The following is a 112,721-nucleotide window of genomic DNA, read 5'->3' on the forward strand; positions in this document are numbered from 1 at the left end:
ACAGAACTCGGCATAACAGATAGCGGTTTTCTGCCTCCTGGATGCGCGCGCATCCGGTATTGTTTGTATACAAGAAACCCGTGTATAACACGTTACTCACTGAAAGAACCATATTTGGCTCGAGAGCATCGGTTCCCTAGCAGACTGTGGGATACGTTTACATTCACTCCTTCATAGGGACTATTATTAGTGGATTAATATAGGGAATAGTGAATGAGTGTGTAGGGGTGATTTTGAACACAGCCAGGGTATGGGTATGGTTAGGGGTTATTTCTTCTGTTGTAGTAGGCTAATTCACCTTTCAGCATGCCTTGTTTGTTTCCACCTACTGGCGCACGATATACAGGAATTAGCCTCAGCCTGGCTACAGGAAACCGCAGCTGAATATTTTCGGTGAACTGATTCAAAAGATTCGAGTCACTGAGATGACTCAAAATCCCCACCATTATTTAACACTGACAGGCGCGCGCCCGACTATGGGTGTGCACGACAGGCGCTCGTGAACGCGCCCGGCTCTCCTCTTCCGCAGAGTATCGCACAGCAGCAGCAGCAGCCAGCGGGAGGATGGATGGAGCGGGCTCGTTTGGAGCGGGCCGAGCCGGTTCGGCCTTTGATCCGATTGCGTTCGTCAAACAACCTCAGACAATCCTAAGAGTGCTGGCATGGGTAAGAACAGCAATCTCTCATGAATTCTGATTGGCAGATTATGCATTGCCGTCGTTTATATTCCGCTTATTATCAAACGATTATAATAACGGGTTGATTTTCCAACACGCGTTTTATATTTTTATTTTCTTTGACAATTTGTATTACACTAAAGCCGTTTGTAATCGTGTCATTTAATGATTGGGTGTTATTATAGGATGCTGTCTTCTTTAGGTGGACGCGCGTCAGATGTTGCTGTGGTAGTGACGCACGCATCGCGTGCGCGCAGTTTTTTAAATGGCTATTGTGCCACTGGTTGCAATTTGGGTCATTCCTAAAAATATGGTAATACATATGCGACTTTTATAATAATCTGATTAACAAAAAACAAGGGTGATATTTCATGAAACATATTGCACGTTCATTCTAGGTCTATCATAACATCTTATGAAATAATATGAAAGTTAAGAGGACGTGACTGCGCACATGCTGATGTCCCTACCAAACCGTGAAGTCATTGATTCACCTCTAAATGTCATGTTTCTACTTGGTTTACTTAAGTTACATGTCATTGGTGTCTGATTAACAGTTTTTTTTTTTTACATTATTTTAAATACAACATATTAATACCAGCTCTTATTTATTATTTATCTATTTTTATAAACACTTGACACATGATTTTTCTTCTTTTTCTTTTTTATAACAGTATACTGTATATACTGAATATACTGTATTGTTTTGGCAGACACTTTTCCCTTTTACAATATCACAGTAAGCTTGCCTTTAACTATAAATAAACATACAGTAGGAACTTCATGGATGACTGATATGACACACCCATTACCAGATATCTCTGTGCCTAAGGGCAGAGGAAGATAGTGTTTTGATTTTTTAAAAACAATTTTTTTAAACTGGCTGATTTAATTAAATGTATGTTATTTAATGACTGAATCAACCTGCATTGGGTTACACCAACAAAAGGGGATAGGGCTTCCTAGAGGCATGTTTAGAAGCATGTTGCTTCTTCCTTTAACACAGTGTTTCATCCAGCCAGCCAATAACCAAAGCAGCTGCAACTGTTTCTATGACGACTGCGTGATGTGATGTATGCGTCAGTATGGAGTTTCATTGACAAAAATAGCACATGGCACCATGATTTCTGAGCATTGCTACTGATTTTCTCTTACTGTTACTCCAACCCACACACACACACACACATTTTTTGGTAATCTCTTGTCTTGTTTGAGTGGGTGTGGTTGAGTGCGTGATCTGTTGCATTAGTGTGAATTAGCCACATTTTCTCTCTGAGGTGTAAATGAAATTCTTTCTGGAGAAATGCACTCTACTCCACGGCATCGGTAAAGAGAATGATGTGTCACTTCCATTTAGCATGTATAATATAAGAGAAGAAAAGCTTTACTTAGATGCCTTCTGAGAATGCAAATAATTGAAAGGTTTTTATTAATTTAACGCCAGGGATAAAGTTTATGGAGCTATTTCTGTGACTCTGTGACTCTCTGTGTCTTTTCTCTCTCTAGATCTTCTCCATGGTGGTCTTTGCTTCTATAATAAATGAGGGCTATGCGAATATGGGCAGCGAGCGACTGCACTGTGTCTTTAATAAGAACGCAGACGCCTGTAACTATGGTATCACGATAGGAATATTGGCTTTCTTAGCCAGCGTCTTCTTCCTGGCCCTGGACGTCTACTTCCCCCAGATCAGCAGTGTCAAAGACAGAAAGAGAGTAGTGTTGTTGGAGGTAGTTTTTTCAGGTAAAAATTTTCAGTCATTAATCACGTTGATTTTATGTCTGAAATGCAGTTACAGTAATATCCAGTGAGTGTTTTTTATTTACTTGTACAGTTACAGTCACTGATACAGGCACCCATATGAGATGTGAGGAAAAATGATATGTCAATGCTTTTGTGTTCTCTCACAAATGATTTGCGTTCCCCCGATAAACTTTACGTTCGCTCTCAAAACGTTTGCCTTCCCCCGAGAAACTTTGCGTTCGCTCTCAAAATGTTTACGTTCCCCCGAGAAACTTTGCATTCGCTATCAAAAGGTTTGCGTTCCCCTTTCTTTTCGCTCTCAATATGTTTGCGTTCCCCTTTGCGTTTGCTCTCAAAATGTTTGCGTTCCCCCGATAAACTTTGCGTTCGCTCTCAAAAGTTTTACGTTCCCCCGAGAAACTTTGCGTTCGCTCTCAAAATGTTTGCGTTCCCCCGAGAAACTTTGCATTCACTCTTAAAAATGTTTGCGTTCCCCTGAGAAACTTTGCGTTCGCTCTCAAAATGTTTGCGTTCCCCCGAGAAACTTTGCGTTCGCTCTCAAAATGTTTGCGTTCCCCCGAGAAACTTTGCATTCGCTATCAAAAGGTTTGCATTCCCCCGAGAAACTTTGCATTCACTCTTAAAAATGTTTGCGTTCCCCTGAGAAACTTTGCGTTCGCTCTCAAAATGTTTGCGTTCCCCCGAGAAACTTTGCGTTCGCTCTCAAAATGTTTGCGTTCCCCCGAGAAACTTTTGCGTTTGCTCTTAAAATGTTTGTGTTCCCCTTTCCGTTCGCTCTCAAAATGTTTGCGTTCCCCCGAGAAACTTTTGCGTTTGCTCTTAAAATGTTTGTGTTCCCCTGAGAAACTTTGCGTTCGCTCTCAAAATGTTTGCGTTCCCCCGAGAAACTTTGCGTTCGCTCTCAAAATGTTTGCGTTCCCCTGAGAAACTTTGCGTTCGCTCTCAAAATGTTTGCGTTCCCCCGAGAAACTTTGCATTCACTCTTAAAAATGTTTGCGTTCCCCTGAGAAACTTTGCGTTCGCTCTCAAAATGTTTGCGTTCCCCTGAGAAACTTTTGCGTTCGCTCTTAAAATGTTTGTGTTCCCCTTTCCGTTCGCTCTCAAAATGTTTGCGTTCCCCCGAGAAACTTTTGCGTTTGCTCTTAAAATGTTTGTGTTCCCCTGAGAAACTTTGCGTTCGCTCTCAAAATGTTTGCGTTCCCCCGAGAAACTTTGCGTTCGCTCTCAAAATGTTTGCGTTCCCCTGAGAAACTTTGCGTTCGCTCTCAAAATGTTTGCGTTCCCCCGAGAAACTTTGCATTCACTCTTAAAAATGTTTGCGTTCCCCTGAGAAACTTTGCGTTCGCTCTCAAAATGTTTGCGTTCCCCTGAGAAACTTTTGCGTTCGCTCTTAAAATGTTTGTGTTCCCCTGAGAAACTTTGCGTTCGCTCTCAAAATGTTTGCGTTCCCCCGAGAAACTTTGCGTTCAATCTTAAAAATGTTTGCGTTCCCCCGAGAAACTTTGCGTTCACTCTCAAAATGTTTGCGTTCCCCTGAGAAACTTTGCGTTCGCTCTTAAAATGTTTGCGTTCCCCCGAGAAACTTTGCATTCACTCTTAAAAATGTTTGCGTTCCCCCGAGAAACGTTGCGTTCACTCTCAAAATGTTTGCGTTCCCCTGAGAAACTTTGCGTTCGCTCTCAAAATGTTTGCGTTCCCCCGAGAAACTTTGCATTCACTCTTAAAAATGTTTGCGTTCCCCCGAGAAACGTTGCGTTCACTCTCAAAATGTTTGCGTTCCTCTGAGAAACTTTGCGTTCGCTCTCAAAATGTTTGCGTTCCCCCGAGAAACGTTGCGTTCACTCTCAAAATGTTTGCGTTCCCCTTTGCGTTCGCTCTCAAAATGTTTGCATTCTCCCGAGAAACTTTGCATTTGCTCTCAAAATGTTTGCGTTCCCCCGAGAAACTTTGCGTTCGCTCTCAAAATGTTTGCGTTCCCCCGAAAAACTTTGCGTTCGCTATCAAAATGTTTGCATTCCCCTTTCCGTTCGCTCTCAAAATGTTTGCGTTCCCCCGAGAAACTTTGCGTTCGCTCTCAAAATGTTTGCATTCCACTTTCCGTTCGCTCTCAAAATGTTTGCATTCCACTTTCCGTTCGCTCTCAAAATGTTTGCGTTCCGCCGAGAAACTTTTGCGTTTGCTCTCAAAATGTTTGCGTTCTCCCGAGAAACTTTGCATTTGCTCTCAAAATGTTTGCGTTCCCCCGAGAAACTTTTGCGTTTTCTCTCAAAATGTTTGCGTTCCCCCGAGAAACTTTGCGTTCGCTCTCAAAATGTTTGCATTCCACTTTCCGTTCGCTCTCAAAATGTTTGCGTTCCGCCGAGAAACTTTTGCGTTTGCTCTCAAAATGTTTGCGTTCTCCCGAGAAACTTTGCATTTGCTCTCAAAATGTTTGCGTTCCCCCGAGAAACTTTTGCGTTTTCTCTCAAAATGTTTGCGTTCCCCCGAGAAACTTTGCGTTCGCTCTCAAAATGTTTGCGTTCCCCTTTGCTTTCGCTCTTAAAATGTTTGCGTTCCCCCGAGAAACTTTGCTTTCGCTCTCAAAATGTTTGCGTTCCCCCGAGAAACTTTGCGTTCGCTCTCAAAATGTTTGCGTTCCCCCGAGAAACTTTGCGTTCGCTCTCAAAATGTTTGCGTTCCCCCGAGAAACTTTGCGTCCGCTCTCAAAATGTTTGCGTTCCCCTGATAAACTTTGCGTTCGCTCTCAAAATTTTTACGTTCCCCTTTGTGTTCGCTCTCAAAATGTTTGCGTTCCCCCGAGAAACTTTGTGTTTGCGTTTTTTAATTTATTTCAGTTAACATTTATTTTATGTCAAGTAATGGACTTTTTAAAAATAATAACTATATCTAACCCCAATAGACCCAATAGCTGAAATTGTCAGTATTTTTGCATGATAATAATTTTATTATATAATAGTATTTTTGACATTTTCCCATCCCTTCTCTTTAGGATTTTGGACGTTCCTTTGGTTTGTAGGATTCTGTTTTTTGGCCAATCAGTGGAGCCGTACGTCCCCTAAGGAGCTGCCGCTGGAGCAGGCGTCAGACGCAGCACGAGCAGCGATTGCCTTCTCTTTCTTCTCCATCCTTATCTGGGTAAGACATCCTACCTTCCCAGATACATACAGTCACGATTACTTCATTTTTGAGTGCCAATGTTGGTGTTTGTGTTTCAGGCATATCTATGTCTTCTAGCAGTGCACAGTTTTAAGAACACTGCCTTTATGGAGGATAAACAGAGGCTTTTGTCCAAACAGACTAACAGCCTCTCAATAGTGTAGATGTAGATTTCCTTTTCTACTCTTAAGTGCACACTAACATATGCTAGTCTGATAGTAGTACAAAGTGCTATCAATATGGTTAATACAAAGCATGCACTCTTAGAAGAACTTAGATTTATAATAAACATTGTAAATCTATGAAGCTTAAAAACAAGAATAATGTGTCATAAATATTGGAATACTCATACTTCACATATAATTATAAAAACAAGTCATAAAATTGAACTTCTTGTTCTTTTGTGTTTATACTGTAACTTGGTTAACTCAAGCACTCCAACTAACTCTTGCTACTATGCTTGATATACTTGAAAAGCTTGGTTATGTTTCTCACTAACATGCTAATCAGACTAATATGCATAATCCTGGTTATCCTGACTAGGCGGGCCTTACGGTGTGCGCTGTTCAGAGGTTCCTGCTGGGTACAGACATGACACTGTTCACCACCGAGCCCGTGGGCGACCAGGCACCCAAGCAGCCGTACCCCTCCAACGATGTAATCGGTCAGACTACCGTCCCCGTCAACGCTTACCAGAGTCCACCGCTCATCGAAACCGTGGAGACCCGCCCCCCTGGATACAACATCCCGCCAGCCTTTTAATCCACAACCAATCAGAAGACAAGGAATATAGCAGCGCTAAAGGACAGAGTATAGACTGCCGTCAATGTTAGCTAAATGTATTGTATCGTATCGCGTTTTAGTAACAAGGTGTCGAAGGGATGATGCTCGCCTCTGTAATCCGCACTATAATACAGAATTAAATGATAATGTAGTCTCACGTTAACTTGAGCAGAAGTGGATGTTTTGGGACATTGATTGTCATTGCCTACCCACGCGTTTTACATTTACAGTCAGCAACAAATGTTTGTCAAAATCACAATGTGCTATTTATTTAGTAAAGCATTTTATTATTATTACTATTTATCTTTTAAAAAAAAAGTAGAAAAATAATTAAAGGTGCACTAAGTAATGCTTTTGCCATGGTAAAAAATAATTTTTACCGATTATAATTTATTATAATAATTAAATTAATATAATGAAAAAGAATGAAAATAATTCATTCAACTAAATTGTCAGATTAAAAAGTGGTTTACAGAAATAAAGTGTGTTGTGGACAACCCTTGAATAGAATACATTTTTTAGACCATTGACATGAGAGTCATATTTCATGTGAATATACAACATACAAAAAAGTTAGCTAGTGCACCTTTAATTATGATAAAGAAAATGCATTATACTTATTTTTGTGTGTCTGATTATTAAATAATAGCATCTTTGCATAGATGATCGACAACTGTACCAAACACATCATGTTTACTGCAGTTAAATTAGTGCTGTCCATGTCATTTGTGTCAAAATATGTTTTTGTTAAGAAAGAATGAGCTAATTTTGTTTCTAAAAGTACTTACAGTCACTATCAAGAGAGAGAGAGAGAGAGATAATGAGAAATGGTCAGAGGATGAACAAATTAGGTGTGTCTCTCTTTCTCTCTCTCTCTCTCTCTCTCTCTCTCTCTCTCTCTCTCTCTCTCTGTGTGTGTGTGTGTGTGTGTGTGTGTGTGTGTGTGTGTTTGATGATGGACTCTTGGAGCAGTCAGAGACATTCCAGATGAGATAACTGAGATTACTGGAACAGACTGTTTACTTTAACAAGCATACTTGTGCACATGTGTGTGTGTGGAATGTGTGTGTTTGCTCTAATCCCGTCTAGTTGCATGATATGATAAAATGCCTCAAATCCCCCCTGAAGCAGAGAGTTAACTGTTATATTTTGTTAATGGAAGAAGTCACAGTGGTTATTAAAGTCTTCAAGGTCCATGAGGTCCTGAATAAAGATGAGCCAGTACAGTGAGGCAGTGAAGAGTGTGTGTGTGCTGTGATTCATGTTCCTTCTGACGTTACAAACCCATTTTAAAAATGAACAAATTCTGTTTCACAGAAAAAAATATCAGCATAAAGTTTTAAAATGACATGAGTAAATGATAAAATAATTTTCATATTTAGGTGAACAATCATTTGAATTCTAAGGAAATTCTGAGAGAAGGTGGAAAAGGGTAATCTAAATTATAATTTAGTAATTGAAATTGTGCTGAAATAAAATAAAATAAAATATTGCATGAAAACCCCATAAAATTAAAAAAATATGTTTAAGTTGACGTTCGAAAATGACTAAAACTGAAATAAAAATAAAGCACAGGAAAAAAATATATAAAAAATAATAAAATAAAAATAAAAGCTAATTGAAAATATAAATAAATACTATAATAGTTTATAAATAATAGTACAATAACACTGTTTAAAAAATGAAATAATAATACAAAAATGTACCCATTTATAATTAAACAATTAGTGGAAGACTTTGCATCACAGTCAAAATTTTCTGAACTAAAACAGTGTTTTAGGTTTAAGCATAAAAAGATGGCGTCCTATTAAATCATTTCCATCAATCCAGTTTAATTAGCAAACGGTCATTAATGTTCACAGAAAGCTAAATGCCATAAAAGCCCTTGACAAGAAACTTGAATTTATATTTAAAAAAAAACTACAGGTATGCATTCATGAATTTGCAACCCAGATTTATAGTACAGTGTGTCCCTTATATCAGTGTGCTTTATTATGGCATAAGAAAAAACACATAGAAATAAGGGCAAAATACAGTCAGGTTGATATACATGCTATTATTACCAGGTCAACACACAGAAGCTATCTGGTGCTTTTTTTGGTTTATCATATAACATGGTACAGTAAACTAATGTTTGTGTTTCAAAAACCAGCTGAATAAGTTTGATAACAAAAAGCTTGCAAATGAATTTTGGGGGATGGAATTCTCCACAAACAGGGATAATCTGGCATCCGGTTAGTGTTCTGTAAACCAATAGATTTGAAAATCTCACGTTCTTCAGACAGAGAGCTATTAATATACTATTAACTAACATAATATTCACAGCATTCCAAATAGTTTCAAATGTCAACCATTCAGTGAATTTGAGGGTGGGGTTTGGGGGGTTAGTGCGCGTACACATGAAGGGGGTGTGGAGGAGAGAGAAGCATGAAGAGGGAAGTTTGAATTAAGAGACGACGTTCCGATGAACAAAGAAGAGGGACAAGGATAAGAAACGCGCGAAGTAAAGTTACCGAATTTACATCGGAAAAACCTTCGAAAGGTGGCGAGAACTCCGTCGGCAGAAGGGCTTCCAATCCGACATTCAGTTGCTCTGTTTTTGCAGAACAGGTAAATCCATTTTTCTTTCTAAACAGACGTTCATGTTCGCCAAACCAACACAAGGATGTAACGTTAATTAGCTAGAACGGTGAATACAGCTTCTATATGTTTCTAGCAGCTAGCGATCAATCTCTATTGTAAATTCACAGTAGGGCGACAATTTGTGTGAATGATGTTTTCATCCACTGTTTGTTATGAATTTGAATGTTCATTTAGGCTATTGACAACTTTGACTAAATTTGTTTACGACGCCGTTGTTTATGCTCACTGGGAAACGCGAAGCTAAACTAGTTATCTTGCTACTATTGCGTCCTTGTATGTGAGCTATAATTATAACCTCAGGTGGCGAAACGATTTTAAGATAATGTCTCTCTTTTTCTGCATTCTGTTCTGCAATATATAAAAGCATTTATCTAACTTGGTGACATTACACATTGCATGAAGTATCAGTAAAACTTAAAGGGGGGAGGGGGGTGAAATGCTATTTCATGCATACTGAGTTTTTTTTACACTGTTAAAGAGTTGGATTCCCATGCTAAACATGGACAAAGTTTCAAAAATTAAGTTGTACGTTTGATGGAGTATTTCTGTGCCCAAAATACTCCTTCCGGTTTGTCACAAGTTTCGGAAAGTTTTTTTCGAGTATGGGCATGTGTGACGTCAGATGGGGCGGAATTTCCTTATACGGGTCCTAAGGGCACTTCTCCCGGAAGGGCGCGCGCGCACCCGTAGACCAGAGCGAGAGAGCGAAAGCACTGACTACGCCCATCAAAGCGCTGTGCTCGCTGCAGTCAAAGGACTTTGTTTGTTCCCTGCATTTCGACGATGATTGTTTTATAAACAAGGCCCAGTTCGACGCCGTTTTTGCAGATCATCTAATGCTTAAGGATGGAGCAGTCCCAACGATAAAGGTTCACGGTCGTGCGTTGGAACCGCAGGCGGTGAGTAAAACCATAGATATCATATATCTATGAGTAAAACTGCTTCAAATGTCTGTGTGTTGTTAGCTATCGGCGCGTACCGCGAGGGTCCACGTGACGTAAAAATCGGCATCGGGGGTGCGCGCGGAGGCTCCTTGCGGACAGCCGCGTGCCTCCCATTTTTTGTGTGACTGCGCGGTCAAAAGGGCGCGCGTTCATTAGGTTAAAACCTGTAGTTTAAAAAAAAAATGTGGAAAAAAAACGGAAAACGCGTGCATGCTAGAAATAGAACCAATGCCTATTTTTCACGCAAGCCTGTTGGAAGCGTTTCCAGGAAAAATAGAATAGGAAAATGTTTATATGTCATTTTGACACGAATACATATTAATAAATGTCATTTTGATGTTAGAAAGTGTCTAGGTTTTGACATAAATGCAAATATAAACTATAAATATAAAAAATATTATCGATTATACTGTCCCGACCGATCTACTGCGCATGCGTTGAACGCATTCACCGAGCGGACCTCAGCAGAAAGTATAAATACAAGTAGTCCGCGTCCGAGCTGTGCGCAGCTGTTGTGTAAGCGTCCAAACTGGAGTATAAAAGAGGCTTAAGTACCGCCCACACGGCACGCCTCCAGCCGCTCGTTTTTTTCCGGAAAGACTCAGTACAGCCTATCTTTCTTTTATAAATATAATAAAACTAAAGACTTTTTGGAGGTATGAAGGATGCAATACTACTCTATTAGGTACTCAAGATTAACATGAGATTGACTGAAACTGAGTGTTTCACCCCCCCCCTAGTGACTACTTTGACTTTCCTTTATGCCGGAAGGAAGGGGAGGAGGGAGGAGACGGGATGAGGAGGAGGGAGGGTCTAGCTAGCCTCCGTTTTGTTTGACAACAATTCGAATGTCAACAAGAAGTTACGACTCCCGGCATCGCTTAGAGCACCTTTAAGCCCCTGTTAATGGAAAGTATTGGTTATGTGCATTCTGCCCTGTTTACACGCTGATCTGCCTCGTAAATGTTCAATAAATCACAATGAATTATAGACAGGAAACAAAGCACTACAAGCAAAATAGAAAACTTTTCAAGTAGTTAACAGTCTCTACACATTTAATGTCCATAGTTTATCAACAAAATTTTTCGTAGTGATACTCATCTGTAGAACGGCATGTCAAACAGCATTCTGGATCTCACACTGCATACGGCACACTTTCCTCAGAAATACTCATTCATATTTATCAGCCCTTGGATTTCCCAAATTCCTTCATCACACTTATTTATAAAATGCATTTTTAAAGATGTATCCATGTGTATTAGTGTGATTTTTGAGAATGAGTAAACTACAGTAAATCATTAGTGTTTGCTATTTTTAAAGGGCTTTTCACACTCATTTTTAACCCCGGGTTAATATGTGACATTTTTAACAACTGCTTGTTTATTAATGGAAATGTGGCCATGTACTACTCAAGTGTACTCAAAAGACAGTAAGATTTGCTTTTGTTTTTGAAAGAAGTCTTGTACTCAGATTTAAAAATAACTGTTTACTATTGTATTATATTTTAAAATGTAATTTATTCCTGTGATGCAAAGCTGAATTTTCAGCATCATTCCTCCAGTCTTCAGTGTCACATGACCCTTCAGAAATCATACTAATTTTGTGCTGAAGAAACATTTCTTATTATTATTTTCACAGTTGAAAACAGTTGTGCTGATTATAATTTTTGTGAAAACTCTGATTCTTTTTTTTTAATGCATGAATGTTGCTTAATCTAGGGTTAAAAGTGGCCTTAACCTGGGGTTTAAAAAGCTGTTAACCCAGAGTTAAGTAAGTGTGAAAAGCCTATATTCAGATGTTCATGCAGTGGAAAGGATTCACAATTTTGATGCACATCTGCCTTTATGTGAGGAAATGTTACAGATACTGAACAACCTTCACGTTGTTGCAAACACTGCAACATTGAATGGAAATAATATTAATGCTATTCAATATGTGTCGGGACTTCTAAACATCTCTGCGCAAATGTAAATATTCATGTGCTAGGCTACTTATTATTGACTTCATCACCTGATGAGCCAAAACACAAATGTTATCAATCCAAAATAAGAGTGTGAGCATCCATGCTAGCTCATTTCTTTGGAAGCTTCTGTAATGTGCATATGGAAAAAAACTTTTTTTTTTTTTTATTTGATCAAATGTTTACATGAAGCATGTTAGTGCACTGCAGTTCAAAAGAAAGAACACTTCATGGTTTTATAATTTAATGATAATCTCTACTGAAAATAATTTTGACTTCTCAATTTAATAAAACCAACAAAACGTGTTACAGTAATGCTCTTACGACAAAAGTCTAAGGGGGAAAATATTCCAGAGGGTTTTAAGGCCTCAATTTCAAATTTTAAAAATAAGTTACACTAGATTCAACTCGATTTTTTAAGTCAGTTTAATATAATTTAAGTTGAATGACTTGTAGAGCCAATGTGATTATACTCAAAAATTGAAGGCAGAAACTAAATTTAAGTTTTTAAGTTGAAATAAGGTGGAAATGTTTTACAGTGTAAAAGTCCTTTTCTGGTATCTTTGCATTGACTAAAGTTTTAAACATGAACTCAACAGATACATCTATTTATTTGTCTTTAAAAAAAAACAATTTTTATTTTGAATTAATGTATTATTAATTGATTGATTGATTTATTCATTTAACTTTTTTTTTTTTTTTTTTTTTTTTTTTTTTTACTTTTTGGCACTCAGTCCTCCATAAACTTTAAAATGTTTTTATTTAATTGTTTTATTGTAAATAAAACAAATATTAAGAGTTATCATTGTTAACAAAAACTATAAAAATATTTCTGTTAATTAAAATAAAGCTGAAATAAAACAAAATATAAATATTAGTTGAAAATGTTTAACTAAACATTTTTATTTGTTGCCAATTAATGTTGTCTTGACAATAAACTGAAATATGTTATAGGACTAAAATGATTAACTGGAAATAAATGAAAACTAAGTAAACTAAGTAAAACCTAATTAAAAATAAATTAAACCTAAATAAAAAACAAATACAATGACACATTACTCATTAAATGCTCAAATTAAAAAAAATTAACATGAAAACTAAAAATATAAAAGCTACAGTAATTAAAAATATTAATAAAAGTATAATAGAACTAAAATAACAGACTATTGGAGTACATTTTACAAGAACATACTATTTCAGCTTTCTACTTCAAAATTGCAGTTAATTTCCAATGTGTTTGTACTTGTTTGTAAAAATGGTTTGAAAGTAAATCCAACACCAAATATAACTTTGCATAGTGTTAGTAGGAAGGCAATGTCATCACAGTAGTGTCATGTAGACACAATGTTGAATTCTTGAACTGTAGTTTTGAATTTATTTGATCCTGCTGCAATGTTTCGCCCCATAGACTTCCACTGCATCACTGTACACACACTATTTTTTTACAAACAGAGGAATGAATCAAAATTATTTTCTGATGTAGAGCTTGAACACGGAACATTCCTTTATCACCGTTTCTTCCTGAAGGCCAACAACATGTAAAACTCTGACCCTTTACAAAAATATCACATGCCACACATATATACAATAATCATTTCATCCATTCAGCTACACAATCAGCATTATGAAACATGCATATGTTTCAGCTAAAATATTCTATGTGCCGTATACTCTGTATAAGACAATAAGGTGTTACAGTTATGGTACGACTGTTAGGTTAATTAATCATGTGACATAAGGGTTTGTTTGAAGATGAGACGTATAGCGCTGACATTTAACCCTCATGTTCTGTTGAGGTTGGCTAACTAATAAGAATTTAAAAATGAACTCATTATTTCCTTACCAAATTCTTTTACTCCGTTCCTCTGGCCTGATCAAAACTCAGTAGGATATCAGATATTATTCAAGCTTTAACAGTCTGTTTTACCACAGATTTACTATTATCCAGTACAGTAATGTTGTTTTTGTCTGGGGTCAATATGATAAAACACATCATATATTATTATTATTATTATTATTTTTTGCCAGCGAAAGATAAAACTCTAATCTAATCTTTTAGAAAAGTAAAACTACACTTCTCCTCAACAAACTGCATGATTTGAGGTATCATTCATGTCCAGTCACACAATTGGTGTTTGTCAAAGGTTTAAAAAACAAAACAAAAAAATCAATGTCATGCATGTGAAAATTATTTGCATTTATTCATGCTTAATATACCTGGGGTCTCTGGGACTCTAAACATAAGGTACATAAGTAATGTATAATTTTCATGGTGGATTTCTGAAGTATGTTAATTATAAAATTAACTTTTATAATTAGTTCTCATTAGGAAACTCATGAAATTAACTTTAACCCTATAAAGTCAACTGTATCATATTTGATACATACATTTCTAAGGCCTCTAAATTATCAACATGATCAAAACTTTGTTGAAAAACCTGTTCCTACATGAACCAAAATCTACATGCCATTTGATGTATACTTTATATATCATTCCCTTCAGGTTGTGGTACATGTGTCTTTTTGCTGTGAAATCTCTACTGATTTTTATAAAGAAAACATGAGTTTTATATTGTTAGTAATATTTCAAGGTTTTTCAAATACATAATGTTTTTGAAAAATCATTTTAAAATGTGAATATCAGATATGGCTATTTGATTCATCAGGCTTTTGTTGAACGTTTTATTTATCTCTCATTCATTATTGTATTGTATTGTATTACATATTTTGCTTCCACAATAAAAACTAGAGAGCTTTGATCATAAAACTAAGCATTTAAATATAATCGTATATTATTGGGAGATATAATCTCATTGACTTACATTACAAGCTGTCAGAATTTCAACTTACTTTTTGGCCTTATAAATATCAGCAACTGCACCAAATTGCATATTTTTGCTCAGTTTGGGCCAAAAATAAAATTGAGATGTTTTTTCTCTCTCGAGTCATAAAAGCCTGATGTATCAAACATGATACTCAACAAAAACACAAATTCAAACTTTTTTCTTTATAAAATAATTCTGTCTAAAGGTTCATTTCAAAAAGTGTTCCATTTCAAAAGATTCTATTTTTTACTTTTATATGCCAGCCATTACAGTGTTAATTTAAATGACACTTTAAATGATCAACTTTCAGACCACAAACAAAATATGAGGGTTAAAACTGCACCGTCATGTGCAGTAATTATATGCCACGATGCAACATGGTTCTGTGATGGATTCTCATGTGAATTCACATAAAATGCCACAATATCAACGTATGTGATGATGAACACTAACAAAAGTTCCCTAATCAATATGATCAGGCAAAAAAAGATCAGTTCCATCAGAAACACATTTGCATACTTTTGCCGACACCGCCTCTTCCTGTTATTAAAATGCTTTACGAAGAGGCGGAATGCGTGAGTGGCTTCCTGCGCGGTGTCCCGGGCCCTAGGCAACTGAATCCTCATTTCCTGGATCCCTAGTGCTGGCCATTCTGACCAATACCTTCTTCCTGAGGTGACTCTGAGCTGCGTCTCCCACGTGCCCCGACCGGGCCTCAGGAGTGAAGGAGTGCGTCGACTGGTCACTATCCGAAAGCAGTTCCGACAGGCTACTCAGGGAACTTACATCTGATTGGTCAAAGGAGAATTGTGGGAGGGGCAAATTACTAGGCAAAAGAGGTTGGTCCTGCACGTCAGGAAGATCTGAAGAGTCCCGTGGTAGAGCGGAGTCAAAGGATGGGGTCCGCCGCCTCAGAACTGTGCTGTGCTCCTGGCTGACCGCGTCGGTGGGGGGGTCGATGGAGATGCACGGAGGGCTCATTTTCTCCTTCTTGGGTGTTGGAGAAGGACCAGGTGATGGTGAAATTGTCTGCTGCTGAAGAAGCAGCTCCTCTCCGTGCGTCGAGTGACGGCGAGGGATGTGGAGCTGAGATAGGAAGCCGTTATTTTCCATACTGTTGTGCTTCCGTAGACTGTGAGCACTGGTGTCCGGTTGACGGGCCGTCCCACTGTGCAATGAGTCCTGAGACTGGGTGTCAGAACAGAAATGTGGGTTGTGGCTGCGTGCCCCACACCGAGAGGCTCTTCTTTGGGTGACGTTGGCGTTGAGTCGGACCGACTCGACTGAATCCCGTAGCTTGGGTTGTGCATGTGTGTGCATTACCTCGAGAGATTTGATGGAGTGCGTGTGGCGCGCGGTCTTTCGGCAGGGGATGCTGCGCTGGCTGTACACGTGTCTGTTTGTCTGAACGCTCGCTGTCCGGCTGCGGGGGGGAGGGGGGGGCGAGGCCTGGGGGGAACAGGGGGCAGATCCACCGGTGAGGGGCATGATGGGTACTTTAAGAAGGAGATTATCACTGGAGCAGGGCTTGCTCGGGATATGTAAGGTGTCTCTGGAGTCAACGTTTGTGGAATCGAAGGAGTCGCTCTTTATTGCTTGCTGTAGGCAAGAACAAAAATATTCATAACACAATGTCATTGATTCACATTAAAAAGCTATCAGAATTTCATATTACTTTTTAGCCACATAGATAGCAGCATCTGCACCAAATTTAATTTTTTGTTTTCTCAGCTTGGGCCTCTGAGTAAAACTTCTTATACAAGTATATACACACACACACACACACATACATATATATATATATATATATACAAAAAAACTTTAATCTATCATTATCTAAATTAATACAAATGATTGTGTATATTTTATATTATTATATTATTTTGTATTAAGATAATATATTCAATATTTATAATATTTTATATTTATGTAGTTTAATACAACTTACATTAAATTATATTCATATAATTAAATACATAAGAAATATATGTAGTTAAAATCAGACTTACAACATTAGCATAGCAATTAAAGGAATAGTTCACTTAAAAATGACAATTCTGTCATCATTTACTCACCCTCAAGTTGTTTCAAACCTGTATGAATCTGTTTCTTCTGCTGAACACAAAAGAAGATATTTTGAAGAATGTCGGTAACCAGACAGATGATATAGTCTATAGTATTTTTTTCCTACTATGGAAGTCAATGGGGTCCATCAACTGTTTGGTCACCGACATTCTTCAAACTATCTTCTTTTGTGTTCAGCAGAAGAAAGAGATTCATACAGGTTTGAAACAACTTGAGGGTAAGTAAATTGAAGACTAAAAATGTATTGTTTAATGTTATGTATCTGTATTATTTTTCTTTATTCATTTTCATAATAATTTCATAATGTATTAATTATAATGAAAAAAGAATTATTAGCTATTATTATTATTAATAGTGAGTGCGCGCGCGGCCGGGGCTCTCTCTCTCTGCTCGTTCTTATATATGCCCTGTCAAGCGCGCCCTGTTAAACTGGTCAGGACTTAAAAACACATGCAAATGATAAACTTTCACTCTATGATGGTTAAACTGTGCAATTAATCCTATAATGATAGGAAACCCAGCAATGGCGATGATCAGCTTCTCCTCCGTTTTCTCGGAACTAATGTTTTGGTAGGAACGAAAGTTTACATCGTATGTTTCTACGGAATCAACCAGCGCGAAGGACGTCTATATTCCGATTGGTTGCTGGCGTTTGCCGCTGAACCGTGTCATAGCTCATTACCATAAAGTTGAGCTACTTTCAACTTTCAGATTGACGCTCAAAACGCCCAAAACGGGACGCCGATGGATTTGACGCTCCTTGCAGCTGAGAGAAGCCAGCTTCCATTGAAAATGAATGACTTCCGGTAACTTTGGAGGCTCAAGTTGGCGGCGGTGTGAACGTACAGTTAGACACACACACACACACACACACACACACACACACACACACACACACACACACACAGAGAGAGATATAAATAGAAAGCCTGTTGCTTCTCTAGAATACACAAAGGTAATTGTATAGCAAAACATTATCTTCTGGGTATTTGAAGAGAAAAACAGAAACAAGCTAAGCTTTTTAACAGATTTCTGGTGTTAATGTTTGAAAGGTGATCATTGTTTAACATTACAAAATTTAAGTTTTGTCTGAAAAAGAACAAGAGATAAAATAACATCATAAGATTGAAGTTAAGGAATTACTTTGAGGGAAAGATTTATGATAATATTTTATAGTTAATTGACAAGTACAAGCTGATGAAAATTATAGATAATGACTTCATAAGAATGTGAGTTGGAAAATATATAAAGAAAAATGACAAATATAAACAAAGATGTTTATTTGAAATGCATATTATTTCTGACTAAGTCAGAATAAAAAGTGAGTAGAATGAAATTATAAAAGTATTGAAAATGCAGAATTACTCTGAGGCAGTCTTGACATTCTCTCAGAGTCTTTCTCTCATTCAAAGTCATTTAGATTTTGTTATTTGAGCCTGTCATAAGTAACAAGCTATCTAGAGTGAGCACAGCGTCTCAGCAGGAAATTATAGACAGAGATTTTTAAAGAAGTAATATATGCAATTGGGAGTTAAATGTTTTAATGATATTCTACCTTGAATGATAGAAGTGACCATTTTTATTTGTTTATTCCATGACCAGTAACTACTTTGTCTCATCTTTGTCTTCACCATGTACAGGGCTGATGGTTCCAGTTATTGATTGGTTCCGGTTATTGATGTACCAGAACATTACACTGAATTAACGGTTGTAATATCTAAATTCAGTGAGTATAAACTCAGCATTGCTATGTTGATATTTGAAGATGTTTGATGGATTCTAGTGATTAAATACGATCATTAATTTGTCTCCATGTTTACACTTTTAGGCATTCCAAATGACTTTGATGGCTCTTGAATGCACTTTCCCTGAGCTCCGGAAAATACCTGTTAAAAATCTCCTAATGGGAAAGAGCGGCTACCAGTGTGCATGAGGTGATTTCTCAAAGACGAGTAAGATCCTTTTTTGGCCAACGGAGGACAACCTAAGGCAGGGGGTCACCGCCACTGGGCACCGACCCTGAAGGGAGGTGTTAGATGTGAGATGGGTATGGTTGAGCATTTGTTTGTTAGGCCAACAGCATCACTGAGGGTTACAGCAGTCTGCCCAAAAAAAGTGAGCTCTCCAATGCCTGATCACCAGAGACCGCATTCCTTGAATGGTTTGTATTTCATTGTGCATAACTTGATATATCTATGCCAGGGGACAACACCCTGAGGAAAGGAAATTATATACAAAAGAGAGTTTCCGAGAACTAGCTGAGACCATGAGGGTAATTGTGATTAATGATGTGGAGAGTAAAACAAAGATTGTTAATTTATTTTAGAATATGGTGTTAGTTGCCTTATGAAAAATTGGCTAAAAGTTTTATATCCTGAATCTATGATGGCTGTATGATGTTGAATTAATTTCTATCATAGTTTTCACATTTCAGATCATTAGATATTGCATTGGATAATTCCAAGACATTGGTGGTGTTTAAAGATGAAGACTTTGTTTTTGCTAATTCAAAATAAGTCTGGGTAACAGGATAAATTAATTAATTAATAAAAACTTAAGATAACTTTAGAAATGCTCCTTTGATGACAAATGGATAGAACTGAGAATGGGACATAAGGAGTGAAATATGAGATTTTACACACTACTTACAAAATACAACTTCACAAACAATGAACACCCGTTTACTGATTTTCAACCCCAAGGGATAGGATCTTTTTAACATCAATGTTTATTTTGGTTTGTTGTTTTAGCCGGGAACTTGAGGAGTTAAGTACTTAACGAGTCAAGGCACCGGCAGAAGAATTATTAGTTTTTATTTTCTTAGATGATTGGGATCCATTTTAAATGCTTGCACATAGACGTTAAAATACACATATTATGCGGGGACATAACATGGTGGGGTTATTTGTTTGTTTTGTTTTCTTAGTGTTTTCCCTTTTTTTGTTTTCCTTATGTTTCTATTGTATCTTTATTTTGTTTTGTTATCATGTCTTTCTTTGGTCTGCTTTTCCTGACGGTGTGGAACTGACTGTCGTAGTTCCAGACTAAAAATTTATTTTTTAATGTTATGTATCTGTATTATTTTTCTTTATTCATTTTCATAATAATTTCATAATGTATTTTGTCAAGTCAGATTTTCATGTGCATGTGTTGAGTGCATGAGAGACTATAGATAGCATGGATCCATGTGAAGATCATGTCATAACTGGTGTAGCTTCCGTGATTCAACCATAATGGGGGAAACCATGATTTTTAAATCTACATAAATGATGACAGAATTGTCATTTTTAAGTGAACTATTCCTTTTAACGTTAATTTCAGAATGTTTTAGTCTTTGGTTTGTCTCTTGCTTTAGCGATGACAGCAGCAGCACAGTTTGTGTAAAATCATGATTTGAGAATCGTCCAATGGAAGTAAGAACGTCTGACATTTTATACAAATGTTCACATGATTGACATCTCAAATTTTGCATTTCGTTTGTGACAAAGGAAAAAAAAGTGTATTTTTTCTACTAGTCTAATTGATTTAATCTATTGTCAGCCCTAACATACACAAACAGACATCAGGATGAGAGTTACTGTGGTACCTGTCTCTTCAGAGCTCTGAAGGCATTGCTAGATCTCGCTCTTCGGTTTAGAGGGTGGAGAGCAGGAATGGAGGCCAGGCTTGTCTGAGATGCAGTTCCTTGAACCTGCATTACGGCACTATCTTCACCGGACTGGGTCCCGAGTGAGAGAGATGAGCCTGAAAACACACCAACAGCTTTAGTCATATTCTCTCTCTATACGTGTGTCATGAACAGCCAGGACTGGCTTAGTTTTGTCACCTGGTAGTGTAGAGTCCTGTTTGGAGAATCTCTCATGAACGGATCCATATACAGGCTTAGCAGGATACAGCATGTAACTGTCATTAGGTAAGGACAGCATCCGTGACATAGACGGCCTCCCAACTGTCAGGAAGTTGCCGTAATTGGGGTCTTTGCCCTGCAAACACAACAAATCATTAAGATAAGAGCGCTTTAACTGTAATGATTTGCTATTTCTTAAAAACAGGCTTAAAGATACTGCATATTCTTAAAAAAATATGAAAAATATTTATAAAATACAATATATAATTGTAATATTTATAAAAAATAATAGCATAAATATGATATTTATAATAAAATAATGTTTATATTATTTTAATAAATAAAATCAAAATAGATTGGTGCACTTCAAAATTGCATGTTAACTTTAAAATGTTGCTGTACAGTAGATTCATTTTTATTTATGCCAGTAAACATCATCAGGGAAGAGATGCCACTGCAAGACGAAGGGGAAGTTACTTTTATTAAAGATTACAAAGGCACATGAATTTTAAAAAATAAAGATGTGCACAGAAAAACCCTTTATGATAAATACGGAAATATTTCATCAAAAATAAGAATGGACAACTTTTATTTCACGTGACTTTATTTTTTTTTGTTTTTGAGGTTTCATGGTACTAGACAATATTCACCTCTAAATTATGCGAGATTTACTTCTATAGAATTTATTTTCAGTGTCTAAAAATCCAGTGCATGGAAGGCAGATTAGTGCCATTTGGTGGGAGAAATAAAGAAAATCAGATGTAATAGAATGGAATAACCATGTATAGCCCTAAATATATGATATATATACACATTTCTTTGCATATATACATTTCTTTGCATATATAGGGCTATGTATTCCCTAGTTACTTATAGAGTATTTTCAGGCATAATTACTTATATTTAGGTTTTCCGTTTGGATACATTTAGACATTATCAAAGACTACTTTGCCATGATTGATTTGTAGACTGTACCCCAAAAAACTGCTCTGTATTTTCACATTTCCCATCACAAGTACGACTTTTTTTTTTTTACACTATTTAGCCTTTTTAAGTACAGTATAAAAATAAAAATATTACATGTTTTTATTTTTATATCATACTAAAATATTATTTAAAATGGTAATCTAAAACATATCTAAAATACCTTTAGCATTACTCTAATCTAATGGAACTCACCTGTTCATGTGAGAGAGTCTCCATTTTAACAGCTGTACCCTCCAGCCCAATGACTCCGCCCACAGAGGCGGAGCTTGGTCTACGACTGCCCTTAAGCTCCTCCCTCAACTCCGCATCCATCTCCGCCTCCTCACGGGCATCTTTGTTACTCTCCTCTAAATGTTTCATGAGCACAGCGACCACAACATTCACCAGCACAAACTGTGCCACCAGCACAAATGTCACAAAGTACAGAGGTGACAAAAGCGGAAGGTAACTCAGACATTTGTCATTTTTACATTCCCGCAGGGTATCCTAGACACACACAGAAACAGAAATTGTGAGTTCTGCCAAGCTCAAAAAGTCCTGATAATGTACTGTATGTGGGCAACAAATAATCTGACAACCAATTAAGAGCTAACATTAAACATCGGCATTCTCTAATCAGGTATTTATAACATGCAGCCTGAATATTTTTCATGGTTTGCAAAATACCTTCATGATTCCGTTCCAGTTGTCTCCCGTGGAAATGCGGAACAGAGTGAGGAATGCCATGCCGAAGTTCTGAAATGTAGCATGTCTGCTCAAACCCTCACATGGGCTCTCCTCAGTGCATTCTGATTTAAAAATAATTCATTTTAATACTTCACCTCAAAAATGCATTTATTTGTTTCATGCAACAACATACACTACCATTCAAAGCATGGGCTCTGTAGGATTTTTGTCTACTTTTATTCATGCAAGGACAATTTAAATTGATTAAAAGTGACAGTACAGACTAAAGATTTCAAATATATGCTGTTCTATTGAACTTTCAATTCATCAGATACCTGAAAAACATAAATAATCTTGAGCAGCAAATCAACATATTAGAATGATTTCTGAAGGATCATGTGACACTGAAGACTGGAGTAATGATGCTTTGCCATCAGAGGAATAAATTACATTTTAAAATCTATTAAAATAGAAAAAAGTTATTTACAGTACCACTATTTTTACATAATTTTTTGATCAAATAAATGCAGCCTTGGTGAGAATTCTTTCAAAAACAGTTAAAAAGTTTTATCAACCACAAATTTTTGAACGGCAGTGTATGATAACAGGAAATGAAAGGTATACCGACCAAGTTTGCCAAAGAGTTCAACTCCCAGTGCCGCATAGATGAAGAACAGCAGCATAAAAAGCAGACCCAGATTACCAACCTAGAGAACCAGAACATCACCAGAATAAAGCCTTGTATACCATCTGGGGCCACATACAGTAAGGTATCTATGAAGTACTGTAGTTCCACAATACAAATAACAAAAGATAGAGCACAAACATACGAACGCACTGACCTGCGGTAAAGCTTGAACTACTGTATCCAGAAGAGATCTCATTCCTGTGGCCATCTTCAACAGCTTCAACACTGAAAGGGAATTTTAATCATTGAAATCTCTTTTTAACATTGCTTGCCATTAACCCTCACTGTCCTTAAACATCTGTTAGCACAATATAAAAAGAATACACTACCATTCAAAATTACTATTTAGGGTCACTAAGATGTTTTAATGCTTTTGAAAGTAGTCTCTTATGCTCACCAAGGCTGTATTAATTTGATCAAAAATACAGTAAAACAATAATATTTATTTTCAGCATCATTACCCCAGTCGTCAGCTTCACATGATCCTTCAGAAATCATTCTAATATGATGATTTGCTGCTAAAAAATATTTCTTATTATTAATGTTGAAAACAGTTGGGCTGCTTAATATTTTTGTGGGGAAAAGAAATTATCTTTAAAATTTAACAAAGTAAAAAAACAAAACATTATAAATGTCTTTAATGTCACTTTTAAAAGTTAAATGTGTCCTTGCTGAATAAAATTATTAATTTAATTCCAAAAAGATCTTATGGACCCCAAATTTTTGTATGGTAGTGTAAATAAAACATTCTACATTTCCCATTTTTATTAGAGGAGCAAGAAAATCTTCTTCTCGCTCTTGACACATCTAAGGCATTGCTTTATTTCTCATCCGTCTTGGCTGGCATGTGCGTGTCTTTGTGTATTTGTTACCTCTGGCAATGCGCAGAACTCTCATGATGCGTATGATAGTTGGGTTGATGGGTAGAGAGGCATTCAGGTCAATTTCCTCAAGTGTGATGCCCATGATGGAGAGAAGAACGATTGCCAAGTCTAACTGATTCCACCTGACAGAAGAAAGACAGAAACACAAAATGAGATGAAGACAAGGTCCTGTGAAACCATTTAATATTCTTGGAAAGTGCTACACTTGACCGTTAGTTCGAGATTGCCTGAGGAAAGGTCTTTCTTTAACACTGACTTTTCAAGCTTAAAGGTCCACAGAACATGAATGAATGGAAGACAATATTAGCATCCAGTATTTTTGATTTATAAAAAGGAATTAACTTAGGGACTTTCTGACCTCTTACTCTGTCAACGTCACAGGATGTTTCACAGTGGTGTCTCATAATTATTCATGAGAAGACCTTGTCTCATTATTATTCATGACACCATGCGACATTTCTCTATGATAGGCACTTAAAACAGTGAGTTGATACTATAGTGGAACATGGATCGCAGGCTTTCAATCAATGACTGACACTTGAAATATCTGTGTGCAACGATCATCTCATTTCATTGAAACAAGACGCAGTTTCATTACAGACACTATGTGTCTTTACTTTAAAATCAGACTACTTATAACTGTGAATCCGTGTCACAGAATAACAATCTCCAAAGTTAGTGTGCATTAGCAAGGATGCATTAAATTGATCAAAAGGGACAGTAGGGACATTTACATTGTTACAAAAAAAAACTCTACTTCAAATAAATGCTGTTCTGTTTACTTTTGAACAGTAGTGCATATTACTGCATTCAGGTATAGCAGTTCTGAACTGCAACACGCCATTAAAGTGAAATTAAACTGACTGCAGTTGTTTTCTCCTCACTTCTGTTATAAGAACAGACCCATGCTGAAATGTCAATTTAAGAAAACTACTAACCAGTGAAAGATACTGCATCTCTGCATTATGTCCTCAAGAGGGAGCCTTACCTCTCTTTGAAAAATCTCCTAAAGCCAAAGGCAACCAGTTTCAGCACAGCCTCGATCACAAAGACCAGCGTGAAGACATAGTTACAGTATTTCAGCCCTTCATCAAGATACTGAGAAGCACAGACATAAACAGTGACAGTCAGACACCTGGAATATTAAACATGGAATCAAAATTGACCATTTTACTGGTATGATCCTGGTCTTATAGTGAATAATCCATCAGTGCATGTTATTCTGTTATAAATATTTCATCAAAATGTAATAACTTGCTCTGCCTCTGAAACAACATTTTTCTTTTCGGTTGACATCACCAAGCCCTTTTATTTTTTAACCCTTCCCCTGGCCTGATGTCATTAGGTGTGTTCAACTTCATTCAGCGCTGCACAGAGAGATTGGCGCAAAATAGAATATAAATTTATTCCGGTTAGAAATGTCTGACTTGAGAGAGCGCCGAGGCCATGTCACTGTGATGCATGGCATCAAAGCACAGTCTGATGACGACACGCTGCTCCACGATTGGCCGGATTCTACGATGACATTGTGTTTATTCTGACACCTTCTGTTCCGCTATTGGTCAAAAACTCTTTGTATGTAACCATAATGTTATATTTTGTCATATTTATCAAAATAACACTAAAAATATATATATAAACCCACATTATTGGTATTTAAATAGTATAGGCTTATTTTGAACTTTATTTTTGTACAGATGGCGCCGTATTAAGCAGCGAGGCTTGACATTAACACCAACCCGCCAAATGCAGGTGATTTCGGCAGTGGCATGTAACGCAGTCACTCCTACTTGCCACTTTGGCGGGTTGAATTTTATATATAATATATACATTTTTCAATTGTAGTCTTTTAAAAAGGAATCTGAAATAATTAAACTAAGTGCAATGTGGTGCAAAAATCAAAAATAATGATTTTTCGATACATATCAATACTGGAATATCTGAAACGCTTCCAATACTCGCTTTCTGGAAAATAGATACACAATACCAGCTGCACTTTCTCGCTCTCTTAAAGGGATACTTCACCTCTGGAAAGATGAATGTGTATTTAAAATAGGTCATTTATGTAGAAGAAATGTGAAATTATTTTTTAATTTGGAACTTTCTAGACTAAGAAAAGCCAGAAAATGTATTTTTGGCTTATGTGGATGAAAGACAACAACTCCCAGAATGCACTTGCTTCGCTGCCCTAGGAGGCCACTCCCAAGCCACGCCTACCAGTAAGAGAGGGCAGTTGAAAACAACAAAGCTAAGCTACTAGCGAGTCTCCATGATGAGTTTGCCCTGGATTTCGAGATCGCCCAAAATGTCCGGGATTCGGCTTTTGCGTTCTACAGTCGCCATTCATCATGTTTACTGTGGAGAGCAGGACGAGGCTGAGGGGCGCGGGAGAACGGCGCGAGGCCGGTGGCGTCATTACTGAGACGCGCCGGTCTCGTATCTCTCACGGAGGAACGGGAATTTTCTTAGCAATGTTAAAACGCACATCAAACTGATCACTTGTTTAGCGTTCATGTAAACACTACATTCAGATTCACCAATCGGAATGAATTCAGCTAGATTGAAACAAAAGGTGTGCATGTAAACAATGAATGGCGACCGCAGAAAGCAAAAGCCGAATCTCGGACATTTTGGACGATCTCGACGGCCGGACATGTCCGGGAAAAAGAGGATGGCATTGGAAATCAAACGCACTGGCACTGATCTGTGATAGGTCTGTTAGCGCATTAGGTCCAGCCCCCTATGGGCGGGTTTGAAAGGGTGGGAACTAGTGCTTGTAGTCTCAACAGAAATCCCCCCCCTCTTACACTTCCTCCGACAATGACGCAAAATGACGATTTTTGCGTCATTGTGGGAGGAAGTGTTAAGAGGTAAATACGGATTTCTCCCGTCTCAGGGGAAAATGAGAGAGTGTTGCACGACCATTCAATAGTATGACTGGGTTTCTAACAATGCAAAGCTTAATGCAAATGGGTGGAGTGTTCCTTTAATCATTCCTGCAGATTTTGTGTTCACACTCAAAGTGTGTGCGCATTAATCGCCTCTCAGTGCTAAATATAGTTTTTTTTCCGCTGCTTATTGCGCTTAAACTGTTAAATATTAATGTCACAAAATAATGTCAAAATGGCGGTCTTGGTTAGAATTCACATAAACACAGTCAGTTATGTTTTAAGTGAACAAACAGTTGAGAAAGAAAACGCATGTGTAACAGTATAATGGATCCGTGCATCAGGTCCTAAAGTGACAGCAGCCTAATATACCTGCTGCCAAGTTATGAGATAATATAAAAAATATCTAATTGGCAGTTTTTCCCCCTGGTATTGATGTCAAAATTGTGGCCAGTTAAAATGCTGAGTGGCTAGTAAATTTGGAAAAGCACAAGTCACTGTGACTGGTGAGCAAAAAAGTTAAAGTCAAGCCCTGTTAAGCAGTATATGAAAATGTTTCTGTTTGAACTATCTGTGTATTTGACAAATATTGCATCTAATCCACATCGTCTGTGATAAAGTATGCAAATGCCGCGCGAGCATAACAATGGCAAGCAGAAAGTGCCTGACTTGACGCCTCCGTTTTTAACTCCTCCACCAAGCGCAAGCGGCACCTCTCGCCGATCGGTCTGCGCAGTCGAACACACCTAAACTCTTATGCAACTCCCACTTTTCATAATCCAATCAATTCCAGATGCATAAAATCATGTCTCACCCTATATTTGTTTCTCATTAGAATACTGTTTCACTCTGAAGTACGTCTGATTACAGAAGTAAAGTGGATGTGAACCAGTGTTGTTATTGTTAACTAAAACCAAAACTAAAAATACTAAAAGTTATTTATGTTAATTGAAATGAACATTAACAGAAATATAAATAAACTTATTTCATTTCAGTTAGTTGTGAGGGAACAAATTCAAATTTTCATTTAAAGCTGAAATAAATTAATGTGTATTTAAATAAATCGACATGTTTAAAAAAACTAATAAAAGGACTGAAACATACATCAAAATGCAGGGCTCTACGCTAACTTTTTTCCCAAGGAGTACATGTGCTCCTAAATGAAAAAATTTAGGAGCACGCAAAGAAATATAGGAGCACAGTGAAAAAAGTTGATTAAACTGCTCAATTCATATGGATTAGTTTTATGATCTTTTTATGAACGTTTTTCGAAGCATCAAAGTGGTAGTTGTGTAGGCTGTCAATGGAGCGAAAGAAATCTCTCAATTTCATCAAAAAGTTCTTCATTTATCTTCCGAAGATGAGTGAAAGTCTTACGGGTTTGGAACGACATGATGGAGAGTTATAAATGACAGAATTTTCTATTTTGGGTGAACTAACGTTACCTGTTTAATAATTATGCAATTATTATTTTAACCTACTTCAAAATATATAAAAAGAATGAACACCTCAATAAAGTATAAAGTGCTAAAAACAAAACAAATGCCTGCTTGCTTTTTTCCTTTGCAGTACTTGCAGTAGCCTATATAAAGTTACATCAAAAATGAGTTTTTGTCGTCTTCCTGTCCTCAGTGTCGACTGTTTTGGTCGTAACTTCAGTTTCTGCACTTGGTCTTTTGGTGGGACCTAATTAAAATAAAATTTGGTGGGTTGCTAATAACATTTAGTATTGATAGTGTGCGGGAGTTCATTATTTTGTTTTTTTGCACTTGGTCTTTTGAGATAATGATGATGAGATAATTGAGATAATTTGAGATAATTGAGATGACTATAGGCTTCATACTGTGTTGCGTATCTAGCTCACAAGTGTTTACTTGACTTTTTTTATGGTGTAGCGGCCTGTTTACACCTGGTCACTGCATGCGTTTTTACTGATCAAAACGATTTCATGCGTTTTTACTGATCAAAACGATTCCATTTACACCTAACGTTAGTCACATTGTGTGTTTTCGCAAAACTGATATAAATCGGATCTTCTATTCCCGCGCTATATGCAGATTTAATGTAGGCCTAGTTCACGTCACAAAACTGGTAACCGTTAGCCAAATATCATTTCGTTTCTTTACTATTAATGAATATGATTGTGTGATGAGCGTCTACGACTTACTTTCACTTTAATTCGCGGCAGTTTGCGCGTTAGCTTGATGAATGGATCGCTCATCTGTCGTGATGCGTGTTGCAATAGCGTCATCATATCTGGCTATAACATGACATATAGCCAATAACACGCTCTCACACGTTTATTTTTAGCGCTGTTGGGAGGACTTTCTCACTTAAAATCCAGCAGTTCCCGCATTCAATTTCCCACACTATTTCAGTGATTGGCTCATTGGTTGCGAATCGTCGCTCTCATTTGAATAAAGTTAAGCGCGTCATCAAATGTTCACATCGCGCTGTTGTTCAGTGTATTGAGAACAGCCCGTCACTCGCGCACTGTGCTCGTAAATTATTTTTCAAGTTCACACAACTATTTTTAGGCGCAAATGCTAGTGAATTACTCGCACTGTAGAGCCCTGAAATGACTAAAATAAAAATACTAAAACTAATTAAAAATATCAACAAATACTAAGGTATAGTATAGTAATGATAAAAGACTGAATAACTAAAATAACTAAAAAAGACTAAAATAACACTGGGGTGTCCGTATGTTGACTTAAACATGAAATGCTAAAATACTGTTAGCATTTTTGCAAACAGGCTTTTGCTCATGCCCTTGCCCCACAGAAGCGGTGTGTGTGTAATCCACCAAACCTTGGGTTGTCTGTAGTGCTCCATTGACATTGTAAGGACATTAATGGCGATGATGATGGTGATGAAGAGGTCCAGATAATGACTAGTGCAGAGCGTGTGAATATAGAGGCGTGTTGGAGAGTAGTCTGCATAGTAAGGTCTCTGCATAGCCTCTACAAGACAAAACACACACACACACACACACAGAGAACAATAGAGCACCTTCATTAGGGTGTATTCAGGTCATTCAGGTACTTACACACATACACACACGCTCGTCTTGAATCATGGGATGCAGTGAACATCCACGGTGAACATTTTATGTTTAAAATTGTCCATTTTGTAATACACAAGATATGCAACGTTTCATTGAAATAACTCAAAGGCAGGATGTGTGGTGTTAGTGTACTCACTGTATAGGCTACTTTGTTGTCCCTGTCAAACACAAGCACACTGACCCAGTTTTGTCTGGCCAGTAAATTGCTAACGTGGCAGTGTGTGTGTGTAATCACAGTTTGCAAACAGTCTAGTCATCTGAGGGATGTTATAAATGTCGAGCCAAGCGTCCCCCCACATCCATCACCGCTCAAGACTGCTCAAGGTGTCTTTGAGAGAAGCTTTGTGTGCATTTAAGAAAGAGGCAGAGCAAGTGAGGTCTTGAGACAGCTAGCTATGTCACTTTCCAGTTCAGTACTGTGGCGGTCCCATGGTACAGTGATGGTCTTTGATATATACCACAGTACTGTGAGTAATGCTCACTCATGTAAAACTCAGGGTTGCCAGGGTGTTGATATGTAGTTGCTTAAGTGTTCTAAATGGCTTTTGTCATGGGCTTTCTGGGTTGTTGTTATGCAGCTGCTTACTGTCCCAAAGTAGGCCAACATTTTGACCCCTAAACGTGGCTTTGGTCCCTATATGTAACATGTAAGAAAGTTCTAGCTATTGTTTAAAATTTCCCCCATTGTTTTCATAACCTTGTTACCTAACACTAGTAAAACTACTAAAGCACAGGATTAAAGTGGGATTTGAGGCAAGAGTAAATGTTTTTACTCTCACTTTTACTCTCACTTCTTAATTATGTGTCTCTTGTCTAATTAAATGCTGGTTATGTGGTTTTGAAGTCAAGCAAAGTCAAAGGGCTTTTGAAGAACACGTCTGTGGAAATCAATACTAATTGTCTATGTCACAAGCTTAATACACATGCCAGCAATTAAACTGTACTGTGCTGACCATGTGTGATGCAATAAAATTACAAGCAATAAAACCTTGTAATTGTCTGTTCCATGCTAGTTTTTATCCTAACCACCAGTGACAAGCCACAAAATATTTTGTTGGCCTCTGCTCCAGGGAATATTTAAGTGGCAAAAAAGTACAAAAACGGCCCAAAATCCATTTAGTTGTTTCGTTCTGAATTTTGCTTTCAGTGACAGCAGGAAAATGGCTGACGTTTTGCTGCATTGTCCCATTATGACACAGTCGGCAAAAAACACACACTCACTCCTGCGTTTCTTCTCCATGCGCTTCTTTCTCTTTTCCTCTCTCCGTCTGGCCTCCTCTTCCTCTTGGTCTTGTCTACACTTGTGGAAGTTCTCGACCACCACGCCTACAAACATGTTCAGCACGAAGAAGCTGACGATCAGCAGGAAGGAGATGAAGTACAGAAGCATCCAGGGATTATGATTCCTTATGGGCTACAAAGAGAGAAGAAAGAAGAACAGAGAAATCATTTAGATTAGGGCTGTGAAAATAAAAAAAATAACGCAGATTAATCCATTCCGTATTGACCTTTGAACCTGGAGCCATTCTAGCCACCATTCGACTGTAAAATGAAGGAGGGAGATGAGAACGCGCTGGCGCTGCCTGGATCATTGATTGGAACATTTACTTATAAAAAAACAGCCGGCATTTCAACGTTGATTCACCGGTGATTGTAAGGGACCAAGGTCGAATCAATGTTGGATTATGTTTCGATTGTGCAAAACGAATCAACGTTGAAATCGTGTCACTGTTCGCCAGTATGTGGAGTGTTACGTGGATCATGACGTGTTCTGTGACATTGAGCGCAAATGCACAGACCCGGGCGGCGCATGCGTGTGAAGTTTTTTGTGTTGTTTAACCTCCATCGCCATTAAAGGCTTGACTAAACCAGTCTCTCGTGTCAGCGGCTCTCTGTACCTTATTATACACTGGCGGTTGATGTCGTGACGTTGTTTCATTGTTGATTTCGTGACGTTGTTTCACCGTCTCTTCTTTCAATATGGGACGGGTGAATAAAGATTGTATGTCGACGTTGAACCAATGTTGAATTATGCTTCGGTTTTGCAAATTGAATCAACGTTGATATTGTGACGTTGTTTCACCGTCTTACCTTTCATCATGGGATAATACAATTGTACATTCAATTACAACCTAGTTTGCAGTTGAAACATGAGTCATGACAATGCTGACTGAATTTGTGATTAACTGTACACTAAAATATTGTTAACTGTCAAATTACTTGCAGCAATGGCTTAATTAAACACATTTAATGAAAATATAACACATGCTCAAGATTGTAAAACAAGTTTTATTCTGAAAAAACAAGTCTAAAAATACTTTCTAAAACAGATGAAAAACATCTCAAACTTTAAATTGCAGCATTTTCGAAGTAATGTTAAAAACCTGTAGAAGCAAGTGTAAATAATGTTTATAATTTAATGTTTAATATTAAATGTATAATTTAATAATGTTCAATAATTTAATAATGTTCAATTGTATTGTATTGTATTGATTATTTGCTAGGCACAATTATTTCAATGCTCACCCTTTGAACATTTGAACATCATTTCAATAACATGTTCAACACAATTATTAATAATAATGTTCAATTATTTGAACAGTGAAAATAATAATAAAAGAGTTTTTGAACTTTAATGTCACTAATGCTGATTATTCATTGATTCATTTGAATTGAAATATTTAATACTTTCACAGCAACAATTATGTGATTAATTTAGATTAATTAATCACCGAGTATAATTAATTAGATTAAAATTTGTAATTTATTGACAGCCCTAATTTATATGCAATTAAAATGCGATTAATTTCGATTAATTAATTACAAAGCCTCTAATTAATTAGATTAATTTTTTTAATCGAGTCCCGGCCCTAGTTTAGATATAAGGAGATGACATTGATCAAAGAGGTGTAATTGTCATAAGGAAATATTCATGTGTACACTTTTTTTGTTCAGTTAAGCCTGGAATATTTCTGTGTGCATCAGCACATTTACAGTATATAAACTTTATACGCTATATTAGACTTGCACATATTTTTCATTCTATTCTTTTGTGGAAATGCTGGAGATAGCTCTTGCCTTTTATTTTGCTGCATTTTAGTACTTACTAATTCAGGTCCCTGACAATTTTCAGGAATTGAAAAATGCAGGTAATAAGACTAATAAGGTAATAAGTCCCTCTGTGGTGAAAATCAAATTTTTAATGTTGTTTATATGTGTACTGTATGTGGTTTTTTTAATGTGCTTTAAGACAAACCATCAGCAAATTCATGTCAACACCATTGCAGAGTTTTTTCCTTAAAACTGCAGTGAACCAAAGACAGTCTCAAAATTTGAATTTTAATGTTTTCACTCATCTGTACAGTAATTAATGTTAATTTTGATGCTTCTAAAAAAAGAATCTGTCTGCTCCTGTTTCCAAAAGCATGTTTCTTCACAGCTTGATGCTTGATTGTCTCGTAGCGTTCATAATTACTTTAGTTTGGTCATGTCATGTACCAATATAAATGAATAATATTCAGATAGTCAGAATATTATACCAGCTGTCTTTGTTGGTTAAACATTAATTAAGTTTATTTTTAAGACTAAAACTACCTAAATGTTGTAGATTTGTGTTTAAAATAAAAATTAAAAAAAATTAAAATAACTGTTTTGCATTTTACTGTTTTTAAATGTAATTTTCTCCTGTGATGGTAAAACTGCATCATTCTGCATTGTCTCATGATCCTTCAGAAATCATTCTAATATGCTGATTTGCTCCTTAATATTTTTGTGGAAACTGATACAATTTTTAAGATTCTTTAATGAATAGTAAGTTTGAAAAAACAGTATTTGAAATATAAATCCTTTGTAACATTATACATATCTTTACTGTCAACTTTGATCAATTTAATGCAAGATTTCTGAATAAAAGTATTAAACTCTTTAAAATATAGCCCGAATATTTAAACAGTAGTATAATTCCATAATAGTTTCTCCGAAATCAAGTCTCATTATTTTTATTATAAATTAAGTACATTTATCTATCTACTAAAAACAAGACAAAAATACTAATGAAGTATGAATCTTTTTTTTTTTTTTTTTTTGCATTTTAAAGTGAAGGCACCCTTGTTTGAATTTCTAAAAACTTGAATATTGGCTTGACAGAAATCAGCATAAACATGATGCATGCATAATCAGTATTTGAAAATTTTCATAAAAATTTCTATGCACATAAAAGTAATTACAAGTTGCATTCCCTATAAAATGTAAATGGGGAAACCTGTCAGGAGGAAAAGAAAGTGGAGAGAAAGAAGCCCATCAGCAAGAAATCAAAGACATGAAAATGTGACAGGAAGAAAGTGCAGAATGCAATGGAAACTCTGTACTTGTCTTATTGTATATGCAAAACAATTGGTATTTTTAACCACACAAAAAGATAAAGGACACTACATAAACCAGTTGTGTTGAGTCTGTTGGACTGAATGTTTCTGTCTATGGGTGTGTGAGTATAAGACCTCTCAGTGGAATTAAATGATGAATGTTCTGTGTCTCCTCCTCAACCTGCTCATTTTGGTGTCCTCCACTGTATTTTTATCTCTCTCTCCCTTTTTTCTTCAGTTCAGAGCTGAATTAATCAAACACTCACTTTACCCAAAGCCTGCTGCTGCCTTTTGTGATTGTGTCACTTGAACTGTGTGAAAAAAGAAAAGAAGTAAACTCCTGGTGCCAGTGTTTTCTTTTCTTATAACAGACAGATTCAGAGTAAGGCGTAAGTGTTTCCACACTGAGTAGAGTTATCTGAAGAATGCACACACACACACACACACACCTGTTTGTCCACAGCCACGGCATCTAAGCCATCGTACATGATGCTGACCCAACCATCTTTAGATGACAGGACAAACAATGACATCAGTGCCTGCAAAACAGATAAAATGGATTCATGTAAATAAGAGAATATTACTGTATCATTGTCAACAATATGAATATCTGTAAAATATTAAGGGGAAGGTGAGATGAACAGAATTCTGCTCAGTTGAAGGCTACTGCACAGCAAAAAATGTTTTGTTTTTTGGAAAAAAATCTAAACATACTAAATTTACTTGAGAAGCAAGTATTATAGAATTATAGAAACACTTATTTATAGAATTACTTATTTATAGTTATATATAGACTTATATATAAGTATATATTACTTATATATAGAAACACTTATTTATAGAATTTATACTGAATTAAGTTTTTCCTCTATTGATTGTTTTTTTCTTGTTTTAAACATACTCTATTTGTGTTGTTTCTAATAAAAAAAAATTAAAAAAAATGTTTTTGTTGCAAACTGACAATGTGTCCGGCCAAGGAAAATATACATCTTTACCCTTTATTGAAGTATTATTAAACATTTTGTAAGCAATGTATTGCGTAGTTGTGCTTTTATTTGTAATAACGCAATGAAACATGCCAAATTGTGCAGACATCATTTCTGGCCGGTCTGTCATACAAAGAAATTATGAACACATGCAATAACAAGAGAGAACCAACAACATATTAATAACTAATTATTCTGTAGTCAATGTATGCTTTTTTCCTGTGTGTTTTTTGTTTTCTTATGCATGGTGGATTTTGCATTTCTATGCATTTTGTAAAGTAAAATAAAACCTGTAGCTGTTATATTTTTTTTTCAGATAAACACCTTAAAGCTGCAGTCTGTAGTTTTTCCTCTTTGTTGCCATCTCTGTTCGAAATCTGCAATTGCAGTTATTCAATTATGAATTGATTATTACTAGTATTAATAGTATCATGACCACGTTGCTAGCATGGTTTACCATGATTTACCATAGTTTACTATTTTTTACCACGATTTACCATAGTTTACCATGATTTACCACGATTTACCATGATTTACTATAGTATACAATGACATTCCCAATTATTATACTTTATGTGGGTTGTGTCTCGGCATGGCACAGTGCGGATAAATCCAATGTTTTGAGGAGAATGTGAGGCTGTCGGTCACCACCCGGTGTGGATACTGTCATTCGGAATCACAGATTCTACTTTTTGGAAGTATGACCAACATAAGAATTTCACCGGAAAATGTCATCTGAACAAGTAACATCCACTGTTCTGACCAACTAAAAGGAAAAAAAGCATTCCAATAAATCGCGCTGATTAAATCTAACGATCGCTTATCATATCATGTCAAACCGTGCAAATTATACTTTGTTCTCAAATTGTTAATGTTAACAACATCAGCATTGCGTGACTACATTTAATGCCCTTCCAATATTTATCCTTGTTTTCATATGGGCCCGGCTGCAGTCTCTTTTTTCTCTAGCCTCTCCGAAGTCCGAAGTCTTTTGCATTTTACAACGGGTGAATCTCGTCACTGGTGATTGTCATTTGAGCCTTTCTGGATCCGCCATCAAATTGATAAGTTTAATTATATCAAGTGCGAAAAGTGTGAGAAAAGGCTATAAATCTCCACCTCCAACATCCTCACACGCAATATAGCCTACTAGCCGAGACTCCTTTATGTGTACAGATGTGACGTAATGACGCAAAGTCATGGTCGAATTTCCCGCGGAAATCCACCAGTACCACAGGAATTAAAAACATTATTACAAGCTTACCGTTTTAAAATTGAGCTAAGGCAAGCAGATAGTTTTGAACACTGGCTGGTTAGTACTTGCTAAAAAAAAATCATTTTTAACCCATAGAAGTTACGGACTGCAGCTTTAAGCAAATTTAGTGTTTTATTCTTCCCTCATATTTTATATATTTATATATATATATATGGGTGTGCTGATTTGTGTACAACAGAGTACTGACATAATGTGGACAAAATAAAAATGTGCATTTATTTAAACTGTCTGTGTTTCACAGATATTCAAATGTTTTGGAAAAAAATCAAACATGTTGGATGTCAAACTTAATGTTAATTCATTACGAGGGAATTAAAGTTAAAAGGTCTAAACTAAAACAAAACAAAAAAAATTAAACAACTGAACAGGTACAAGAAACACTGTCCACCAGAACCCTGTCATCTTGATGAAATGAGCTTGTGTGACCTGAATCTGAAATGTAATGGTTTTAGAAAAAGGGCAAATGAGAAGGTTGATTCTTTAATAAAAGACGCTACCAGTGGTCATAATTCATTCTTCATGAATTCCCCTTAATGTCTATGTCTATATATGTGCGTAAGTGTGATTGTGACCGTCTTACCTGACCCAGGTTATCGAAGTTGTACTTCCTACGGACCCATTTGTATTTAGCCAGCAGACACTCTGATCTATTGGTGATGTTTCTAGTGTCAAAGCCTTCACAGTGATGAAACTTCCCCTTAAAGAGCTGAGTAAATAAAAAACACCTTACATTTAGACAGCATTAATACAAATTAACTGATAATTACAAAGCTCTGACATACTAAAGGTTTATTTAATAAATAAAATCATTAATAAAAGTTAATAAAAATTAACTTAATTCGGATTTTTATTCTTTAAGTAATTTAGACACTAGCAGCATGTGTGTACCTGAACTCCCAGAATGCCAAAGACAATAAAGAAAGCGCAACAGATTAACACAATATTTCCAATAGGTCTGAGAGACGTGATCAATGTTTCAACGACCAGCTTCAGTCCGGGGGCCCTGCTTATGACCCTGACAACACAAACACACAAAGAAATGCATATTTAGTGTTGCAACAATATCTGAACTCAAAGCAAAACCACTGAACTAGAAACAGGCTGTTAATAAAAAGGCTCAGAGCTGCACAACAAGCTTTCGAGACAAGATGTGCTCTAGTATTAGCCTTGAAATGAAAAGTCTGCTCAGCAGAATATATCTCCGTCTGTCTTTGTTTAAATATGTGTAGTGGAACAGTTACATATGGAAGCTCGATTCTGCCATGAAAAAAAAAAAATGTTTCAAGGTTTCAGCACCATGGACAGCGGCTTATTAAAAGTTTTTTTTATTAGGGATACATTTTGTTTTATTGAGTAACTACTGGTTGCCTAGTAAAGCTTGTGAATGACATTCATGGATGTTGCTTCATGTTTTAGACAACGAATCAGATTTTTTGCAACTACAAACAAACATTTTGGAAGGAAAAGGCTACATATAAATGAATCAGTACATGAAATGTTTAATATAAAAGATGAACGAGTGCTCTTTGCCATCGTGGCTATTTATCTGCGGCGAAAGCGGCGGTCTATCTAGGTTCATTAAAACCATTCAGGCTCGTACCCCTATATGCACACAGAGATCATAAATTATAGGAAAGTTACTGACCGCTAAAATGAACTACCGGTACTTCACTATCTTGCCTCGAAACTCCACTACAGGATGTAGTGATGGATCACGTGCGCTCCACTGACTTCACTCCTGTTGGTTGTTGCTCCCGAAAGTTGCTCTTCATTTGTATTAAGTTAAACATATCTCAATATTGTCACACCACTGGACACGCCTACATCCTGTCGCTCGTGTTGCCGGAAATAGTGCTATTGTGAACCAGCTCCAATTCACTTTCATTGTATTGAAAAAGCAGTGTGAACATTCTGCTAAACATTTACTTTTGTGTTCCACGGACGAAATATAGGTGAGCTAGCCCTTTAAGAATATTAAAAAAGCCTACAATAGAGGACATCATGTACTTCCAGACAATTATACACACCCACACATACCTTCAATAAAAATCTTACCTCAAGGGTCTTAGTGTTCTGAGCAGTCGAAGAACTCGTAAGATACCCAGGATTCTGTTCCCGCCAGAGGACGCGAGTGAGACCAGGATGTCCACAATAGACACAAATACCAGAAAGCCGTCTAGAACATTCCAGCTGCTCTTCAGGTACGAGCCTGGACCAGCGTACAGCCCAAGAGAAACCACCTACAACACCAACAGCATAATAATCATAACCATCACCATCACTGACATGTCATCAGCATATTGCATTATTATTGTTTTATTATATTAAAAATATAAGTTAAATAAAAACAACCCTCTTCGGACATGCTGAAGCTCGAGTCGCCATTGGCTAGTGCATTTAGACTTTTTACATGGAATGCAAGAACAATGCAAATAAACAAATTCTACATAAATATAATATAAAATACAGTATACATTTCAAACACTATTAAAGGCAAGTAGACAGTCTGTAATAAAAATAAGAACAAATAATCAAACTACAAGCAATAGCATAAATAAACACAATAGAACAAAGATGCATATTAAATAAACAGTGCTTTTCAGGTAGATCTAACAGTATTTAGATACAGATTAGATAGATTAGGTAACAGAAATTTAATAAAGTAATCAAATTTAAAATAAAACGGCATAGTCTTCACTGTATACATTAAATATAGATTAATCCTTATTAAAGTTACAAAAGTTATTCAGTCAAGAGCAAGAGTGTTTGATTAACATTAAAAACACAGACAGCAGCAGGTATATTAGGCTGCTGTCACTTTAAGACAATGCATCCAATATACTGATACTGTTACATTCACTTAAGACATAACCGACTATGTTTACTAGGATACTCGCCAAGACAGGCATTTTGACAATTTTGTGTGAAATTGTCCGTTCAAGAGCAGGAAGACGTGAAAGAGCTCAAATCAGTATTCGCGTCCTGTCAGACGGGGTTTACTGGGCTTTCTGTCAGATGCACACATGAGTTATCTTTTGCGTCTTCTTGTGCTTGAATGTTTAAATAGGCAAGGCTAAAAAACAAGTGCAAATGATAAACTTTCATGACGATACAGAACTGGCCCGATCGGGACAGGGACAGTGACAGATCTGTCAACTCTTGGCAATCGGGCCGTCCTGTCGAGCCCTGTATTTAGATCCAGCGCATCAATTCTCTTTATGTGGCATGTGTAAAAGCCTCTCTCTTTCTCTCACGTTGAGTGTGTGTGTGAGAAAGCGACAGATGGCACTCTCCACTAAGCGACGGTGCGTAAAGCTCATCAGACAATGAAATTATATATCTGAGCTAAACTTATTTTTTGCCTTTAACTCAATCACAGGCGACGGAAATTGTACAGTATACTAGCCATTGCCTAATTAAATAAATCTTTAGTCGCCTTGCATGAAATTTGGTTGCATATGCGAGTGATTTACTCGCATTGCAGAGGATTGAAAAATAATAAAAATGTTACTAAAATGTATGCCTTTATTTAATCAATTAATTTCCTACCTTCACAGTCATCTCAGCCACAAAGATCACAGTGAAGATGTAGTTGGACACTTTAAGAAAAATCCGCTCCTGTCAAACAATGATAAATGAATAATGAAAATGTCATTTAAAATTGCAACAAATGCACCATATTCATTACAGACCAATACAAGAGCAGCTTTGAGATGTTACCATGTTTCCCCTACTGATGAGAAGTCACCCAGTGGCTTTTTAAAGTATTTATTGTGCAGTATATTTTCATTTCTGAGTTACATTGGTTATTGTAATTTTGAAGTTGTATGCGTTTTTTATTTATTTTTATTATGATAATGAGATTAAAGATTAATACTTTTATATAGCAAGGATGCATTAGATTGATCAAAAGTGACAGTAAACACCTTTATATTGTTAACAAATGATTTCTATTTCAAATAAATGCTGTTCTTTTGAACTTTCTACTCAAAGAATCCTGAAAAAAACATATTTCCAAAAATATATGACCTAAATATAAATATATGATACAAATCTAATATAAACACAACATTGATAATATTAAGAAATGTTTCTTGAGCATGAAGTCAGCATATTAGAATGATTTCTGAAGGATCGTATTACACTTAAGACTGGGGTCATGATGCTGAAAATGGATCTTTGCCATCACAGGAATAAATAGGTCGTTATAACATTTACACTATTACTGTTTTACAGTAATTTTTATTGAATAAATGCAGCCTTGGCGGCTATAAGAGATTATGCATGAGATTATGCAAAAATATGAAACATTTCACCGACACAAACTTTTGAATGGTAGTGTACATATATAATAGAGCTTAATGAAAGTGCTAGAAATAAGTGTAGTGATTGTGTTCACCGTGCTGTCGGGCTGGATGTCGGGTCTCTCTAGAGCGATTGTGATGCAGTTGAAGAAGATAAAGAAGAGCACAATATGATCAAACATCTTATGAGTGATGACTTTCTGACAGCGCATCCGGAACCTGCAGAGAACGAGAGGGAAACAGCCGTGTGTATAGCATGAGAATGTGCAAGCACAGCATTCATTAGTTGTGTATATGTGTGTGTTGGCTGGTTCTCTGTGTTGCTACTCACTTATTATGAGGGGAAAATAAATAAAGAGACCAATCCTCATGGTCACTGCACCACTGGGGTTTATACGGCTCCAACAGTCTCTTCACAATGAGACACCAGCTCTAAACAAAACATACAATACCAGATAAGAAGAAGAAAGATGCAGAAGGAAAATACACAAAGAAGTTGTTGTTTTTTTCTAAAAAATAAAAAAATAAAAATGTTAGTGGTGCAAAACTTGCCACAATGATGCTAAAGTATGTTACAATCTTGAATGATAGATAGATAGATAGATAGATAGATAGATAGATAGATAGATAGATAGATAGATAGATAGATAGATTATTAAATAATAAAAAAAATGGAAAAATTTAAAAAAGATTAAAGAAGAGGTCCCACCTCCTCAAATTCATCATCATCTGCCCCTTGTGTGGATGTTGGCTCGGGGTGTTTAATTTTTGGAGAGGATGGATAACCTCCATCTAATCTGCCATTGCACTCCAAATATGGGCGTGGAACCTGCAAGAGTTCTGGAAAATCAAACGACCCTAGACATGACACTCCGCCCAGACTGCCGGTCCTGCTGGATTTCCCATCATCTGATTGATTATCATCCATGCTGTCCTGTCCCGCTCCAGAAAGCAGCGACTCGCGATCTCTTGACTGAGCACGTCTTATTAGACTGGGGGCCTGGCCAAGACTGTTCCAACTGGAGCGGCGACTTCCCCAAAGGCTGGACTACAAAAGACACGCAAATTGTAGCTGTTTATCATGGCATGCAACCAATGGTGTAGTATGGAAGAATCATTCAAAAATCAATAAGTTGACATGTATAAAACAGTGAGGAAAAAATAGAAGAGATTTACAAGATGACTGAATTTTGATTGTTATTAAACTTCATCACATCTAAAATTTAATTAAATGTTATATATAGAGTATATACAGTACAGTTTAATAACAATCAAAATTCATATATATAATTTATTACACCATGGTCTGATTCTGATTGGCTGGAAGGTAGCTCCAGGTCAAAAGTTTAAGGTGTTTTGTTGCATACTGAAATGAATGTTCCAGGTGTGCATAATTTGATTGGTTCGTTTAATCTTGTTCACTGCTTATATTACTGAGGCATGTATTCGCAGCAGACAAAAACCTGTGTGCATTCACAGCCATTCCAAACACTATTGTTCTGCTTCTGCTCCACGCTCGCACATTTCTTCCGCTGGAGCGCTCTCTGGTTGGATCGCTAAAACAACATCCCTGCTTGAGCATTACTCACAAGAAATGAAGCAGGGTTTTATGTGTTTGCACCACCGCTGCACGTGACTTAAATTAATAAAATAGCTTTGCTATATTATATTTCTCAGCAACAAGGGGGTAATATAGTTGTTTTTGAAGGAATTAAACTCACAGCTTCGTTGTGAGACGCTGCACAGATGCAGATTAGTCACACACACATTTCCCATCTCTCTCGATAATTAAAATAAATGCTATAATTCATTCATTAAAATAAATGTAATCATACGCACTACTTCATCCCTGTGTCTGAATTAAAACTGAGCTCTGCAAACATCAATAACCGCTTTAACTTGTCCATTTTGGCAAATGACCATGGTATAAGCAGGTTCATCCACGGCTAGCCATGCATTAAACGGTTTGAATGTAATTTACTTTGCATCGGGTGGTTCGTTTTCTCCACGTCATGCATTAAAATCATAAAATCAAGTCGTTTTTGAAATATGCTGTTTGGAAGTTAGCCGGGCCGACACAACAACAAACGTGTAGCCAATCAGCAGTAGCGTATGACGGTGGAGGACAGAGAACGAGCAAGAGGGAGATTTGAACTGAAAAAAAGACTACAGAAATAGAGATGAGACACAATAGAAAAGAGAAAAGCTCAGAAGAAATCACTGGAAAATAAAGGGTTATGTCTGGGCAAGAGCTGTTGAATCAAAGCAACGCGGATCCACACTTGAGTAACACTGGGTTTGAGTGTCATTGTGTGTCTGGAGCTGCTGTGCTGTTGGCAACTAACAACCAACTCTTGTTTGTAATTACTATTGTGTACTGTACGTTCATTTTTTGGGCTTCCTTGTCATTCGTTCATGATCTGCGCTTTATTTTTGGTGAAGCATTATTCTGTTGCGCTTCTGCTATGATTAACAAACATCCTCTCTTGGATTGCATGTGTAACAGAGGCCAGTTAGTCAGTCGCGATGGCGACTGCAAGTGAATGCGGTGTATAGCATCTTTGTTAGTACATTGGCCAACAGCACATTTAAAAAACGACTTACCCCACCTTTAATGCACAGCTAGCACTTGCATATGTAATGGATGCTAATACTGTACAACTGATCATAGCGGTGAAGAGCAGTATTTTTTTTTTCATATTTTATCCATACTTGGTTATGTATTTATTTATTTTAGCTTCAAATATAACAGGTAGGTGAAGTTCTAAATGTCTAGATGTGTCCTGTATTAGGCTACCTACGTTTTAATATTAAACCGAAAAATCCAATACAAAAAAAACAATAAAGGCAATAAAACAATAAGATGCCATGGTAAAACCACTAATGAAGAAGGAAAATTCTTTAAGTGAATGTCTGTTTTAAAAAAAATTCTTGCTGAATATTTGCGATTAATATTCATGCTTGGTGTGAAAAAAGCCTCAAAAGGGATAATTCTAATATGATTATATAATTTTATTTAAATTGTTTTGAGATGAATACTATTTGTGTAAGTTTACATGTAACGGCATTTCCTACTCACCAGGGATCTCTGGTCATGGGGTTCGGTGGAGGTGTTGCTGTTGCGCCGTGATTGGCTGTAGATGTGTGACACCTCAGTTCTGGGTGTGGCGTTGAGTTGTATGTGTGTGTTGTGAGGTGGCATAGACGCTCGAGGTTCCAGGTGTCCGTTGGAGATGGGCATTAATGTCTGCATTTTCATCTCTGATCCTAATTTCAACAAGAGATTAGCATAAAATAATAAAGCACACAAACAGCTATGCACAAAGACATGCACGAGCACACACACACACACCTGATTTCAGCAGTTCTCTCAGTTTGTCCTCATCACCATAGTCAGACGACATGTCATCATCAATGTCTGATCTGCTAGCATCACCCTGAAAGAGATAGAGAGAAATGACATTTAAAGGCTTAAATTCAGAATTCATGATAATGAATGATTAAATTTTCATATCAACCAAAACAACTCAAGGCCAGCATAAATAAATGCAGAACAAACACAATAACATTTGCTCTTTCAAGGGTATGCAACTCTCTCTACCTTCTACTTTCATGCTTAGTTAACCCGTTTTTCATTTTTTCCTCATCCTATTTCCTGCTGAGTCATTGAAGGTCCATTCCAATGCATTTAAAATCAACATGAAACAGCATTCAGACCTATTTCACTTTTAAAATGTGACATACAGAGGTGGTGAAAAATGATGTCAGGCCAAGGGAAACTGACATCTTCACCCTTCATTCAAATATTATTAAGTGTTTGATAAAGACTTTGTAAGCATAATGCGTAGTTGTGCTTGGAGTCAATTGTTTTATTTGTGATAACGAAACATGCCAAATTGTGCAGACATAATTTTTGCCCAGGCTGTCATACAAAGGAATAACGAAAACAAGAAAGAACCAATTAAATGTTAATTTTGTTCATGTTAATTTTTTAGCTTTTTCCTGCAGTGAGCCACTTGTTTTTCTCTGTTTTTTTTTTTTTTTGCACAGTAAAATAAAACCTGTAACTGTAGTTAGTCTTTTACATATAAAATAAAAAAAATATATAATTTTGTCAGATAAATACCTTAACTAAGTATATTTAAAAAATATGAAATATTTTATTCATAATTTGATGGTCATTTAAAACAAATATCCTCTCCGGACATCACTTTTGGCCACTACTGTATTTCTGGATGAAACAGTGTATTTCACTAGAAAGAAACCCACAAGGAATTAATTTTATTGTAAAAAGTGGGTGTTCAATACCAAAGCGAACCAGAAACACTTCCTGGAGGAGTTGTACCACACAAGCAATGGATATTGAGATTTGCTTCTTTGTACTCCAAAATGTATTGTAAATCCATGGAAATGGTGATGAAAAAAAAAAAATGAAAAAAAAAAATGTGAATGAATGAGAATTGGCATTTTCATCCGAGTAACAACAGGAAAAGTGTGTGTAAATGTGTACTGGCGTATTGTGTGAGAAGTGTCCAGTGTGTGATATTACCTTGCAGACAAAAGAGAGAGAGAGAGATAAAAGACAGAGAGGAAAAAAAAGGAACAACAGAAGGTTTGAGTGAAAGCGTGTTCCTATCACACCAGCTGCAGCCCGGCGCCTGCGCTTATACACTACAGATGCGTCTCATCTACATCAAAATTACACACACAAGCCAAACATACACCGATCCACACAATCAATCTCTTTGATGTGACACCAATAACGAAAAGAAACAAGCGTGTGTATTTGTTCATTTCCATGTGCGCTCAAAGGAAATCCCTTTTTTCATGGTGTGCATAACGGTTACTGTGCTGTAATTGAGTTACACTGCAATAATTCCAGTCCTCTGATAACATCTTATTCTTAACTTGAACAATTCCCTCTTGGAAACTCAATTAAATGCAATATGGCCACATCTAATTCACTCGTGCAGAGGATTCGTGCAGATGTTGAAAAGCAGAGGAAGGAGTTTCAACGAGTTTGATACAGTAGTAGCCCAACAAAGTATTTAGAGACTCAAGCCAAAGCATACAATGTCATCGCATTAGATGCAAAGATATTACAAGCACACTTTTTAAGCAAAACATTTCAAGAAAACAGATACAGTCCCTAGCTCAACATCTGGCATCTTACCTCAGCTTGGAAGCCCTCTACTAAGATGGCAACCAGTAAGTTGAAGAGGACGTAATTCCCAAAGGTCATCAAGGCCACAAAGTACAGAGCGGCCAATGGGGAGGTGGAGGCCATGCCGTTATACAGAACCACATTCCAGTCCTCCTGGGTCAAAATCTGTCGAGACAGGACGAATTTCACTTTTTAAACTATTGTCTCACACTGTGAGTAGGTAAATCAGAAATAAACACCTTTATCTAAACGCTATTAAAAACATCTAAATATAATGTATTAATTACAACAACACCTCTATGTGTACAACATACCTTGAAAGAATCAGAATTTATCTCAATTTTAACAAAAATCTATATAATTGGTGATATACAAATATTTGCATATTTACAAAATTGTCTTTAAATTTTTTTTAATAATAAAATCAGTTTGAAAAATGAATGTGCATGACGTCACTTCATCAAACTGACCAGATTTACAATATTTAATCTACAAGTATTACAAATGATATAATAACAATAATTACTATTATTATAATATATTTGTTTCATTTAACGACTACAAAGTTTACCCAGCATGAAAATGTATTTGATTTAAAACACACTATTTCCACACACACAAAAAAAATAACATTTATATTTAACTAAAAATATAATATGATAAAAAAAAAACTCATTAGCCCAAGCAAAGTAGGAAACTATTTATGATGTTCACACAAACTATTTGACTAAGAGGTATTTTTTACACCAAGTAAAACGAATGTCAACTTTTTTTTTTTTTTGCCTCATTTAAAATTCAACTGCAAATGCAAAGAAACTTTGTGTAGTTTGTTTTTCGCACATTCACAACAGAACCCGAACCCATCTCTGCCTCTTCCTGCAGACTGATTTAGAACAGAGGAAACACAGCAGGTTCAGTCTGGAGTTTATATTCTGCTTACAAACGCACACACACACACCGACAGAAATAGAGATTAGGGAAATTAAAGGCTCCCGGTACAGAAGAAACCCTGACTCCGGTGGCTTCCCTCAGGGCCTGGAGTTAATACAGCACCATATCAGTATTTGCACAAGTGTCACCCCCGGTGACCTCATCACACTGCCCAATACTGCAGGGAGAGGGCTGATGACCTCATCTTGTCTGCAATATTATAGGGCAGGATTTGGTGACCTCAGCAATTTCATCTCTGACACAACTTGTAGAAGTTTGAATAATCCCAGTCTTAAAAGTAAGACTGATATACTGTATACATAAACACACACACACATAATAGAGCATACGTGAGTCTTTTTATTGGTATTATAAAGTGGAATGGAGAAGAAAAATTATAGTTTTGGAAATGATTTTCAAATCATAAATATAAATGTACAGCTTCAAAAATGAGATGACGCAAGGATTTGTTCCTTAATTTAAGGGAGGCTAAATACCCACAATCCCTTGCCTCAGCATTTTTGCAAAATGCTGCTGTTCCCACAATGAGGAGTGAGTATTTAAAGCTTGCCTCCGAAGACTAAAAATTATATTTCTGGACTTTAAATGAATACAAGCTGCTGTAAGCATCAGTTTAGTGACCTATAGACGCTCAGTGGTCAGCGAAATGTGGGGATTTCAGGAACAGCAGCTTCAAAAAACTAGTTGTATGTTTTTTCATTCACTTAAGAGGACTTTTATGTTACTAAATAAGTAGAATAAAATATTTCTACCTCTGAAAAAAATAACTGACATCCATATATTGTTTATTAAACAGTTTGTGAACATTTTTCTGACCTGGAAAACGGTGACGATGGCCCAGAGGAGTGAGTCAAAGTTCTTCCTATCAGACACCGTGTCTCCATTCTCCAAACGTAGAGTAAACTTACACCCAAACAGATGCATTCCCAGTATACTAAACACAGAAGACGAGAGAGAGAGAGAGAGAGAGAGAGAGAGAGAGAGAGAGAGAGAGAGAGAGAGAGAGAGAGTGAGAGTTTCAAAAACAAAATGTCTACTGCATTACATGATACAAGAATATCACGGCTATTTTCAGGAAAGTGTGTCCAATTGTGTCCAATTTACCACTGATATAATTATCAAGATACAGAACAAAAATATCATACTTTCACTTCGAAAAGGCTGATATTTGCTAGTTATGGATGAAATGTACCATTATGACTCGGAAGCTGAATTAATGTTTTCATGAGTTCCTGACAGCTTTATTATCGTTGACTAAAAATAAAACCATAAAAAAATGACCTGAAATAAAATAAAATATAAAACTATATATTTTATGTTTTAAAATAGTTTTTAACTACATTTCTATATTTTTTTAAATGAAAAATAATTAATTTCAGCTAGTTTCTAAGGCAACATTTCTTATTTTCATTTAGTTTAAGTTGAAGTACTAAAAGGAAATGAACTAAAAACTAAAGTTTAATAAAATATTTACAGACTTATTTAAAAACACAAAAACTGATAAAAATTACAAAAACACAACAAAATTACTAAAACTTTAAATAAAATAAAATAAAATAGAAAACAGAAAATATTTAAATAAAATTCAAAATATTAAAAACTATAATAGTATATCTAATGATATTAAAATTACTATATTAAAATAACACTGGTTCTTGAGTATTGTGAAATTATCAGCACATTAATTCCAAACTCACTGTAATGGGATTGAAATAATGTTATGCTTGAGGGTTATTAATAATAATTTGCAAGGCTGTAACCACATATTTAAAGTCAGCATGAAATGTATTTCTATGTATTTCTATGTTATAGATCATATTTTAAACAATTCATCTGTGTATGTTTTATTTAAAAAAGAATGTTTGGACCTCGTAATGTTTAATCGAAATGTCATAACTGGACCTGAAAAGCCAAAGGTTTTCTTTTTCAATAATCCATTACACTTGAATATATGTCACGATATAAAGACCTCTTGCTACTTTAAGATTATGGTCTAATAAAATAAAATAAAATCACATTACATGATAATGTTAACATTTTTAATAATGTTAAAATGGGCTAATATTACTGAATCTGATTATGTGCTTATAAATTTCATTGCGAGTCCGGTGCGCTTGCGTGAGTGCAGTGACTCCGCCCACACGCTCTTCTGATTGGCTGTGATTTTTGATTGATTTTGTTGGGTTTCATAGTCATGTCACATCTGGCGTGAACAGACAATTTGCTTGTCGCTGGAATCTTACCGTGTCGCATGAGGTTAGGACAGTGTTATGGTCTACATGTAATAAGACTCATTTGCTTTCAGTCAATACTACACTCTTGTTTTTGTATGGAAGCACTTTCATTCAAACCTAAAGATGAAGATGAAGAGCATCAGCAGCATGCAGAAGGTGGCCACATTGTCCATGGTCTTCATCAGTACCACCAGCTGCCTGCGCAGAGCGGGGAGGAACCGCACCAGCTTTAACACCCTGAGCAAACGGAACGTCCGCAAAACCGAAAACCCTCCGTCCCCTTGTCCAACGATCTCACACACACTGCAGATACCAGCAGACAGAACACGTGTGGTCAAAATATACAATGAATTCACAACAAAAGAATCCGAGCGTAAAGGAAAGCGAACAGCACAGAACCTGATGATAACGATGATCCCGTCGAAGATGTTGTAGGGGTTGCTGATGTACTGGAACAGACCGCAGGCCGAAATCTTCAGGAGCATCTCTAACGCAAACAAACTAGTGAAGACAATATTACTGATCTCCAGCACGTCTGTCAGCTCGTCCGGCTAAAAGAAAAAGACAAGAAGAATATGCAACACTACTCGAGTTTTGTGTCATATGTCATAGCCAACCAATGCATATTTGTGTGAACATGCAGGTCTATTAGTCTGTTTTTTTGTCCACCAGATGAAAAATTGCAGTCCGATTACTTAGAAAAGTAAGTAATACTTCTACAAGCGCATGATTTGAGGAATCATTCATATCTGTAACACATACGGTCCTGACATGAACTTATACAAAAGATTAACTACAGTGTTGTTACTGGCATGACATTGTATTTGTGCTTCTTCTCTTTCTCTCCATGTGGGTTTATTTCTTTCCGAGGAAGAGCAGGCGCTGTTATTAACCGTCTACTGTAATGTAAATAATCATTTCCCTGGCAACAGTGTGAATGTCCTCTGCCTCAAACCGGTTAATCTCAGACTGCCTCTCTGTGTCACACAGACACACTAATCCTAACCAAGGGGGTTCATTAAATGTAATATAAGCCATAAACATGCATACAATCACAGCGCAAACAGCAGTGTGTGATCACTTTGTGTTACAATGAGTGTTTTTCTGACACTAGGGTATTTACGTGTACAGTATATGCCAGCGATGACACTAGAGGAAAACTGTATTGCTAAAAATCTGAGGTTCTCATTATGGTTGTTTCATTTAGGTATCAACTTTGTCTTAGATGTTTATCATAAAACTTTTGTAACAGATTATTTTTTACAGCATGCAATCAGTTTTTTTGTAAAACAAAACTTGAAATAGAACATTTTCCATTTGAATTAGGACTACATTAATAATAATATTTGTTTATAAGATGCACAGATTCAGATGATATGATATTTTTTATTTATTTAACATCATCCATTCATTTAATTGCATGATTTATTTAATAAAGTACCCTACTAAAAAGGTAGTCCTTATTTCCAATATAACAACACTTGAACAAATCCTTATAAACACACAATAATAATAATCATCATCATGTTAAAATAAAAATAAATTCTTATTGTATGTATAAATTATAATAAAATAAAAACAACAATAAAACTAATAATAATAATAATAACATTAATAATAATAATTATTATTATTGTTGTTGTATGTTCAAAAGGATTTGTTTTTGATTGGTTGTATTGAAAATAAGGATTAAGCTTTGGTCCAGTACAATATTAAAAATATAATAATAATAATAATGTTAAAATAAAAAATTCATTATTATTACTGGATGTTTAAATCATAATAAAATAAAATCTACTACTAAAATGACTATTACTACTACTACTACTACTATTGTTGTTGTTGTTGTATGTTCAGAAGGATGTTGTTGTATTGAAAATAAGAATTAAGATTTGGTCCAGTAAAATGTTAAAAATTATAAATTATTATTTTTATTATTCTCGAAAAAGCTAAATTTAATTGTGTGGAAAAGATTTCCTATTTTCAATCATAGTTTATTTAAATATTTGTATAATTAGGTTACATATTGTAGAGATCTCTTTTAAAACTGCAGGATACTTGAGCAAAAGTCTCCATTTAATCTCTCCAATGTCTATTAGAAACAACTCAGATATTGAGATGTCATTTGTGATTTGTGTATAAATGAGTGTATTGTTTTCACCTGTTCGTGGTACTCCACACCCATGCTGAGTGTATTGATAAGGATTGCTATCATTATCCCTCTGTTGAAGTACTTGCTGTCCACAATCCGCCTCAAAATGGCTCTGGCATAATGAAAACACACACACACACAGTTCACATTCCCAGACTCCTTTTCTCCCATATCTTGGTTTCTTTTGCTCTGTTCCGAGCTGACGTCTGGCCCCTGCTTCTCTGGGTCCGATTCACCGTTGGAGTCGCAAATAACACCATCACTTTCCTGGGTGCAAATTGGGCAGGAGGATGACTCTGAAGACACCAGCCCCACCCTGCTGTCCGCACACACACTCAAACATGTCCCTGGATACACACCTGCAGTGAAGGACAACGGTTATTTATATTACACATGAGTAGGACTGGGGCAAGTTGTCACATTGGATGTCAGTAAAAAGGCCCAGTTTACACAAATGCTTGCTTTCTTATGCGTCTACACAGAAACTGACTCTCAATAATATCAACACCGACTACGATCGCTTGAGTAAATAGTATGACTAGCCCTAGCCACCCACATTATATCCAAATTCTCCAAATGCAACCTAATAATTAGACAATCCAGTGGTGCATTAGTGAATTGATTCCAGTTCAGGGCACTGCAGGCACGTGTCTTTAACACACATGCTCTGTGATTTGCCATGACAATACAATAGTGATCGATACTGTCTCTATTTTGTAATCAGGGCAAAGTCTGTCTACACCTGCTTTTTGAGACCCATCTGCTGGGACTGAGCTTTGATCATCTCCAACATATTTATGATTTACGATTAATATATCTGTTGATCATTTCAAACAGATGGAGGACACCAACCCCAGTCAAAAACTTGGCACCAATCCTTTAATTACCCTAAAGGGATCAAACTGAATTTCTCTATGATTTTATAGCTTTTAGCATAAAAAAAGGCAATTCTACCGTTTACTGTCTTTGTCAGAACACAATATTTATTGTGTGGAAATATTATATGGCTACTGGCCTATAAAATAACACCATAGAGGGAGCTATGAGAGTTTTAACATTTTAAATGGTATTTGCAGAAGTCTGCTGATAAGTTCCACCAAACATCCTGTTTCCTAAAAATAATACAGTACCGTTTGTTTAAGTTTAGGGTAAGATTAATTTTGTTTATAATGAAAAAGTACTTTTGAACTTTATATTCTTAAAAAAAAAAAATCATGAAAAAAAAAAAAAAGCGTAATGAGGTTTCCACAAGAATATTTCTGTAGCAGCTGCTTTCAACACTGATAAGAAATGTTTCTTGAGTACCAAATCAATCACAGGCAATTACAGGAATAAATGCAATTACAGGAATCATTTTTTTTTTTTAATATATAAAAAATAACACCTGTCTAAGAGCAACCTGACCACATATTGCATGCTTAAGTTTTGCAATATCTATTAAACGCAATTGCACAGAAGTGAGGAAAGGAATGTACTCTAGAAGTTAAAACAAATTAAAGTTATGAATCTATTTTGACCAAAATGTTTAAATTGCAAGGCTTCCTCATCAGGTACAGTAATTTCAGGCAAAAGTCAAGAGGCACAAAAATAATGACTAGACAGAGTGTGTGTTTGTGCAGACGGTTCCCTCAATTCAATTTGGAATTATTAGGGCATGACAAGTGCGCAAAGCTAAAGAAAAAAAAAAGTATTTCATTATCTATGTTATTAAGTTAAAACCCCAGAGACAGAATTTACTTTTAATCCACAACCCAAAGTCAAGACAGCAGGCCCAAAACACTTCCGTTTTTGCATCGAAATTGCATAATTTCTACTTAATAAGTTTTACAGTATGTACAGTGGCCCTAAAAGTATTTGTACCTTTAAGCCACAATTAATATAAGATTGTAATTGCATTAGATAACAAAATACTGCTTAATCTGTGTTCTTACCGTGCTGCAACTTGTATGTATCATGGTATCCACTACAAACTGAGATCTTCCTGCCATAGAGTCCATGATGGAAAGCTGGTGCTTTGACTCCTCCGGTCGAGTGTGAGCGAGTGTGTGAGTTTGTGTACATTTTGGAGGGCAGGATGGTGGGATAGTTCATTCCGAGCCTCAAACCCTTTAAATTTTGAAGTGCAAGTGGGAGTGATGGTGACTTTTTGGAATTTTGTGTGTCTCTATCGAGATGAAGGGTCTTCATTTCTATGCCATTGCTGAGGTAATGTTGATTCTGATGGGGGTGATGATAATGCAGCATACAGTATTGGGTCGGACCCATCTTTGTTCCGTTGTCACTCCAATATCCATTAGTCCCACCCACTGAGAGGGAGCTGCTGGGATTGGCCACGCCCCCGTGTTTCTTAGGGCATAATTCGCCATAGAGGCGTGCGGCGTGACGGCAAAGTTTACGGCAAACGTGGGCGAGGTACTTCAGCATTTCTTCGTAGCAGGATCCTGGTTCGGTCAAGCTACCTAAGGTGGATTCATTACTGCGGAAACGTGCTCGCTGCTCCTTCATCAGCTGGTTCTCACGTTGTTTGGTCTCGGAGAACTGTGTTGCAATGACGACCAGGCATAGGTTGATCATGAAGAAGGAGCCTACCTGCGGACAAATCAGAGATGTTGAAAACAATAGTTCAAAATCATTACAGGATCACAAATGGCAACTGCAAATACCTTGCTACAAGTAAACTGATGATTGTCACTGGGTATTCATGCACATTTCAGCACACTGATCTTTCTTTTGCCTTTTTATCAATAAAATTATAATTTGCATGGTGAATGTTAAGTGTATGAAGGCTATCCCCTCTGAATGATGTTCACTGTTTTTAAACTGTAATAATATTTCACAATATTACTATTTTTGATCAAATAAATGCAGCCTTGGAGAGCATAAGAGACTTCTTTCATAAACATTAGAAAATCTTCCTAATATTCCTCTAACCTTTTCTTTTTTGCAATGTCTCTCAGTCATCTCTCTTTCAACAGTCTTTCTTCAAATCTCCCTCTTGCTCACTCTCGCTCCTCCCCCATAATTTTTGGACACGCCCCCTACTGCTGATTGGCTCACTCTCTTTCCTCCCCCATCATGAGTGGACATGCCCCCTACTGCTGATTGGCTCACTCTCTTTCCTCCCCCATCATGAGTGGACATGCCCCCTACTGCTGGTTGGCTCACTCTCTTTCCTCCCCCATCATGAGTGGACATGCCCCCTACTTCTGGTTGGCTCACTCTCTCTCCTCCCCCATCATGAGTGGACACGCCCCCTACTGCTGACTGGCTCACTCTCTCTCCTCCCCCATCATGAGTGGACACGCCCCCTACTGCTGATTGGCTTACTCTCTCTCCTCCCCCATCATGAGTGGACACGCCCCCTACTGCTGACTGGCTCACTCTCTCTCCTCCCCATCATGAGTGGACACGCCCCCTACTGCTGATTGGCTCACTCTCTTTCCTCCCCCATCATGAGTGGACACGCCCCCTACTTCTGGTTGGCTCACTCTCTCTCCTCCCCCATCATGAGTGGACACGCCCCCTACTGCTGACTGGCTCACTCTCTCTCCTCCCCCATCATGAGTGGACACGCCCCCTACTGCTGATTGGCTCACTCTCTCTTAGCTTTTCAAATTGACTGATGAAATCAAGAGCCAAAGGACATATTCTCAATTACTGTAAGTACATTTCATGCACAAACTGTGCAAGTCGACATGTTTAATCAGAATTTTGTCACAGTATCTGAGTAAGTCTCTAGGACACACCAGACTGAAACCTCTTATTAGAATTTGTTAAGTGTTAAATTCAGCTGCAAATTATTTTTTAGTTGCTTATATAGTTGTTTATAGACTTATCACTGACCTTGGTTGAACTCAATTATTAAAAAGAATGTGATATGTCTTGTTAGTTCAATAAGACAGTAAATTGTATTATTTAACACAATGATAGATTTACACAATGATGACCAGTAAAATATGTACTTTAAGGGCCGAAGATTGTAAGGTGTAAAAAGTGTGATTATCTCCTCTGAAGTGAACCTGAGTACAAGCATTTCGTTTCATTAGTGCTCAATCACAAATTCTCCAAAATGATGACAGAATTTTAATTTTCATCTCTTTAAGTATACTTATCAAATGAAATTACTCCAGTAATTCACATCTTGATAGCAAAAACCACTTCCAGGCAACTAATGAAAGACTCCAGCAGAGGTTAAACGAGAGGAAGATGTATCCATTAATTATTTACTGCGCACTTACAATGATAAGGAAGATGAAATAGATGAAGTTGTAAAAGGAATGTGCATCCATGACATAATACATGATATCCACCCATCCCTCTAAGGTGATGACCTGATGAGAAAACAGAAACAGGATCATAAAGGTTACGACATCCGCAAAAGCAAGCACTGCTTAAAATATAGCCCTTCTCTCAAGAGTCAACATACAAAGGACATCTTCCAATATTGTTCATCGCTTACAGAAAACTAGGTCAGGAAACACTATGGAATGATGAACGTCACGCTGTGGTCAATTGGATTTACTCAGAAACCTGATAAATGTCCATGCACATTCCCAATCAGATTAGTAAAGAATATGATAAATATTGTTGCACCTAAAGATTAGATTAGAATGGAACATGATAAACTTGATTTCCTGGGACAGATAAGTTGGTTAATGATGTAATAGGATTCACTCTCGCTGTAGCCCCTGTCAACCATTCACTTCATTTACCAACTCTGAAAGTAAGTGTCTCTCTGTGCCAAAAGGATATGTGAGGATAAAAAAATATCACCGCCTGCCAGGCTTAATATATACTCAGCGAAAATTGTAATGCACAACTTGGAAGCGGATGTCTAACACGCAAGTAGAGAAAAATAAGAAGTCTTGAACTGCCTTGCAAAAAAAATGATGACTTTGCTTTTTCTTTTTTTCACATACATTTATGTAACTCATTCTATACTCTTTAAATCTTTACACTTTGCCAACTCACAAACACGCATACTAACCTGAAAGATAGCAATCCATGCATATCCAATGTTGTCAAAGTTGATAGCCCCATTATGGGGGTTGTGTTCGCTTGCTTCGCAGTTGTTGTAGTACAAGTTCCAGTTTACACATCCGTGTTGAGGCGGCTCTTTCAAAACCAGATCTGTGACATCATCAGGCGTGAGTTCACAATCAGCCCCTCCCACTCTGCGTTTGGGGATATTGTAGCAGTGCAACATTCCGTTCTCCCGAATGGTGGAGCAGATGAAGGGGATGTCGTCTGTTTCTTCCAGTCGGTAGTATTCGCTCACAGACTCTGAAACATTATACAGCCTGCAGACAGACCACATGGTGGAGGTTAGGGAGAGACACACCTGTGTGTAACCTGTGCAGGGTTATTATCGTGAACTAAAACTACTTTACTCACTACTTACTTAAAATAAAATAAGTAATAAAAAAAAAAAAAAAAAATACTATATATATATATATATATATATATACTATATCAGCTCGTTGTCAAGGCAGCATTTCTAATTTTCATAAACTTCATAAAACTACATTTTATACATTTCATGTTTAAAAATAATTTAAAAAAATATTATAAAAAAAGACAAAATTAACTAAAATGAAAACCAAATATACAAATGACCTATTCAAAATATTGAAAAATGTATAATAGTATATCAATTATACTAAAATAATGATAAAACAGTTTGTTTTTTAATGTGTAATGCATTATTTGTGATTGGATTTTTACTGAATAAAGATTTCCATAATTCTTTTAAGATAGAAATCAGCTCAGATAGCAGAATCTATGAATTATACAACTATACGTCTGGTACTTTCCACAAATATGGTACACTTTAGAGGCACAAATTCTATGATTTATTGTGAGAACTAACACACACTAACATATATCTAACATAAAACTGGCATGACAAGTATCTAGTTTTAAACACATCAAAAGTCTGTATTCCCTCATTAAATTGTGATTTGATCTGTTTTTGTCTTTTCTGCTGTATCCAACTATTTAAATTATTCAACGATATCATCTTTTTGTGAAATTCACATTGATTGTAGTAAAACCAGGTTTAAATTATTAGTTAATTTATTAATTATTCACATTATTTATTAAGTAATATTATTCCAACAGGCATTGTCTTGTATAATATTTAATATCTATTTTGACCTTTTGAGGTTGGCAATCAATATTTTGTTGCTTTTATTTATTTATTTGAGCTTATCTAATTTATTAATTTGCTTTATTTAAAAAAAAGACAGCCTTTTGATATAAAGCTGTAAAAAAATAGTAAATACTACAATGCAAAACACTGAATGCTAATTTATTTGACATTTAATATTTGAAAATTGCACTGCATTGCATTGCAATGAATTTTGATTTAGCTTTCATATATGAAGTATCTATTTAAGATTGTGACAACACAAGCTTAAGACTCCTGTGACTCATTCTAACGGAAGCATCCCTCTGAACCCACCTCAAAGCTACATAATAATGGGTGATAGTGGAGCATTTTGTTCTCTGAGCATTTACAAACCATTTGAGCCAAGTGAGCTTCTGCTTTGATCCGTTTCACATCCTGCTTATTAAACTGAGAGAGCCAGAAGAGCTTTAAGCTGAACTATTAGGTAATCACATCATCTGCAAACATGTTTATATTAGGTTTTAAGAGAGAATGTTAAAGAAAATGGCCCACGTGCTACTTAAAGCATATCTGAAATTAAGCAGCATAGTTTTTTTGTTTTTAATTGTAATATTTGCAATCATGCAACATGAATTGTAAATGCTATAGACTTAAAAAAGGACATTCTATGTATATTTTATTAATGCACTAAACTCAAAACAGATTGATAATTTACTTGACATTTAATTGCAAAATGCACTGCATTGCATTAAAAATTTATATTGTTAGAAACAATGTGCTAAAATTGTACCTTGAGGAGTACAACAGCTTGTCACTGTGACAGCACCCTTAAAAAGACAACTTAGTACCTTATAAACACCTAAAAGTTGCATTTTAGGACCCTAAAGTAGTAATATGTACCTTTATGGTAAATTATGTACTAATTAATACAAATACACAACAATTACAGACCCAACATATTACAGTAGGTATTATTTTCAAACATGTCAACCGAAACATCTGTCAAAATCATCAATACCGCTATACCACTATAAGAGAATGTTGAATAAAATAGCCTGAGAATTGTGTTACTTATCTGAAACTTAAATAACCAACTTTTTTCCTTAAAGCCAAAAAAAAAAAAAAAAACCCAAAAACACACAATAAAGGGTCTGCATATATTTTAGGCATTTATCTGCAGATAAGCCAGTAAATTCAGAGGACATGGATCCAAACCATAAAATTTGTCTGGTTCTAGTTTTGTAGCCTTTTAGATAAAACAATTCCCTCTTTTGTCACACTAAAAGATTGCCCAGAGGTCATCTGTTTTACGAGCTCATGCACTGAATGTATTACACAGATATTCTGCAGTTTAGCAAAGACCTGATAGAAATAAGACACAAATTACCTTATAAGTTCTGTATTTAATTGCATCAGGGTTCACACTGCTACGTTTTTTGGAGGATAGCGAGATGTGGGGGTGGAGGGCACTAATATGACTGCTTTTCTCAATTTAATTGGGTTATTAGGAAGAAAGAAAGAAAGAAAGAAAGAAAGAAAGAAAGAAAGAAAGAAAGAAAGAAAGAAAGAAAGAAAGAAAGAAAAGTCAATCAAGGGCAGGATAGTTGTTTTTCTTTGTTAAAAATTAATTAAAATTAAAATAGAAAGGAGTGGACTCCCTTATTAGAGTGCCAAATCATGTGGGAAACAAAACCAGCTGCAAGCTCCGAAAACAACGAGTAGACGTGCAAACAGACATATTTGCACATCCAATGGGACTCACGTAGACAGAAAGCTATTTTCACACCTGAGATAGGTGTAATATGACTGGCAATTTCTGTGTGTGTGCTGGAAGCAAACATTTATTAACTGGGTCATTCTCTGAAACGAGTGCCTTTCCCAGTTTTACATGCTTACAGTGTTTAAGTGTTAATCAATTAGATTGTGACATCTAAAGCCAAATAAATACATTTCAGTTTACACTGTGATGTAATTATGCCTTCATAAAGATTATGATTTTAGTTGAATGATAAATTATAAGCCTTATGTTTAAGGTCATGAATCTACAAAGTGCTTCTTATACAGAAAATGTAATATCAATATATATATATTTTAAATCAAGTTTAAGTTTGTTAAACAAAATCATGGTAAGAGGGTTGAATTTTTTTTTTATTATTTTTTTTAAACGTCTCTTCTGTTTACTTCTCTAAAAACATGAATTTTAAGTGGTTAGAGAGAGAATAAAAGGCAAATTCTACCTTTTATTTTATTTTTTTGTCATTAAATGTGAATACTTGAAATTACAGCAAAAAAAAAAAAAAAAAATCTACAATGAAAGTTGACATGAGTTATTCATTGTTAAAATTATTTTTAAACATACTGTAAGGCACACTATACACCCACTTTGTGGAATGACACAATTAAAAAAAAGTTTCAATAAGAAACGAGATTTTTCTGAGGTAAAGGCCGAATCTTCATTTAATGCAGATATCAGCGGATGGACTGAAGTGGATATTGCAAGTGGTTTTTGACAGACAATGCAATAAATGTTGTATGCACAAGAGAACTGTGCTTTTAAAAGGGTAGCATAATTTGAGTGAAATCATTATTGTAACAGACGTTGCTGATAGTGTTGGGCTTTGGGGAAGGGAACTGGAGAGAAGCAGTGATGCACCTGGACGGGCTTTCTGGTATGCAGTACATCAGGGTGGACAGTTGTCAAAATGATTCACTGATGCAAACTACCTTTATGGATAATCATTATTCAGCTCTTTAATTTGTACACTCTCTATGAGCAACGAGGCCCTTATGGCGTATGTAATGCGAGAATTGATATCTTGTGTCAGCATTCACCAAAATAATATAATGCAACATTTATACTGTAATCTGCTAACCTAAATTCCTCATTAAAAGGTCATTCCAGGTCTATTAGCACAGACATTTTTTTTTCACATGTCCCTTTGTTTGCAAAAGCAATGGAAAATGTGTGTAGCACACCTTTAATGGAAGTCTATCTAGTTAGTGTACTGATGAGGGAATGCATATTTAAAATATGCCAAACTTTTTCAATGGTAACAACTCTTTACGGTTAAGTTACATCCAATATTTCTTGTCATGACCCTGTAAATTCAGAAAACCTGATAACTTTTGGTATATGGATACTGGACCTTTCATACACTTTTTGGAGTCAATAAGATTATTATTATTTTTTAAATACTGAATACTACAATTCAGCAAGTATGCATTGATTAAATTGATCAAATATGGCAGTAAAGACATTTAGAATTTTATAAAATATTTCTATTTCAAATAAACACTGTTCTTTTGAACTTTCTATTAATCAGAGAATCCTGAAAAAATTAATCACGGTCTCCACAAAAATATTAAGCAGTACAACTGTTTTCTTAATTGATAATAAGAAATGTTTCTTGAGCAGCAAATCATCATATTAGACTGATTTCTGAAGGATCATGTGACACTGAAGACTGGAGGAATTATGCTGAAAATTCAGCTTTAACATCAAAGGAATAAATGATATACATGATGTTCCATTATGTTCTTCCATCTGGTCTGAGTTTGAGCCGATTGATCTGGACACATGTAATGAAATTGTTGGTCATTTAAAACCCACTATCTGTCCACAGGATATTATTCCACCTTTTTTCCTGAGACAAATTATGGATACAGTTGGTCCTGGCCTGTTACTTTTAATTAACAAATGCCTGTCAACTGGTTCCTTCCCTAACAGTCTGAAAGTTGCTGTGGTGACACCATATCTTTAAAAAACTACTGATTCAACTACAATTATACTTATCTGTAAACTCTCTCCACGAAACATTTCAATCTGGTTTTAAAGCTTTACACAGTACTGAATCTGCTCTTTTAAGAGTTTCAAATGATATTTTCACTGAAACTGACTCTGGGGAAATCACTGGCTCTAGTTTTATTAGATTTGAGTGCTGCATTTGACTTAGTTGACCATGAGGTCCTGTTGCGACGTCTGGAGACATCCGTGGGCTTTCGAGGCGTAGTCTTGCAGTGGTTCCGCTCTTATTTGACCAACAGATGTTTTAGTGTCCGTATTGGTCATCAATCCTCCTCTAGTGTACCTCTGAACTGCGGAGTCCCACAGGGATCAATCCTCGGCCCCATATTGTTTATTCTGTATTTGTTACCTCTGGCTTCCATCTTTAATAAATATGAAGTATCCTTTCATTTGTATGCCGACGATACTCAGATTTATTTTCCTTTAAAACATAATGCTAAAAATGGTCTACAACCCCTGTTTGCCTGTTTAAGTGATCTTAAACTTTGGCTTTCAAGAAACTTTCTAAACCTAAACGAAAATAAAACGAAATAATTATCTTCGGACCCAAGGAAAACTGTGTGCTTGATGTTGACCGTGTTTCTCTCGCACCGTATGAAACCCACTGCGCAAGAAATCTGGGCTTTCTGTTTGACCACAACTTAAAATTTGAGAAACAGATCAGTGCTGTTGTAAAGTCATGCTTTTTTCACCTCCGCCAACTCTCTAAAGTGAAACCTTTTTTAACTCAGAGCAATCTTCAAATAGTGATTCATGCATTCGTAACATCTCGACTAGGCTACTGTAATTCACTTTACTTTGGTCTATCTCAGTCCTCTCTCTCTCGCCTACAGCTAGTGCAAAACGCAGCAGCTAGACTCCTCACTGGGACACGCAAGTATGAGTCGATCACCCATATCTTATTCAAACTCCATTGGCTACCTGTCAAATCTAGAATTGATTTTAAAATTTTACTCTTTGTGTATAAAGCTCTTAACAATTTGGCCCCTCAGTACCTGACCGATCTGCTCTGTCTGTACACTCCTTCTCGTACTTTGAGATCCAGTGATCACTGCCTTCTCAGCGTGCCTAGATCCAGACTGAAAAAACGAGGCGACCGTGCTTTTGCGACTGCAGGCCCAAAACTTTGGAACAGTCTGCCTCTCTATATCAGACTGGCTCCTTCAGTTTCCATCTTCAAATCTTCTTTAAAGACTTTTTTGTTTTCTCTTGCTTTTGATGCTCCTTGATTCGGATACGATTATTGCTTATTTTTTCTTTTGTTTTATTTTATCAGTTGTTTATTTTTTGTCCTGTACTGCTTTGCATTTTATTTTCTGCTATGTACAGCGCTTTGGTCAGCCTTGGTTGTTTTTAAATGTGCTTTATAAATAAATATTGTATTGTATTGTATTGTATTGTATTGTATTGTATTGTATTGTATTGTATTGTATTGTATTGTATTGTATTGTAGAAATTACATTTGAAAATATATTAAAATAGACAACAGTTATTTTAAATTGTAATAATATTTTACTAGATTACTGTTTTAACTGTACTTTTGAATTGCAGTCTTGTTGAGCATACGAAGCTTATTTAAAAAAAATATTAAAAACTCTTACAGACTCAAACTTTTGAACGGTAGTGTAGGACAACTCAACCTACATGAATTACATCAGTAACACATAACCATGAGTTCATCCAAGTAGAAAAGCAGTCATAAACAGGACATTTTTTATATAAAACATTTGTGAAAAAAACATAAGTTCTTTAACAAAAAAACAATCTTTACGTATGTTTATGTGAAGCACATTACTGTACACACACTACTTTTTTGTCTTTTTACAAACTCAATCAATACTATTTACTATGAGAATAGTATAATAATTATAATAGTATAATATTTCAATTAAACTCCCATAAAGATCTGGACAGTGGCCTTCAAAACCACCAAAAAGTAATTAATTCGTCTGATGAAACAGCATAAACAGGTTTCACAGAGGAACATATTGTACGCATGCATGCGATTTCAAAGCATTTATTGTTGCAACATTATTCCTGACACCCAAGCATAATAATTTGCATGTATGGAGTAGCTTGCATTAAGTTTTGCACTTACTTTCTGACGTTGCTGTCGAAGAAGCAGCGGTTCCGGAGAAGCCCCGCCCACAGCTGCACGCCGACGATCCCGAAGATGAAGAACACAAAGAAACAAAGCAGCAAGACGTTTCCCAGCATCGGTAAAGTATCCAACAGCAATGTCACCAGGATTCGCATACCTACGAGACACAGATACACGATGTCACAAACATGCATTTAATAACACGCGCAATGAAGCATCAAAGCCATCGAGGTTCACTAGACGCATTTAGAGACGAGACTCTGCAGTGTTACATTTAACTTTGATAACTCTGATCTGACGTTCACATACTTCATGAACACATTTTCTCAGTGCCTGATGTGTTCAGTAATTGAGCCAAGAAGTGAACACACACACACACACACAAACACAAACTTGCGAGGCTTTGGCTAACGCTCGGTGGTTTGAGAATAATCGAATTGGAAACTTAACAGCCATGGGCTCTCACTCTTCACTGAGTCCAAAATCTATTACTGCTTTGCTGAACACACACACACACACACACACACACACACACACACACACACACACACACACACACACACACACACACACACACACACACACACACACACACACACACACACACACACACAAACTTATTTGGAATGTGTAGACAAAAGGAGTGTGCTATAAATGGTAAGAGTGCATGTCAAGAATTTACGGTCTCGCCCTACATTAAACAAAACAGACACTTACTTTCACTGTTGGACTCGATCCATGACTGTAACACACACCAGCACCTCTCTGAAGACTAATAGCATGCGTGTGTGAGTGTTTGTGTATTATTTTGTGGTTCATCAACTATGAGATGTTGGACTGTGGGCACTTAGCTGCAAGAATCAGCGTCAGTGACCATATAATACATCATGGGAGTCTTGTCTGCTCTTTGCGTGTGTGAATCTTTAAATACAGCAGGCACGTCTTTTTTCAGAACGAGTCCAGATCATTTGCTTTAAATCAATAGCTGGGTTATAAAACAGTGACAGTAAGAGAGTATCGAGAAAGATATACAGATGGAAACAGTACTCACTAGGAACTCTGTTGATGGCTCGTAAAGGTCGGAGAACCCGTACGGTTCTGATGGCTGAGAAACTAACATTATGACCATCTAAAGAATACTCCAACATCCTAAAACATAAGCAACAGAAATTCATTTAAACAAACTTGAAATGCAACACAACAGGGTAATACAGATAATACAGAATATTATATATATATATATATATATATATATATATATATACATTATATTTATATATATATATATATATATATATATATATATATATATATATATATATATATATATATATAAAAAATTATTTAATATAATATAATAGTCATGTGTATGGTCTGTTTTGTTTTGACTGTGTTTTCTGAGCTCGTTTTTCCTTAGTTCCTAGTCATTAGTTTCCTTGGTCTGTCTGTAATTAAGCCTTCAGTTCATTCAGTTCATTCAGTTCATTGTCCGGTATCGTCTTTGTTCTACGTGGTTGTGTTTATTTTATTTCCTGTGTTTTCCTCTATCTTCTAAAGAGTGTTATTAAGGACAGTTTCAGTTGGGATTCTCCTACGTCGAAAAATAAAATAAAATAAAATAAAATAAAATAAAATAAAATAAAATAAAATAAAATAAAATAAAATAAAATAAAATAAAATAAAATAAAATAAAATAAAATAAAATAAAATAAAATAAAATAAAATAAAATAAAATAAACACAAGGCAGATAATTAATAATATGATTTGATTAGTTTAATTAATATGTAACAAAAATATTAATAAGCAGCAGTATTTATCATACTTTAATGCATACATTAATGTTCAAAAGTTCGGGGTCAGTAATGTTTTTTTTATTTATGTTTTTGATAGACGTCTCTTATGCTCACCAAGGCTGTATTTATTTGATGTAAAAATACAGTGAAAACAATTTAAAAGACAAATTACAATTTAAAATAACTATTTTCTACTGTAATATATTTTAAAATGTAATTTATTTCTGTGATAGTAAAGCTGAATTTTCAGCATCTTTACTTCAGTCTTCAGTCACATGATCTCTCAGAAATCATTCTAATGTGCAGATTTTCTGCTCAAGAAACATTTCTATCAATGATTGAAAACAGTTGTACTGCTTAATATTTTTTTCAGGATTATTTGACGAATAGATATTTCAAAAGAACAACATTTATTTAATTGTTTTGTAACACAAGTTTCTGCTGACCCTTTAATCAATTAAATGCATTCTCGCTGATTAAAAAAAAAAACATTCTTTAAAAAAGGTAGTGTATATATTTTTACTGAAACGTTTTAATACATGAAATGCCATAGGGGATTTTGGTAACATTTGTGATGCAGACCAGTGTTTGGTCTCGATTCATTGACTCACTGAACAGTTTAAACACAATTCTAACATCATGTTTACTACATTAAATTTAAAACAGAGACATCTCTTTCTACTCTCACTCACAGCAGCAAGAGAATATTTAATGTTACTAAATTGATTTCAAATATTTATATGTTCGCCCTGCTGAAAAGTGAAACTCAGGCCAACGTGAATGTCTATGCTATTTATACTAGTTCGAGTTGGTTTAGTGCTGTTATAGCCACACTTTTCACCTGACCAACATAATATTTCTGGTAAAGGAGATTTTTCAAAGGAAGTTAAGCTAATTAAGAATTCTAGAGGGAAAACTAGCTCACCAGCATCCCAAAGTGGTTTAGAAATGTTTTCCTTTGTCCGAATTAATGACCAACTTACTCACACAAGAGTTTTAATGAGTTTTAGTGAGTGATCAGGAACTTTAGATTGAGCTGCCTTTTGGAAAGAGAGGAAAACTTGTAGAAATCAGTGTCTGTGACAGTGTAAGTGACAAGAGACACAAGATACAGACAGACACAGAGATTCTCGCCTGGTGGTAATTGTCATTCATGAGCTTAGCTGTGACACATCGACTTGACATTAGAACTTGACCTGACATTAAAACTGGATTTGACATTAAACAAACACACACAAATGCACGCGCACACACACACACACACACACACACACACACACACACACACACACACACACACACAACCCTTGTAATAGTTAAGAGTTTAATGACTCATCAAATTCTTAGAATCACACACTAATAGTTGACTTTTTAGATGTGAGCGTGGCAGTTTCAGGTTTGTGATTGGTCACTCACCCAGCCATGACGATAAAGAGGTCAAGGCGGTTCCAGGTGTCGCCAAGGTAACATTTCGGACCGAATACCCCCAAGGCCACCATTTTTAACACCATCTCCACAGCAAAGAATGCAAAGATGAAGTCATCGAAGGCCTGTAGAGTGAAAAACTGTGAACACATTCAACCACTACATTGGAAAAAGACAATTGGATTTTTATATCGGTCTAATGGAAAATCATGGTTTTTGGTTTAAACCTCTAAAAACGTCTAAAAAGTCTAAAAGCAAACAACACTCCCCATATTTTTTTAAAGTTGACTATGCATAGTAAATAAAATAAATTAAATGTTTTTAGTTTCATCTGAAAATTATATTTCTATATTATAGTTAATTTAGCTTTTGTTTATGGTGTGATTAAGATATTATATTGACCCACATTATGTAACATTATGGCTTATGTCTAAAGAAAATAAAGTATGTTATCACTGAATCACTGTAGATCATTTGTGATCTACACAACAAATCTGTTTCTCTTCTAAACTTGTTTTCTTTGCTTTCAATTAATATAATTCTCGAAAATGTACAGTCAACTAAATTACATTATGTAGGGTGAATGAACCAATCCAGTACTCAAAAATAATTTTTTAATGTTGACATACCTGAAAATGTAGTTCCCATGATGCTTTGCATGGGACTTACAGGGAAGACTGATAATGTTTAATGTTCAGTTATGTTGGGATTTAGAATAGCAAAAGCCTGAAAATGCATCATGTCGCATATCCAAAAGGTATTAATTTCAATACAAAATATCAGTCTAAGTGGGATATGCAAGTGGCAATAAATTATCTAACTTCACTTTCAACAAACTGGTCCCAGGGTGATTATCAGATGTTTGAAACCACAGATTATCTTCTCTTAATTGATCTCATTTAAAGCAGCGCTTGTCTATTAAATTCACCACCTTCGACACTACATTTCAAGACAATCTCTGTCAGACTTCAAATTGCCTGTTGTGAACAATGTTCCCATTATTATGCAGAATCTACAGGTTATTTTCGTGTCGTTGTGGAGAGATAAAAAAACCGCATGTTTAAGAGTCTGAGGCTGATCGCTCACAACTGACAGTTGACTGTCCAGGATCCACATTACAGTTTTACAGCTCCGTATTGGAACTTTTCTTCTACTTTGATAGTGTTGTGCAATAAAATGCAGTTAAAAAATTATTGAATGTAATGTTTTTCTTGAATATTTGTTTGATATTTTGTTTTCTACAATCCAATAAAACATTTAAAATGGGGCTTAAATGTCTAATTCTTCAGGCCAATGCACTGTATGTGCTTGAAGTTGTGTGTTTTAGTCTTTGAATGCTTTCTTTTCTAACTAACTCAAACAAAACAACAGATAAGCTAAATTAATCAGAGAGATTAAAATCTTTAAAGTGCCCCTATTATGCTATTGCAAAGGTTCCTAATTTTGTTTTAGATGTCTCCAACAATAGGTCTACATGCATCCAAGGTCAAAACCACTTCCACTTTCTCATAATATACAGTGCTTCATCACCTCTTTTATCAGTGTCTGAAACGTTTCAAAAAAGGATCCAGTCTCTATAAAAACCTCCTTTCTGAGAGCCTGCTCTGCTCTGATTGGTCTGTTGTGATTGAACCAAACGCCCATTTCAGCTCAGCTTTCCTCAGCATTTGATACACAGTATGGTTTTACTGTCTCAAACCGAGACTCTCATCCTTTGGAACTGCCTGCAACATGGATTTGCTTTCGCAGCGCAGAAAACAGCATCTTCTCGACACGTCGACAACACGAACCAAATTCTTGCAGTCTCAGCTACAACTACAGTGTTTGAGGATGGGTCAAAGTAGATGTTGTCCGTGGGCAGCCAATGAAGACCATAGGCTGGCATTATGTAGATTTGTTACAAGACCCGTTTCAGCCCGTTCACAATCGGTTCTTTCATTTGGGAGACAATAATTCCATTTATCATGTACTTTGTATCATGAAAAAGCATAATATGGGCACTTTAGTTAATCTAACCATGTGTGTGTTACCTGCAGTATGCTGCACCTGTCCGAGTGGCACTCCAGGTCTTGGCAGGGCTGGAACATGCCGAGTGTGATGCAGTTGAGCAGAATCACCAGCATACTGACTCGCTCAAACCACGTAGAGCTTCAGTTAAGGCCAATACAACTCACAGAGAAAAACTAATTCAAATATTCCTTTCACAGTCTGCATAAATATCATGTTTCATTTACTCTTGATCTTTGGGTCTTTCTTGAGTAAAGTGTCTCTCAACACAGTTTAGTGTTTAAAATCAAAACATACAATATTGTTCAAAGATCTTTTTGTGATGCAATGCTGAATTTTTCATTCTAATATCCTGATTTGCAGCTCAAGAAATATTTCTTATTATTATCAATGTTGAAAACATAATATTTTGGGGGGAAACATGATACATTTTCAGAATTCTTTGAATGGAAATTTTTAAAAGAACAGCATTCATTTCTTTAAAAAAAGATTTTGTGTAACAATGTAAAAGTCAATTCAATTTAATGCTGTTACACTGGGGCTGAGTTAAAATAAAGAGGTGGATCTATTTGCAAGCAGTTTTCTTTTTAATCAAAATAAACTCAAAAATTACACTTCTTTCGGTTATCTAGAAAACACAGGATTTTGATTACAGACAAAAACACAGGGAACAGAACAACACCTATTATAAGACGAGATCTGGCCAAGAGCAACTGAAAATGAGGGCTATATACACAAGTGCTGTGTTCGAAATCGCCCCCAATACCATCCTTCACTATTCTCTACATTCCTCCACTAATATAGTCCACTTGAAGGAGTGAATGAAAACGAGTGAGTGAATTTGGAAGGGCTGCAGCTTTTGCATAGTTTATGTGTTTGCTGTTTAATAATCATTTGAAACTTAGCAAACTGGCAGCTCCAGTAGTAAGATGAAATGATTTATCTTGAATTATGTCATGGAAACTAGCTTGTATAAACCTTAATTAAACAATTTAAAACTCAATTAAAAAGGAATTTATACCTGTATGATATTAAGCTGTAGCCACATTGGACCAGTGGTTTGGATAATGGATGGAAGATTCAGCTGTGGGCGTCAGATGCAGGAATTCATTCGGTGCGCGACTCTCACAGTGCATTATGGGTATTCTCTATAGCCGTTGAGCGTACATCAGTTGTACACTCGTTATTGCGGTGCATTGTGGGATTAAATGAGTGCACTCACAAGCCACCGTCTAGAATAGTCCCTACTTAAGGGTATAGGGGACGATTTTGCACACAGCCAAGGAAACACTACGGACGATACGAGATAATTAACAAGACACAGGTGTGTCACATGAGGGCAAATCAAACACTATGGCAACAGATGAACAAAGACATGAAACTGAACAAAAGTGCAAAACCAACTCAAAAACCCTATACGGACAGTAATTGTTTCTCATATGGACGTTCATAAAAATACATTTGCATGGCACCTCAGTGATAAAAGCATTCAGATGGCGATTTATTCACGGTGGAGGAGCGAGTTTTGTGATCCTTGTGAACCTGGAAACGCGCTGCTCACTTGGTCAGTCACATGACTGAAGAATAAGAATAAGTTCATATTTAATTTAATAATAGGAAAATAATATCCTAATTATTTTTTGAGATTATTTAAATCTCCTGATTAAAAATAGGAAGATAAATGCGCCATAGGTAAAATGGTTTGTCTTGTATTTTATCTCAAAAAGATGGATGTCATTTTAAAAATGGAAATTAACGGAAATAAGTTAATAAAGCCTCTTATTTACATGGTGGAAGAAAAACACTGACATTTTGGATTCGGACGGCAATAAAATCACTGACTGGCCCCTGTAAATGCTGAAAATACCTTACGTCCCCATGAGAAACAATTACTGTCTGAATAGGGCTAAAGTCCAACTAAAACACAAGCAAAACATGAAAAAAATATTTTACTCAAACTTTAAGTAATTGGTAGTAAATATTATAGTAGAGAAGAAACAGAGCAGAGTTAAATAAGGTTTAGTAGAGAAAAGCACAATTATATTTATCTGTTAGAACTGCTTTTATATTTCCTCAACAACTGATTGAAGCATAAAATATAATAGAATAAAATAAAATAGCTTTTAACACAGACTCAAGAGGTGAAATGAGACTGAGCATGAATAATGTAAGACATTTGTCGATTAATAATTGATTTTGTTCTTAAGAAAGTTGAAATAATAGAATTTGGACTGCATAAAACCCACCGTAATTCCTGTTTTAATAAAATGTCCTTTTTAATGTGCTCAATTCCTATTTGTGATCATAAAACATACAAAATAATAAAAATGCAATAAAGCCATTTTGTTTTCATATGCATCTAATTAAAAAATGCAATTACATTTTCACTGTACAGCGCACCGATCTAAACACATACCTGCTCAGCCCCAAAGGCACTTTACCTCATTAATCATAAACCTGCCACAGCTACACACTGTTCACACCCTTTCAATCACCACGGTAAATCCTGCAGCTATCCTCATTTACACCAGGACACATCACACCTCATTTATGAGTCGAACAGGATTTAAAATGCTTCTTTAAACCCTAAAGACTGTATGCATCTGTGTCTCAGAGCAGCATTAACATAATCAGGCCCCTGCTGTTTCCTCAGGTCTCGGTCTTACCAAAACCCTTCTGGAATTCCAGAAGACTTCCCTCTCAGTAGAACTGGGACAGTGTTCCCCTCATCAAACATTTATCCAGAGCCCACACTAATTCACACAGACAACTCCAGCTCTCGTGTCTCGTCCTCAAGATTGTTGTGGTCACATTCATGCCACTTCTGCTGAGGATAATGATGATGGTGATCGAGAACAGAAATGGGATGAAGTTAGACTTTCTTTCTTCTATGGAACACAAAAGAAGATATTTGACAAAATGGGCCCCACTCTATATTAAATGTTTTTAACACTTACATTGTACCTAGAATTTTTGTTTTATGTACATGCATAGCAGTTAAAGACACCTAAAATAAAGAGTGACTGATTTTGTTTTGTTTTTTTTGTTAGTTAGTTGTTTTGTTTTTTTCTATAGATCCAGATTCAGATGTCAGTGTGCAGAGTACGAGTACAGAGCCAATGAAACACAGTTGGCATCTGACCAGAAGTGCAAACAGTAAATATATATAAATTAATAAATCTAAACATATATATAAAATAACATATTATAGGAGAGCAAAATAAAGGATACAAGTGCAGAGACCAGCTAAAAAACTTTACCAAGTCACAAGTGCAATATACAAAATGCAGTACAAGGTGCAAATGTAAAGTAAATAACACAGAAAGTGAGTTATTGATCCATAGACTTTCATTGTAAATAAAATATAAAAACTAAAACTAAAATTTAAATAAATTAAAGCTATACTGTATATATATATATATATATATATATATATATATATATATATATATATATATATATATAATGACAATTATATATAAACTAATAATGACAAAAGTACAGAGCAAAACTTAAATGAATATATATATATATATATATATATATATATATATATATATATATATATATATATAAATATAATGACAATTATATATAAACTAATAATGACAAAAGTACAGAGCAAAACTTAAATGAAAATGAAAACAGAAAATATTAATAAATACTATACTATATTATAAATAATATACTGTATTATTAATACTTAAGGCAAGACACTACAGACAAAGCCTTATTTTGAGACCAGTTCCAAATTTGCTTCCAAAACTTGTCTTCTTGCAGACTAATTTAAAGTTAGTCTGGAAAACATCCAAAATACACATTAAAATGTTTCTTTTATTACACTATATATATTTGCGACTCTAGATTTCAATTCATATCTTTACAGACCGTTTTCTCAAAATGAGTTTTCTTCAGCACTAAGCCAGAAATCTCCACCTCAGTAGCACTTTTACAAACTTTCAGTTGACAGCATTTTCTGATTTATGAAGTGATAAAAAGAGATATCAAAAACTCTCTCTGTAAGAACTTTTAACTTTAATATGCCAACAAAAGAATTAAACAAGAATTGTGTACCTGGCTTCATCCAGTGTTTAGATTTCTGTACACATTTGTGCATATTTAATAAGATAATGCCTCATATCCATATTTAAACATTTAAGAAAACTTGTGATAGTCTTAATGTACTGAGATAAATCAACTGTAACGTATGGTGATATCTATTAGTTAGGATTTTCTACCTTAGTCACCTGTAAAGTGTCTTGCCTTGAATAACACTGACACATATAAACACAGAGATATGCTTTAGTGCAGAGTCTTAAAATGCCAAATGAATGCCTGGAGTAGTCTGTCATAATGCATTTGAAAATTAGGAACTCACAGTCGCATCAAATTAGTGCAATACAAGTGATGTACTCCTAGAATTCTTCTTGTAATAGTGCATAATGGTTGAAAATGTCTTGATTTCTTGAGATCTCCAGGGCCTAATGTGCTGGAAACACAATGATTCGGTTTATGGAAGTATGGTCATAGCCCCATTCCTCCAAGGAATTCTATAGCACAAACTGAAAAACCTATTTTACAGTGCAAAGAATTTTTTATGCAACTCCAGAACTCCCTGCTGAAAAAAAACTGGTCATATCAGTTTATGGTCAGGCTTTGAAGCATGGTATGTGATTTGTTGTTAGTAGCTGTTAGAGCATCAGTTGGTCAACTAGCTTTAACCAGGTTAGTCAGATTTACCTCAGCCTTAACTGCTAATAGCTAATAAACCCAATCAGTTTGCACCAGCTACTAATCATAAAGACCAGCTTTAACCATGTAGATTTTCAAGTGTGGCATTAACATTCAGAAATTAATAATAATAATGATGAAATTTAATAGGATTTATTCAGCAAGGATGCATTAAATTGATCAAAAGTGACAGTAAAGACATCTATGCTACAAAAGATTTTTATTTCAAATAAATGCTGTTTATTTAAACTTTTCATTTATCTCAGAATCCTGAAAAAGAAATGTAGCACGCTTTCCACAAAAATATTAAGCAGCACAACTGTTTTCAACACTGATAATAAATCAGCATATTAGAATGATTTCTGAAGGATCATGTGACACTGAAGACTGGAATAATAATGCTGAAAAATACATTTCACAATATTAATGTTTTACTGTATTTTTGATCAAATAAATGCAGCCTTGGTAAGCATAAGAGACTTTTCAAACACACACACACACACACACACACACACACACACACACACACACACACACACACACACACACACACACACACACACTCACACTCACACTCACACTCACACTCACACTCACACTCACACTCACACAGAAGCAACCCTAGCGCATGTGCAGACAGTGTGTAATCGCTGTGGGTTGGACGCGTTTGCGCAAGCGTATGCAGTGAGCTTATTTTTATCTTCCTCGAGGTACATCGGAGTCCAAACATAAACAAAACGCATGTTCTGTATACACACACCGCATACGCTCATTATCATGATTACTTCAACAAACCATTATATACAACTGTTTATATGGTTGCTTAGTAACAGTTTAATGGCTTTTGATGTGAAGTGAAGAAAAAGACAGCTGAAAAAAGCGAGGGCTCAGTGGGTTTCATGCACTTCAAGTCAACATATTTAAAAGGTCATTTCGTGCCTGGGTGGTTGGAAAACAATCTCACAAATATGGGGATATACTGTATATAATGAAAAGCAAAAAAAAAAAAGAAAAAGAAAGAAAAGATAGACATAGATAGATAGATAGATAGATAGATAGATAGATAGATAGATAGATAGATAGATAGATAGATAGATAGATAGATTACAGACAGATGATAGATAGATAGATAGATAGATAGATAGATAGATAGATAGATAGATAGATAGATAGATAGATAGATAGATAGATAGATAGATGGATTACAGACAGATGATAGATAGATAGATAGATAGATAGATAGATAGATAGATAGATTACAGACAGATGATAGATAGATAGATAGATTACAGACAGATGATAGATAGATAGATAGATAGATAGATAGATAGATAGATAGATAGATAGATAGATAGATAGATTACAGACAGATGATAGATAGATAGATAGATAGATAGATAGATAGATAGATAGATAGATAGATGGATTACAGACAGATGATAGATAGATAGATAGATAGATAGATAGATAGATAGATAGATAGATAGATAGATAGATAGATAGATAGATAGATAGATAGATAGATAGATAGATAGATAGATAGATAGATAGATCATTTTGAGTGTTAAATCATTTTAAGCGAGTGGAATTAGCTGGTGTTTAAGAGGTAGGAAAGCAGAAAGGCCAGTAGATAGAGAAGAGACAGACACAAAGGAGGGAAAGAGAGACAGAGGAAAAGACAGATAAAGCAACTGAGATCAAGAGCCAGACAAAACAGAGACTGAAAAAAAGAGACCAATTACGGTAGCTTCCGATTCTCGCGTTACCATGGGAACCTCCCACTGGAACTTCGTGGGAAAGAGCAGTTTCACTCCCCTAGGACACGCGGACACACACGCGCTTATGAATTGTGATTAAGCAACATGACCCTCTGAACTGCTCCTGTCATGTTGAAGTCTTGAGAAGGTTTTAAGAGAAGAAGATCAAACACCAAAATGCATCTAAATGAAATTCCGGTGGGAATGACATAGTGAGCAAGATTAAATACTTGCCTTGAATAATTAGATCAACTAAGGAGTTGCTAAAATTTCTTTCTTTCTTTCTTTGACCAGTATTCATTATTGGGATTTTCAGCAAAACTATGATTCTTCCAACCAAACAATGCAGATTTTTTTTTTTTTTTTGTCACAACTCACAACTCAAGGAAAGGGAAATCACTGAGCGCTTGTGCACAATAAGCTTCTGGTCAGGTATGTGCAGTCCTTTTGAAGTAGGCCTGTTCTGTGCCACAGTTATTAACTATGAAATCAACATGCATTAGAAAGAGTCGCTTATTTCTTTATTTCAGTTTCAAACTGTGGAGTTGCATGATGTCCTCACTGAAGTAACCTCCATTTGCCTCAAAGCTACAAACCGTGAAAGAACAAGTGTGGACCACCCTCATTATTTATGAATCACTGCAATAGTGCCTTCCTTTTTACACAGCTGGTATACTCTGATGAATTGCACTGAACTAGACTGACCTTATCTAGTTGGGAAAAGTTTAGGTTTATCAACAAATTGAAAGGTTGGGAATGGAAAGTCTTTTCATTGCATGATCGTGCACTGTAGGCCGATTCAATGCAATCCTGCGACTGCAAAGACCAATAAATAATTATTGCTATATATTATTGTATATATAATTAAGAGTGTATGTATGTGTATTTATTTTGTATTTTGTTGCTGATGTTTGTTACTGTGACAGTTTAATAGGATAAAAAGACTGAAATTTGAAAATCTCCCCTTCACTTGCATTAGTAGAGTGCAACAGTCAGATTCCGGAAGTAAAATCTCCATTCTTTTTCTCCATAGGGAAACTGATTGTTAACGATAACGATACACTTTTAAAGACAGTCCTACTGTGAGGGCGGTTAATTGATGCCATTTGCTTCTTTTGAAGCCTTCAGGCCGCATTATTCCAACTAATTTTTCAAATAATTGTGCAGAATTTGTAGTGAAAAACTACATTACCCATGATGCTGTACAGAAAATTCCACCAATCAGAGTCGATAAAAGCAAAACATGCCAAAAGAGCTCTTTAGCTCCGCCTATATTCCCATGATGCACTGCAAATGACGTAACCGTTGTTTTTAATTCAATTATGCTGTCCGCAATGCCTCATGGGATTGCAGTTTTCCCGTCTTGTACCTTTGTATTTTTGTCTGATCTTCAAAAATTATTTTGCTTCAAATTAAAGTATGTAATGTTATGATTCACCTTGTAGATAATTGGTTTGGTTCATGGCTTATAATGCTTTAACAAAGACTTTTTAAAAATCCCTACTGGAAAAATGAATGGAAAAATTACCTCCGGAACCATCACTGCTGAAAATGGCAGCGCTGTATTAATATTTCTAAAAACGTAGGGGTTTTAAATATGTTTGAGGGTTTGTTTTAAACTACTAAACCTGTGAATTAAACTTTAGCAATTACTTCAGCCCAAATTATTCAAAATAATTTGAATCAAACGTGAAGTGTTGTGACCTTTTATCCAAGTCTGTTAGTTTTTAAGCATGATTCATTATAGTACTGTACTTTTTAACAGTTGCAAAGATGATGCATATACCATAAATACTAATGACTTTTCAATACGCGGCCAGGTAATGGTGTCGCAGGAACAGGAGTCATCAGTGTCCCAATGTTTAGATATTGATTCACAACATAGGGAGAGGAATGAGACACAGCAGTTCTTTTCCAAGAAAACAGAAAACAAATATCAATGACTCATCTTGCTCTTAAGAGCATATACAAATATTTGTCCAATAAAATGCTCAGAATGAAAATGTCTCTTCGCCTTCTGACTAGCTTTAGCAAATTAAAGTTCATGTCTGTGGTGTAAACTAAACCTTCCTGTTTCAATAGAAAATACATAAACAGGAAAGAACTGCGCTTGTCAAGCCATTTCATGATGGTTTTGATGTGCAAATTTTATGCTGGAGATAATTTCAGCTATTTTTGGATTTTATAAACATAAACTTCAACAAAATAAATAAAAAATTAACTACATTTTTAGAAGGTAAGAAATTTTGTTGGAGTGTTATAGATAATTTATCACCACATTTTACAACATTTAGCTTACCTACCTCCCTAACCATCTAACTGACTCATTTTGTATTTTTGGAAGATTAAAAAGTATACTTTGCATGGTAATGGTAAATAATATGACTGTACGCGTGTGTGTATATGTGTGGATGTATGGATGTATTTTGTTAATGTTTTTTTATTGCAACAGTTTATTAGATTTTTTTTTTAAAATCCCTTTCATTTACATTAATGTTCAGCATTTAAAATGTAACTGACATTGTTGACCTCATATTTGCATACTGAATTGTGATTGGCTTCCTAAAATGTGATTGATCCTGCCTTCCTTGCATATATTTTAGTTATAGCAGTCTATATACTGTACACAGCAAAGAGTGTCGCATTTTGTGTTGAATCTCTTCCACGACTGACAGAACACAAGATGTGTGCTGAATGTCCTGACAGTGGCAAAGCACCTCTGATTCTGCATTTCATTTACACAGAACCAAAGTCTAAAACCTAAACCTACCTGAAATATCATTACTATTCTAGTGCTGGCTAGGAAACACTGCCATTTCCTTCAGAAAATACAAATCTACTGTTTATTATATTACTGATAACACACCTTTATTAGTGCAATATGCCTCAACAACATGACTCTTAGATGTGACTAAAAACAGGACATGACATTATAAAGCCAAGACAATATATGCTTCTACAATTTAGTTGAGGTTGTCAGACACATCCTACAAGTTCTCTAAATAAAAACCTTACTCAAACTGACGCAGTGAAGCCTTTGGAAATGTGTGTGCCTTACAATAGTTCATAAAAGTGCTTACTAAGGCACTGCTTTCCTCTCTGCAGTAAGTCACGAGTCATAGAGAGGGATTTAACCACGCTTCAGTGTTTTGTTGATGCAAACTCGCTTGCAAACCCAGAAAAGCACGGTATAATGCAATGTATCACACACACTTTTGTGCCCCCATACATCATGCTGCATTGCAGTAACACTCCGAATGCAGACCCAAAGGTTTCGGACGTCACACACATATATGCACCCTTCATTAAAGGACAGCGGGACATAGAAACGCCCCTCAAACTTGCTCTGGCGTTCGGAGGTCAGGCTAGGGGGGGCTGATGGATGGGATTGGGCAAGCGGATAGTGACCGCATCTGTCATACGTACACCCATTAGACACAGAACACACCCACACACGCAATCACACACACATTTTGTAATCAAAAAAGGCACATTAGAGAGTAATGCAAGGAGAAAGTAAATAGAGATGGTTGAAGCTGAGGATATGAATTAGGGATTGTTCAGACAATATCTCCTTACTCATGAGGGTGAGAAAATGATCAATTCTTTGACTTTTCCTATAAGAATGAAATAAAAAAAGAAGTTGAAATAGGACTAAACAGCTGCATACGTGTATAAATATAAAAAGAAACGCATACATTCCTGCATGTCAACTGTATGAATGCGTGTGTTCTGGTTTCCTCAGAGTTGTTCTACTGTAAGTAAAAATCCTCTCAATAACAGTGCGTAAATAATTCAGACAGACTGCATGAGAAAGAGAGAGAGAGAGAGAGAGAGAGAGAGAGAGAGAGAGAGAGAGAGAGAGAGAGAGAGAGAGAGAGAGAGAGAGAGAGAGAGAGAAGTAGAAGAGTATTTTGCTGTCATCGGGTCATAGAGCGAAAAGGTACAGTATGATCATTTATTAGGGATCGAAATTTAACGATTCTGGCTACCTGTATATCTGAACAATGGCGGAAGGGGCTATACTAAAACTAAAACTATTAAAAAAATCATTGTCAACGTTGTTAATTGAAATAATATAAATAATAGATGCATTTTTTTTTAAATGTTGCCTTAGCAATTAACTGAAATAAAATAAGTTTAAGTTGAAGAACTATTATAACTAAAACTGAAATAAAAATAAAGCTAAATAATAAAATAAATACTGAATAATAATATAATATAAAAAAGTATCTAAAATTAAAATGAACTGAAATGATGAGCTGAATATTAATATTAATAGAATATTAGTAAATACTACAATAGTACAAAAACAATACAAAAAAAAGGATATTATAATAATTTATATAAATATCTGCACATATCTCTTAAAAATTCCAAATAGAACCAAAAGGGTTTTACAGTCTGATGTTTTAGAGAAACATCTATGTATTGGTGCAGTAAAGAAACTAGAAATCAATAGACTGATCTTAAGAAGACAGAGCCAGCTCAAACTGAGCCAGTGTCAGTTCCAGCAGGTCTGTGCTTCTTTTTTTTCTTTTCTTTTTTTTTTGCAGTATAGGAATTATTCTTGCATAGCAGCAGCTCAGATGAAATGCTGGTACTCTCTTCAGTCCTTAGTCAACAAGACAGTCTGCCCTCTCACTCTCATTAGACCATTAGAGAGGCTGTTAGTCTCACAAGCAAATGCTTTGGCTATCACCATTAAGTCTGGTACATACTGTAGCTCATTTTTGACCAAGAACTTTGCATTCAGATGTGAGGGGGTTGCGTGACTAACATGCTAAACTGCCAATCACATTGCCTTGCTTTTATTTGATGTTTAAGGGCAGGGAAATTGACTGTTGTGTAGTTCAGCAAACATGAGGGATTCATGTCATATGCAATATATACTGTATTTATATATACACTGAATAGTCACAACATTAATACCACTTGCCTAACATCATCTATGGGTTGGGCTCCACAAAAGCCCAGAGAATCATCATCACCTTTCTCCCCTCTAGCGACGGCCCTGTCTGGCAACAAGACATTAACAGCAAATCTGTTAATTGGATTGAGATCTGGGGAACTTGGAAACATCTTGAACTCTTTGTCATGTTCCTAAAAACCATTCCTGAAGAATTTTTGCAATGTGCCAGGGTGCATTATCCTGCTGAAAGAGGCCACTGCCATCAGGGAACACCATCGTCATGAAGGTAGCTGGCACGTCTTTCGGCGGTGGACAGGGGCATCATGGGCATTCTGACCCGTCTGCAGCTACACAGCCCCATACACAGCAAACTGTGATGCACTGTGTTCTGACACCATTCTATCATGGCCAGTCTTTCAGCAATTTGAGCTAAAGTAGCTCTTCTGTGTGATCGGACCAGACGGACAAGCCTTCACTCCCCGCTCTGCATCAATGAGCCTCGGGCACCCATTAGGACTGGGTTAAAAATATTGATTTCTCGAAGAATCAAGCATTTAGTCTATGCTGTTTTGTTGATGAATGCACACAATTTTGTTGTCTCCCATCCAATAAATCGCAATAAGCTTTGTGTTTTGTTACTTTTGATATGAAACAAAGTCTCAGCTTTCAAATTCTCTCAATATTATAACAAAATCCAAACAACAAATACAGTTTTACAGTTTTATGCTCTTTAAGGCGGCTTGACAGATCGCTGTAGCACTTCATTTCAAGTGAAGGAGCAGCACAGAGAATCTGAACTGATCATCTCTTCTGCATTACTATAGTTATTAAATAAACATGAAGGAACATCAGAAAGTATGTTAAATGATACAGTACAACTTACCGAAATCTGTATCATGTCACTTGTAATCACTCAATCAGTGTTTCAACCGTGGAAAGACGTCAGCTTGTAAACAATGTCACACAATGTTATATTTATCTCAGCAAAGCCATTCAATGTCCATAAACTTATCAGCTAGAAACATGAACTATAGAGAATTTTGCTATACACCATATTGAATATTCATTGTATTTATATTTAACATGTTCTTCAATGTATGTTTGAATAAATCCATCATGTTTTTTTGACAGCCACTATTTAAATGTTTAGACTTCAAAAAATTTGTAAAACATAATTTTCATGTTATAAAAACTGTGTAACCTATAATATCTATCTATAAATGTCTGTGTGTCTGTGTGTGTGTCTGTTAACCACATATCTCTCGAACCGTTAGTCCGATGGATTTCAAACTTGACAGGTGTCTCGCTACGGGCACGAGTAAGTGCAGTGCCAAGTTTGACGTTGTTTGGATGAGAAATGCTAAAGATATCGTTAAATATATCATTTTTAAAAGGTTGTGGTTTAAAAATAAACATTCTGACATTAGAGGGTTGTATCGGTCAAAGAAGCCCCAAGAAGGTTGTGGTTTAAAAATAAACATTCTGACATAAACACTCTGTCAGCTACACTGTTTACTTCTGAATATTATAGTTTGGTTCCAGAACGTGATAAATCCATTTGGATTAATTTGAGTAAAAATGTGTTTTCTTTACCAAGAAAGTGGCAAGATGAAAACGACTATTTTCTGTTTCAAACTTTCACATAGCATCTTTAGGTTATAATAACATAAAAAATTCAAATCCAGATTTTGATTTTCAAAGATCTATTATAAAAACGGATTATTTCCCCCCAAAAATGCAATAAATTCATGACACTTTTTTTTTTCAAAATGCAATTAATCCATTGAATCAATATAAAAGTTATTTTTTATCATATTGAAACTGTTGAAATCAGCCATCGCTAAGAAATATCTCCTGAACTTTTTTGACGGCGATCAGCTCACAAAAACTGATTTTGCACGGGCACTTTGCACTGCTCCCTGAATCGTCGCGCTTATTCATTTGTGGATGTTAACTGAATCTGTAAGTCAGCTATGCTGTTTACTTCTGAATATTATATTTCATTCTGGTGTGCTTAACGTTATCGCTACTGTGTAATAGTAGCCTATGCTATTCACCAACTAAACATAACCTATTCAATGCGTTCACAGTCTCTTTCACGGGCATCATTTGTAGTAGCCTATTCCTCAAGCATAGCGTTTTCTCGGAATTCACTGTGTGCTTTCTACCATGCACAAATAAAAATGTCACTGAACTTTTGCTGTGTAATTGTAACAATGAGCACTCAAACACACCAAACCAACAATTACTAAAAACACACTCAAAAACTGATTTTGCACGGGCATTTTGCACTAGCACTTAGAAGGTTGTGGTATACATAAACACTCAGTCAGCTACACTGTTTACTTCTGAATATTATAGTTTATTCACAGCCATCATTTGTAGTAACCTAGCCTGCTCCCTGAATTCAATGCGTTCACAGTCTCTTTCACGGGCACCAAACCAACAATTACTAAAAACACACACAAAAACTGATTTTGCACGAGCATTTTGCACTAGTTATACTAATGTACAGTACCAAGTGGGTTTCCCTGTATATTTACAGCATTAGTTGATCCTTTTTGCCATGTGCTGATACATACCCCAATTAATCGATATATGAATATATGATGAATGGAATCAGAATCGGAATTTAATTGAATCGCAATTCATAATACAATAAAATTCATATTATAATTTATTAATATCGGAATAAAATTCAATCAAATCATGAAATTTGTGTCAATACCCAGCCCTGGCTAGCCCCCATGACCCTGACGCAAGTTCACTGGTTGTCTTTCGTTGCATCCATTTTATATCCCACTCCTTGACAGGTGCCATTGTAACGATATAATTAATGTTCTTCACTTCAGCCTGTTGTGGCTGATACTCTCAAATTTTCCATACTCAAACATTCAGTGAGGAAGCCTGCATAACATTGGGTGGAGGCTTGTGACCATGTGATTAAAATCACTTTGGATTGGACCCAAAACACAGAGGAAAATGCATTTTAAAGGAATTTAAAACTTCCATAGTGCAAACAAGTCTCAGTTCAAATTAACATGTTTTGTATGTACACACCAAATGTGTGTGTGTGCTTATGCATGTCTGCGAGATGAAAAGGGAGAGAAATCTGGCTGATATTGGAGAGTTAATTAAATTGTGTGAGTAAATGTCACACAGTATTAGAGACAAGCTGCTCTTTCTGTCATCCACACACACTCACAATTAGATATGAACTCCGGGAGGTTTATTAAAGCAGGAGACTGAAGCAGAGAGACATGCTGACAACAACGTGCACACATGCGCACAAACACATATTTGACCAACGCGAATCAATGGAAAACATCTGATAGAACCTTCATGATAAAGTTCTCAATTGTTTTTCATTTATAGATCAACTGTGTCTCTTGTTTGTCAAACATACGAGAATAGAGCTATAAATGAATGTGGATAGCATAACCAGAATAACTTAATGAGAAATATTCATATTGAAATGTCTGCAAATCTGTAAACAGTGCGAGACATTGTTAAGATCTTTTCTGAAGCTCACATATGGGATTATTTGGGATTTTTCTGCCAAAATTTTGACTTCTGTCATCATTTATTCTCCCTCATGTTGTTCCATATTCATATGTTGTTATTTTTTCAGTGGTTCACCGTGGCCACATCTGCCAAGCTCCAAAATGAGTGAGGAACAGACCAAATTTGAGTATGTGTGAGGAAAATGAAAGCCCACTGCTGTTTTGGCATCGGTGATGTTGAGACAGCATTTCTGAATCTGGATGTAAACGGCACAAGTAAGCCTCATCTGAACGATTTTCAGTGAGTTATGATTTACATTTTGCTCTGTTTCTAGCTATCATATGACTTCAAAAGACTTGTAATATAACATACAAGTCATATATCATCATATATTATATATCAAATTTAGGACATTTTTAGACCTTTGCAAGACCTGCACAAATTAAATTACTTTGGTATGTCCACACAGAACAAACCCATACAATTCAAAATTAAATTATGTAAGTCTGAGCTAAGCCATGTTGCTCATTCAAAAAAATAATGTAGATAAAATATACACTCCTACAACATTTACAACATTTTACAATATAAACAACAAAGTACAATCTTAGAAAAAAAGGTTCACTGGGGTTCTGTATAGAATGTTTATATATATATCTATGTTTAATGGGTTATTTCAAATTTATCTAGTGATAAAGAATGTTTACAAGCTGTTTAGCATAACATTTAATTAAAATTAAAAGGTTAAGGTTAAAGGTTATCCATAAAAGGTTCTATATATGAATGGCATTCATTGACTGCAAACTGCTCTGAAACCATGAGCCTGTAGAATGCGCATCAGTGCTGCTTTTTTTACTTTGAAATATGAGGCCCTCACATTTATTTAACTACATGTCAGCCTTTTGAAGTTTATTAGTCACATTGGGCTGATTCCGGTTTTTCATCTCCAAATTTAAGACCTCTTACAAGGGTAAGTATGCAATTTATGATATTTAAGACTTTTTAAAGACCTTTAATTTGATAAAACTGATTTTTAATGCATTCTAAGACTCAAGACTCATATTTGCATCTGATTGTGTTCCACCAAAAGATAAAATCATTTTAATTTGTTTTAACTAAAACATTTCCTTAAAGGGTTAGTTCACCCAAAAATGAGTCTGTCATCAATCGCCCACTCTCGTTCCAAACCCGTAAGACTTTCGTTCATCTTTGAAACACAAACGATGATATTTTTTAATGAAATCTGGGAAACTTCTGTCCCCCCATTGTCTATTCTGTCTATTCACCTATGACAGTTCAAAATGTTAAGAGATCATAAAATAAATTCATTTGAATAGAGAATTTTAATCCAAGTCTTCTGAAGATACATGATCGTTTTATATGATGAACAGATTTAATGTATTATTCCCATAAAAACCCAACAAACATAAGGCACTTAAACATGACAAAAGTAAGATCACCCTAGGTCACCAAACCTGCTTGACACGCAAGAACAAACCTCATTGGTTCTTGCTGAAGCTCAAACATGCTGCGTTACACAAGAGAATGAACCTCATTGGTTCTCGCACATCAAGCAAACATGCTTGACCTTCCGTTTACCATATATGAGTGCTCTTTGTATGTTCACTGATGAATGTTTGTGAATAAAGCCTAAATAAAATCTGCACTGTAAAAAATTGTATCTGTAAAATAACGGTAAAGTACTGGCAGCAGAAACGCCAGCAATCTACAGTAATACTACGGTATGAATAATTGCTTTACAGCTTATGAAATACTGAAATACAGTATTTTCCAGTATTTTTTTATTTTACATTACAATACTTATAGCAGAGTTGCTAGCAATATACTGTAATTCTACGGTATTAATACTGTGAAATACTTTACAGCCATTTACTGTAAAAAAAAATACATGCCGTACATTTCTGTGATTATTTTAATTTACAATACACTCAACACAGTGTTTTGGCAACACAGCACTAGGTCAAAAAGGATCCCCAAAATAGGTTGGAAATTAAAATCACACAGGAAATTACTACAGTAAAAAGACAGGCTACAGTGATAGACTAATAAAAAGGTGAACATTTATTTATAAGCAAAAACGCCCAAAATGGACTAGTTGCTAGTAAAAGCAACGTGAACTTTTATAAGAAAAAGTGCAGAAAATACAAACTCAAACTCTATTATATAGCTTATACAGTTAAACGAAATTGCATTTTAAAAGTTTAATAATCAATAATGTTTAAGAACAAATTTGACCAGTTTGTATTACAGAGTATTTTTTTCCCGCCAATGAGCTTTACAGCTTAAACCATACGGCGGATAGGAAGCTAGTTCTCAAAATCATGTGAAACACCCATTCAGCGCCATTATGCTTTTACTTCAAAAATGCAATGCATTGTGTACTACAGTACAAAACCATAATACATAAATACAGTAGATTACTGTTGAAAATGGGCTGTAAATTAACAGCAGTTGCTTACCGTGAAAAATATTCCCCAGTATGCATTGTTTTCTATAGCAAAAACAGCAGGCTATGTTACTGTCAGAATTTGGGCGTTTTTTTCCCCGTAATATTTTCCAGTGTGTTCATCGTGTGATTGTGTCTCCACAGGAGACTTGGATTAATATGTATTATTATGGATTCCTTTTACGATCTCTTTATGAATGTTTTCAACCGTCTGCGCTTTGGGTGAACAGACTTTCAATAAAGGGACAGAAATCTCACACATATCATTACAAATATCTTCATTTTTGTTCCATAGATGAACAAAAGTCTTTTGGGTTTGGAACGACATGAGGGTGAGTAAATTATGACAGGAATTTCTTTTCTGGTTAAACCAACCCTTTTTAGCCTTAAATTGCTCTCCATTCAATCTCATTGTTGACTTGAAGAAGCAGTTGAGTTCTGATTTTTCTTTCCTGTGTATTGCTCTTTATGCGACGTTTATGTAGTCACAAGTTTGTATAGAGAAACTGCTGATAAAATCTGGTGGGCCTTTCTCAAGGACTGTCCATGAAAAACCACTACAGACAAAGGAAAAGCCTTTTAAGAGTCTGTCTTTGTCACTTTCATGAACGCTGTATAAATCACAGAGCTGACATTTTCATTTTTGACTCTGCACAAAACAGTTACAGACTGTTCTGACAGAGTGTTGCTTGCTAATCCATCAGTACCTCATTTGAACATTAAAATGCAGGAGAGCTTCGGCTAATTTCCCTTCAACGGTGTACTGTGGGGCTTAGATGGGATTTGTGGGTGACATCAGTGAGGACAGAGTAAGGACAACACTCAAGGACTGCAAATTCAAATATGTCATTGCTAAGATGTCCTGTCCGCAAATAACCTGAGTGAGTTCAACCGCTGGCTGAGCAAATAAATGCAACAAAGGTTCAAAGAGGAAAGTCGATAAAAAAAAAAAACAGTGCACCAAAGCCACCGCAGGCACAGAACATCTCCAAAACGCAATATTCCCTAGAAAATATTCATGCAGGAGTGTGACAAGAGCTTTAGACATTAGATATCTGACAGGCAGAATGATGAATGTCACTCACGGCAATTGTCTAACTTAACATCAACATCAGAAAGACCTATTACTTGCCACGACTGTGCTGTCTGCCAAGCCCAATAGTAAAATGGAACAATAATATTTATAATAGGACCAACTGCACACAACATTGGTTTAATAGCTGGTATGTGGCAACCAGAACGAACCTTTAAAGGAAGCATTAGAATGAAGGATTAAAGGCAGTTAACACACATTATTGTTATTAATTATGGTAGCAGTAATAATGTCAATGTGTAATTATGTGTGTTCCACAACACAATTACTGTACATGTTGTTCATTTATATAACTATAATGTTCCACAACATATACACACACTAGCAGGGAAGAAAAATCAGTAATGAGATCACTTTAATATCTCCCCTGTTTCAAGTTCAAATAGATACTTGTGCTTAAGAGTAAGTTTCTACCAAGAAAAAGACAGATCAGATTTTGCAAGAAAGTAAATCAGAGATTTCAATATAAACTCAAATATTTCTCATAGATCTGATAATCAGAGATCAATTTAACTAATGCAAGCCAAATTTACTTTATAGCTCTTTGATTTGGTGACAATTTAAAAAAAAAAAAAATTATTTTAAGTTTTGAATTATTTGAGATGTCACACAACACACTGATGGCTTATCTCATGAATATTAATTAGGCCAAACTTACATTCGGCAACCATCAGCCTAGTCAAGGTACTTATTAATATGAATTGAATTCATAATGTAGTAGGTGTGTTTTATGTTTGAAATATCAGATACTAAAACAAACAAACAAACAAACAAACAAACAAACAAACAAGACTAAAATAGAAATGCAAGACAACAGAAATACATAATTTCAACCAATTTTGGTTCAGCAATGCTAGATTATGGTGTACTGCATTTCAACAACTGCATCATTTGTGTCTATTTTTATTTCTCGCAAGTAATAGGAGAGCAACAGATGGTTTTAGGAGAAATGTCTGAGACAAAGCTGATGAAGCATATAACCGTGTACTCCAATAAAGATAAAATTTGAAAAAGAACTGCAAAAATAATAGTCATCTCCAAACCGGTTTACCAAACATGTTATTTATATTATTATTAATTAACATTATTATATGTTCATGCAATGAACACTGATCGAATGCATTATTCTCTACATTTCATTTCGACTTTTTTTCTCAAAACACAACAACTTTATTCTCGGAGTTTATTCTCAAGATTGTATTTCGAGTTTTTTTTCTCGAAATTTAACGAGTTTTTTCTCGAAACACGACGACTTTATTCTCAAAATGTAATGAGTTTATTCTCAAGATTGTATTTCGAGTTTTTTTTCTCGAAATTTAACGAGTTTTTTCTCGAAACACAACGACTTTATTCTCGATATTTAATGAGTTTATTCTCAAGATTGTATTTCGACTTTTTTCTCGAAATTTAACAAGTTTTTTCTCGAAACACGACGACTTTATTCTCGAAATGTAATGAGTTTATTCTCAAGATTGTATTTCGAGTTTTTTTTCTCGAAATTTAACGAGTTTTTTCTCGAAACACAACGACTTTATTCTCGAAATGTAATGAGTTTATTCTCAAGATTGTATTTCGACTTTTTTCTCGAAATTTAACAAGTTTTTTCTCGAAACACAACGACTTTATTCTCGATATTTAATGAGTTTATTCTCAAGATTGTATTTCGACTTTTTTTCTCGAAATTTAACGAGTTTAATCTCGCATTATAGTAACTTTAATCTCGAGATGGTTTTATTTTTTTATTATTGCTTGGCCCTAATCCTCTTCCGTAATATTTTTCAACTTGCATTTTAACTTTAAAGCTTTAATAATTTTGTTATTTTGATATTGTTCTTTTTTTTTCTTTTCTTTTTTTCTAGTTTTTGTTTAATATTCCTACTTATTTCAGTTTTAGGAAAAGTACTTCAACTTATTTTTCTTCAGTTAGTTGACAAGGCAAAAAAAAAAAATCATAATATTTAGATTTTATTGTATTTCAGCTTTATTTCAATTAACGTAAACCATTTTTATAGTTTTGGTTAACAATAACAACAGACATAGAGGTAGTCCCACCCCAAAATCACGCCATTGGTTGAGCCAGGAATGGATATGTCAGATCGCTCCAATAAACGGAATAAAGAAAGGCAAACTCCAAATGACTTACTCAGTTTCTGCACATTTCAGTGGGACATTTAACTTCAACTTGAATTCTACTGAGCAACCTCTGAGCAATGAACTTTTCCTCTGGGCAGACACACACTCACAGGACATTTTCTGACGCATACTTTCAGCATCATCAGCACAGTCCTTTCACCCTGACACTGAACCTCAGGATGTGCCGTAACCTGTGTGACTAATGATGCCGTATGTTAGCATATGGAGAGCGTGACTGCAGGTGAGTGAGTGTGAGCTGGACAGGGAGGAGGGAAGGAAGGAGACTGTTCGTATTTAATAAGACAGAGTGCCTCTCTTCATAAAGAGAATGACTGATGAATGACTGAATGGCTGCCATTCATTCCAACTTGGAACCCTCTGCAAGGACATCGCTATGGAAACTCTCCTTTCCTCTCTCTCCCCACTCCTGTACGTCCATCATCCTCATCTTTTTATTCAAACGCCGCTTCAATACAATTTAATTTTGTAACTTTGGCCAGATAGCAGGGCTTTTCCAGTACACAATCTATCCATCCATCCATGTGGAGACTATTAAGCGTTTAGCAGAAACTTTGCATATAGATGCAGATAGTTCTACTAAAACACCCTGACACACACACCACTTTCTCTGATCAAAGGGGTCAAATCATGATTTTCCTTGATCTTTTGATATAATAGAGCTCAATGTACCATCTGCTGAACATGCTCTAGCTTTCCTGCTCATCTCATTAGTATTCATAGGTATTCTTACGGAAGGTGCACTTCTAGCACACATGGGTGGATCCCATGAAACCCGTCAAGAAACTGTCTGGTTCATATTTCACCCCAAAATCCAAAAGAGAGAAATAAGACCTTCAGTTTCTTTAATATACAAAAAAAAAATTCTGTTTATTTAGGGGCGACATGTGACCTAGACATTTCTTAGTGAGAATACATAAGCATACACTAGCGTTCAAAAGTTTGGCGATTATAAAAATAGTAAAAACTGTAATTTTGTGAAATAGTAGTTCGAGCACATGTGAAGTTTATTTAAATCTTAAACGTGAACCGATACCAAAAAAAACAAAACAAAGACTTCGCTTGACATATACATACACAATAAACATGAACTTAAAAAGAAACTTAAAAAGAAAAACTTAAAAAACTTAAAAAGACCATAACCCATGAAACCAGAAACTCACCAAACAGCAGTTACAACAAACAAAGCTAGACAAGAAACAACAGTAACATGAAGGCTATTTATATACACAAAGACTAAAGACTAGCAAGGAACACCTGTGAATAATCAAACAATGAACCAATCACAAAACAGAACAGAGAAACAAACACATGACCTAAAACAACTAAACAGAACAAGACACATAAGGCTTGTTCGACCTGAACCGGCGCTGTACAGGTCAGTCGGCGAATGACATTAAAGTACCGCAAGAGCGATTAGAGAGCATACGGCTCCGTATGCTTTTGAATTGCGGTTCGAACAAGCCTATAGACTAGGGAAACACAAGACATGGGCTGCATTCCAGTTCAAAATCGTCATGCCCTTCACTCGCTAACTTCCCTCCGTCTCGTTCACTCGGACGTACGACATTGTTTACGTTGCATGAGTGCCCACTACTGGCGGAACCTTTGCAATAGGCTGAAATGGAACATGCGAAGCCCTTGATCACTTAGAATCCACTATGGGGTTGATTTATTATTTATTTTTTTCCCTTTTGAAATTGTATAATGCAGCATTCTATACGTATATAGATGTGTTTGAGTTGTTTAATTAAAAAAAAAAAGATTAACATATCATAGAGTTGTTTGTGGTGGGGTAAATTAAACGCAATATGCATTGACGTCACAATTGTGTTGCATTGTAGTATATGGAGCTGCCTGAAGTGTACATATATAGTAGACTCGGTCCCTCTGTCAAAATCGAGGGAGCGAGGGTCTGTCCATATAAACTTCCCTCGTCCACTTCACGAAGTGGAACGCACTTCAAAATGGCGGCAGGGATTCCCCCGAGGGGAAGTGCTTAAGGAAGTTCACAAGTGCGTGTCTAAAAGTGGACTGGAACGCAGCCATGATCACATGAGAGCAAGGAATCACATGACAAGGAAGCAGGAAACATGGCTTAATTTCAAAATAAAAGACATGAAAACAAGAACATGAAATTAAACCAAAAACAGACGTGACAGATATGTACAAATAATTTATATTTATGATCATGTAAATTACTGTGTAATCATTTCAATGAACAACTGTATTGACGCAATCTTTGAATCATGTTTACATCTACCTGAATTCAAAGAATATTAAGTGATGAAGTTTACAAAAGGACTAAAGAGAGAATCAGAAGTGGTCATTAAACTGATTGAAGCAACAACAACAAAAAAACAAACTGATTAACATTATAAGGAAAAACCATGACAAAACATTGATGACATGGCCCCTTTAAAACTCAAATTGAACGAACTTAAAGGAACATGCCGAGTTTTTGGGACTTTAGCTTATTCACCGTATCCCCCAGAGTTAGATAAGTCCATACATACCCTTTTCATCTCCGTGCGTGCCGTAACTCTGTCTGATGCACCACCGCTAGCCTAGCTTAGCACAAAGACTGGAGGTAAACGGCTCCAGCTAGCAGAAGGCAAAGCACCGCTACTTCTGCAGAGTGATTTACTCCAACTCTGAGCGAACTCTCTGCTCCTCACCACGGGGCTTCTCAGGTGCTGCGAGCAAATCACTCCGCCCATGTAGCAGTGCTTCGCCTTCTGAGAATATAGTTCCCACACGGTTAGAAGATGGCTGTGTCTCATGTGACCTTGTTATTTGTACACGCTGTGACTATACAAATCACAACATGTAAATAGGAAAATGTTGGCATTATTTTGTCACTTATTGGGAGCAGTTTGCTAGCTGGAGCCATTTACCTCCAGTCTTTGTGCTAAGCTAGGCTAACGGTGGGTGCGTCAGACAGAGTTACCGCACGCACAGAGATGAAAAGGGTATGTATGGACTTATCTAAAAGTCGGCGTGTTCCTTTAAGGATTATACAGGCTTCACCAGTTGAGCTTACGAATAAATTCTCCCTTTACTGTCTGGTAAAATGTAGTAATTCATAGTGTGATCTGTTGACATGTTTGCGGTGCAGTAAAGAACTTTTTAATTGTGGGTTCCTGTGGACAGGTTTCTGACACATCGCTGTCCTAATGAGCTGTGAATATGATCAAATGATCAGACGGCTAAGAAGCAGAGAGACGAGTCATTATAGCAGACACCCTCTGCTCGCAGTGTGCACAGCAAAACTCAGCTCAGTGGGAGTAGGTTTAAGATGTGCCATTGTGCTGTTACATTACCACATACTGTGCTTTGCAAAAGACCCTTCAGAACACACTGGTTTCATTTGTTTACTTAATAAGCTATTTCAAAGCACTTTTTCATTTACAGTAATGTGATTTTTTTCGTTCTAAAAACATTATAAAAATATAAGTAGAAATATAATACAAAACGATATAAATAAAATTAAAATGTAAAAATCACACTTTATTATTTTGTAGCGTCTTCTGGTGTTTTTTAAGAATTTTAAGAGCTCTATGGAAGCTTGTTTCCGCCATGGGAAAAAAGGTAGTTGGAGATTTTCTCTCACAATAATGCAAATTGCAAAAAACTCGCAATTGAGAGTTTAAATACTTAGATACTTTGTATCTCACAATTGTGAGAAAAGTCAGAATTACATCTCGCAAGAAAAAAAATCAGAATAGTGAATTCACAACTGCGAGGAATAATTCTGAGAAAAAAATCAAAACTGTGAGTTATAAACTCAGAATTGCAAGAAAAAAGTACAAATTGTGAGATATATACTCGGAATTGTGAGAAATAAAGTCAGAATTGTAAAATTAAAAGTTGCAGTTGCCTTCTTTATTTTTTATTCCATGGCGGAAACAAGCTTCCATTCTTCACACACTGTTTGAGGTGTAATTTTGGCTTGTTCTTCCAAACAGCTTGGCTCCAGGTTGTTCGGGTTAATAGGATGAAGATTATGCAATTTGCAAATTTTGGGTCACAGACTCTCATTTGGACAGAGATCAGGCTTTGACTGGGACTTTGTAGAACATTTCCTTTCTTAAACCGTTCCAACTTTAATTTGGCTTTGTGTTTGGGATCAGTGTCTTGCCGAGAAAAAAAAAGAAGAAAAAATAGAAGCTTGTTCCAAACTTCTGATTTTAGCAGAATGAAACTGTGTGTTTTGCAGGATCTAATCTTCTCATTTAACAAGATGCCCCAGTCCCTGCTATTGAAAGGCGTCCCGCAGCATGGGGCCGAAGGCTGGTACGGTGTTCTTTGAGGTGTGGGTAAATCTGTAAATCTGTGCCATGTACAATGCTTTGCTCTTGGTCTCATTTTTATCATAAAAGCTTTCCCCATATTGTCAAACGGGTCACTAGAATGTTTTTTAGCGAACTCCAGACATACTGTCACATGGTCCCAGTTTACACATCTGTTGTAAAATATCTTGAATTTGTATGGATTGTGCAGCATCAATAAAACAATCTGCAAAACAGGTGCAGTCCACCACATTAACTACAAACATGTTCCAGTAATGTTAGACAACCCGAAAGTGTCCAACGTCAACATGTGATCGTCAACGAGTGGATCTCTGAGCTGGTGTGAGTGAGCGGAGGCGGGGCTAATTTGCATATTCATAGAACCGCGTATACTAAATGAGGCAAGGGTGTAGAGTTACATTCAAGCTATTTTAAGGCAAGAATAAAAACATTTTCAAGGAAAAATTTTTTAAATATGTAATATTGGTGATCAAAGATGAGTTTTAAAGGATAAAATTATTGACTACAGGGGGATTTTAACAAAGATTAATAAACACTGTAACAAGTGTATTGCTTATTGCTAGTTAATGTTAAAGCATTAACTAAAAAGTTAAATAATAATTATCTTTAAGTGAGTGTTATATTACAATACACGGCTCTGTGGAATACTTGATTCTGATTGGTCAATCGCGCCATCCAGCAGTATGTTACAGGTATGTAAGGGATAATGTCAGCCTGAAGGGGTTGTATTCGCTATAACAACTGCCTCGCTCTACATTATCCCACTTATTACATGGCTACCTACCAAATAAATCAATAATTTGACACAAAATATTGATTTAAAAAGGAGTTTATTGATTATAAAAAAAAATTGTTTGCTTCCGCTCAAGAAAATAGTCCGTTCCGTCTCTACGGTTAGAATCCTGCATCCATAGCAACGCTTTGTTTTTCATGGCAACAGTGTGTTATACTTAGCAGCGGTCTGTTATCAAGAAATAACAGACCGCATTCTACATTAGAATTCAACCAAGCCATGTAATAAAAACTGATAACACAGGCTAATCCGGGTGACTGAAGTCAGCGTTACGGTAGCTAGGAACGTTTTTTCTTCATGGAAGTTGTTTGGTGAGCTTATAAAATATTAAAACTCAAATCATTATTTTGTGTACAGTTATTTATTTATGCCATCCCCGGGTATCACGGACTCGCTCTCTTGTTTCATACAAACGCAGCTGCTGCCATTTTGCAATGATTGCTTACACTGTAATGGATTATAAGATAGCAAACAGGTAATATAGCATTTGAAAGTTAAATCAGTTTCATCTCAAATCAATATCTCTTATCCCCTTTATGATTCATGTGCCGAAATTCCGTGTAATAAATTGTATGACTGTACCGTATCCCTTAAATGTCCGTCTAGTTTGAACTTGCTGCTTGCTAGCAACTGTTTTCTTCGCGGAAGCGTTGCGTTAAAAGACCTAATAAAATATTTTAACTCAAGTACGCTTCACGTTGGGGTCCTGATCACCCTGGCGGGGTTTATTCTGCGCTAACAACCGGCTTGGATGTGCATTATCCCTTACGTAAATGTAATGTAAATGCAAAAATATGGGAAGCAAACATGCTCAATTAAATATCAGCTGGTACTAACATAATGTGCATGCCGAATAGTTAAAAAAATAAAAAATAAATTGTGAATGTGATTGTGTGATCATTAGGTGTTTTTTTTTGTTTTTGTTTTTTTATGTAAACATTAAAGAGAACATGATTGTATATCAGATAAAAGGGAATTAATGGTCAGATCTTGAAATGCATTTTATCTTTGACATTACAGATGCACAATAGCAAACTCTAATATCGCCTATGATCACCACATACTCAAAATAGAAAATTCCAACCTGTGAATTCATGATAAATTGACAGTTAATCGCAATTAACCAAAATGACAGAGTGCAAAGGCTCAACTGAGCACTGGAGAGTCAGCAGCGGTCTGTCTAATGTGGTCAGACAAAGCAAAGCAGAGGAGTGTAGAGTTATTGATCCGTGACAAGTCGAGAAACTGGAGAGTGATCGATCTGAACAAGGCAGAGTGAAAGAGGGAAGAGAAGGAGAGAACTACAGAGGGAAAGAGAGGGGGGAGGAAATAGAGCGATGAATAGTCGCAGAAAGACATCTGGCAGATTGTGTACACTCTAAAATAAACAAGGGCTTTTCCAAACATCAGAGCAATTCAAGCTTGGATGAAAGTCTGCCACAATTATACAATGTCTTATATTATCTTAGAGTGTTTCTTAGCAAAAAATAATAATACTATAATGGATATCAGCTGATATTATCATTTTTATATTTTTTAGCTGATTTGCTTTAGCTTTTGGATATTTAATATTTCAGGCTCATTTCATCTTCATTTCGATTACCTTAGTCATCATTAACGAGAAGTAGAGAAGTTAATCTCTAAAAACACTAATAATTTAACATCAAGTATAATAAAATATAAATAATAAAAATAACATTGCAAAATTTGATCATTTACGTTATAATGTTGTGATGCCTAAATTCACTTTATGCATTTAAAAGATTTATTTCAATGTTAGTTTAAAATTATCTTTAGAATAAAATATATTATAACATGAGAAAAAAATAGCAGTCAGAACTGTATATATATAGTATGCATCCCTACTATATTTTAGTTAATTGCAATGTATTTTATTAATATATTAGTATCATGTACTTAATTACACACTTTTAATCACTGACTTAACCCTACTAAATAAATTTGACTTTACTGTAAGACGCTGAGAAAGCATTTGAGACATAAAAACTGCTTCCGTCCATTCAGTTTTCAATGAGCTGCAGTTTTTCTGTCATAATGCTTTTGTAGCATCACTTAAAATCCATAAACACACACACACACATTACAACTCAAACTCAGCAGCACACAGGCGGACAAAAACAACTACGCAATCAATTTACTCTAATTTAGCATAAAACTAATATTTCAGGCTTAATGGCGAAATAGCTGAAGTCTGTAATTATCAAACATCATTCCATTAAACTGCAGCTATCCTAATTGGACTAACGCATCAGCTATTAGATTAAAACCTCTCTATAACGCATTAAGCCCACAAAACCTTGTGATGATGCTTTAGGCTAAGCCCTAGAGACAAAGAAGAACAGAAAGGCATGGAGAATACATGGACAGAGCGAGTGGAGGGAGACGGGAACCGTGCCGGCAGTGTGTTGTAGTTCTTTAGAGGTGATTGATGAAACGCAAGGTGATAGAGGCAGAACGCAGGGAAATGAAGCCTAACGTCTCCTCGCCAACTACACAGATTTGGCCAAAGACAAACCCTGCCTGGTTTGTTATGAATTGCCAATGAAATGTTATAAGCATTCAAAATAAGTAACAACAATAATATGATATCAAGCTATTCTCCATGATAAACTGTCCACAGTAAGCCCTCCTCCAAAACGCTGAGTCAGCCAATCAAATGTGGCGGAGGCTTTGGGTATAGAGTGGGGTCTTAGCTCATTTGTTGCCTGGCAACCAGGTGCTTTCCAAGGAAGGGTTGATCCCAAAGAGAGTCCACAGATAGTGCTGTAATATAGCGCAAACCCCCTGCTTCCTCCTGATTAACTTCTTATGTCCACCCACCCGCACACACACACACACACAGATGTAGAGATACACCGATCTCACCTCACAGGAATCTGTCAGCACTCTCACCGGCATCACCAACAGAGATGAACCCTTGGAGGCTACACGCTTGGTACATGGGTTAGTGATTATGGGCTGGTCACTTGGGATCTCTCCAGCTTTTAGTAGAAAAACAGTTTTCCCCTGTCCAACTTTGCTTCTAACATTATTAAAGGGATAGTTCACCAGAAATAAACACTGCCATTTTCTACCTACTGTACTGTCATCATGCAGTTCCAAAAACCCCTACGTTTGTCCTTATCCTCCAATTATCCTTATCATTGAATGGCTTGAATGGGTCTGATTTGTTCTGATCCCTCTTGGTTTTTCAAAAGTATAAATAAAACAAAGATTATTGGAATACATTTTAAAAGGAAACAACCATTTCAGTCTTTCTACTTCAAAATTTAAAGTTTAATACAATGTGTTACTTGCCATTTCTTTGTAATTATTTGTGAAATTTACAAGCCATTTCTAAGTGAAAATTGTTTCAAAGTAAAACCTACACAAGTTTATTTCATTGTTCATTGCAGTTCTGTGTTTTTTTTTTTTTTTTTTGCACCATTACATTGTCTGATTGCTTAGAAATGTAATAGCACACTGTTCCTCAAAAAGCTACACAATGTGAGGTAAATATGAATTATCCATACAATGTTTTTGTACTAGGGTTCCACGATTTGAGGGGAAAAATATTATTGAGAATAGCAATTTAAAATGTGTTTAAAATTATTTGCAGAAAGCTTGAAATTAAAAAAACGATGCAGTGCCTTCTATATTGGATCCGACAGGAACGACAGAACACACTTATGTGAGTAAAAAAGTTTTTACTGTCACTATTGCTTTGTTACCGATCGGTTGATACGTATGGATTATGTGTACATTTCCTAAAAAAAAGTTTGTTGACTTTCACAGACTCAGAGACTCATATAGGCCACTGGGGAGTGGAATATACCTCACGCTCAAGCGCACACAAGCTTGCCGCAAAGCACTGGCAAAAGTAGCCAAGTGAGACGCGTCTCTGGGCATAACCGGCGTAAACTAGGGTTTTTCCTTGATGCCTCGCCACAGCCAATCATGCTGCATGCTTATTGGCTCACTGTTGTTGATGAGATTATCCCCATATGTATCAAAATTTTGGTATTGAACGACAAGACATCTTTTGAATCAATGGTAGAGGCAATAAAAAGTATCGAACTCGATACCCAGCCCTACTAATCAAGTATTTGACGTTGAGCAGCTCATTTGGCAGATTCAGCATAAACCAATCAGAAACCCTATAGAGACGAAGTGATTGCAAGCAGATTGAGTTAAGGACCTATCAGCCTGTGCAACCTAGAGTTTAATGACAGAATTTTGTATTTGTAAACAGAATGTGCATTAATAATTTACCACACTGATGGCAGATTTGGGACCTGGCATATGGGCGAATTAATTGATCTCTTGTTGTGACCACAATCTCAGAAAGTGAATCAGGTAATGAATGCTTTAAGACTCTACTAACGACACATTGCCATTATACTGTAATATCCTGATCATTTTGCATGATTAATGTAAACAGTACACAAATAAATCAACTGAAAAAGTATTCTTTTTTTTTTAAAGCATTACGAAGGGTGTCCAAGTAGGTTAAAAGTGCATATTACACACCAGCGTCACAGTAGAAAGCCTTTTGTTACATATTAACAAGAGCTTGTTTTATGTCTTAGGAGTGAGAGTGGCTAATGTCGCCTAGGGCTTTATATTCAGCCTCACTGTCCGCGGCTCTCGCTGGGTCAGTGTTTGCGCTCGTGTGTGAGTGTGGCAAGGTACTGACACAATACTCAAACAGGGCATACCCATGGTGACGTTACCGTAGCAACATCCCCTTGCTGCTGACAAAAGAAGTTAAACCGTGTGTGTGTTGTGAAGTGCATGAGTACATCCTGCTTTTTCCTGTGATTTTGTCTGCACGTATTCAGCGATTTATCTCTTAAAAAGTACACTGGCTGCAGCGACTGTCAGATTGTAAATATAAATACCGCAGAAACATACACACACGTTCATAATAGCCCCCGTCTCCAGTCTGGGAGTGTTCAGGCTGGACTGATGCTAGCTGACAAGGACGTTACATCACCGAACAACACAAATCTGTCTGTCAAGAGACACACTTTAGAGTAGTGTTTTTCACTGTGGCTCACTGGACAGAAGTTATTTTCAATAATCAAAGAAGATTCCAGACACTTGAATCTGTTGGTGTATCATGTGCCATGTGATACATTGCATTCAATGCTCTATTCTCTTTTAAGACACTTTTATTTATGTAGGTTTGACCTGAATCCTAAATTAAGTAAAATTAAAACATAAAAAGAGTTAAAAGAACTCAATTCGGTGTACGCACACAGAAAGCCACGTGTAAATTTACATTAGATTAACATTAGTGAGTCACTAATGTTAATCAAACAAAAGAGAAAATAACTTACTGCACTTGACTGAATAACGTTTTTTAACTTTAATAAGAATGCATTTATATTTAAATGATACAGTGAAGACTTTGCAGTATTTTATTTTTTACATTAGTTTCTGTACTATTTCTAACTACTGTTAAATAAACCTGTTCCTGAAAAACTTAGTTTAATTCATATTTTTGCTATATTGTATCTGTATTGTCCTGTTGTTTGTAATTTGTTTTATTCTGATTTTGATGTATATCATTATCGTGAAATAAAATTGATCATATTGCAAAATAAGATTTTGGTCATATCGCCCACCACTAATCATAAACAATAATTACAGAACATGTTCTGTCTTACAACTTTGCATTCCTATAAAATATTCCTTTAGATAATAGAATCATCCCATAAACACATAATAATAAACGTCTCATTTATCTTTGCATTTACTCATGAGAAATAACGGTTTCTGTCTGTAATTTCTCTCTTGTTTAATGAGCGGTCTGGTTTTATGTTATACATCAACTTTAATGCTAAATAAGAAATAAAGTTACTAATTAAAACATGTATTATAGATATTCGAGTCTGAACAGAGCCGAGTTTGAACAGAAATGAGCATATAAAGCTACCCTCTTAATTGCATTAATTCTTTTAAAATGGTAGATGGTCAATATTCATTGCAGAAATTAACTTTAATATTATTTGTATATTTATATCAAATAATCCAAAAACCGTCCACAATTGTCTTGACGCAGTCACAGACATTGGTTTTCACATTCTTGGTCAGTTTTCTTTTTTGACTTCATCCCTTCCTCTCCCTCTCGGTGTAAGGTGGTTGAACTCTGCGCTTTACTGTACATCAGTGACTCCCGTTGTCTTGGAAACCAGTATGGTTACCCTGACAGCAATGACAAGCATCTGTAACCCCAGAGATTCATTAGTGACAGTAGCCATGGAGATTACCAATCAACTAAGTTTTTGCACCAGTATCATTAAGAGTTTCCTTGGGGACTGGGTCTGTGTGTATATATTTTAATATATATGCATGTACACTTGAGATATAAATGCTGTCATATCTCTCTAGAACATAATGTCATAATCTGACATTCCCTCACTTTCTCAATGTCTCAATGATATCCTCATGGACATAGTCACACATATACACACAGGTATTGGCGAGCTCTGGCTTGTTATTTCCCATTACGTATATTCAGACTTCACTTGGGACTGTCCTTGAAATTAAAGCATAAAACACATATGCATATCCAGGTTTCAATTAACACATATAACCCCCACACATGGGATAAATAAATTAGAACCTGTCAAATCTAACACCTGAAACTCACCATGTCACAAGTTCACACTCTGATATGCAGGGCATCTAGAGATTAAGTACACATACATACATGCATGTGTGTGTTTAAACCAATATCCTACAGTAAATGTTTGCTTTATCAGTTTATGAATGTTTACTGTGATATTTATTGCGGGCTAAGAGACAGGCATGCTAAACCGAGCTGAGGACGAAGTGACGAAGGACCATTTTCACGGCCAAGGTCAGGATTTTCGTTTGAAAATACATTAAATTTTGCTTTGTTTTTCACCAAACCCTATCATATACCCCCAACACTGGGAATATACGACATGCGTTCAGTGCTTCATTTGTTTGTTAGTGGGGTAGGGAAAGATAACAGGACATATGTGCAATCTCAGTCTGGTTTTCATACAATTATTTTGATGCGCATTTTGAAAATGTGCAGAAGAAATCTTGAATGGAAACTGTTTACCTCCTGGGAAATTGTATCGATGACTTGATATTATTAAGAGATTAACACTTTAAAACACGCAGACAAAACATGGTAAAAACATGTCTAATTTCTGGGAATGACAGCAGCGCGTCACAGTTCTGGCAGCATATGCGTTGCCGTTGCTCCATCATTATGACTGCAGTGCGGGCCTAAGATACATTTTAAAAGTGTCAATAAATTAATAAGTTCAAGTTTGTATTCGACTGAATCGACTCTACAATCTGGCGTTGTAATTTCAGAAAGATCAGAGCAACATTTCCGATGTGATGCTCAGTCCGAATATGAGTACGTACTCAGTACGTATATTCCAGTTACGAATGAATTATTCAGTCACATACTTTTCAATGCACATCTTGTATTCCTAATAAATTCAATAGGAGTTTATTCTGTAGATGTGTTTATGTGCATTTCTTTTTGTTGAATAAAAAATGATCCTCCTCAAGCGAGTGTATGAGTTTCATTTTGATGATTTTATTCACATCTTGGCCTATAAATCCTATGCAATAGGGCAGCCTATCCTAAAATGCACATATACGTAGTTTTTCATAAAACAACTAAAGATGTGTAGGCTGTGATACTTGTGATACCATGTTATTCTGTGATACTTTTTTAAAGAGCTTGATGCTGGTTGCAATTCACTGCGATTATATGGATGAGCGCAAGTAGGACATTATTTCTAAATTCTCCTTTTGTGGTCCAAAAGAGAAAGAATGGCGCACAGGATTAGAACAACACCAGGGTGAGTAAATGATGACTTATTTCATTTTAGGGTGAACTATCCCTTTAACAGAGACTTTTTTTTTAAAAATACCTAAGGGAAAAATAAATGGGAAAATATTTCCGGAACCAAGGCAGCTGAAAAGGTGTTGCACTCTATTGCTTACACTTATTAAACTTCAGCATTGATTCTGCACCATTGTGCTATGGATGTTAAAGGAATAATACTGACTTTCATTTACTCACCCTCATGTCATTTCAAGCCTGTATTACATTATTTTATCTTTTAAGTGAACTGTCACTTTAAAAAAAATAGCTTCTTGTTGAGTAAAGTGTTATGACTGTTCTAAGCATCAGATTTTTGATTTGCCATTGCCATTGGCAGAAAACAGCAAAAATCTGTTATTTAGCACAGATTCGTTTATTTATTTATTTTTTTGTAGTCTGAACAGATTTTTTTTTAAATCCCATATTTACAAACTCCTTTCGAATCGCATCTACATGTGTGGCTTGAATCTGCTTGAAATCAGCATTTTTTGTAATGTGTTTCATCTGAACGGTTATATCATATTTCAAGTAGTGGAAATTTCACTCATATAGCAAACTAATCATTCATATAGCAAATAGTGAGAGTGAAGTCATCATTTTTGGACAAATGTGTAAAATACTTCACATAATACATGAGATGAGACGAAATTTACAGTATTACACATTGATAGCTCATCCATGCTGTTGTACGAGAAAGCCTCTAGGCATCGTGTCAAAGCTTTCGTTATTAATATAGTAAACAATACAGGTATTGACTTCACTGTCTAAACAAACAGATTAGATCGCATCCCTTTAAAAATGATAGTGTGGACAGTCAATCCTAAAGATTGGATTAGTGTGAACAAAAGCCATAGAGACCTGTTTGATATTGGCTCATAAATAATCGCCTAGCAACCACCCAGAACGGCCTAGCAACCACATAGCATCATACTAATCCGACAACTACATAACAATACCCTGACAACCATTACTTTCATTCAGAATATGTGAACATCTACTATCTGTGCATTCTCTTTTCACACACACACACACACACACACACACACACACACACACACACACACACACACACACACACACACACACACACACACACACACCCTCAGCACTGATGTTCCTTCAAAAATAAATCGACAGATGCTTCACAACCTAGGAAGTGCACAAAATCACACACAATCATCCTCTCATGTCTCATGGTTAACATCAAAGGGCATGAAAGGAGACGTGAGACAGAAATACTCAGTCAACGAAGACCAGTGGTTACATAACACAGTCAAATTGCTTTGTTCCTCTGTCGTGAGTCCAATAATGTCGCTAAAGGGACAGCGTGACAATACTTCGGTAATTTCCGAGGTAATCCTTGTGAGATACAGAGATTTGAATTATGAATATAATTTATGTGTGTCTCATAACTTTATGCACCAGAAAAGCTCCCTCGGTGGAATTTATGACGCAACAGAGAGAATTCTCTCGTAATTTTTGCTTCGCATGCCTTCCCTCCTAAAACTTAAGAAAATGCAATGTACGATAATTCTGATGATTTTTTCATTGCACAGAGGGGAGAAGCAAGTGAACAATATGGACAAACCACACTGCATGCAGCAATTATTCATCAGCACGAGGCTGGCTCATGGCCATGGCGAACATCACCAACTGAGAGGGACAACAATGAGTTAGTGAGACAGAACAAAAGCAGTTCTCCACCCAGAAAATGAGGGAGAGGTGTACTAACAGCACAGTAAGTCTAATTGCCAGGGTTTAATTATTGTACACTATAAAAACAAACAATATGCTTTTGTTGTTATAAGAAGGTGTAGTGATTATTTTTAATTTAATTCATAAATAATAATATAAAAAAAACTTTGGAGTATCTTTTATTTGTTATTTATTGTATACTCTATTTGCACCCTTTTTTTTTTTTTTTTACTATATATTGATTATTTGTATAGAGCATATAAAAGGGGTAATTGTTTTTTTTATATATTTTATATTATTTTAATTTTCTATTTAATTAATAAATACATTAATGAATTTGCAGCATTTTTATGATAATTTAATTATTGTATACTCTATTTTTGATATACTCTATTTTTTATATTGCCGATAAATATATAGTATATAATATTGCGTTAATATATAGTCAATGTGATTATTTCCAGGACTTTTTTTTAGCTAATCTGAAATTGAAAATTACTTTTGTTGTAACCAGGGATAGTAATTATCTATGTTGTATCTATTATTTGTATTATTTTACTAATTTAATTTATAAATAAACTAAAAATGTATAAACTTTGCAGAATTTGAATTGTACTTTATTTGTTATTTATTGTATACTCTATTTGCACAATGTATGACTATATTAATGATTTATATATATATATATATATATATATATATAATTGATATGATTATTCACAGGGCTTTTTCTAGCTAATCTGAAACCGAAAATTACTTTTGTTGTAACAAGGGGTAGTAATTATTTTATTGTATTTTTTTATTTATTTCCAATTTGATTAATACATACATTTAAAATGTATAAACATTGCAGTATGTTCTATTAATTTATTTCTTATTTATTGTATTCTCTATTTGCACAAATGTTGACTATATATATATGGATGATTAATATATAGTATATAATATTGAGTCAATAGAGAATTTGATTATTCCCAGGGCATTTTTCTAACCAATCAAAAAACTGAAAATTACTTTTGTTGTAACAAGGGGTAGTAATTATTTTATTGTATTTTTTATGTATTTCCTATTTGATTAATAAATACATTTAAAATGTATAAACATTGCAGTATGTTCTATTAATTTATTTCTTATTTATTGTATACTCTATTCGCACAAATTTTGACTATATATATATATATATATATATATATATATATATATGGATGATTAATATATAGTATATAATATTGAGTCAATAGTGAATTTGATTATTCCCAGGGCATTTTTCTAATCAATCTAAAAACTTAAAGTTACTTTTGTTGTAACGAGAGGCAGTGATTTTTTATTTTACTTTATTATTCGCATTATTTTATGAATTTAATTCATAAATAGACTAATGTTAAACTTTGCAGTACTTTTTATTATACTTTATTTGTTATTAATGCTATACTCTATTTGCAGAGTATTTTTGACAAAATACTGATGATAAAGTTTTGCACTATTTTCATGATAATACTGCAAATATTTTGACATGTCAATAAACCATCCTGAATGGAGAATGAGCAAAAGTGCACACAAAGAAAGGATATGGGCTGCACACAAGTGCAAGGCACCAGCTGCGGGGTCGAGTGCTCTGATGGAGCCAGAAGAACACCACCGGTGCAAGGGTCGGATATGGAAGCTGCACATTCTCCTTCACCTCTGCCATGCTGCCAGTGGACTCCCAAGATGCTTGGCCACTTCCAGTAAGGCCACCGGGCAGGTCCTCTGCCTCCTCGAGCTGAGCTGCTGTGGTCAGGGTGGCTTGAGCCCGATCCGGCCACAGGGTTGGTTCTGTGTCCTCACCGGTGGTCATGATGATAGAATAGTGGGCAGCAACGTGACCCTGCTGATGGGAACGTCACTCATATACCAGTCCTCCATCCTAAGAAAATTTACTTAAACACATTATGCCTCTTACTTTCTCTGCATATGAATAGGGTTAGTCCATCTAAAAATCATTTGCTCGCCCTCATGATGTTCTAAACCCACCTGACTTTGCGTTCCACAGAAGGGATAGCCATAGCTGATTGTGTAAAAACCCCAACATATTCAAAATACCAGCGTAAAGATCAACATATAGCAAGTTCCTTTAATCAAAAAGTAAGCCAGAGGAACATCAATCACGCTCTCTGTTCATTAACATTAAGCCCATCACTAGAGTAGAGCCAAAACTGACGTCTTTTCCCCGCAGTAAGATGTTTAGATGTCCAAGCACAATGTGCTGTGCCAGCAACCTTATTGTTTTAGTCACAGGATTATCATTATTACTTTCCGTGCCTTATAATGCAGTCTACAGACCAAACTGTAAATTGTAGTAGCTTATAAACGTGAACTTTGGAATGGAGGCCAAACGCTGTGCGAGGAATAAAAATTGCACACATTTTACTGTTAGTTGCACTTTAGAGAAAAAGGGAAAATAAATATTTTTGCTTTAAAGTAGCTTTGTTATATTTCATGAAACATTTTTGAAAAAAAGAAAGAAAAAAAGCCTTTCACTGACAAATAATTAAATGGTCAGGGTGTCCATGAATAAGCAAACATGCTTAGATGTATTTATTAATTTTTTAAACATTATACTGTAGGAACTGTCAATAAAACATATTTCTTTACTGGATAAAACAAAGTAAAAAAAAGTTTTTTAAACAAGTATTAAGACTTGATTTTAAAGAATTAGAGAACTGATTTTAGAGACCTAAATTATTTATTTTATTTCTTGTTTTCTAGCATCAATCATAAAGTTTAACGAATCTAGAGTTCATTGTAAAAATATGTAATTTTGAAAAGTAAAAATGCTCCATTAAACTATACGTTATCCTACCATAGCAAGATAATACATGTTATTTTACTGTAAATATTGTGAAAAGGCTACAATAAAAACCTGTTAACTGGTATGTTACATTACCATATAAGCTATATGTAATTAAGAAATAATTTTACTGTAAAAAATTTACAAAGAAATATTTTACAAGTTGAATGATAAAATATAAAAATCTACATTTACCAAGACAATACGCCATCTATAATGGTAAAATATTACTGATAATATGCTTTTTACCGAAAAGTATGAATAACCAGGGGAATTCCCAGAATTCCATGCGAATCATGACATTTGTTTATATTTTATTTAAGGCTCATTTAGCCTCTTCTGTTTTCACAGTTATGCCCATTGCAGTTTTTATGTTGCAGTTTATGTTATTCAGAATGTTTATAATTATTTTAGTTTCATATGTGTTAAACTGGCGCTATTTTGAGTAACATGTGTTTACATGTTATCATTGATCACATCAGTTGCAATATCCCAAGTCATTATACGGTCTTCTATTGTTATTATCAGTACATTTTCCAGTAGCAAACAGATTTAAAAGCTCAAATAGTTTGTTAAACTAGCATTATATCATTCAATGACATACAGATACTGTAAAATATACAATCACCAAAAATGCCATCCCGTAACATCGTCACTGCATTTTATGCGGTAAAGTTCTGGCAAACACAGCTGCCAGTTTTACCGTGAATTGAGCCAAACATTTTTACAGTGTAGTTTCTTACCGTGTGTGAAATGACAGCACGTTCTGGCTCATGCTCTCAACTGCGGCTCCCAATCCCACATAAAATTAGTCCCATCACGTCCCTTCTTCATGAAAGGATCCGGAAAAACAAGAACGATGCATAAAACTCTCAGTTACATCAGGTTTAAGGAACTCCTTGTATGATAATACTCCTTGAAAAGCGCGAGGGTCAGTGCCGCGCGTCTTGGCACACTCGAGCCTGAAGTTTCTACTGGACGAGTGACGCGCTCTGTGTCGCGAGGAGAACTCCTGTGCGCGCGCGCTTCCTCTCTCTCTCTCTCTCTCTCTCTCTCTCTCTCTCTCTCTCTCTCTCTCTCTCTCCTCTTCTCTCTCTCTCTCTCTCTCTCTCTCTCTCTCTCTCAGTTCAGAACAAAAGCGCAATTTATTTCTTCCGGCAGAAAGTGAGATGTGGAGGACAGGGATTCCCCCAGGAACAGATCCAGATTCAGGCGAAACATTTACAGCTTCTTTCACACAGTCCCTCGACGGCATACATTTATTTGCCTTAGAGATCAGATTTATGTTTTTTGAGGGCACAGTTTCGTAAGTTTGCTGTAACCTGTGTCTTTATCCAGTATTAGGTGACCTGAGCGCTTATTAAATGTAGCCTATAGTCGTCTTTGAACATCAGTGTTTCTGCTGCTCTTAATGAGCTCATCCTTAATGACTTTTAGTCCACTCTCACCTCTGACCTTTCAAAGATTGACCTTTTATTTTCCATAAATTACATCTTCAGACAGTAATCATTATCAGCCAGCAATCATATTATTATTCACTTCTTATTCAGCCAATATGGTGTCCTAAGGTGGAATACTGCCCTTTAATATAAATAATAGCCTACTGTGCTGTAATGTCATTCCAACAAACTGTGAAATTATTTCTGCTCTCAAACTTTTCACTTTTTGTACAATATATTTTCATATAGCCTACAGTTCAGTGATAAGCTGGAGCTTGTTTTGTACTAATCTTTTTACAATCTTTTTAAAGTCTTAATTTCTATGCTGTATTTGGCTATTGAAATAATACATTTTATGAAGAGAGAGAGATGGACAGTTAGGTAATTTCATCTAGAAAAGGACAATTAGGTAATTCTGACATCCTCCCTTTATAGGGACTTTTATGAATATCTTCATTTGGAAAGATTATTATTCATAAACAAAGAAATGTTTTTTCATTGTAAAATGCTAAACATTTGGTATATGGTTCATTCTAATACATTTTACATAAAAACATCAGAAGCCATTTGTAGTAAACATGTTTGTGTGCGTATCTGATTCTTCGCCAGACATATGATATCAGCATTAGTTTTGTGACCCGGGTTAGGTTACCATAACAACCATTGCTATGACATCACCATAAAATGCATTCTGTGTTTTCCTGAATGTGAGCACAATTTGTGTCTGTTTTAAAATAATGCCATTCTGAATTGTAAAGGTTTAGTTTCATCCCTAATTAAACATCTAAATCAGCTAATCAATGTCTTCAGGATTACTTGAACATTGTGTGTAGAAAATTACTTCAGGAAAGTGACCCAGCCGAATTAGAGGCCTGATAAAAATGACAAACCCAAGAGCATTATGGTGTAAAAGGGCTAATCACAAATGATACCTTGTAAGTGGATACTCCTCAAATGATTGTGGAAATGAAGTGCTCAGAATCTGACTAATGGTGCATGGAAGCGTCTATCAAAGCAAGTGTGTGCTTTGTGCTCCGTCTGTTTGTGTGAGTTTGAGCTGCAGACAGGAGTGTTTATAGATTTAAACAGGTTACAGGCCTATGCATTCCACTGTGACTGCAGTACCGTAAAACTGCAACATGGGCAATACACCCTCTCACACACACACACACACACACACACACACACACACACACGCACACACGCGCGCACACACACACACACACACACACAGATTTTATCACAGTTGCATTTTGGGCTTTTTTTCCCCCCCCAAAGTATATAGTTAGAATTCAAACACATTTAATTCAAACACATTTAAGAACTATAAACAGGCATCTCAGCTTTCTTTACCAATGTGAAGCAAAGTTCAAATGTAATTTAGTAACACTGAGGGCTTTGTACTTTGCAGTGTGGTTTTTGCATGAGGACTGATGGATTGAGGACAGAGCAAAAATCAATGTGATCACTCAGCGGAGTAAATGAAGGGAAACAACACTATAGGTGACGTGATGTGTTTGATCCACTGCAGTGGTTCTTCCTCAAGTGAGTCACGAGCGCACAGAATTAAAAGGTCAACCGAGATAAAGTGACAAGCAATGACTGATTAGAAAACAAGCGCATTCAGAAACATGGATGATATACTGTAACAAGTGGCACTTCCAATAGTAATAAATAAGCCTTGTTAAATAGTTCTTAAAAATGAAAAATTTCAAGTTAAAGTCTCATTTTGATCATTTTCTTGAAAGTGTCAGTGAAATTATGTACACATTATAAAAAAATGCACAAAAAAATATTTCAGCCTATTTTTAAGATTTACACATTTCAATTGTATTGTAAAATTCCATCAGATTGAATAAAAAAACATGAAAATATGTTTAAATTTATGAATGCGAATCACATAAACTAAACGGTCCATTACCTTGCTCCATTAAGATTTATACAAAATGTTTTATTAAAGGGATAGTTATTTACATTATTATTTATAATAATATATTTATATCATTTACTCACCCTCATGTCGTTCCAAACCCGTAAGACTTTCGTTCATCTTCGGAACACAAATGAAGATCTTTTTGATGAAATCAGAGAGATTTCTGTCCCTCCATTGACAGCTATGCAACTACCAGTTTGATGCTTCAAAAAGTTCATAAAGAGATCGTAAAACTAATCCATATGAATTGAGCCGTTTAGTCCTAATTCTCTGAAGAGACTCGGTTGCTCTATATGATGAACAGATTAAATTTAGGCTTTTATTCACATATAAACATTCATCAACGCTCAGATCAATTGTGGTAAACAGAACCTCAAGCATAATCGCTTGACGTGCGAGAACCAATGAGGTTCATTCTCGTTACGCAGCACGTTTGAGCTTCAGCAAGAACCAATGAGATTCATTCTCGTGTTACGCAGCACGTTTGAGCTTCAGCAAGAACCAATGAGATTCATTCTCGTGTTACGCAGCACGTTTGAGCTTCAGCAAGAACCAATGAGATTCATTCTCGTGTTACGCAGCACGTTTGAGCTTTAGCAAGAACCAATGAGATTCATTCTCATTACGCAGCACGTTTGAGCTTCAGCAAGAACCAATGAGATTCATTCTCGTTACGCAGCACGTTTGAGCTTCAGCAAGAACCAATGAGATTCATTCTCGTTACGCAGCACGTTTGAGCTTCAGCAAGAACCAATGAGGTTCATTCTCGTTACGCAGCACGTTTGAGCTTCAGCAAGAACCAATGAGGTTTGTTCTCACTTGTCAAGCAGGTTCAGTTGAGCTTCTGTTTATGTTCGCTGATCAATGTTTAAATGTGAATAAAAAGCTTAAATTAAATTAAAAGGCTTATTTCTTTTTGAGCGTGTTGTTCCAACTTAGGGCAAACTATATAAGCTATTTTATTTTAGATTTATTTATTTAACAAATAATTATGACTAAATATTTAGTTCGAATATATGTGTGTACTGTATGTGTGATTTGGGCCTTAAAATGAATGAGAACCAATGTTCGGAAAAGCGTAGAGTTTAAAATGTTTTAGAAAAATAATACACACAGACACACACATTCTTTATATAGTCATCTATTGGAGATTCGGGGCTGTTGAATGCTTGATTCTGATTGGTTGACGAACATTCTGAGGCGTGCGATTATTTTCAGGAAAACTGAAGTAGTTGAAGTAGGCTGAAGAAGTTCCAGGTCTTGACCTCATCCCCATTACAGTTCCATATCACTTTGCCAAATGATTGTAGTTATTTCAAAGGTCCTTCCAGCTTCACGGCATGGCCACATTACCACCTTAAGTGTGCAGTCTTTTTCTAATAATTCAACAGTCCCTTGACAATTATTCCTTACATATGTGATTTGGACCTTAAAATGAATAGGAAAACCAATTTGTACCCTATTTGTGCAAAGTGCCAGGTAATGATGAAATAGCTGGCAGTTACATACTTTACATAAATTTACATGATTTACTTTCCATTTATAGGCGATTCATTCAGCTAACTAAAATACACTAAAACTAGAAGGTCTACTGATGAATGGCTCTCTTTGTAGAAACATCTCACAGCTCATTATATTTTGACCTGGAGTTAAGGTGCAAGAATGTCAGTCGCTCTCTGTGCAACTGGAACATGCAGTGATTATGTTTGCTTAGATTTGGTAACTGGATACTGTTTAATCAACACTAGAGCACATTCATTATTCTGAACTAAAGTATATAACAAGCTTAAATGATCTATGGGACATAAATGGTCACTTGAATAAACTGGTGTGATCATGTGATCTACCTGACCTTTATATCTGTTCAAATGCATACACAATGGACATGGACTGCAAATGGGCATTTTTAAATACAGCAAGTCACAGCAGTGACAATCACATGCAAAGTGCAAATTCACTTAGTCTATGAATTTAAAAATATAAATACACTCGTATTCAAAGCATCATCTTCCAAAAGGACAGTGACTGCAGATGAGTTGCTTAGCAACCTTTGGCCTTGATAAGAGGAAATTGTAGTCGCCACCAAGCAATCACAGGTACACATACATCGAGGCCAGCAAATTCAAACAGCGGGCGATATTCCTTAGATGAATTAAGAGTTTGTTAACCTTCGTTTTATCAGCAAAAGATTAATGAGGACGGAGGAAGCTTGTGCCGTAGGTAGAGGAAGTTGATAAGGGAGTTTTATGGCAAACACTGTGCCGAATCAGCGACTTTCATTGTTTTAAAGGAGACAGCAAAGGGGAGATGGGCGAAAGAGATATATCATACACTGACTCACTAACACATGCTGAGATCTTCCCTAGTGTGCAGAACCATAAAGCTGCTTATATACTCACATCATTTCCCTACATTCAGGTATAGCTGACAATATAGAATAAGTCAATCACTCTCAAATCTGCTGACCCAGCATCTCATAAATTTTATTTTATTAAAAGCACTTAACATCTGTTCACTGGACGATAATTTACACACCAGGTTTTTATGACAACATCAAAAGTCAGTCAGTGGTTCAGGCATGAGTGTTCCATTTGAAAGCATGGACAATAGAACCAAGAGGTTACTGAGAATTGTGTTTCTGAAAGAAATATGAAGTGCCATGTTTG

The 112,721-nt window shown here is 35.8% G+C and overlaps 2 protein-coding genes across 2 annotated transcripts; one reads left to right on the top strand and one right to left on the bottom strand.

Moving 5' to 3' along the window:
* Positions 1-463: 463 nt before the first annotated feature.
* On the top strand, positions 464-7,617 carry syngr3b (synaptogyrin 3b). The gene is made up of 4 exons (XM_084100568.1): positions 464-666; positions 2,184-2,418; positions 5,429-5,574; positions 6,139-7,617. The coding sequence occupies exons 1-4, from the start codon at positions 565-567 to the stop codon at positions 6,355-6,357; spliced, it is 702 nt and encodes a 233-aa protein (XP_083956694.1). The 5' UTR covers positions 464-564; the 3' UTR covers positions 6,358-7,617.
* A 4,995-nt stretch (positions 7,618-12,612) lies between these two features.
* On the bottom strand, positions 12,613-107,619 carry cacna1hb (calcium channel, voltage-dependent, T type, alpha 1H subunit b). The gene is made up of 35 exons (XM_084104139.1): positions 107,427-107,619; positions 105,425-105,720; positions 68,576-68,687; positions 66,537-66,685; positions 64,378-64,475; positions 63,324-63,483; positions 56,278-56,590; positions 55,529-55,621; positions 53,222-53,879; positions 51,300-51,649; positions 49,538-49,689; positions 49,256-49,441; positions 47,721-47,838; positions 45,963-46,118; positions 44,142-44,226; positions 43,869-44,056; positions 41,499-41,837; positions 41,121-41,221; positions 40,885-41,008; positions 40,035-40,103; positions 38,541-38,725; positions 37,374-37,500; positions 37,066-37,191; positions 34,673-34,762; positions 31,084-31,276; positions 29,607-29,758; positions 24,896-25,005; positions 23,896-24,029; positions 23,178-23,248; positions 22,964-23,042; positions 22,336-22,457; positions 21,862-22,155; positions 20,662-20,818; positions 20,422-20,579; positions 12,613-16,349 (listed from the first exon to the last, which is right to left on the bottom strand). Exons 2-35 carry the CDS (start codon positions 105,688-105,690, stop codon positions 15,357-15,359), a joined length of 6,708 nt encoding a protein of 2,235 aa, XP_083960265.1. The 5' UTR covers positions 105,691-105,720; positions 107,427-107,619; the 3' UTR covers positions 12,613-15,356.
* Positions 107,620-112,721: the final 5,102 nt, after the last annotated feature.

This window comes from Abramis brama (genome assembly GCF_963993115.1).
Source record: "Abramis brama genome assembly, chromosome: 2".
Classification (NCBI taxonomy): Eukaryota; Metazoa; Chordata; class Actinopteri; order Cypriniformes; family Leuciscidae; genus Abramis; species Abramis brama.

Coding starts and splice junctions, on each gene's coding strand:
- cacna1hb (XM_084104139.1), bottom strand. CDS start 105,690: ATGACCACCGGTGAGGACACAGAACCAACCCTGTGGCCGGATCGGGCT. Junction 44,057..44,141: donor GAGAGAACTGCTGAAATCAG/GTGTGTGTGTGT, acceptor TGTTGAAATTAG/GATCAGAGATGAAAATGCAG. Junction 23,043..23,177: donor TAGTTCAAGCTTTACCGCAG/GTCAGTGCGTTC, acceptor CTGGTTCTCTAG/GTTGGTAATCTGGGTCTGCT.
- syngr3b (XM_084100568.1), top strand. CDS start 565: ATGGATGGAGCGGGCTCGTTTGGAGCGGGCCGAGCCGGTTCGGCCTTT. Junction 2,419..5,428: donor GTTGGAGGTAGTTTTTTCAG/GTAAAAATTTTC, acceptor CCTTCTCTTTAG/GATTTTGGACGTTCCTTTGG. Junction 5,575..6,138: donor TCTTCTCCATCCTTATCTGG/GTAAGACATCCT, acceptor TATCCTGACTAG/GCGGGCCTTACGGTGTGCGC.